Below are 118083 nucleotides of genomic sequence, written 5' to 3' on the forward strand. Positions count from 1 at the left end.
CATTTTCTTCTCTAGGAGATCTTCCTGACCCAGGGCTGGAACCCAGGTCTCTTGCGTCACATCTCCTGCATTGGCAGGCTGATTCCTTACCACTGCGCCAGCTGAGAAGCCCCAAAGGAATTCTATGGTCTATTCCTAATGCTTTTACCAGAGGTTTTCTTAAGGAACTGGTAGTGATGAGGGTGGGGTAGAGGGGGAGGTTGACAGAAAGACAGGATATCCTGGGTGGATGGGAGGAGTAGCACAGGGACAAGCTGACAGAGATGTTTTTATGCCAAAAGCACAAGACCTTCAACTGGCTGCCTCACAAACCCTTATTTCTTCTCTGTGCCTTGAACCCTCAAAGACTCCAGCTTGCAACACCATCAGGCAGTGTGGGGAATGGGGCAACAGGATGGAGGTAGGTGGGAGCAGGCCTGGTAGATTTCAGATTGAAAGAAGGATGGCATGAGAAATAAAGGAGCAATATTGCTAGGCCAGAGGAGAGAAAGCTGGCTAGATGGATTTTGGGGGTCCTCAGGAAGAGCAGGTACAGGCGTGACTTTTTTTTTTTTTTTGGCCATGCTGCACAGTATGTGGGATCCTAGTTCCCCAACCAGGAATCAAACCTGTGCCCCCTGCAGTAGAAGTGTGAGATTCTTGACCATTGGACCTCCAGGGAAGTCCCCAGGCATGACTTCTTGAAACCACTATTCACCAAATCTTTGGAAAATGAGCTGGACTGGAAACCTTGACTTGCAGTCAGTGGGAGGAAGATAGACACCAGGAAGAAACTCCCAAAAGTCTGGCCAAGGCAATGGTGGCTGGGAAGAGGGTGGGGAGTGGGGCCACCTACTCTGGAGCTTATTAAGGGATGGGAGACTGCACAGCCCAGGACCACATGCTGGTTGCTATGCAATCACATCCATGTGCTGAATAAGAGCTATAGAAAGGAAAAGATGAAAATCCAGGAAGAACCAGGAAACGAGACGTGGAGAAGATATTACACAAACACACATTTCTGCATACACGTGCATTCATGATGGGAACTGCATGACTAACAACAGCCCTCCCACACACTCCAGCTCCCACCTTTTCTTCTCCTAAGGAAAAGGGATGTTTGCTTAAGGTGATGGTTAGAGCTGTTGAAGGAGGAGGTATTAGATAGCTGCACAAGATGAGCGGGGGTGGGTAGAAAAGGAGGTGAACAGAAAGGTGGAGGCAGAGGACATCCCTGGTGGTCCAGTGGCTAAGACTTCACCCTCCAGTGCAGGGGGTATGGGTTGGATCCCTGGTCAGGGAACTAAGATTTCCACATGCCACAGGTTGCAGCCAAAAAGTTTAAAAAAAAAAATAAGGATGGGGGCTTCCTTTGTGGTCCAGTCATTAAGAATCCACCTGCAAATACAGGGGACACAGGTTTGTTCCCTGCACCAGAAAGACCCCTCATGCTGGGGGGCAACTAAGCCTGTGCGCAACAACTACTGATCCCCACACCCCTGAGAGCCGGTGCACTGCAACAAGAGAAACCCCCGCCATGAGAAGCCCATGCATCACAACTAGAGAAAGCCTGCACATAACAAAGACCCAGTGCAGCAAAAAAACTTTAAAAGTAATAATTTAAAAAAAAACACACAAAAATCAATTTAAAAAAGAAAGATAGGAGGCAGGAAACAGAGACCCAGCAAGGGCAAGGTCTTGTCTTGTTTCAGGACCCAGAGAAGAGAGATTTGGGAGCAACTGACATACTGACTGAGACTCTGGGGATAAAGGTGAAGTAGTTAAGTTTTTAGAACTTTGGCTGAGAGTGATGTGATCTAATCGCTCCCATTCACCACCAACCCCTCAAGAAAATCTCCACTAAAGACCTACCTTATTCTTCATGGCCTTCAAGGTCACATTTCACTTTTGGTGGGTGATATTGAGGAGAGCCTCCAGGCGAGAGCATGAAGGCTCAGTGGTATTCAGGTTTATGTGCAGATGGACAGTCACAGATCCCAACAACATAGGAGCCTTGCTTGTAAGTGTCTTGATTTGTCATCTAGGGACCTGTCATGTGTATAAAGTCTCCTTCACAATTCCTTCCAGGCAGAGATTTAAGATAAGAGCAAGACTTTGATGGGGAGGGATAAATTAGGAGTTTGGGGTTAACAGATACAAACTACTACATATAAAACAGACAAACAACAAGGTCCTACGGTATAGCACAGGGAACTATATTCAGTATCCTTCAGTACACTTTAATGGGAAAGAATATGAAAAAGAATACGTACATACATGTATAACTGAATCACTTTGCTATATACCTGAAACTAGCACAACATTGTCCATCAACTATACTTCAATAAAATTTTCAAAAACTATACTTCAATTAAAAGAAGATAAGAGCAAGACCTGAGTAAGCAATGATGAGGAGTCTGAATTCCCATGACAAATACACATTGTGGGCTCTTTCATTAGCTCCACTGGGCCTCTGCCTGCGTATATGTGTATGTACAATACTACGTGAGGTATGGAGATACCGAACAGGAAGCAATGTGGGGAAACACTTGGTGTATCTCCGTCTCCCGCTGCACAGACATAAGCTTCCAGCAGTGCCATAGATAGGTCCCTGTTTGACAAACAGGGCAGCAGACAGTTTTTCAGCTGCTCTGCTTGTTGTTGGAATCTGAAGACACACAGGATTTCTTATCCCCTCATCACACCCACAAGGCCTCATCATGAATCCTAGATGCTTCCTGATGACCATGATGATGAAACAGACATGCCTGTCCCACATCACACACATGCATGTGAACACACACACACACACACACACACACACCTGCCTGTCCCCACTGCCTCTCTCTGCAGCCCCCTCCAAGGCACCTTCCTTCCTCTCCTCTCAGCCCATCAAGCCAACCTTCAGTCGCTGCCTCTCCCCCACCCACGCTGGCACCTGCCTGGCAGCACCTCACCCATCCCCTCAGCCCTCAGGAGGCCAGGGCCCGGGGCAGGGTGCATGTGGAACAGGTTGATGCTGTTCTCCCGGAAGTGGAGCAGCTGAGGGGTGGGGTCACTGGGGCAGGCGGGGTCCCTGGAAGCCTACATCCTTGCCTCCACAGAGGCATAAAGCCACAGCCTGACCTGGTGAGGGACGGTCATTCTCTCAGCCTACAGGCCCAGAGGGCTCCTGACCTTCACCCAAGACCCAGCTGCCAGATAGGACTCAGCACTGCTCCCTGGTAAGAACTTGATGACACCAGGGGGTAGGGGGCAGGGGGGGCTCTAGGGGTGAACAAGAACATGGGTGGGATAGGAAGGGCCTAGGAGTCCCATAGGGCCCAATGGAGTGGAAATGTTTTTTGTAGCATTTATATATTTATTTGGCAGCACTGGGTCTTGCTAGATCTTTTAGTTGCAGCATGTGGGATCTACTTCCCTGACCAGGGGTCGAACCTAGGGCCCCCTGCGTTGGGAGCATGGAGTCTTAGCCACTGGGCCACCAGGGAAGTCCGTGGGGTAGGAATCTTGACTAGCCTTGGGGAGCAAAGGGAGAGGTGGCCCTGTGAGCACTTCTCTGGTGAGGAGGAGACAGCAGTCACCCAAGACTTTCCTGGCTGGCCAGGTTGCCTGTCCCACCTGAGCCCTCCAAGGAATGAGGGATTAAAAAAGCGTGTTGGAGCATGGTTGTATGGTTGGCAGAATGGCCCCGTGTACCTGTGAGTGTGCCCCCGGCCTCCCTGACTCTGTGAGGTGCCCACAGGGGGTGGTGAGGTAGTTTCCAGCCAGCTGGTATGTCCTCTTCCACCCCTGGGGATAATTCAGCTGGGCCAGCTGGCTGACCAGCTAAAATACCTGGACTTGAACCTCAAAGGCAGGGACCAGAGGCCATGAACCTCTGGAGGCCATGAACCTAATGCAGGCCCCGCACTCTCCAGGGTCCTCTGATCCTAGCTTATGTCTCCCATTGTTAGTTGCTTCAGTCATTATCTGACTCTTCGAGGCTATGGACTGTAGCCCGCCAGGCTCCTCTGTCCATGGGATTGTCCCAGCAAGAATCCTGTAGTGGGTTGTCAGGCCCTCCTCCAGAGGATCTTCCCAACCCAGGGATCAAACCCGTGTCTCCTGCATTGCAGGCAGATTCTTTACCATCTGAGCCAGAGGGCTGCATTTCTTCATTCACCTCTTCATTCATTTTTTCCACACACATTTGTCAAGCTCCGTGTCTGCACTGGGCACTGTGCTTGGAGCTGAGGCCACAGAGATGACTAAGACCCACTTCCTGGCCTCGGGGAGGTCACGGTCAAATAGGTGAGGGTCAGGTAAACAGATCACAGCCACATGAGGTGGCAGGTGTTTCAGAAGGGCATGTACACAGTGCTTTGTGGACATGGGGTAGAGTCACCGGCTGCTGGAAGCGGGGAAGGAAGGGGTCACAGAGGAGTGGCCCAAACTGACCCAAACAGGGATTCTAGATGGGAGAGGAGGTATTACAAGCAGATGGGCCAAGAGCAAAGAGCATCAAGATGTCTGGATCTGTTGAGTGGTACCCGGAGGGAAGCGGGTCTACCCATAGCTGTGAGCCAGGAGCAGCACACGAGCGACGTTAAGATATAGGGAAGTGACTCCCACCCAAAGAGAGAGCAACTGGGTGAGCAGCACCATTCCCTGGGTCCTCCTAGGCACAAGTGGTGGCTGCCTCCCTCCCCCAGATTCCCCAGGTGGTGGTTTTCACGGTTCATTGGTGGGGAGACAAGGTGGGCGTAGCTGAGTGAAAGGAGCTTTACTTCCATATTAATGAGATGTGCCAGTCAGGCTCCAAGTCCGTGAAGAAAGTGAGCAGGGAGTGAGCAAAGAGCCCTTCACAAAGAGAGGGGAGGTCTGGCTCCTCTAGCCAGCCTTGCAGCCGGGCAGGTTGTTTCAGTTCTCAAGGCCTCATTTCCTCACCATAAAACGAAGACTCCTCTGGTCCCTTTCAGCTCAGACATCCTGAGGATTCAGGCATCTTTAAAGAGCCACCCTACCCCAGAGCCCGTGGACTTGTCTTGGTGGGAGATGTCACCCTTCCTCCCAACTTATCACTTTCCCTCCCCGTACAGAGACAATGACCATGTTTGAAAATGTCACCCGGGCCCTGACCAGACAACTAAACCCTCGAGGGGACCTGACGCCCCTGGACAGCCTCATAGACTTCAAGCGCTTCCATCCCTTCTGCCTGGTGCTGAGGAAGCGGAAGAGCACCCTCTTCTGGGGTGCCCGGTACATCCGCACCGACTACACCCTCCTGGACATTCTGGAACCTGGCAGCTCTCCTTCAGGTCAGCCTTGGCCACGGACTTGGGGACTGAGGGACGTGCTAGAGCCGACCTACCCGGAGGACCTGAAGCTGTCTCTGTCCAGGGGACAGCGGTGGGAGTCCTCTAGCCAGAAAGTTCTCGAAGGAGGCAGGGAGGAGGAAGCGCCTTTCAGCCTAACCCCCTTCATCTTCTCTCTCCTGCAGACCCAACAGATTCGGGGAACTTTGGCTTTAAGAATATGCTGGATGCCCGAGTGGAGGGAGAGGTGGACGTGCCAAAGACGGTCAAGGTGAAGGGGACGGCTGGCCTGTCCCAGAACAGCACCCTGGAGGTCCAGACGCTGAGTGTGGCGCCCAAGGCTCTGGAGACCTTGCACCAGGAGCGGTGAGACTCGGGGCAAAGATGTGCGGTGAAAGGGTGCTCTGGGCTTTGAGTCAAAGGGCAGGGCCCTCACTCTGAACTTTCACCTATTGGTCACCCCAGAGGAGCTCTTGAAGATGACCCTTCAGCCTATGGGTGCATTTCCTAACCACTCCCCTCAACCCCAGCCCCATCCTTCCACCGCCTCCAATACCACCTCCCCACTGTCATGAACACCCCCCGAGGATGAATATTTTCACAGTAATGAGTTGTGTGGCCTTGGAAAAGTCACTTCGCTTCAGCTTTCTCTCCTGAAAAATGAGTGTTCGATGAAATCCTCTAGGGTTTTTTCCCTACCATAAGACTCTATGAAAACTGTGACGTGAGCCCAGCCTTCTCCTTGTGTAAACAAAGCCCCCCACCCAGCCCCAACCCTCACCTCAGGAATGCTGCCCCAGCAGCACAAGGGGTGTGGCAGTTGCCCTGTCTGCGGGTTTCCTCAGATGTTTGACTGGACAAGGGAACTGACTTTTTAAGTAGTTAAGTGGTGGTTGAAAGGAAGTGAGTGCCGGAGAGGCAAGAAGAAAGGGCTGAGGTGCTTGGGGAATCATGCAGTTAACTCAGCATGTCTAAGTACAAAGCATTATATTTGCTGCTGGACTACATAGAATACCTTTGCCTTGTGATTTCAGAGTAGGGGGAGGAAATGTACAACAGTAACTCTAACCCAAGGCTAGAAATATAAGTGCCAGAGGAGGGCTTTGCCTGAGTTTTGTGGCAGGTCAGAGGGACTTCTTGTCGGGGAAATGAGGACAGACTTCGCGGAGGAGGCAGCCCACGACCTAGGCCTTGAAAGTGCTCCATCCATAGTCGGGGAAATAAGATCCCACATGCTACACAGCGTGGCCAAAATAAATAAATAAATGCAATCCATCCATTTTATAAAAAAAAGCATTTTTTTTTAACCTATAGGGGCCATGAATTGCCAGTTTGGCAGAAGCAGGTAAGAGTAAAACAAGGGAGAAATGTAGGGAGAGCCAAGACCATGGAGGACCCGGATCAAGGACACGTCTATGCTGCAGGCACCAGGGAGACCTGGCGATGCTCTGATGTGCTATGATTAATCTGGCCAAACGGAGGAAGGGTGTCAGAGGACAAAGAACAGGGAAGGCAGGCAGACCAGGCAAGACTCTGTTCCACTGCCCATCAGAGACAGAAACTCAGTAGGGAGGAGCAGACAGAAAGAAAAGGGCTGAATGAACGCAAAGTCTCGAGGACAACAGAGTGGGTGGACTTGGCAGGATGAGGGAGAGGATTTTGTCAAAATGCACCTGATGGAGATTTAATGTGCAGCCTGGCTGTGTTAGTAATTCTATATTGCAGGGAATTCTCTGATGGTCCAGTGGTTAGGACTCTGAGCTTTCATTGGCGGGAACCCAGGTTCAATCCCTGGTCAGGGAGCTAAGATTCCACAAGCCAAAACAAAACAGTGGAGAGAAAGAAAGGACCCCCCAGGAGAGATGCACAGAACTAAGAACGGGGAGGAAAAAGAGGGGCATCCAAGGGAGAAACAAACAACCACAAGACCCCATTCTAGACCAGGGGCTGTGCCCAAGGGTTCCTCAGTCTCTCTCTCTCTTTCTCCCCAGAGGTCGGTGTCATTATCCTCGTTTTATAGATGAGGCCATCCAGACTCAGAGAAGCTGCCCTGCCAGGAGGCGGGAGAGCTGGGTTCCAGCCTGTCTTGCTCCAGAGTCCTCACGCTTCCCGACACCCCCATGCCTCACTCCTGGGAATGACAGAAGAAAAGAGAAGGGCAAGGCCCAGATGGGGAGAAGCTCTGGACAGTTCCCTTCTGTTTCTCCTGTCACAGGAAGCTGATGGCAGAGCACCCATTCCTGGAGGAGATGCGAAGCCGAGGAGAGAACCTGTACGTGGTGATGGAAGTGGTGGAGACTGTGCAGGAGGTGACCCTGGAGAGAGCTGGCAAGGCCGAAGGCTGCTTCTCCCTCCCATTCTTTGCCCCGTTGGGGTTACAGGTTTGCCTCACGCACACACACTTACACTGAGTTTACCCTCAGAGGCTGCATTGCTTTGCCCAATCCACGCCCCCCGCCCCAGGATACTGAAAAGGACCCACTCCCTCCCCTTGCTCTTCAACATCCAGACACCAGTTGGCCAGGAACCAATCATTCCTATGGTCAAGGTGCCCAGTTGGGTAGATTCGTGTGCCAGCTGCCACAGGGAGCTAGTAGGGAAGGGGAAACTCACCTTACAGTGCTCCCAATCTGTAAGAAAGGCGTCCTTGCTGCCAGAAAGGTCTCAGTCTCATGAAGGAGACACAGAGGTGAAAGGCCAGAGAATACAGGCCTGGAAAATTCAATGTAAATAAGTAGTCTTTACTTACCTATATCTATACTGTGTAAGTATAGATCCAAAAAAAAGCAAGGAGGTGAAACCAGTCAATCCTAAAGTAAATCAACCCTGAGTGTTCACTGGAAGGACTGATGCTAAAGCTGAAGCTCCAATACTTTGGCGACCTGATACAAAGAGCTGACTCATTGGAAAAGACTCTGATGCTGGGAAAGATTGAAGGCTTCTAAAGGAGGTGATAAAGGATGAGATGGTTAGATAGCATCACTGACTCAATGGACATGAATTTGAGTGAATTCTGGGAGATGGTAGAGGAGAGAGGAGCCTGGCATGTTGCAGTCCATGGAGTCACAAAGAGACAGTCATGATTTAGCAACTGAACAACATACTGTGTAAATATTCAAGGGCTGAGTTGGAACCAGGAGTAAGGATTAGTCATGGAAGGCTTCCTGAAGGAGGTGATCATGGGACTGATGGCAAAGAGGAAGAAGGAACCGGGGCCTGGATGGACGCTCTAAAGTGGGACAGGGATGCACAGGCAGGTGATGAACAGGTCTGCCCAGTTCCTTCATGTGTCTGAACCCGGAAGAGAGAAAGAGGTCATTAAAGGGGTGATCAGCAGAAATGAGCAGAAGAGCTCTGAAGCTCATTCCACACGGGGTGGAGAGGTGATCAGGGACACCACTGAAGGGTTCCTAACTTCTCATCTCCCCAAAGGCTTTTGGGCCTGGCCTTCCACTTGCCCTTTACCCCCTCACTCCCAACATCTCACATGTAGGATCTCTGCAGACTCACAAATCCTCATTTTCTACTCCTAGGGATCCGTAAACCACAAGGAGGCTGTCACCATCCCCAAGGGCTGCATCCTGGCATTTCGAGTGAGACAGCTGATGGTCAAAGGCAAAGATGAGTGGGGTGAGCATGTTTTCCCCTGCAGACAAGAGTTACCCACACACTCCTAAGGCATCCTGCTCCCCTCTTGTGGCAACACTGGGGAAGGAGTAAAGGAGTATATTGTATTGTGGTCCAACCTCCACAGACAGAACTGTAGGGGCTGCTCTGGGAGTGAGGAACCCTGGATTCTGAGCACCTCCTGAGTGCTAGGTACCTTTGTTAGCAGGGAGAAGGGAGTACAGAGATGAACAAGCACCACCTCTGCTCTCAAGAATTCTGGGGCCAGGAGTTTCCTGGTGGTCCAGCGGTTAACTCTCCCTACCTCCACTGCTGGGGCCTTGGGTTTGATCCCTGGACAGGGAACTAGGATCTGGCATGCCACATGGCCAAACAAAATAGAAGTCTGGTGCTGATGGAGGAAACAGACACAGACACCAGGACTAGAATGCAAAGTAGAAAATAGTGATATCATACGGAAAGGTTTACAGAGGAAGAAAAGGTTATTTCCAGCCGTAGAGACAGATCAGGGGATAATGTTGAGGTATTCAAAGATAGGTTCTTATCCTTTAGCAGAGTCCATGGGCTTGAGGCCAGAGAAAGAAAGTTGGGGCAGCTACTAAAAGTCCTTCTGCCCTCCCCACTCTTGTTCCTTACAGATATCCCACACATCTACAATGATAACATGCACACCTTCCCTCCTGGAGGTAAGTAAAAATTGCTTCCTGGCTCCCCACATGTTCCTCCCTACCCCTGACATTATCTGCTGACATCCTGCACCCTCTAATAGGGTATACCAGAAGCCCCCATGGAGCCCCCTGGCTTTGTTTCCCAAGGCTCTAAAAATATCCATCCTCAGCTTTAGGAAAGACAGATAGAGGCATAGACATGTGCCCAAGAGAGACAGAGAAACAGAAAGAGACCGGAAGGCACCATCGAAAGCAGAAATACTGGAGACAGTGTGTGTTCCCAAAATTGCAGGGGCGGATGAGCTCTGTTTTTATAATGATCACTGATAAAGCTGGCTTGACAACTGCTCTAGATAAAAAGACACAAAGAGGTTTTATGCTGACATATGTGCGTTGTTTCTGTCTTCAGAAAAGCCAGAAGATGAGAAGTTCACCCGTAAGTGTTTCCTGTCATTTCACTGGGACTTTCTTGATAGGATTTTAAAACTCCAGTGTTTTTCTTTCCTTCTCTCTGGGACTGACAAGGAATGTGGCAGAGCAGATCTCAGAAAAACTATTGTCTCTGAAACGTGTCAGGAATTCCAATAGCTTAGAAGAAAGCAGTGGAAGGGGGAAACTCTTTGGACAAGACTTCCAGGTGGTCAGATGCCTCCGACCTCTGTCCTCAAGGCCTTAGTAATAATGACCTGTCACATGCCCATCTGTGTCTCTGCTGCCCAGCGCCTGGGGCAGGAGCTGCTGAGTCACAGTAATGCCAACTCAATCCAAGTGCCCCTTTTCACAATGCCTTAGCTTCTCTGCTGCCCCATTTCTGCCTCCCACAAATGGTACAAGAGTATCTTTAAGACAGCTGGGACATCCCAGGAGACAGGATGTATTCCCTAACCTCCATTCATGTCCCACTCCCTGGGTATGACTACGGTTTGGGAGGATTGCCTTCTAATTGGATTTTTTTTTTTTTTGCCTTCAGTTATCCAGGCATCTGATGTTGGTAAGGAATTTTGTGTTCCTCCCTAGATTTTGGCAGGAAGGCAGTGGAAGTAACCTTGGGCTGAAGGGAGAGGAAGACAAGTGCTGAGTCCCTGGTGGTGGGGCTTGGAGCCACTTCCAGGAAGCCCACTCTTTCCAAAGTAGGCTGGATGTGTTCCTAGGATGCCGGGCCCCTAGAGGGGCAGGCCAAGGTTCAAGCTATCCCTAGCCAACCCATGTCCCTGGATTTAGACCCACTGCTCTTGGGGCTTCCCAGGTGCTGCTAGTGGTAAAGAATCTGCTTGCCAGTATAGGAGACATAAGAAACGCGAGTCCAATCCCTGGGTTGGGAAGATCCCCTGGAGAATGGCATGGTAACCCACTCCGGTATTCTTGCCTGGAGAATCCATGGACAGAGGAGCCTGGCAGGCTACAGTCCATGGGGTCGCAAAGAGTTGGACATGGCTGAAGTGACTTGGCACGCAGCACACACACACTTCTGAGCAGTCCCCTCCTGATCTTCATCCAGTCACCAAAATCACTTTGTCAACTGACTCTTGCGAAGAGAAAATAGACCTTCCTTCCCAACTCTACGGGGGGTCCTAGAAAAAGGAAGGCCAGTTGTCTACTGATCTGGGATGGAGCCTAGAATCTCAGGGGGAATGGACGCCTGGTTTAGATGATACTGTGGGTCCTGGCCCATCCCTCAATTCCCCATCTCCCCACTCAACACCTTAAGTCAAGTCTGGGGAATAACGTTATAACTGTGTACCTTGGTCAAGCAAAAAAAGAAGCCAGGCTCTAGCTGAGAGCAGAACTCAGGGGCAGCAGAGCCTGGGGGCCTGAGCAGGGCTGAGTGAAGGAGACCCGCCGGGAGGGCATGTACTGAACTGATGAAGAGGATACCGCGTCTACTGTTCCCACAGGAGTGGTACACGAGGACTTCAGGACCCTAAAAGAAGAGGTTCAAAGGGAGACCCGGGAAGTGGAGAAACTGAGCCCAGAAGGGAAGAGCTCCCTGCTCGGCTCCCTCAGCAAACTCCTAGGGAAGAAAAAGGAGCTACAAGACCTGGAGCTCACGGTGAGGACCCAAGGGAAGGGTAGGAGATGCAGGAGAATGTAGGTAGTGCAGCTGGTGGGGGATCCCACAGACCTGGCAGAAGATGGTCGGTGGCCAGAGGAGCTGACAGTGGATGCCTTCTCCAAGGCTGGTCAAGTGCCTCCCTTCCAGGCTGCCAGGGTCACCACTGTGCCCTGTGTCCCTCTGGTGATGGGCAAACAGTGACGATTCCCAGGCTTCCCCCTGATCGACAGAGGGTGGGCAGCAGGCCAGCAGGACCTCCTTTTGGAAGGGGGCTGGACCTTTCCTTTCCAGAGTCCAAGACCCAGGGACCAAGGAACCCAAGAGTCTAATACTTTTCAGGACTTGATATCTTGAAAAAGAAACAAGGAAACAGAGAGAGTTAACACACCTCAAAGGACTGTCATGTGCCAGGCACTGTGCCCTCTCACCATGTTCTCCTAGACACCCAGCTTTCCCCACAGCTTGAAGGAGCTCTAGGCAAAGGACATGAAGAGACCCTGGAGGCACTCCCAAAGAATGTCCTGCTATCAAAGGAGGCTATGGATGCCATCCTCTATTTCCTTGGAGCCCTAACAGGTAAGTGAGGAGTGAGGTCTTCATTTATACATCTATTCAGTAGTAAGAATGAGTCACTAAATGAATTCTTAAATGAATGAATGAGTAAATAAATGCCAGGCAAATGATATTGCAGTTAAGTAGTTTATATCCACATTTTAAAAATTGGTTTCATTCCTAAGGATTCACATGGTCACCATACCCTAGTCTTGCTAAAAGAGGTTGGGAAATAACCCTAGTTTTATCAGCCATATATTTAAAACTTCTGCATATTGCTAAGCTCAGCACTTTAATTTCAATATCTGATAGCTTTAATCTGAGGATAACATCTTCTGATCTTACCCCTGAATTCTTTTTCCCTCTGCAAGAAACATTGTCCCACTTTGAAAAACACTCTGATCCTTCACATGTAAGCTGAGATGTTTGTTCCTTCAAGAAGGCTGCCCTAGGAGCTTCCCTGGTAGTGGCTAAGACTCCATGCTCCCAATTCAGGGGGTCCAGGTTTGATCCCTGGTCGGGGAACTAGATTCCACGTGCCTCAACTAAGACCCAGCACAGACAGATTAATTGATTAATTAAAAAAAAGAAGAAGCCTACCCTCAAACACCAAGACCAAAGTAGATCATCAGCTATGGCTCCTGTCACAGCCTATATTGTAATTGCACATTATTTTGTCTTTTCCACTAGAATGCAGAGAAGTTTCTTGAGTGAGCATGATTTTTACCTAACACACCAAGCAAAGGAGCCTGGCCCAAAACAGGCATTCCACCGTGGGTGAACATATAAATCAGTGAATGCTGAAATTCTGGAAGTACACCCATTTGGAACTTGTAGTTCCCTTTGCACCAACACACATCTCTTCCTCTGCTTTTTTTCTCCAGAGCTAAATGAAGCCCAACAGAAGCTGCTGGTAAAATCCATGGAGAAAAATATCCTACCAGTGCAGCTAAAGCTGGTAAGAAAAAAATGGCAGATGTTAGGGAGACTTTGGAAGGGAGTCAGCTATAACTGGTGGAAAGATACAATCTAACCTAATGACAGAACCATCCTACAGGGCCTCCATAGGAGATCATGCCTACTTCTCATTTCTCTCCATGTTTCTTCCTGTTTGCTATTTCACAACTAGAGGTAGAGGAATGCGTTTCTGGGCAACTATCTGCGTTTTTCAGTCTGATCCTGGGAGAAGAGACAAAACTCTAGCTTGGTTTATTCCTAGTGAAGTGATGTGAGTCAACCTTAATGTCTCTGAGTCTGCCTCAATTCACTCCTCTGTAAAATGGGCCTAAAAATAAATGTGATGCCCATCCTACAAGGCTGTGAAAAAGCCCAGGCAGAGCTGTCATGTAATGTAACCTAAGGGGTTATAGTGAGAGAAGGTTAGCCCTCTTTGTTGATTTTGTGAGTTGGGAGAAACTAATAGCGGTTTCCAGGTCTTTCTTTTCATGCCGCTTTGTTTCCCTCCAGGTGGAGAGCACAATGGAACAGAATTTCCTCCAGGATAAAGAGGGTGTTTTCCCCCTGCCACCTGAGCTGCTTTCCTCCCTTGGGGAAGAGGAACTGACGCTCACAGAGGCCCTGGTGGGGCTGAGTGGCCTGGAAGTGCAGAGATCGGGCCCCCAGTACGCGTGGGACCCAGACACCCTCCCCCGCCTCTGCGCCCTGTATGCCGGCCTCTCCCTCCTGCAGCTACTGACCAAGGCCTCCTAACTGGACTTTTCTATTCAACTCCTGCTTCCTTAATGCCTTCCCTACCTCGCTGTACCCTGCACGGACACCCAAGGGCATTTCAGAACCACCAGGCTAAGGATAATGGAAACTGTAGCTGATCACTCAATTCCCACTTGTCCAACTCTGTACATCCCCCATCCCTACTGCTCCACAGCGCATCCACAGATGCTTAAATTCCCTAATAGTGGAAACACTCAAACTTGAAAAACTATGAACCATTTCAGCAAATCCCAAATTAATTAATTTCCTATCCCAACCCCTCCCACTTATGATTCCAAAAATCAAACTGGAATTGATTAAAAAAAATATTATTTCACTTTGAGTGAAACGTCTTTTGGTGTTTTTCCTTAAAGAATCTATCCTAAGGAAATTCTTAATTTGTGCCAGGAAAAAAAAATAGACATTCTCATACTCTATACAGATTATATGTACATGAACACTATTACGATGTCCTCCGACCAGCTAGAAAATGCTCGGAGAAGAACTATGAGTGTGTAGAATGTGGAATCTAGACTCTAGAATCAGAAGATCATCAAAGCAATTTGTCTTCCAAGAGGAGCCTCTGAGGTTCTCTGGACTTGAGTTAGGGACTGGGAAAGGTGAAGACATGTGGTACAAGCACAAGAGTAAGATGACTTCCAAGTTTATTGAGTAGAAAATGCAGGGGAATTCCCTGGCTCTCCAGTTGTTAGGACTCTAAGTTTCCAATACCAGGGGGCCAGGTTTTATCCTCAGTCTGGGAATTAAGATCCCACAATCCATGCAGCCAATATATATATATATATATATATTTAATATATTTTAATGCAGATAAGTAAAAAATAAATGGTAACCCAAGAATACTGGGTGGCTTCCCAGGTGGTACTAGTGGTAAAGAATCCACCTGCTAATGCAGGAGATGCAAGAGACTTGGGTTTGATCCCTGGGTCAGGAAGATCCCCTGGAGTAGGAAATGGCACCCCACCCCAGTAGTCTTGCCTGGAAAATACCACAGGCAGAGGAGCCTGGTGGGGTACAGTCCATGGGGCCGCAAAGAGTCAGACAGGATGGAGCATACACAAGAATAAGACTGATCCAAAATTTTTAAAAAGAAAATATTATCTTCTCATTCCAACTTTCCTTCTTCTGCCCTCAATTAGGGTGTTTGCAGGAGGAAGTGAGGTGGGTAGAATTGGCATATGGACGGGTTAACATACAAATTCAGTCTCGTAAAACTGCTAGGTTTATACCAGCCTCCTCTGCCTAAAGCTGGGTTTTAACGTCTTTCACTGATCTCTTTTAACGTAGTTTAATGGGTGGAATAATTTCTCCAAGGTTTTTGGCCCCAAGAGTCAGACTCTTCCCCTTCCTGGCCACCCCTCTCCAGGCTGGTTCCCTCACTCACCAAGAATTCAAGACCAACTGCCAAAAACTGTGTTAAGCCATCCTCCCCCATGCTGGGGCATCTTCCAAGGCCTGGATATATTGCTCAAGGACAGACTAGGTAGTTATCTGCTGACTTGATTGTTTTTCCCTTGTGATGTAAACTTAATAATGAAGTGAGCTAACACTCTAACTATCCAGAAGGGTAACCTCATAAAGATGAACAACAAAGCCCATCTGTTTTCTTCCACTGCCATTCTCATCTACCTACATTTACAGATATGGTGTTATAAAGAACACGCTTTAGGGACTTCCCTGGTGGCCCAATGGCTAGCACTCCAAGCTCCCAATGCTGGGGGCCCTGGTTTCATCCCTGGTCAGGGAACTAGATCCAGCATGCTTCAACTAAGACCCAGCATGGCCAAATAAATAGATATTTTTTTAAAAAAAGAAGAAGAACACATTTTAATGAGTTTACTCCAGTGATGATTCAAAAGTCCTGTTATCCAATCTCCCAGCCCTAGAGGGCAGGGGTACAGTTAGGGAAGAATTGGTCATTTTTCACTAAAACTGGAGAACACAATTTTCCATTTAAGAAGTCACTACTTAGTACAAGGAGCTAGCTATTCACTGCAACAGTGTAAAAGGAGGGATACAAAGAATATCCTCTCTCTGTATAAATATAAAGGAGAATATGGTCAAAACATTCTCTGCCCTCTAGGACCTTACAGCAGGGCTAGGTTGCCTTGCAGGGTCTGACCTGGTCTAACCACAAAGCTTCCATTTACGGAAGAGATAAAAATTCCAAGACACAAAAGGAGTTTTTTGTTTTTTGTGTCTTAGGAAATTGGAATCTGTATACTCCTGCAGAATCACCGGAGGAGTCCTTTGAAAAAGTGGACAGGGTTTCAGGTCCAGTTTCTTTTCCCTGGGGGACTCTTAGGCGCTCTTTAAGTGCACTATTATTCTGTTCCCCATTTCACTACAGTGTCTGTCTGGATGCATATCATCTCCCCAAAGGAACCCTGAAGCCTCTCTGTTTCCTCTAGCCTCACAATACACCACAGCCCAGAGCACAGCAGATCTTCCAGCATACCACATTCTGAAGCTGATTTTTTACCAGCCCACCCCCTAAATATGCTATCCCTAAGTCTCATAGAGACCAGACTCCTAAATTTTATTACATTGAAGTAATTACACCCAAATATACTCTCCCCGAAAAAAAGTCCAAAATGAAATGCAGTACTGGGATGCAATCTCAAAAATGACAGAATGATCTCTGTTCATTTCCAAGGCAAACCATTCAGTATCACAGTAATCCAAGTCTATGCCCTGACCAGTAATGCTGAAGAAGCTGAAGTTGAACGGTTCTATGAAGACCTACAAGATCTTCTAGAACTAACACCCCAAAAAGATGTCCTTTCCATCATAGGGGACTGGAATGCAAAAGTAGGAAGTCAATAAATACCTGGAGTAACAGGCAAATTTGGCCTTGGAGTACAGAACGAAGCAGGGCAAAGGCTAACAGTTTTGCCAAGAGAACAAACTGGTCACAGCAAATACCCTCTTCCAACAACACAAGAGAAGACTCTACACATGGTCATCACCAGATGGTTAATGCTGAAATCAGACTGATTATATTCTTTGCAGCCAAAGATGGAGAAGCTCTATACAGTCAGCAAAAACAAGACTGGGAGCTGACTGTGGCTCAGATCATGAACTCCTTATTGCCAAATTCAGACTTAAATTGAAGAAAGTAGGGAAAACCACTAGACCATTCAGGTATAACCTAAATCAAATCCCTTAAAATCATACAGTAGAAGTGAGAAATAGATTCAAGGGATTAGATCTGATAGGCACAGTGCCTGAAGAACTATGGATGGATGTTCATGACATTGTACAGGAGGCAGTGATCAAGGCCATCCCCAAGAAAAATAAATGCAAAAAGGCAAAATGGTAGTCTGAGGAGGCCTTACAAATAGCTGTGAAAAGAAGAGGAGTGAAAGGCAAAGGAGAAAAGGAAAGATATACCCATTTGAATGCAGAGTTCCAAAAAATAGCAAGGAGAGATAAGAAAGCCCTCCTCAGTGATCAATGCAAAGAAATAGAGGAAAATAACTGAATGGGAAAGACTAGAGATCTCTTCAAGAAAATTAGAGATACCAAGGGAACACTTCATGCAAAGATGGGCACAATAAAGGACAGAAATGGTATGGACCTAACAGAAGCAGAAGATATTAAGAAGAGGTGGCAAGAATACACAGAAGAACTATACAAAAGAGATCTTCATGACCCAGATAATCACAATGGTGTGATCACTCACCACTTTGTCGAGCCAGACATCCTGGAATGTGAAGTCAAGTGGGCCTTAGGAAGCATCACTACAAACAAAGCTAGTGGAGGTGATAGAAATCCAGTTGAGCTATTTCAAATCCTAAAAGATGATGCTGTGAAAGTGCTGCACTCAATATGCCAGAAAATTTGGAAAACTCAGCAGTGGCCACAGGACTGGAAAAGGTCAGTTTTTATTCTAATCCCCAAAAAAGGCAATGCCAAAGAATGCTCAAACTACCACACAATTGCACTCATCTCACACACTAGCTAAGTAATGCTCAAAATTCCCCAAGCCAGGCTTCAAAAGTACGTGAACCACAAACTTCCGGATGGTCAAGCTGGATTTAGAAAAGGTAGAGGAACCAGAGATCAAATTGCCAACATCCGCTGGATGATCGAAAAATCAAGAGTTCCAGAAAAACATCTACTTCTGCTTTATTGACTATGCCAACGCCTTTGACTCTATGGACCACAACAAACTGTGGAAAATTCTTCAAGAGATGGGAATACCAGACCACCTGACCTGCCTCTTGAGAAACCTGTATTCAGGTCAAGAAGCAACAGTTAAAACTGAAGATGGAACAACAGGCTGGTTCCAAATAGGAAAAGGAGTATATCAAGGCTATATATTGTCATCCTGCTTATTTAACTTATGTGCAGAGTACACCATGAGAAACGCTGGGCTGGATGAAGCACAAGCTGGAATCAAGATTGCCGGGAGAAATATCAATAACCTCAGATATGTGGATGACACCACCCTTATGGCAGAAAATGAAGAACCAAAGAGCCTCTTGATGAAAGTGAAAGAGGAGAGTGAAAAAGTTGGCTTAAAACTAAACATTCAGAAAACTAAGATCATGGCATCTGGTCCCATCACTTTATGGCAAATAGATGGAGAAGCAATGGAAACAGTGACAGACTTTCTTTTGGGGGCTCCAAAATCACTGCAGATGGTGACTGCAGTCATGAAATTAAAAGATGCTTGCACCTTGGAAGAAAAGTTATGACCAACCTGGACAGCATATTAAAAATCAGAGACATTACTTTGCCAGCAAAGGTCCAACTAGTCGCTTTGACTATGGTTTTTCCAGTAGTCATGTATGAATGTGAGAGTTGGACTATAAAGAAAGCTGAGCACCAAAGAATTGATGTTTTTGAACTGTGGTGTTGGAGAAGACTCTTGAGAGTACCTTGGAGTGCAAGAAGATCCAACCAGTCCATCCTAAAGGAAACCAGTCCTGAATATTCATTGGAAACTCCAATACTTTGGCCCATGATGTGAAGAAGTGACTCATTTGAAAAGACCCTAATGCTGGGAAAGATTGAAGGCGGGAGGAGAAGGGGACGTGACAGAGGATGAGATGGTTGGATGACATCACCGACTCAATGGACATGAGTTTGGGTAAACTCCGGGAGTTGGTGATGGACAGGGAGGCCTGGTGTGCTGCAGTCCATGGGGTTGCAAGGAGTCGGACACGACTGAGCGACTGAACTGACTGACACTCTCCCCTATCCGCATTCCTCGGCTGCGGATTTTATGCCTTATTTTCAGCACTAGCTAAACACAGATGGGCTTGCCTTGTGGCTCAGCTGGTAAAGAATCCGCCTGTGATGCGGGAGACGTGGGTTCGACCTCTGGGTTGGGGAGATACCCTGGAGAAGAGAAAGGCTAACCAATCCAGTGACTTTCACTTTTACTTTTCAAACTCAGACAGTCTGAATCCCATAGGGTTCTCTGTCATCTCCAGTTCGGTTTTATTTCAAATCCAACAGAACTGATACTTTCCAATTGTGGTCCTGGAGGAGACCCTTGAGAGTCCCTTGGACAGCAAGAAAATCAAACCAGTCAATCCTAAAGGAAATCAACCCTGAATATTCATTGGAAGGGCTGATGCTGAAGCTCCAATACTTTGGCCACCTGATGCCAGGAACCGAATAACTGGAAAAGACCCTGATGCTGGGAAAGATTGAGGGCACGATAAGGAGGCGACAGAGGATGAGATGGCTGGGTGTCATCACCGACTCAATGGACATGTGTTGTTGCTCAGTTGCTCAGTCGTGTCCGAGTCTTTTCTTGACCCCATGGATAGCAAGCAGTACGCCAGGCAAACTCCAGGAGACAGCGATGAACAGGGAAGCCTGGCGTGCTGCAGTTTATGGAGTCGCAAAGAGTCGGACACGACCGAGCGACTGAACAACAGCCTAGCCCCACAACCCTGCGCAGATTCTTTTCTTCTCTCGTGCCCGATGCACCGGGCTACGGTTGAGGAGCAGCCTCTTGGATCTCGAAAGTGAACCCTGCCGGGGGTAAACTGAGCGAGTTTAAGCATGAAACCCGCCCAGCAATTCATGGCGTCAGTACGCCCTGCGTTCCAATAGGTTCTACCCACTCTTCGCGGGGTGGGGTGCGGTGCTCCGCTGTAACCCAGTTGGAGCCTAAGGTGACCTCTTGTGGACCTCTTGTGGACATTCACGGACGTGCACTCGAGAGAAACAAGCAAGAAAATCAACACACTGGAGCACTCCAAAACAAGCTTCATAGGCTCAAAGAAGCTCCTCCCCGCACCTTCCGTGGAGATCCGCCTCCATCCTGAGTCTCGGTGGTTGACTTTTTTCCCCTTTGATGACTCGGCCATCGACCAGCCCGGCCTGTCGTTTCCCAGAAGGCCCAGCGCCGGGAAGGGGTTTGCAGCTGCTCCGTCATCGTGCGGCCCGACGCGAGCCCGCGCTCGTGTGCAGGCCCGGCTCGGTTCCTGGTCTCCGGTGCGAGGGTTTACGCGAGGCCCCGGCCTCGGTCCCCGGACTAGGCCGCAACCCCGGGCGCCATGAAGCAGGAGGGCTCGGCGAGGCGCCGCGGCGCGGACAAGGCAAAGCCGCCGCCCGGCGGAGGGGAACAAGAACCACCGCCGCCCCCGGCCCCCCAGGATGTGGAGATGAAGGAGGAGGCGGCGGCGGGTGGCGGATCAACCGGGGAGACCGCTGGCAAGACGGCGGCTGCGGCGGCTGAGCACTCCCAGCGAGAGCTGGACACCGTCACCTTGGAGGGTACGAGAGCTTGGGCCGGGGACGTGCCATGATCACGGGTGACAGCACCGCGATGATGTAGCCTCTCCTTGGGACCCCGGCGTAGCCTTCACCACCGTGACTTGGGGGTTCCTTGGGATCACCCCCTAAGTGCCTGCTCCCGCTACCCTGACACTCCGGACCGCGGCCCGGATAACTGAACAGTCTCTCTAGACTCTGGACTCCTCCCTTCTCACACACCTCCCCCCCACGGGGAACTGCATCTAGAACGAGGTCTCACTGGGCCCATAGACTCCCTCTTCTAAGTTCTTTCCTCTTACCTTATTATTCCACTTACATCTCATCAGACTGATTCTAGTGACCCCAATGCATGACTGATCTCTATAAAAACTAGTGTCTGTATTTATCTTTGAAGGGGGATAAGGATAACACCGTAGACCCCTGTGTTTTAAGAATGATTTCTGTTGTCTTAACTACCTTTAGCAGACTCCCCTAAGAGAGCCCTTTCTGCTTAATATCTTGCTTCCTCCTTGCTCTAATTGAACTGCCCAAACGGTCCTATTTCGTTTTTCTCTCACTTCAAACCCTTACTCCTGCTCTGTTTCTAAAGAGTTTAAACACATTATACACTTTCAACTTTTTAGTTGTCATTTGTTTGTGTTCCTGATACTCACCTCCCACCTGAACTATATACCAGTTCCCCTATTTCTCTTCTCCTTGGTGCCTGTTCTCAATTTCCACCCTTCTCTTGTTCCTCCAAGTTTATATTTCACTTTTCCAACTTAGAGCATCCTGCCCATATTTGGAGTGGGTAGAGTGAAGACTCCCCACTGTGACCCTGGTGCTATTTCCCACTTCTGGATCAAGTAGGACAGGACTATTTATTGGATTTGCTCTCTGCTTCACTGTATGAGAAACTAGCTCAAAAACATTGAAAGAAGCAAAGTTATGCTCCTGGGTGGTGGTTTGAGGATATGATAGTATTGACTGCATCAGCTCCTATTCTAATACAAAGGAGTATGAATACAAGGGAAACTGAGAAGCTACCAATTGATGGTGCTGCTTTATTTCTGGACATTTGTTTCCATTTTCCTCAATTATAAATAGCTTTGCAGCCATCATCTCTGCCCACCTATTTGATCTATTTCTGTAATTACTCATTCAGTATAGATCCCTGAGTTGAAAGGGTAAATGTTTTTAAGGTCTTTGGTAGATATTGTCCAGGAAAACTGTACTGATTTACATTATGCAAACAGAAATGTCCTGGTCACCCCTGTACTCTGTATGTTATCATTTTTCAAATACTGTTAGAATGGTTATTGAAAAATGTTTTCATTTGTGGTTATTTGAGTACTAATGAAACATTTTTCATGTCTATTTGTTGTTCTTCTTTTCATACTGTCCATTGATACTAATTTGTATTCATTTTAATCCTTTATACAAGCTCTTTATTGAATATGCATCTCTGGCCACGTTTGTTGCAGATACTTTTCTTTTGCTACAGTTAATCAGAAGGATTTTGTTTGTTTGTTTGTTTTTTCTATGAAGTTCTTTAAGTCTTTTGTGTGTGTATGTGTGTGATTTCTCCCATTGTTCGCATTTGGAAAGTGTTTTCCTATTTGAAGATGTGCTAAATCTCCATGTGTTTTTGTTTTTCATTGTTTTTTTTTTTTCCTTTTTATGTCACCCTCTACTTCTTCCCCAACCCAGCTTTATTTTTCTGTGTCTCTTGGTTATGTCTTAAAATCAGCATATGGCATCCATAAGTATTGCTCAACCCTGTTAGGGCAAAAGAGGGGCTGGCCACATCCTGACATTTGTAAGAGGCTTCCTAAGACTGCTTGGCTGGAGTGGCGGAGGGTTAGGAGGAGTTGGAATTCACGTTTTTCCTCCCCTGGTCCTCCACAGACATCAAGGAGCACGTGAAACAGCTGGAGAAGGCAGTGTCGGGCAAGGAGCCTCGGTTTGTGCTGCGGGCCCTACGGATGCTGCCTTCCACGTCACGCCGCCTCAACCACTACGTTCTGTACAAGGCTGTGCACGGCTTCTTCACTTCCAACAATGCCACTCGAGACTTCTTGCTACCCTTCCTGGAAGAGGTGAGTGGAATCAGGCCAGCGCAGGAGTGTGGGCTTGGCTTGAGACACACAGGGACACACACTCCACCCTGGGTAGCTGTGTCCCATCCTGGAGACCTGTCTTGTTACCTGCCACAGCAGAGACATGAAGCAAAGCAGCCCTTCTTAATACTCATCTGCTCTCTAACAGGGGGACCATCCTTCGGCCCTGTAGGGTCTTTATTCTGAGTCAGAAAAATAATCTGAGAATTAGGACCCTTCCAACTACATTCATTTCCCACCACTCCCAACACAGGGCCTAGGAGAAGGTTCTACCACCTCTTTGCCTCTGAAGCTTCACCATAGAGGATGTAGAGAACAGTGGTTAAGGGGCTTCCCCGGTGGTCCAGTGGTTAAGACTCCTCACTTCCATTGCAGGGGGTGTAGTTGGATCCTTGAACAGGGGACTGAGATTCCACATGCCCTGCAGTGTGGCCCCACCCAAAAGAGAACAGTGGTTAAGAGCACAGGTTTTGGGGGAAGTTGAATTTTTAATCCCAGCTCTACCATTTGGTGTCTGACCTAACTTGCCTGTGCTTCAGTTGATGTATGTGATGAACAGATCTGGGGGCACGTTGTAGGGGAGCTGCTGAGGAAGAAGGGGCAGGCTCTTAGAACACTGAGTGGCCCAGAGCGCATGTTGATGGAGTTAGTTTGCTGGTGGTAGTTGTCTCCATGCCAGGAGAAACCTCTCCTTTCCCTTTCTAACTGTAAACCTCCTCTTATCATCCATGGTACAGTTCAAGCCCTGTCCTTTCTTAAACTTCATTGGCCCTTCAGCTGCCTTCATCTCCCTAAAATTCTGCAAGCTTACAATCTGTTTCATAGATGTAAAGCGCAGAAAACCCCCTGAGGTGGACAGTGAAGACTTTACTGTCTAGGAAAGAGGAGAAGCACCCTCCCCCAGCCCCGCCTGGAGTATTTTTTAACCTGTACATCGCTGAAGTCCCCCACCATGATCGTTTTTTGATCTGTTACACATTATTCCAGTTTTAGTGACTAGATCTGAAAATAAATACTATGAATATGTCAATTTCCCCCCAGATTTCTTCATTACCACCAAAAAAAATTTTTTTTGTCTCATTATTCTTTTTTTGGCCAAGCTACACAGCTTGCGTAACTCAATTCCCCAACCAGGCATTGAACCCAGGCCACAGCAGTGAAACCTAGAATCCCAGCCACTAGACCACCAGGGAACTCCCTGTCTCATTATTCTTGATCTCATCTTTAGAATTATATCACTTTATTAAACCCTGCCTGACAGAATTTGCAGTGGTTCCAGGTCTGGTGGTTTGATCTCTAGTTAGATTGTAGGCTCTCTGAGGGGTCCTTCCATTATTCTTTCTGTCCCCATTCTATCTATAAGGATGTTATACTCCTGTAACCCTTTTTTGTATTGATTTTATCGACAGCCTTTTTGACTCCCTTCAGTATTTTTGTATCCCCAGCACCCAGAAAAATCTTGGCACACAGTGGGCACTTGGTAAATCTCTGTTGAAATAGTAGTAAGTGCTTAAGAAATTCCTGGTTGATTGATCTGACTGAGCTCTTCCACAGTAACTCATATCCTCTCCTAGCCCATGGACACAGAAGCCGATTTACAGTTCCGTCCCAGAACAGGAAAAGCTGCATCGGCTCCCCTCCTGCCTGAAGTGGAAGCCTACCTCCAGCTTCTCATGGTCATCTTCCTGATGAACAGCAAGCGCTACAAAGAGGTATCCAAGACCAGAGCATGTGACTAACGTGCCCCAGGTAGTGCGTGGGGTTAGTGGGGGAGATCACCTCTTGTGTAGAAATAAATCATCATTGGGTCATTCACTGCCCCCCAGACTCTTCCCCAACGTGAGAATGCCCCCATCCGAGGAAGACCCCTCAACTCCTACTCCGGCTGTGGGAAAGGCCTGCCCGTGGTCACTCTGTACCTCTCTGTGGAGCAGTCCCCAGATAGTGGATGGTTTAAAAAGAGTAGATTTGGAGGCAGAAAGACCTGGCTTCAAATCCCATCTGTACCTTAGGCAAATTGATTTCTCCTAGCTGTGTCTAAAATAAGACAAACTGCCATTCTTACAAGTTTATCATTAGTACTAAATCAAAATAATACATTTAAAAAATACTTGGCACAATGATCTGCATAAGGTCAGCATTCCCAGCGTGTTAATAAATGGCAGCTATTACTGTGGATCTGAAAGGCTTCATTGTGGATACGACTCTTCCAGCACTGCCTCCAGCTGGGGCAGCTGCCCTGGCAGGCTCGGCTTCTTTCCCAGGGGCACTCCCAGGAGGTGACAGTCTTATGCCTCAGTCTTCTGTTTTATTTTTCCCTTTCTTTGCCACTGGTTGGTTTTTGTTTGATTGGTTGCTCTTTAACTATAATTCACCCACTTGAAATTCTAGATTTCGATGGTATTTTTGTATATTCACAAGGTTATACAACTGCCCTCCTGTCTAATTCCAGACAAGCTTAATCACTACCCCCACCCCCGCAAAGAAAAACACCATACCTGTTAGTAATCACACCTTATTCTCCCCTCACCCCAGCCCAGTAATCTATTAATATCTTGTATCCCATGGATAATATGTGCCTTTTGTGTCTGACTTCTTTCTGTAGCTTAGTGTTTTCTAGGTTTATCCATGTTGTAGCGTGTATCTGTTCCTTTTTATGGATGAGTAATATTTCATCACATGGATATACCACATTTTGTTTAACCATTGATTGGATGTTAAGCACTTGGGCCAGTTCCACTTACTGGTTATTGTGAAAAATGCTGATATAAACATTCATGTGCAAGCTTTTATGTGAACATTTGTCTACATCCCCAGGCACAGAAGATTTCTGATGATCTGATGCAGAAGATCAGCACTCAGAACCGCCGGGCCTTGGACCTTGTGGCTGCCAAGTGTTACTATTATCACGCCCGGGTCTATGAGTTCCTGGATAAGCTGGATGTGGTGCGCAGGTACCAGTGGCCAAGGGTCTCGCTTGCGGCCCTTGGGGTCAGCAGCATGGTCAGGCACTACACAGAGCTGTGGACTTGCAGAGGGCCGAGGCCTGGGAGACGTCAAGGGCCCAGCAGGAGGTGGGGGTGGCGGTTAACATGCCCTGAGCTGTGGGAGGGCTTGAGAGGCTGAGACAGAGATGGCCACTGGCCTGTTTAGTCCTGTCCCCCAGGCTCCTCCTTTCACCGCACGTCAAGGGAGGACTCTGGAGTGGGTCAGAGGTAGGAGGGCAGTATGGCTGAGTCCCTTTGTTTTGCACCTGAAACTACCACAGCATTGTTAATTGGCTGTACTCCAATATAAAAATAAAAAAGTTTTTTTTTAAAAAAAGGTACAAGGACAGGCTGGAAAACCTTTTACTACTCTGCTTGGAACCTGCTGTGGCTCCCCATTCCCCTCAGGGAAAAGCCAGAGCCCTCCTGATAAAAGCCTTTGAGGCCTCATAGGGTCTGGGCCCCCCTGCTCTCCGACGCCTCGCTCTTGCACGGGCGCACACTTCCCTCGGCTGAGAGGGCCCTCCTCCCTGCATCCTTCAAGCCTGTGGTTAACGATTACCTTCTCAGTGAGTCCTGCCCTGACCGGGCTGCTTAAAGCCACAACTCCCTCCCGCCCTCCTGCACCCCTGTCGCACGTACCCTGATTCCCGCATCACTCCCCACCCCCACCTTTTGTCACGCCTCCCGGTTCGCTTATTCATCGAGAGAGAGTACAGGTTCTCTGAGCAGAGCTCCATCCTCTGTGCACCCAGACTGGTGCTTTACTAGTTGGCTACTCAGAGTTGTTATTTGAGGCCTTTGACCTCATTTCTTTCCTCCTGGAAGCTTCCTGCACGCTCGGCTCCGGACCGCCACGCTGCGGCACGACACGGACGGGCAGGCCACACTGCTGAACCTCCTGCTCCGGAACTACCTGCACTACAGCCTGTACGACCAGGCCGAGAAGCTGGTGTCCAAGTCCGTGTTCCCCGAGCAGGCCAACAACAACGAGTGGGCAAGGTACCTCTACTACACAGGTGAGCGGGGCCCGCCCCCGGCCGGGAGGGGTCTCAGGCTCACTCGGCACAGATTGGCTAAGCATGTGCTGCCCGTGGGGCCTAAGAGGCGCTCTGGTTTGTGGGGGACCAGGGCTTGGATAATGCTCTCATCTTGATCAGCTGTCCTCTTCTCACACCCAGGGCGCATCAAAGCCATCCAGCTGGAGTACTCAGAGGCCCGAAGAACAATGACCAACGCCCTCCGGAAGGCCCCTCAGCACACAGCTGTCGGCTTCAAACAGACGGTGAGCAGCAGCGCTCCCTCCCCTTTGACCCCCTTACTCACCTGATACCACGTTACTGCCGTTTCCCCATCTGAGGAGCCAGGAAGGCATCCTTACTTGTCTTCTTACCCTGAAGGTGGCATCACATGTCTGTTTCCACATAATGTTGTTCAGAGCACCTTAGGCAGACACTGCCTGCACCTCTGGCAGTATATATCCCCTGGTAGGTAGGTTTAAAATATTCCTGACTCCCCAGAAGCCCCTATAGTCCTTTCATGCAAGGGTCTGGTTTGTGTTGATAAGCTCTGGACTCTTTACCTGGTCCCTCAGGTGCCCCTTTGGGAGCAGTGGTGTCTGTGGCCAGGGAACCCAGGGCCCTCCTTGAGGTGGCCGACCCAGGTGGAGGTAAACCTTGGCCATGTCAGAGCTGTCAGTCCCCAGGTATATTTCTTGAGTGCCGACCTTGATACTGGGCACTGTGAGGGATAGAAAAGAAGGATAAGAAATGCTATTTGCACTCAAAGAGATGGATACAGAACACTTGAAGCAGAATGGCTTGAGGGCTGTGTAAAATCGCAGAGCCTAGCAGCCAGGATTAGGACCCAGCTTTCCCAGCTACAGATGACTGCTCCTGCATTCACACCCAGACGCCTCCTAGCCCTTGAAAGAGCAGGATGAGCATGTACACCGAGGAGCTCAGTGTGGTAGGAGGTTTGGTTTGTTTCAGTTCAGCAGTTCAGAGAAAGGCAAATTCAGTTGTGGTAAAATAAAGAAATCTTTAAACAGTTATATTTGATTGGTTTTTGAAAGATGGGTAGAATTTTCCTAGAAGGGAGTGATTTTTCAGACACATAAGGTACATTGCAGAATGTAAGATTGCTTACAGTGTAGGACACACACTAAACCTTCTTCTAAAAATCAGTAAAAATGCACATAATTGACATACAGGCTGTGTTGCGCACTAGGGGGGAGGTGTCATTGGGGTAAAGCAGTATTTTCAAACCAGAGTGTGCTGTGGATGGATAAGGTTTCAGAGTTTTCTGTGGTAGACCCAGGTTGCAGGAAGGAGCAGAGGGAGCTAGAGTGAGGTCTTGCCCATGAACTGTTGGTGAAGGAGCCAGGAAAGAGGTGGAAGGGCTGCTCGAGAGGTGAAGAAGCAGAGTTGGGGGAACTTCCTACCCAGAGAGACTGAAGCAGTTAGGTGATGAGCCAAGACCTGGGAAGAGGTAGGAGGAATGGGCTAGAGAGCCCAAGTGGAGAGCCAGCTTTAAGTAAAAATGGTGGGGTGGGGGTGGGGGTGAGAATGGGTAGAAACATACGTGGAATTCAACATGGCATCTAAAGCAGAGCACACTGAAAGTGTACCATCCGTGATAGTTCCACATTCTCGCCTTGGGGGATCTCATTTGCTTTCACGGCTTAGCTCTCACCCCCACAATGTGTCACCAAAGTCCATTAATCTGTCTTAATCTGCCCGGGTTGCTATAACAAGACTGGCTGGCTTGAACAGCAGAAATTTATTTCATCCTATTTCTGGAGGTGAGAAGTCCAAATTCAGGATGTTAGTGTGGCCGGGTTGTTCTGGGGGCTTCTCTTTTGCTTGGAGTTGGCCATCTTCTGATGCCTCCAAATGGTCTTCCTCCCTTGCATATCTGTATCTCTATTTCTTCTTGTAAGGACCCCAATCATAACTGGATTAGGGCCCATTCACATGACTTCATATTCCCTTCATAACCTCTTTAAAGGTTCTAGCTCCAAAACCAGTCACATTCTGGGGTACTCAGGGGTTGGGACTTCACCATAAAAATCTGGGGGTTCACAGTTCAGCCCATAATACAAGTTTTGAGCCCTCTCACAAACCCAGACCTGCAAATTCCACTTCTCAGCACACATCGCCATTAAGATACTTGCTGGCTTCTCACACTCACCTTGTCCAGACCCTCCTGTGTGCCATTTACAGCCCTTCTTGCTGTCCTGATCTGCATAGAAGCCATGGGTCATCTTGGACTTGTCCCCACCTTCCCCATCACTGAGTCATCTGTTGATTTGCCTGACGGCTTTGGTAGTCATCTCCTCTCTGACGTTGCCCATGCCTTTGTTTGAGCCACCGACACTGCTGGTCACCATCCTCCCCTCCACCAGCCCAGCTTCCCCTGCCTGACTCAGTGGAGGTCCTGACTGGTCTGCCTGGTCCAGGAAGCTTGCATTTTTCCCATTTCCTACCCAGTAAAGTATTGTGAGTCTTCTGGATCAGGTGGTTCAGGTAGTGTTATTGTTATTAAACCCATTTTAGGGAGGAGGAATCCAGAGACTCGACATTTCTAGCTAGCATGTAAAGACTGGCATTCTGTCTCCGAGCTCAGAACTCAGCCTGGCACTCAGAACTGGGCATCCCGAGACGTGCCCCAGGCATCTCTCCTGACAGCCTCCCTACCCCTTCAAGTACAGGTTGGCCTCTTCTCCAACCTGTCCCCTGGGCTGAGGCATCCTCCCTCCTTTTTTTACTTCATCAGAATCCTCAAGGCGTGGGACTTCCCTCATGATCCAGTGGTTAAGACTCCATGCTCCCAGTGCAGGGGGCACAGATTCTGTCTCTGGTCAGGGAATTAAGATCCTGCATGCAGTAAGGTGTGGCCAAAAAAATACGAGTCTGCCATTGCTTAAAAGAATCCTCAGGGCTCATGTTAATTTCTGCCGTCACCATGGCTTTCCCCTCACTCATGGAATACGCAGAGGGACAAGGTAGCAGTGAGTGAGGGGACCACCCCGGAAGGCTGGATCCTCCTTGCCCAGGTGTGGGCACCATCACCCACACCCGTTTTTAACCCCTCACCTCCTTTGTGACACTTGCTTGCCAGTGGTTTAGCTGTCTGTGCTCCTGTCCCTCCTGCTTGTGGGGGAAGTTGCCCCCTCCTCCCACAGTCTCCCTTGCAGGGTGCTGCATCAGGAGGAGGGGCCCCGTTTCCCAGGCAACCCTGTCCATCATACCCAGCTCATTCACTGAGGCTCTGCAGGCCCTTTCCTCTGCTTCTTCCTCTGCCCAGGTGACTAGTTTACATATGGTTCACCTCCCTAACCAGCATCTTAGGCTGACTTGCATCCCATCCCCAAGGCCTCTGGGCCCTGCTTCCTCACTGGTTCTGAGCCATAGAACTGCCCATCCAGCCTGTACTTTGGAGCTTTGCCCTTTTGGAGCATTGTGCACTGACTGGCCAAGTGAAATGAAGCTGAGGGCCTGGTGTAGTCAAAGGGTCAGATGCTCCCAGGGCCTGACTCCCGAGGCAGAGCTTCGGTTCCACATGCAGCACAGCTTGAGCGATTTTTCCTCTCTCCGTGGGCCCAGTCCAGCGCCACCCTCCTCCTCCTCCGGTGTGTCTGGCTGAGTTGAAGCCCCGTGTTGTCCTCTCCTCCCACCCTGCGGGGCTCCTTGCCCACTGCCTTCTGTGTCACACTCTGCCAGGTGCACAAGCTTCTGATTGTGGTGGAGTTGTTGCTGGGGGAGATCCCAGACCGGCTGCAGTTCCGTCAACCATCCCTCAAGCGCTCACTCATGCCCTACTTCCTTCTGACCCAGGGTAAGGCCGGTCCCCTCCCAGAGCGTGCCGCCCCCCGGCACTGTGTCCCCTCTGGTGTGCGCCACGTGCAGCATCTGACCCACTCCTCTCCCTACCGCAGCTGTCAGGACAGGAAACCTAGCCAAGTTCAACCAGGTCCTGGATCAGTTTGGGGAGAAGTTCCAAGCAGATGGGACCTACACCCTCATCATCCGACTGCGGCACAACGTCATCAAGACAGGTGTGGGTCGGGCTTGAGAATCTACCTTCCAGGGTAGGGGACGCGGGTTCAATTCCTGGTCAGGGAACAAAGGTCCCACGTGCTGCAGGGCAGCTAAGCCCACACGCCGCAGTGAGAAGCCTTGTGCTGTAACAAAGACCCAGTGCAGCCAAACTAGAAGAAAGAAAAGGTAACCTGATTACTTAAAAAAGACAAGTGTGGTGCTCGCTTTGGCAGCACATATACTAAAAAAAAAAAAAAAAAGAATTGGAACGATACAGAGAAGATTAGCATGGCCCCTGTGCAAGGATGACACGCAAATTCGTGAAGCGTTCCATAGGAAAAAAAAAAAGACAAGTGTGGATCAGGGTCTGAGGGAGCCCTGGAAGAGCAGGACTGGGACTTGGCTTCTCTAGGGGCTGGGACAACGCTGTGGCTGTCCGGGCGGATGAAGGGTCTGTGCCCACCCTGTCCTCCCCGTGGCCCCTCCTCCCAGGTGTACGCATGATCAGCCTCTCCTATTCCCGCATCTCCTTGGCGGACATCGCCCAGAAGCTGCAGCTGGATAGCCCAGAGGATGCAGAGTTCATTGTTGCCAAGGTGGGCCTGGTTCAGGGACCACAGATGCTGTATTTCAGGCATGGGGTGGGAGGAGGTTGACAGCTAAAGCGGTGGCATGCCCATCTTACAGTGAAGCCAGTAAGCGTGTGTGCCATTCGTGAAGTGTGTGCACGAATGAATGTAGGAGAGAGCAGGGAGGACAAAGAGATGAGACGGGATGTTCTCAGACTTAGAAGATGGACTTTCTGGTGACTTTTCCTCCCTTGGGGCCTGCAGGCCATTCGAGATGGCGTCATCGAGGCCAGCATCAACCACGAGAAGGGCTACGTCCAGTCCAAGGAGATGATTGACATCTATTCCACCCGCGAGCCCCAGTTAGCCTTCCACCAGCGCATCTCCTTCTGCCTGGATATTCACAACATGTCTGTCAAGGTGAGGGGCCCCGAGCTGCAGAGACAGTGGGCCAGCAGCACGCTGCCACACCCACAGGTTCCTAGAGAAGACCGGCTTGGTTTGAGGCCCGGCTCCCAGTCTCAAAAGCACTGGGGGTCCAGAAGGGGCAGAGGACTTGGCTTGTGGGACCACAATGCCTCTGTGCACTTAAAGCATCTGGTTGCCAGGGAGGATCAGACTGGGGTTTAGAGTGCACGGTTCCGGATCTGGTTCCAAATTTGAGTTTACCTTCTCTGAGTCTCTGTGTCTCCATCTGTGAGACTGATAGTGAGGTATTACCTGCCCTGCCTACTTCACAGGGTTGTCGAGATTGGATGAAATCACTGTCTTGGGGCCCTTAGCAAAGTCTGAATTCTGTAAAGGGTAGAACCACCATCTTGGTCTACAAAAGGCTCCCAGTCCCCTGTGTGTCGTCCTGGTCTCTCCCCCCAGGAAACCAGGGATATCACTTTGTCTGAAATCAGGCAAACACTGTGCATGAAAGACCCTTTGTGATTGGTCCCCCGTGTCTCTAGCCTCACTCCCCAGGACCGCTCCCGTCAGCCCCTCCCCACTCCTCCCCTCCTCCCAGCTGGCCCCACTGACCTCCAGCCTAACTGTCTCACACCTTGAATGGCTCTGCCTGGAATGCCCTTCTTTCCACTTCCATAGGCCATCCATCCTTCCTCCTCCTCCTCACTGCCAGTCTGCCCCCCTGCCTGCCTGAGAGGGTCAGTCGTTTATCCCTCTGGGTTTTCTTCTTTAGTGTTTATCACGTGGTGTCATGGGTCACCATGCCTAGCCACCCACCAGACTAAACTGAGGCCTGTCACCTGTCTGGTACATTTCCTGGTGCCCAGGTGCCTGCCTCCTCTTCACTCACTCCTCTCTCCAATGTGCTTCAGGCCATGAGGTTTCCTCCCAAATCCTACAACAAGGACTTGGAGTCTGCAGAGGTAAGCTGCTTTCTGCTCTGGGTGGAAGCGGGAGTTTCTGGAAAGCCTGGGCGGGTCGGGCTGGGTGCAGACCAAGTGAGTGCCTGGCTGGTCCTCAGCAGCCTGGGTGGGTCCGGCTGGGTGCAGACCACGACCCCCTGGCCCTCTTCCTCAGGAGCGGCGAGAGCGGGAGCAGCAGGACTTGGAGTTTGCCAAGGAGATGGCAGAAGATGACGACGACAGCTTCCCTTGAGCTGGGGGGCTGGGGAGGGGTGGGGTGAGTGGGGACTGGCTCTGTCTTTCCCCCATGGGGGTCCCCTGCCCAGGGAACTGGCTCCTCTTCGCACATGGGGCACACAGACTGCTATGTGCAGGGGGTGAGGGGTGCAGGGAGCCAGTCACCCTACCTCATCCCAGGGCCCCTCCTCAGCCGGGGACTTAGCACACAGGGGCAGGCGGGCGGGCGGGCAGCCTCCCCAGGGCAGGGTCCTGGCTAGTGGTGTGAGCCGCACGATGGGAGGGACTAGCCCTGTGCTCTCCTCCAGGGAGCAGGGCACCGGAACTGGGACATGTGTTAGGTTGTATGTTTTTTGAAGCTTCAATTATGATTTTTAAACAATAAAAAGTTCTCCAAAGCTCCTTGTGTATCAGTTACTCTATTTTGCCCTCACAGGTACAGTGTTACCAGGCCCAGATTTTTCTCCTGGCCTGGGAGTGCCAGCCCCAGGCATGATCTGAGGACCTGGTGCAGCTGTAGATGAGGAGGTGGCCAGGGTCTGGGTGGAGAGACTCTGATCTGGGGTCAGAAGGGCCTGGGTTTACTCTTTCCTATCTAACTGGCTCTCAAATAATTGGGCAACTCTCTAAACCTCTCAGGCTCCTTTGCCAGATCTGTCAAATAAATGATTATACTCAGTGACCTCCTGGCTCTAAAATTAGGAATCTAGGCTTCCAATGGATCAAACAAAATGTGGGAGTCTGGCCCTCAGCTGAGATTCAACGAGGAGAGAAGGGTCTCCAGCAAGGCTGCACCATGTTGGGAGCAGGGTCCTGCCCAGCTGGCCCTTGAGGAGGGGGGGATGGGCTCCTCCCAGAGAGCAGGGAGGAGGAGTCAGGCACGAGGGGGCTCCCTGTAGCCCCCCACCCACCTCCGCCGGCAGCATATGGCAAGAAAATGGACCTGCCCGGCTCACCAAGTCTTCAGCCTCAGCCAGTGATGCATCCCTCATTGGGCATTTGCATTATTCGTGTTCTCGGGCTGGCACCTGGGGTGTACGTCCTGCCAGCTCTGTTATCTGAATGGCGCCTCATGGGTTTCTCCCTCTCAGCTGCATTCCCTCTCTTATCGGGCTCTTGCTCTCCACCTTGCTGATTTCTTTAATTTTCTTTTTTTATATATATTTATTTGGCTGTACTGGGCTTCCCAGGTGGCGCTAGTGGTGAAGAACCCATCTGCTAATGCAGGCGAGACATAAGACATGGCAGTTCGATCCCTGGGTCGGGAAGATCCCCTGGAGAAGGGAACGGCAATCTGCTCCAGTATTCTTGCCTGGAGAATCCCACGGACAGAGGAACCTGGCGGGCTACATACAGTTCCTGGGGCCGCACAGAGTCAGACACGACAAGCAACTTAGAACAGCGCTGGTCTCACTTGCTGCACACGGCATCTTCAGTCTTCACTGCAGCTGTAGGAACTGTCTTTTTAATTGCAACATGCGGGATCTTTAGTCTCAGCATGCCAACTCTTAGTTGTGCGGCTTGTGGGACCTAGTTCCCTGACCAGAGATCAAACCCAGGCCCCCTGCACTGGGAGTGGGAAGTCTAAGCCACTGGACCACCAAGAAGTCCCTCCACCTTGCTGATTTCTACACATCTTCCAGACATCCTGCCTCTCAGTGATTCAACTCCCCAGCTGCTGAACCACTTGCTTATCGGTAATGGAATTCTTCTCCTAGGAGGTTGTTTGTAGGAAAGCCTTATCTTTCCAACTAGATCGCAGATTCTTAGAGAACTTGAGGCTTATCTGTCCCTCCACGACTGCCCAGTGCCTAGCATACTGAGTTCAATAAAGTCTCGTTTGTTAGGCAAGGTCCACTGTACATTCCCAGGTGGCGGTAGTGGTAAAGAAACTGTCGGCCAATGCAGGAGACAAAAGAAACGCAGGCTCAAGCCCTGGGTCAGAAAGATTCCCTCGAGAAGGGCATGGCAACCCACTCCAGTATTCTTGCCTGGACAGAGGAACCTGGCAGGCTACAGTCCATGCAATACGGTCTCAGAGAGTCGGACATGACTGAAGCCACTTAGCATGCATGCACTGCATTTTCATCTGTGGATAGCCCCAATTCCATCAAAGGCATGTTTTAGACTGGCCTTGCCTTAGTTCCTTGCATCCAAACTTTATTTTCTTTTTTAAGGATTCAATCTTTTCCCCATTTTATAGGCCAATTAAAAAATCTAATAGATCTTTAATTCCCTTCCAGGAAGGATGAGCACCGCCTCCACGCCCTTCCAGGGTGTGAGGACAGGCTTAGGCGGGATGTGAACCCTGGCCCGTGTGATTCCAAGTTGGGGTCCCATTCTGTAGGGTGTATGCAGCCTTCCAGTTTCAGTCTGTGGCTCTGTTTTCTTGTTGGTTGGTTGGTTTTTGTCCTCACATTGCTGTCCTTCTGGCCCTTGACCACTTTGCCTGACCTTTAAAATGACTTTCTGGGGCTTCCCTGGTGGCTCAGTGGTAAAGAATCCGCCTACCAATGCAGGAGACAGAAGTTCTATCCCTCATCTGGAAAGATCCCACATGCTGCAGAGCAGCTAAGCCCATGTGCCACAACTACTGAGGCTTTGCCCTAGGGCTCAGAGCCCCAAGTACTGAGGCCCACACGCCCTGGAGCCCACGTTTCACAAGAGAAGCCACCACAATAAGAAGCCCTTGCAACGCAGCTAGAGAGTAGCCCCTGCTCACCACAACTAGAGAAAAGCCCACACAGCAGCGAAGATCCAGCACAGCCAAAAATAAGTAAAATGACTATTTCTGAGTGTGTGATAATTAGTTGTAATTATTATTATTCAAGATGACAAATCTTGAAGTCACCACCAGCCCAAAGTGCCCCAGACCCTTTGCTGGTTGGTAATGGATCAGAGTGTATCAATCCTTTTCACAGAGTTGGACTTATTTGTCATGATTTCCTGGTTCTCACCCACCTTGAGTCTATGGACCATTTTTCTGTCTGCTCAGTATCCGGAAATTTCTTGTAATTCATCCTCATTGGCTTGGCTTTCTTTTCCTGGAGAAATTCAGTGTTATTTTTATGCTTGGAGAGCTCACTGTGTTCTCTACCTTCCAGTTTTGTTTTTTATTTAGAAAACTACAGAGACGTACAAAGAATAACATGACATAAGTTTAAAGCCCATCCTTCCCTCAAGACAGCCACTCTGCTAAATTCAATGGGTAGCCTTCCAGTTTACACTTTTGTACTTTTACTACAACATACAGTATTGAGTTTTTAAATCTTTGCAAATGATGTATCACCTAAAAGTAAGTTCCCTTCCCTCAATATGGGGTTTTGAGGTCTAATCATGTTTAAACCCACACCCAGCACCGTTCCAAGGACTAAGAATACAACTGAATAAAACAAACTCCTCTCCTCGTGGGTTTTTATTCTGGAAGGGTGGTGGGGCACATGTGGTATGAATGGGCCACAATGTATTAATTTATTGGTGGCCATTGGCTTACTGTTACAAACAACATTCCAGAGGACATTTCTGTGTGTCCCTGTGTGCCTGCGTTCTGTGTACGTAGTTTGCAAACTTCTCTTAAAGGGTCTGACAGTACGTTTTTTAGACTTGTGAGCCGTATCCGCAGTCACAACTATTCACTTCTGCCCTTCTCGAAAGGGGACTTACATAAGCAATATGTAAACAAATTATTTCTTTTTGGCTGTGCTGGGTCTTCGGTGCTGTGAGTGGGCTTGCTCTAGCTGCAGCGAGCAGGGGCTGCTCTCCAGTCGCAGGACAGAGGCTTCTCATTGCGGTGGCTACTCTCTTCTTGGAATACAAGCTCTAGGTATAGATTCAGTAGTTGCAGTGTGTGGGCTCAGTAGTTGTTGCATGTGGGCTCTAGAGCACAGACTCAGTACTTGTGGCATCCAGGCTTAATTGCCCTGCGACCTGTGGGATCTTCCCAGTCCAGTGATTGAATCCACGTTCCCTGCATTGGCAAGCAGATTCTTAATCCTTGGACCACCAGGGAAGTCCTAAACAAATTATTTATGAACACTGGCTTTTTGTGATTTTTACATGTGATAAAATATTCTTTTGATTTTTTTTTCCAGCCATTAAAAAAAATGTAACACTCATTCTCAACTTGGGGTGTACATATCTCGGCCCACAGGCCAAGTCTGCAGCAAAGGCATTACTCCAGAGACTGTATAAAGACACTCTGGGGCTTCCCTGGCAGTCCAGTGGTTAGGACTCAGTGCATCCACTTCTGGGGCAGAGGTTTGATCCCTAGTCGGGGAACAAAGATCCCCATGTGGTGCATGTTGTGGCCAAAAATAAAAAGCGGGGGGGGGGGGGGTTGGGAAGTGCTCCAAGCCCAGTTTCAGATGAAAACAGGAAGTGTGAGTGGAAGCTACCCACCCTCTCTGGCCATTGAGAAATAACTAGGAAAGCCTTGAGGAAGCTGGAAGGATGAATAACAGCCAGGGGTCTCTGGGGCCAGGCCCTTTGAGAGATCGTTTCAGTCTGCCTCAGCCCACATGTATCAGAACCAGTAACTTTCTCTCTGCCTGGTCTTTACTCTCTCACGGGTGGGGCTGAAACCTGGACTGACCAGTCATCCAAGAAGTACATCTCTCTGAACAGGAAGACAGTATAATAAGAATGACGGGGGCTTGGGAAGGGTGGCCACAAATCCTGCCTGGCTCTGCCCCCAATTTGTTCTATGATCTTGGGCCTTTCCCTTCTCTGAGGCCAACCCTTGTCTATAATGGAGATTATGCACACTCGGTTGATAGGATGAAAGACGAAAGTGTAACACAAGGTGCCTGGCATATAAGAGGTGCCCTGTAATTGTCAGCCAGCATTCACCCAGATTCTCTCCGTATGGGATGGAGGCCAGAACACCTCCGTGGCCAGACAGTCCCACTTCCTCTGAAAGCAGCCCACCCCATCCTTCAACACCTTGGGTCGTTAGAACACTCTCTTCTTGAGCTGAAAATTGACGGGCCATGACTTCCACTCCCTAGCCCACTCCCAGTCCCTGAAACCATGCAACAACCCTCTCCTCTTTGCCAGACAAAACTGCCAGTTTGTGGACATTCCTGGTGGTCCAGTGGTTAAGACTCTCTGTTTCCCCTGCAGGGGACACAGGTTCGATCCCTGGTCTGGAAAATAAGGTGCCACATGGTGCAGCCCTTTCACCAACAAAAGTTTTTTTTAAAAAAAAAGTCTGCTTTTTTCAAATCAACATCTTGCGTCCTTTCACCATTCTGGCCACCCTTGTTAGAATTAGCATTTTCTGAGCCAAACATCTAACACACCTGCACTGTAAGTGAAAATTAAAATTTGGGTCTAGAGCTGGCCTGGTCACAGGTGAGGAAGGCAGAACACAGAGATTCAATAGTTAAGAGCTGAAGACTCTGGCACAGCGAAGACTTTGGCTCTGCTATTTGGGGGCAAGTCATTTAACCTCTTCAAGATCAGATTCATCTTCTGTAAAGGGGGAGATCTTTCTGGTAAGCTTGTCATAAGGCTTATTAAAAGAGTGAATTTGCCAATTTGCAGGAAGTGCTCCTTGGACTGCAAGGAAATCAGACCAGTCAATCCTAAAGGAAATCAACCCTGCATATTCATTGGAAGGACTGATACTGATGCTCCAACACTTTGGCTACCTGATGCAAAGAGCCACCTTACTGGAAAAGACCCTGATGCTGGAAACACTGGGGGCAGCAGAAAGGGTGCCAGAGGATGAGATGGTTGGATGGCATCACAGACTCAATGCACAAGAATTTAAGCAAACTCTGGGAGATTGCAGAGGACAGGGAAGCCTGGTGTGCTGCAGTCTGTGGGGTTGCAAAGAGTCGGACATGATTTAGCGACTGAACAACAACGGAGAGTGCCCAACACATTATCTGGTTTGGGCTGTGTAATCTGGAGGTCCTTAAGGCCAGGGAGAGGAGGCATGATTGTGAGAACTCTTGCCGTGCCTCCCAACAGTTCTGTTAAATTCACCCCTCTGTTCCCATGAAGGTGGGCCCAGAACTGGGCTTAATCAGTTGCCTGGCCTAAGGTAGAGTGGGGGCCAGGGCTGTCCAGCATGGCCAGAACCAGAGGCAGGATGTGAAGTGATTCATAGTTGATGGCCCTGCCAGCTGTGACCACCAGGGGGCACCCCCACCAAGGAGACGGCCTGGCCCAGTCAGACACACCCACTCCTCTTCCCAAGACTGTTCTGGCACCTGGTGGGGTGAACTGGGAGGGAAAGTGACAGTCTCAGATGCAGTCGGCCACACTGCCCCAGGCAGGCCCCAGGCAGGCCCCAGGCAGGCCCCAGGGCCTGTGGAAAACGCTCAGACCCGAGGCAGAAGTCTGGGTTATAACACTGACTCTGCTATCCATGACCTTGGGCAAGCCTCTTCACTCACTGACCCAGTTCACGGTGTTGGAACAGACGCCAAAAGTTCTTCCAGCCTGGACAGCGCGTGGTTCTTGGGTTTGAGGCCAGGTGGTTTCTTCTTTCTCACCCCAGCCCTTCTCCCCTCAGGGCAGCACACACTCGCCCGCCAGGGAAGCCACCTGTCCCAGACCCTCAACTCCAAAGCGCTGAGGCACTGGCAGGGGGTGGGGGTGGGGGTGGGGGGCGGTTAGTGCAAGAGGAGGAAGAAGGACAAGGTCAGGTGACCCAAGAGCCTCAAAGGGTCTTGCTTCATTCAGGACAGACATCCGGTTTCCTCTGGTCTCTGCCAGGATTCTGGGGGCAAAGGGATGAGTCATGGGGGGATTGGGGAGTTCCCAGATAATCAGTTCAGGATGGAAACTGGGAGGAAGCCCATTAAAGCATGGGGTGGGGACAAGAGACCAGACCCCAATGTCCTTATCTCAGGCCTCTGGCCCCTCAAGAGGGCAATCAGAGAGGCAATTTCTATCGCCTGGGACTTGGGGGGAATAGAAATGAGGCAACTAGCTTCTTCCTTCTCCAAACTGGGGGCCTGGGAGCAGGTGGCTTAAGGATCCCAAGAGAGAGTGGTTAATGGGGCTGACTCAGGAGATACGCCAGGGGAGGAAGGGAGGGAGGAGGGCCCCAGGCCTGCCTCTTCCTTGAGGTTCAACCAGACTCCAGCCTCCCCGGCTTTTTATCGTTGGCTCCCGTTTGGTTCAGCGGTTCAGTTCAAACACCCTGGGGCAATTCAGACCTGGGTGGGGCTTAGGGGAGGAAGGGAGTTTGAGGGGGGCAAGACGTCAAAGAAGAATCAGAGATTCCACAATTTCACAAAACTTTCGCAAACACTTTTTTTTTGGTCCCAACCCCCCTGCATTGTCCTGGACAACAAATTTGCATAAAACTTGGGAAGCTATTACTAAGCGTTAGTCGCAGCACCAGGTAATTTCCTCCCAGGCCTCCATGGGCTTAAGTATAAAGGCCCCCGGAGCTGGTCCCTGACAGAACCCAGAACCTACAGACCCACCCAGACCCCTGGCTGAGCCTTCTGCCCAGAGCCCCATGAAGCTGATGGGTGAGTGTATGGGTCCCGGGAGGGGAGAGCTGCGGCAGCGGGCAGGGGTGCCTGGGCTTCCAGAAAGGTCTGCACTTCTCCTGAGCCCCCGTCTGCTCCCAGCCCTGCAGCTGCTCCTCTGGCACTGCGCGCTCTGGACGGTGCACGAAGCCACCCCCCTGGGCCCTGCCCGCTCCCTGCCCCAGGGCTTCCTGCTCAAGTGCTTAGAGCAAGTGAGGAAAATCCAGGCTGATGGCGCCGAGCTGCAGGAGAGGCTGGTGAGTGAGGGAGGCCAGCGTGGGGACGGGGAGGTGACAGAGATGCTGCAGCAGGGCAGGGAGGAAAGAAGGCACACGGGGAGAGCTGAGGGAGAGAGCCGGGCTGAAGGGAAGCGTGGGAAAGAGCAGCAGGAAGGGACACGGGGCAAGAGAAAACTCTGGGGGGAAATGAGACTCAGGAGAGGCCCAGCCCGGGAAAGGCGGCTGGTGAGAAACTGGGGGAAGAACCTCTAGGCGACAGTGCTGGGAAGGGTTGGCTGGGAGCTTGGATGAGAAGCCTGGCAGGACGGGTGGGGAGGCGGAGACGTGGAGGTGGAGACGTGGGGGCACTCAGGGTGGGGGGAGGAGGAGGAGGAGCTGCCCCCTTCACCCAGCATCCTTCCCACTGCAGTGTGCCGCCCACAAGCTGTGCCACCCGGAGGAGCTGGTCCTGCTCGGGCACTCTCTGGGCATCCCCCAGGCTCCCCTGGGCAGCTGCTCCAGCCAGTCCCTGGAGCTGGTGAGTCCCGAGGGGAGAAGGGAGATGAGGGGGCGCGAGGGTAGGCTGACCTGGAAGGCTCCCCAGTTCTCTAGGCTCCACGCGGGGGCCCTGAGGGGGGCATCCCAGGCGATGTCCCCTGACTCTCCCACCCGACCCCCCAGACAAGTTGCCTGGACCAACTGCACGGCGGCCTCTTTCTCTACGAGGGCCTCCTGCAGGCCCTGGCGGGCATCTCCCCAGAGCTGGCCCCCACCTTGGACACACTGCAGCTGGACGTCACCGACTTTGCCACCAACATCTGGCTGCAGGTGAGTCTCATTGGGAGCAACAAGCTTTAAGGGCCAGAACCGAGCTGTTCCCCAAAGGTGGTGCTGCAAGACTGGGGCCCTGGAGTTCTCTAGGGCTGAGCCAAGTCCCTGGACCTGGTTCTTGTCCTGGCTCCACCGTGAACCCTGGATCTTCCACAGCCCATCAGCCCCTGGCCTTCCCTTCCTGTGCTAACACGCCCTGACTGCTGACCTCATCTTCCCCCACAGATGGAGGACCTGGGGGTGGCCCCGGCTGTGCAGCCCACCCAGGGCACCATGCCAACCTTCACCTCAGCTTTCCAGCGCCGAGCAGGAGGGGTCCTGGTTGCTTCCAAGCTGCAGAGTTTCCTGGAGCTGGCATACCGTGTCCTGCGCTACCTTGCCGAGCCCTGAGCAGAGCTCTTCCCCTCTAGTGTATTTATCTCTATATTTAATATTTATGCTTATTTAAACCTAATATTTAAAGACAGGAAAGCACAGAAAGGAGCCCCAGGCTCCTGGGTCCTTCCTTCCACCTCCATGTGGGGAAACCCCCCGTCTTCCGTACCGGGACTGGGAGGGAGTTGGTAAATACCAAGTATTACTTCTCGTGGCTGCTCCAGGCCTGGCTCTGCGGTGGACTCTGGGGAGAGCCGCAGTGAACCCCTACCCTGAGGGTGCCCACCTCGGGGCCCTTGGAAGCATCAGGAAGTCTCCTAAGTGGGAGACGAGACAGCCCTGTTTAATATTTAAACAGCAGTGTTCCCCAACTGGGTCCTTGCCCCCTGGCTCCAGCCCTGCATTCAGGCATGAAGCCCAGCAGAGGCAGCTGGAGTGGGATGCTTGACCCTGGGGTCCCACGAATTCGCTGGGGAAACTTCTTCTTTTTAAGACATTTTTCAGGCACATTTTGACTCCTCATGTGGGGAGCCCAGGCATTAGTGACGCCTCTTGTTTTTCTGGATGCGCTATAGACGCCATGAGGCTCATGACCCTGCTCCACCCCACTGGGGTTGGGGTCAGGGTTCTGACTCTCTTCTGGGCTGGACAGATGGTCGTGTGTCTCTGCCTTGCTGGGTGAGACTGGGAACGCGGAAAAGAAAGATGAGGGGGCTTGTGTGACGGGGTGTGAGAGGAACACTCAACTGTTCCCTTTCCACCCCAGCCCCCACTTTCTCCCTGTAGCCAAACTTCACGATAATAAAGTGTTTGTCTCCAGTAAATGGCCTTCCTCCTTCTTGAGTCCAGCTGGTGCCTGGCCAGGGGTTGCGGGTGGGGAGTTGAATGGTGGGCGAGGCTCGAGGGAGAGAAGAGGAGGTGCGGTCATTCCTTGGCACCCACTTGGTATAGACGCCAGGCCGGGTGCTGGGGCACAGCGGTAATGAGGCAGGCGTGGTCCCTGCCCTCGTGGAGCCACAGCCTAGTGGGGAGGACAGGACGCAGATGGGTCAGCAGTACCAGGAGAGGAGAGAGTGGGCTGGGGGCTCAACAGTCCAGACGCAGATGGACGCAGGCCTGATGCGAGGGAGGATTTAGTATTCGCTTCAGTCTACCACCTTCCATAAACCTTCACCCTCCTGTGCTCACAGCTGCCCGTAAAGATAGGATTATGAAGGGCCTTTTACAGACCAGGGAGCTGAGGTCAGGGCGACAACTTGGATCAGACCCCAAATTCCAGGCTCTGCACTTCTCTCCCTCGTTGAGCTCTGCTTCTGACCTGGCTGGGAGCCCGCCACCTGAACTCACACCTGGGGAGAATGGAGGGGCCGCTTCACAGCACAGGTCCGAGGCAAGCCTCTCGGCCAAAGACGCACATGTGCTTCTGGGCTGCTGCCACCAGACCCAGGATGCCCAGACAGCCAACCAGTCCCCTCCCAAGATTCCCATCCTCGGCTCAAGTCTCCTCCCACTCCCCTTCCCCACTGGCTCCTCAGAAGCAGGGTCGGGGTGAGGGGTCTAGAATCCTGAGCCGTGCGGCTCAGGGTGCCCTCCCCCCGCAGCTGGTCCTGCAGAAACCAGGGCTTGGAGATGTGTGACACAGGCAAGGAAGGGTTAAACAGAGCCCCTGCCCTCATGCCCCGTGGTCCCTCAGCCCCCCTCACCCCTCATCCCCCAAGTCAGTCCTCCTCCGGAGAGGAAACTCCGGGTCAGTGAGACTCTGGGTGGGGCTTGGAAGGGCTGGGAAACATCGGAACGAACAAGACACCCTACCCCAGCACCAGCGGGGCCCTCAGCCAAAACCTCTCCCTTTTCAGAGTAAATCTGACTTTGCGAGCAGGGGGAGGCAGCTGGCAGGTATGAGGAAGGGAAGCTGCTCCCGTGCCCTGCCCTGCCCCTACCAAGTGGACAAACACGGGAAGCTGAGCCCAGCCCTCCCCTGAACACCTCGCCTGCCTTCTCTACCACCAGACCGCACGGGTGCCAAGAAGACAGTGCTCTCCCCCCATGTCAGACACCGGCACCGATGGTTATAAAGGGATCCATGAGGCCTTTATTTACAACTGAGAGGAGGTAAACACATCTCGTGTAAAAAAAAACATACATACATATTTATATACACACACACACACACCCCCCACACCAGTGAAGTTCCTCGGAGGTACACCAGTGAAGTTCCTCGGAGGTAAATCCACTCTTGGAAGGAGGACGAGCAGGTGGGTGGGGGTGAGGTGGGGGGTGTTGAAGTGAGCCTGCTCTGAGTTAAGGAAACCAGGCTGCTCACGCACATAAGGTACTGGCAGTGGGGAGAGGAAATTATGAAAGAAACTGGGAGCCGTCTTAGAGGTCAGAAGTCAGGAGCAGGGGGAAAGATCTGGACACTGACCAAGGGAGGTTACATCATGTGGATGTGAGCAACGCTGGCTCATCGTGCTGCACGTTCCCTTCTGAGGCGCACGGGGCTGCAGCCCTCCCGCCGGCCCCCGTGGCCACTCCAAGCCCCTCAGAGGGCGGCGATGGCTTTGGCGGCCACCTGGCGGCCCAGGGGCAGGCTGAGGTCCGTGATGGCCAGAACCACCTTGGGGCTGGACATGGCCGACACCTTCACCAGTTCCGATACCTGTCAGACAGACAGAAGCTAAGCAGGGTGGTGGTGGGCGTGATGTCTGGGGAAAGAAGCCCCTCCCTACTGGCCACTGGACCCTGAGTTCTCCCGAGACTTGCTGACCGGCTCTGAGCTAGAGGGGGCCGGCCGGGGCCCGGGGGCGGGGGTGAGGGGGTACTCACGGTGGTAAAGGGCATGAACTGCAGGATGCTGCCTCGGCTGCCCTGCTCCAGGCAGTCCACGCACTCCTCCATGAACCACTGAACAAACTGCGTGTGGGGGCCGGCGGTCCGAGAGCCCAGGATGGAGGAAATGAGCAGGAACAGGTTGGCTGTGTGGAAAAGAGGCGGGAAGGAGAATTCCATGAGAAGGGCTTGGGAAGAGGTCAGATTCTGGGAGAAGAAAGAAGTGCCAAGGGTGTCCCCAAAATGGGGACATCAGAAAGAAAAAGTACTTAAGAAAGCTGAGGGCGAGCCAGAGAAGGACTCGATGAGGGCCTGGGGGAGAGAGGAAAGCTGGCGGTCAGGGGAGATGGGCCAGAGGTGAGGAAGGGAAGGAAGAATAGGAGACGAGGTTCGGGAGCTGGGGTGGGAGGGCGCACCCAGGACTCGGTTCAGCGGATCTCTCATGTTGACCGTGTGGAGCTGGGAGGCTGACAGGGAGCTGCTCATGGACCGGTCGGCTGTGGGGACAAATGCGGGAGCATAGAGGAAACGGCCTCCTGTAATCAAAACCACTGTCCCAGGGGAAGCTCTCACCCTCAGGAGTGGCAGGCCCACACGGAGAAGGTCCTTGGGTCCAGCCACATGGGGCCCAAATACAGACACCCCCACAAGCAGATAAGAGAGAAGAACTAACGTTGGTCAGCACCACCAGGCACCAACCTGCAGGCTGTACACAGGTGAAACCACTAAATCCTCACATCTCCGTTTTACAGACAAAGAAGCAGAGACTAAGATTTGCTAAACTACTAGCCAAGGGCCACTAGCCAAGCAACTAGCCAAGGGGTCTGTGGGTGGCAGACCCTTCATCTTTCCTCTGCTCAAGCACACTAGACCCCAATCCCTCAAGGCCCCAGAGGAAGCCCCAGGCTCAGGAGAAACCTCTGGAAACAGGAAAAACTAAATGCCACAGGACACCCCTTGCCAGGGAGAGGTGATGACATCTAGGGAAGCAGGTGGGGGGGCTGTCCTCCTGACAGGAAGAGAGGGGAGAAGTCCTGTCCCAGCCCAGGCCTGCTCCGGGCTTCAGGGCCCATTTCAGGGGAAGAAAGGTCAGGGCTGTGAGTCAAGGGCACAGTCTGTGCCTGAGGCAGTGAACTCACTGGGGTGAGGGGTGGGGAGGGGCCAGCTGTGCACCCTGGGCTGGGCTGGGATCTGGGTAGCAGAGCTCCAACCCTGAGGGAGAGATCACAGCCACCTCCAGGGTCTCCAGGGCAGGAAACCGAGCAGCCGTAGGGGACAGAGGGGGGCAAACGCCTACCACGCCCCCTCGGGCCAGCCAGAGGGATGCTGGGGCCAGAACAGAGTGGCTCTCTGCAGGCGGGAGCTCCCAGAAAGGAAGCTGCTGCCTGGCCCTGTCCACACACTCACTGGGACTCGAAAGGATATTTGCGTCTTCCTCATTGGAGCTCAGCAGGCGCATCAGCTTTGAGGGCTGCATGTCGTCCAAGGGGAAGAGGCTGATGTAATCCTGGGGGGCAGAGGAGTCACATCACCACCCCTGCACCCTCCCACATCTCCCAGGATGAGAGAGGGGGCTGGAACTCAGCTGGGAGTCAAGTCCCCACAGGCCACAGGCAGTAACTCCCAGAAGGCAAAGTCCCTTTCCCCACCCTCCCACCACCCTAGGGAGAGACCCTCCCCATACAGTGGCCCAGGGGCAGGGGCCATGCCTGGCTGCCTGTGCCCAGGAAGGCGCCTCTTAAAGAAAGGCTCAGCGCACATCTGCGGGCAAGGGAACCGGGAAGGGGTGCCCTCCTACCTCGATGTCTTCCCGGTGTCTCTTCTTTTGGCGGGAGGACGCCTGCCCCTTGTGGGAGGAGTAGGAACTCAGGGCACACCAGACGGCCAGCCTGGCAAAGGGGTCCAGAAGACGGGGGGGAATCAAAGGGGGCTTCTGTGCCCACAGACCAGGCCCCACCCAACAGGGCTTCCCCGCAGTCCAGCTTCCGGGGCGGGGCCCAGGCGGGGCGCCCGACACTGGGCTGGGGGACTGGAGGCGCCGTACGGAACCCTACTTGGCGAGAGCGGTGCCAGGGGGGTCCATGAGGCTGTGCCACTTGGAGGAGTCGGTGAGCAGGCCCGGCAGGATGTGGCCCAGCAGGACCAGGGCCGCCTGCTGCATGTCCAGACAGAAGATGGAGTACAGCAGCTCCACCGCGCGCAGCGTGTACTCCTTCCGCGTCTCCTTCAGCAGCTCCTGGGGGGCAGGAAGGGGACCCAGAAGCTGAGGACCCTCAACACGGGGAAATGACAGCCCACAGCTCCCCTCAGAGCCCAGGAGCGCCCCAGGCGAGGACCGGCCTCTGGAGCCCAAGGAGCCTTCTCGAGCTGGGATTCGCCAGGCTGGGGAGCCAGACAAGCAGACCCAGCTCAGTCCCCTCAGGCCTGTCTCTGGCAGTCTGAGGACGCCTGCTCCCACAGCCCACCCCCAGCACCCCTGTACCTTAATCAGGTTGTTGCAGAACCAGTAGACGCCGCCCATGTGCAGCAGGGTGTCAAAGACGTGGATGGAGCGGCTGTCCACCCACCCCTTCTCCAGCACCTTAGCGAATATGTCCGTCAGCACCTCCTTGATGGGCCGCTTGGGGGGCAGCAGATTCCAGTAGGGCATGGTGTCCATGCCCGTGGAGGGGAACTTAATCTGCGTGGCGGTCTGCTGCAGCACGTCCGCACACATATGCTCCAGGATGGAGCTCATGATCACCACCCTGGGGGGTAGGGAGGGAGGGCCAGCAGGTTCAACAGCTGGGGTGGGAGTCGGGGCGGAAACATCCAGGCCCCACTCCTCCCAGGATTAGGCTTATGGAACCAGGAACCAGGCAATCAGCCCCATTCTGTGCAGAGGGAGGGAGGAGACAAGAGGAAGTTGCAAATCCCGAGCAGACGTGACCCCACCAGCTCTGTGCCAGCACCGAGCCTGTGGAGGGTCAGTAGGGCACTTGCCTCTTAGGTCATTTCAGCAATATAGTCATACTTTTTCTCTCTCTCTCAGTCTCTCCCTCCAACTTCCCCTACCCTCCAGGCCCGGGCCTCCCCATCCTCTGGCGTCAATATTGATAAACACAATCACTTCCCTCTAGGCTGAGTGCTTGGGGGGGTTCCCCACCAGACCTTGGCTTCCTCCCAGAGTAAACTGTTACTTCCAGGACAGGAACCCAAGGGCTGCCCCACAAGACTCTTCCCGGCCCTTGGTAGCTGGGCAAGTATAAGTACATCCAGGAATTTCCTCATGACAGGGGTCTCTGACGGTGAATGCAGGCCTGGGCCTGAGAGCTAACTGTTCAGGGAACACGGCGGGGCGGGAAAGTCACCATGACTCTCATAGCCGCGTTTCCCACCTGTAGGATGGAGCCACAGATTTCCCCGACAGCAGTCAGGGTGCTCAGAATGGATTATATCAGAGAAAACACTCCCTGATTAGTGGCAGGAGGATGAGGAAGGAGGCGAGGAACAGAGTAGGTGCCAGGGGAAAAAGACCCTTCCGATCTCATGTCAGTTCAGAGTTTCGATTTTTTCGTTTAAAAGACATTCTGATGGCTACCTTGTGGGTCATCACTCATAATTTAAGGTTTGATGCATGCCCACATTCATAGCAGCACTAGTCACAACAGCCAAGAAGTGGAAGAAATCCATGTGTCCATCAGCTGAGGAACAGATAAGCAAAATGTAACATATACATACAATGGAATATCATCCAGACTTAAAAAAGCAAGAAAGTCCTGACACATGGATGATGTCGTTGAATTTTGAGGAACATTACACAAAGTGAGATAAGCCCGCCACAAAAGATAAACATGATATGATTTCACTTATATGGGAGATCTAAAGTAGTCAAATTCACAGAAACAGAAGCTAGGATGGTGGCTGCCAGGTGCTTGGGGAAGGGCAGGAAGGGGTGTTGTTTAATGGGTCCAGGGGCTGGAGGAAGGACAGGAAGGGTTGTTGTTGGTCCAGGTTCAGAGTTACAAGATGAAAACATTCTAGAGATGCTCCACAACAAGGTGAATATACTTATTAACACACTACTGAACCGTACCTCTGGACCTGGTGGTACAGTGGAGAATCCACCTGCTGGTACAGGGAACACAGCTTCAATCCTTGGGCTGGGAAGATTCCACATGTCTCAGAGCAACAAAGCCTGTGCGCCACAACTACTGAAGCCTACAGACTCAGACTCTAGGGCCTGAGAGTCACAACTGCTGAGCCCAATCACCCTATATAGCCCACACTCCGCAACAAGAGAGGCCACCACGATGAGAAACCCATGTACTGCAGTGAAGAGCAGTCCCAGCTCACCACAACTAGAGAAAGCCCGCGTGCAGCAACTAAGGCTCAGCACAGTCAGAAAAAAAAAATACTGAACCATTATCTTTTTTTTTGAACTGTTATCTTAAAAATGGTTGAGGTGGTAAATTTTAGATTGTGCATTTTTTTTTTTACCACAACGTTTTAAAAAACCTTATTGGATGGGTAAACAAACCCACAGCCCCCTGAACTCAACATAGCTGAAGTTGCTAGGGAGGTCTTCCAAGTCTCTGAAAAGTCCAGGGAAGAAAAAGTCACAGAAGATGGGGTGGGGGCAGGGTAGGGAGGAGGTGGACAGGCCCACAGCCTGTAAACACTACAGAGGGGCTCCACAGTTCCTAGAGAGGGATAGAGCTAAGATAAGCACTGTTCCCACCAGTGAGTGCCCCCAGACTCGAGCTCTCTGAGGGGAGGAACCCTGGTCGTTTAGGGTCTGGAGTTTGGCACACACACACCGCATGCTGGATTATAAACACGCCCGGCACGAAGACACACACAAGCACTGCTGAGTCAGTGAGTGAAGATGTGATTGAGAATGTGAGTGAGCAGGCGAGCGGCATGTCTGGGGAGGTATGAGAAGAGGGGGAGCTTCCCTGGTGGTGCAGTGGCTAAGAATCCACCTGCCCGTGCAGGGGACACGGGTTTGATCCCTAGTGTGGGAAGGTTCCACATGTCGTGAGCGACTAAGCCCGCGTGTGCCACAAGAGAAGCTACCGCAGTGAGAGGCCCACACACCACAACGAGAGAGTGGCGCCCGCTCGCCGCCACTGGAGAAAGCCCGTGCACAGCAATGAAGACCCAAGGTGTTCAGTGCAGCCTATATAAATAAACAGATGATTTTCCAAAAGAGGGCGAGAGAAGAGGAGGAAGAGTGGTTACTGGCGGGGCTGACTTCTCACGACAGACCCGCAGAGCTGGAGCAGGCAGGGGACGGGCCGCTGACCTCTCGTTGTAGAACTGCAGGGTGTTCTCGCTGTACAGCGGGCCTGCCAGCTGGCGGATCATCTGCAGCGACTTCTCACGCTCGTCCAGTCCCAGCATCCGCACGTGGGCCACGAGCCAAGCCACGGCGCACACTGCCAGACTGCATACCTTCCCCTTGATATTATCCGTGATTTTCTGGGGGAGGGAGAAAGAGTGACTGGGGCCTCCCGCCCCCTCCCTGGCCATCACTTGCCCCGGCCTCTGTGAGCAACTCAGCAGGGCAGTGGGGTCCGGGGCCACGTCCACGCCTCTTCTCACCACAAGTTTGATTTCCCTAAAGTCACCTGGTGAGGGGAGGTAGCTAAGACTATGACTATAGGGGAGGACCAATACCCACACAAGGGCCCCTGGAGGAAGGGTCTTTTTGTTTTCATGAAATGTAGCAAACTATTAAAGACTGTCTGTGCCTTAGGGAAGAGGGAAGGCTGCTGAAAAGGGGGGCTACCTGGATGGACTCAAAGGCTAGCACCCCATTCTCCCAGGCGTTGAGGATTTCCAGGATGGCCGCTGAAATGTTGAGACAGGCTTCGTGCCACTTCATCTGCCTACACGGGGGTGGGGGCGGGGGCGGGAGAAAACACCACAGGATTGGGGGCGTGGGGGGGCTGAGGGAGGGGGTCCAAGCCTGAGCCCCCCACACCCCGGGAGCGGGCGCCCAGCCACTGACACCAGCTTTATCTCCGAGGAGTTGTTGAGCAGCGCCACCAGGGACTCCACCTTGGTGGAGTCGGGCCGGAAGCAGGGGTGATCCGGGTTCAGGATTTTGCCCTCCTCGGGCATGCACGTCTGCATCCAGGTCTCAAAGAAGAACACCTCTCCGCCTGCGCTGGACTCGGACAGAATCACCTGATAGAGGAGGGGGCGGGGGGCGCAGCAGCCTGTGCCTCGGGCCCTGCTGGCTCCGGGCCTGAAGAACGGGGGACTGACTGGTCTGCGGGAGGAGGACGGGGCTCTGCCGCCACCTGGTGGTGTGTGTGGCACAGAAGGACTCGGGACACGACCGGGGGGCATCTGCTGACTGCGCGCTGGCGCCTGATTTTTTGCAGCCAGGAGCACTAACTGGCCTGGGGCGCAGATGTGTGTGGGGCAAGGGTGAGGCGGGAAAAGTGATCGGTTGTTTCTGTCTCCTCTGTACCCACTTGGTGCCCCAATGCTGACCGCTCCCCCTCACTCACCTCTGAGCCATAGGTCTGGGCCACGTGGCATAGCATGAGGAAGGAGATGTCAAAGAGCAAGGCTCGAACCGAGGCCGCCTTGGCTGTGAAGGATGAGAAGGCTGACCCCGCAGCCTCAGGCAGGGGCCCGGAGGCCTTGGCTGAGTTGCCAGGGGCTCAGGAACTACCTCAAGGAAGGTCAGGGAACGAGTGGCTCCTTCAAAGCTCTAAGGCTCAGAATCCTTTTCTTGAGTTTCAGTTGGAACATCATCCCTTCCTTGGAACCAAAGACTCCTAAACCCTCCTTCCCCCGCAACACCTGACCAACTCATCATGCTGATGGAGAGAGACAGACGGTGGTCTGGGAAGAATGCTCTTCCCAGCATGACCCTCTTTTGAGGCTCCCCAAAAGCTCCAGTCAGTCATCCCCAGGGGAGCACACAGCCTCCCCAGGATAAGCAAAGGCATCCTCTTCCTCCCCTGTTCTCTCCCCCACACGCCTCCTTCAGCGCCCCCGGGTCTGCAGTGTGCAGAGCTGACTTACTGCTCTCTTCGCTGCGGTGTGTCGTGAATTCGTTCAAACTGTGGAAGGAATGGACACAGGTGGTATCAACCAGGGTCAGGGGCTCCGCCCACTCAGAGGCGATCACTGGAGTCTGAATTGTGGGTTCAACTTAAATGGAACATCACTGCTACAGATACAAGAACTCTTTCTATTTTTAAAAGATCCCAAGTCCTAGAGAACTGCTCGCTGAATGGAGCCATGTTCTATACATCAAATTCCAGGTCAATCCAAAAGGTCAGCAGAATGTGAGAGCCCCTTATTAATAAGTGGGTATGAAAGCAATCTCTCCCCAGCCACTGTTCAACACCTCGACGCCTCACCAAACACCTCCTCCGCACCAGCCTTGGCTGAAAAGCAAAACACTCTTCACTTTAGAAAACCAGCCCTTGCCCAGTCTCCAGCTAGGATGCTCTGCCCTGGCATCTCTGGGGAGACAGAGCCTCCAGTGCCTTGCCCTTCTTCTGCCCTCTCCTCCTTCAGACATGCCTCCCAGACCCTGGTCAGGGGCTCGACCTTCCTTACTTGATGAATTTCCGGGCGAAAGATTTCAGCTTCCCAGTGGCAGCAGCAGCAGCCAGCAGCAAGTCCAGGCTCTTCCCGGACAGCATGTGGCCCAGGACGCCAAGCAGCCCCTCCGGGGACTTGGAGTGGTCCGCATCCATTGTCTGGGGACGAGACAGGACACCGGTCCTGGAGAACACTGAACTTCCCAGATACAGCCTAGCTGCAGTTTCTCTCTCTGCCTGTCTCCATTCTATGGGAGACCACGACCTGCAATTTACCCTACAACTGACTCCAAGCTGGAAATCTGTTCCCTGAATCCTCTGCTCTCGGATCCACCCTTCTCAGCTAGACTGGGGTGAGGGCAGTGGGGTCAGTGGGAGCCAGACTGGGGTCTCTCTGCTGGGAGACTCAGCAGTTTCCACATAAGCAAGCAAAGCACCCACCACAGCTTGAGGCTGACTGGCAATGCTCAACACACACTCGTTTCCAGGGCACTTCCCTCACCTTCCCCCTTTCTCAGCTTCCAAAGAAAACAGGAGAGAGAGAGAGGTCTGGGGCCTGTTTACCCATCTGGCAGTAGAGGGAACCTGGAAAGAGGGAAGGGCTGACCCTGGGGGCCAGAGATGGGCGAGCTCACTTTCAGGATGTTGGTGACTGTGGGCTCCGCGCGGAGGATCAGCCCGGGGTTGGGCTGGATGTTGGCATTTTCATCTGACTTCAACTGAGGGGCGTGCTCCCGATCTGCTTTGCTGTAGCCAGGACCAGTTGGTCCAGAAAAGGTAAGAGGAACAGAGATTAATTCCTGACACATACCCTAGTCCAGTCCAGAAGCAAAGGAAGATGAGAGTTAAAACCCTAACAGTGCAAAACCCTGGTCTGCAGAAATCAGTGTCTCTTGTCCCTGGCAACCCTTGGCATGGTTCCTGTCAGCTACACTCAAACTCTAGACAAGAGAGAAAAGGCATCCAGCGGCCCAGGCTGGACACGAGGCAGGTGGTCAAGGGGCCCTTGGGCCAGCCCAGGGAGTGCCCACTTACCGCTTGGCCATGAGGTTGTTCATACTGGCCTCAGACAGAAGCCCCTGCTTGCTACACTCTTGCAGTAGGAAATTCGTACAGTCACAGCTGTGAGGGAAAAAGACGATGGGGGATGGGATACAACATCCCTGGGGCCCGTTGCAGGGATTACTGGGTGGTGGGGGTGGGAAATGAGGCCCTGCCTGACATCCTCCTTTGTTTAGGAGGAAGAACACTGTGAGTGCCTGAGGGAAGGCAAAGGGGCTTGGGCTTTCTGCAACCATGGAGTGGCTGCCTCCTGCCCCTGCCAAGGGGAGCGGACAAGCAGACGGTCCCCTGGTAGTGACAGGCACAGAGGGCAGGGGGAGAGCCAGAACTCCTTCCAGTCAAGTCAGGTGAGCAGGGGGCCTCGTACTTGCAGCGCTGGTCGGCTTTGTCCAGCAACGGTGTGAGCTTCAGCAGGAACTCAAAAGCTGTATTGACATCCTCAGTAAAGTCCTGCCAGAGTAAAGTAAAGCCAGACACTGCCATCTGGCTTCCAGGTCCTCCGCTCCGCCCACGGCCTGCACTGTAGGCTCACAAGGACACACTGCTGGGTACAGTAGCCAACAAGTCGGCTGTGCCCACCGCTGGCCTCCAGTGACCCAACGGGAATAGAATGGGGCATCACTGCTGCACCCTGGCCCTGGGAATCTGGCCCTGGGCATCTCGGGCACCCTCACCTCCAGAGCAGCCTGGCTGCCTTCTGTGCGTGGATGCACAGAAGCTCAGGCATGGCCCCACCTCCAGCCCGGCCCCTCACAAGAATGCCCTGCTGCCCAGCTAGGGCCATGTGACCCTTCCCAGGCCCTTTTCTCCAGAGCAGAACCAAGGACTCACCTGTCCCCATGCCCACTCCCCATTTCTATTTTTTCTTTTTTTTTCTTATTTGACTGTGCCGGGTCTTAGACGCAGCACATGGGATCTTTAGTTGTGCATGCACACTCTTAGTTACAGAATCTAGTTCCCTGACCGGGGACTGAACCCAGGCCCCCTGCATTGGAAGTGTGGACTCTTAGCTGCTGGACAACCAGGAAAGTCCCGCCATCTCATTTCTTTAACTCACCTTGTCCCCATGGGAGTATTTCTTCAACTTCACCAAAACCTGTGGAATCTGAAGGGTGAGGTGGGAGAAAAACAGGAAGCTCAATCTCCTCTCTCTCTCACCCAGAACGAAAGGTACACTCCCTCAGTCCCCCTGCTCTGGGTGGAGTCAGGGCCGCTCCTGCCCTGGGAGTGACAGCATTCTAAGAGCTAGATGAGACATGCCGGCGCTCAGCCTCAGAGCCCGGGAGCCTCGCTTCCACGGCTCAATGAGGAAGTGCCCTTTGTGAGAGGGGGCTCCCAGAGCTGCCCAGCACCAACATGGCTGAGGACTGCTCTCATGGCACCTGTGTGCCAAGACACGGAAAAGCCCTGCCAAACGGGCAGAAGAGCCTTGGGGCTTTTGGATAATGGGGGACCGGGCAAGCTAGGCATGAAGCTGGAGGGGAGAAACCTGGGGCAAAGGTCCAGGGGGTTGCCGCCCCTCCTGAGAACCGTCCCAACACTGGCTCCCATAGCCCAGGTACCTTGAGGAAGGTGAAAGCTGTCCACTTGAGCTCCCCTGTGCCCTCAGGAGACTCGATGAGCCCCACGAAGCAGGCTTTCCAGATCTCCAGAACGAAGAGCGGGGTGGGGATATGCTGTGGGAAAACCCGAGGGTGAGCAAGAAGAGGGTGCCCATCCCACCCCAGTCTCCTGACCCTTGGGGATCCGGCAGGTCAGAGCCAGGCAGCATAGACACCTCCCTGACTCCTGAGCAAGAACCAGGGATGGCAGGTGAGATGGCAGAGCCACTCCACTTGACAGAACCACCAGGACTGGGATCCATGACCCACCACAAAGCAGGAGAAACCCTGTATCTCCCAGCGAAGACCAGAAGAATCCTCCCTCCTGCCCCGCGTGGCCTGCCCGCTGTGGGGACAGAGCACCACCCTGGCCTCCCACCTGCATGCGTTTCACCATCATCAGCTGCTCCACCAGGGGCTGCGTCTCGCCGGTCAGGTTCATGGTGCCCTCGAGCAGGACCACCGCGTGGACTGTGGGGAAGCCAGTCTTGTGCAGCTGCTCAGAGTGCATGGACAGCATGGTGGGGATGCTGAGGGGACAGGGTGCAGGGAGCAAGGCAGAGTTGGTGAGGCGGTGAGAGCAGAGGGGTGGGGGCCAGGGGCCATGTCTGCCCTCCCACCCCCGCGGCCTTCCCTCCCTCCCTTCCCCAGGGTCACCCCGAGCGCCGGTACCTCCTAATGAGCATGCCACACTGCTCAGCCTGGCTCCGGAGCTGGGGGTTGCTGAGATTGGCCAGGATCTCTCCAAGCTTCAAGAGACAATGCTCGATGGCCGTCCAGGAGGCTGGCAGAGAGAAGGAAATGCGGAGGAGGATGGGAACCCGAGGAGAGGGAGAGACTGGCCCCAAACCCCAGGGCCCACAGAACCACATGGGGAGGCTTCCCCTAAGGATGGCATGGAGGCTGGGGACCTGAGGGCAGCATGCACTGTTTCCAGAAGGGCGGGTGAGCATTAATGATGAAACCACCAGAAACGATTTCCAGAGGCCCGACTTCGAGGGGTCGCTCGCAGCTGACTTTGGAGACGAGGCACAACAGAACACAGGCAGTGACAAAGAGAAGTCCAGTGGCCGGAACAAGAAGGTAGCCCCAAGTCATTTCAAGAGTGGGCCAGCCTTGCAAGTGGCTACCGCTCTCCACCCCAGTCAGGCTGGATTCCTAAACAGCCTCTGTGTTCAGCCGCTCCCTATCTGGGCCTTTGCTCTCGCTGGGCCCCTCCACTCACCTCTGCCTCTCATACTCTCACTGTCCTTTAAGTCACTGTTCAAGCCCCAGCTCTTTTAACAATTTACCCAACTGGTCCAACCCACTGATCTCCTACTCCTAAATGCCTGAACTCATGATCTACACTGTATAGTTTAGCACTTAATTGTAAGTCATTTATCCTAGTTAACACTTTCAGAGGGTCAAATGAAGAATAATGGCACCAACTAGCCCATTAACCTCCATGTAGCATGGGGGGAAAAAAAGAAGAAAAAGATAAGACCTGAGAGCCAATAAAATTAAGTCAAAAATTCATTCATTTTTCAGCCAATAAACATTCATCAAGTGCTCACGATAGATAAGAAACCGTCCACAGAGCCCATTTTTTCATAGTGATCATCTTTCTGGACTTCTCACAGGCAATAAACCATATTTTCAGAAGTGATAAATACACGAATCCTAGAACCAGTTCTTCAACCAGGTCCTAAAGATCTATCTGGGTGTAACCCATTCCAGCACTCTCATTACAAAGAACAAGAGTTCCTTCCGTGATCCCAAGCTTCATCAGCAAGACTGTGGTCTCTGGGCCCCATGTCCAGCAATACCTGTCTTCCCTCCCACCAGGTGATCTGTCTGATCCCCAGGCTCTGGAGGGTTCCAGGATTTAACATCTGCACTTGAGTTGAGAGGCAAATGGCACAACGGGCCCGACAGCAGACCGGTACCACATTTAAAGGGATCTTTTAGGCAACACTCAAACACAAACGTCATTTGCTTTCAGAGGATGAGTAACATGAAGACAAACACAAGGATGGATGGTGTGCTTGTCTTGTCTGCTCATTTTTTCCACGTATACTAGATACTAGCCTTGCTCCCCACTAGCAGGTATGCTCGTTGAGGGCAGGGACCCTGCCACATGCTCCTTTGGTAGCCCCCCGCCTCCCCACCCCCAGCACCTGGCACAGTGCTGGGCATACAATAATGCTCAGTAAATACCTGTTGGTTGATTGGCTCGGGTGCCACCCTGCCCAAGTCCCTGGGATGTATGCAATGCTTATGGGGAGAAAAAAAAGGAAGTGGGATGATTTCAGATCCTCCTGGAAAAAAGTGGGATGGCATCCTGCCTCTCCCCTCTCAATTAAAGACCCAGCTATGGGAGTGGTGGCGGGTGGGGCTCAAGGAACCAGGGGACATACAGGCCTCCTCCAGTTTGGCGATATGGAGCAGGGCCCGGTTCTTGGTGCTGCTGAGAGTCTTCTCCAGGCGTTGCAGGCACATAGCAAGCTGCTTCTCTCCGGCCGCTGGGGTGCCAGCCTCCAGCCCCTCCCGGAGCCGCTCTGCAGAGGCTGCAGTACAGCGCAGCAGCCAGTGGAGGGCGCTGAGCAGGGCCCGGCACAGCCCGATGCACTCCTCCGCTTTGCCGTGACAGCTACCAGGAAAGGATGCAAAATCTGTCTCTGCTCCAAGGCTGAAATCCGACCCACACCCATGTTCCCCAGAGTGCCTGGCCCTCCCTTACTAGGGAAGAGACTTGGGAAGCTAGCGAAGTCCTGGGGAAGACTGCCCTGTCGGCTTCCACTGGGTAAGATTTCAAATGAGCTACTCCAAATAGAGCAGAGGCATTTTAGCCCTAAGAGAGTAAGTAGAAAAGATGGGGATGGGTGGGTGCGAAGAGCAAGTGGGGGAGAAGTGTGGGAACCCACAGAGATGGTTTGAGCCTGCATGCCAGGAGCTTCTCCTTTACACTCAGATAATGCTGGAAGGTTGCAAGCCCCTCGCTCCTGCCATTACCTCAGTCGGTCACAAAACATGTCCATGATATCCAGCAAAGCCTGGACACACAGGTCCCGGGAAAAGTCATCAAACTGTGGAGAGAACAGAGGCGATGCGATGGAGTGTCCCGGTCACCCCACATCCCCGTCTCCCATATGAAGCAGCTGGCACCTTCAGGAGCCCTGCTCATCTTTCCTCCAACCACAAGATCCACACTCGGCATCCTTTCAGTGTTGGAAATTGGCTCCTAATTGCCAGCCCCCACTCTCTAATGGAAGGCGGCCATGCCAGCCAGAGGTACGCTGTGCTCACGGTCCAGCCCCAGAGGTCACATGATCAGAGCAGTCAAGGGGGTGGGGCCCCATATGTCAACACCGTATCTCTGTCCCCCGCCCCCCAACCCAGGCTGTGAGTGGCTGTGGTCGTACCTTGCTGATAGCTGTGAGAACGGAGGAGTAGGACACCATCTGGAGGGAAAGAAGAAAGATAAAGTTCAGACAACGGGTATGTGCAATCGAGAGGAACAAACATTGACACTTAAAGTTGCTGCAGCTATCTGGAAATCTCAACCCCTTCAAGAGGCCTTCCACAAGCCCCATAGACAGGCAGTAACACCAGGCATTGTGCCCATCCCTGCTTCTGTCAAACTCACTGTGACTGACAGCACCAGCATAAATGCACCGAGAAGATCATTTGGGGGATTCAAAGGGGCCATGTTTCATGCCCTCCTGCCACTCACTGTTCACCACACAGCACAAGGTTTGCTTGCTGGTGGGCAGAAGAATGGAAACGCGTGAGGTCATGATACTGCTACTACTCCTACCAAGAGTGATTTTATTTGGACAAAAACTGGAGACATACAAACTGTTCCCACAGTGAACAGGTAGCATTTACACTTTGAAATCGGTAGTGAATTTCATTATACACACTCATTCTCTAGGACGCCTCTGGGACACCACCCAAAGCTGAAATCCTTCCTTCAGTGCTCTAAGCAATCCCTTTAGACCCGTCATGACACCGTGGACACCTGCTGCCCCACCAAACTAGAAGATCCTTGAAGACAGTCTACGTGTCTTCATTCTACAATGTCTGCAGAATGAATACGTAAAAACACACCCTCAGAGCAATATTTCCCAAAGTAGCTTCCAAAGCGGCACTGTCCAACAGGGAAGCCACCAGCCAGCCACACATGGCTGTTTAAGTTTAAATTAGTTAAATAACATTACAGATTCAGGTCCTTAGTCATACTAGCCTCATTTCAGGTGCTCATCAGCCACATGGGGCTAGTGGCTACTGTACTGGACAGTGCAGATATAGAACATTTTTTTTAGTATTTTTATTTATTTATTTGGCTGCACTCGGTAGAATATTTTTTATCATTGTAGAAAGGTCTATTTGGAGATGTTGCTCCAAAGGGTCCTTAAGATGTTAAGAAATTTTATACATGCACACACATCTACAGAGCTTCTGCATGAAATGCATTTGAGAAACTCTGAAATAAACATATACAAAGAGCTATCTTTTTTTTTTCTTTTCAAAGAGCTATCTTTAAAGTAAAGGATTCTTTCAGTAAAGAGCTTTCCTTACTGTAGTACTCCTCTTACCCATTAATGTAACTTGTACACAGTGAAAATCTCTAAGATCACTGGAGGTGAGGCAAGCAATACTTTTCCAACTTATTGACCAAAGAATCTCATTTAACATAACTGAAAGGCATATTTTGCAAAATGCCACCTGAACACTGAGCTCCCTGAGAATAGAAACAGTGTTAAATTTATGTTTCCCCAGAACTTAGCCCGAGGACTATGACATAGTAGGTCCTCAGGAAGTTTTTATTGCTTTCGATTGATGAATTCTAGTAACTAGCATTCTAAAAAAACTTTTACCTTAACATAATTTTCTATTAGTAAAACCTACTTATCACCATTATAATATCAGAGATGTAGTTCAAAAGAAATAATCTGGCCTGAATGAAACCAAACTTTACCAGGAGCTTTTAAGTTGTCGTATTTTTTAAAAAATAATTATAGCATGCTGATCAAATATGAATAAGACTACAGAAAATAGTTCCAACTCTACACTCAAAATCAGTGGCAAAATATATCAAAATGAAAAGCAGAATACAATGATAGAAACTGTCAGGCTAATCACCTGCCTCATAGAGGAAGAGAAATTTCCAAAGATTTAAAAGAAAGCTAAGTCACCCTCAGTGACTCAGTATGGTGAATTTTACATGCTTGGCAATGCCTTCCATGTATAATTTCTCCATCACGTGAACAGGCTGCTCTCCGTTCAGACATTTTTTAACCAGTATTTCTTGGATAAAGAGGAGCAAAACACACAGAGGACTTAAATACACAAATTAGTGTTTAGTGCCACTCTCAGCGGATCCTGCTGTGAAGCCATAGTTGGTGTCTGACAGTGGCCAGAAAGTTGGGAGCCTGCCTGGGCAGGATGACTGTAACGTTCCAGGCGAGTGTTTGTTTATTTATAACTGATGTCCCCATAGCAAGAGCTTGGCAGTGAAATGAACCTTGCTGGATACCAACCTGAAGGGGGAGCTGGACATTCCCACTGGAAACTGACCCCAAACTACAAGAGGAAACTCCCACATCTGTACGTTTAAGGGATGCCATCAATTACTGTGAATTTATGGTCTCCAAATTGAGAATTCTGTTTGGTAAATTTCTGCTAACAGTATTAAGAGAGGCTTGCTACTTCAGAGACCTAAAAATACTTCCCACATGGTGAACTGTTTTTCACAGCAGGACTTATAACCTATCCCAGTCCTAATATATCTATCAACACAGAAGCTCTAACCTACCACCAGCCTCCGAGACTGGAGCCCATCTACAAGGCCCAGAGCACACCTGGCCAGCCCAGAGGGACCCTGCAGCTGCTCTCTAATCCCCTCTCTTCACATTCTATGCCCTCAACTGCTCCTAAGTGCCTTCTCCATGCATAGATAGCACTGGACCAAAGAGCCTCTTGACTCTGAGGGGAGAATAAATTACTAATTTTGCACTGCACTTTTTAAGTCAGGGAGGTCTTTCAAATATATTTATTTCTCGCTCACTGGTACTTCAGCCTCCACTCTCTCTTGCCTTTCCCATCAGTTTACATATCTCAAGATTCTTCTATTTTTACAAGAACCTCCCGCAGACCCTACACTTCCAATTAACCACCACACTCTCTTCAGTCATAAGGGTTCTCGACCCTCTACCTCCCCAGCTTCCGTTCTCAATGTGACCCACTCCAATCACTTCTGTCCTTACCACCACTGCGTGAATCTCTCATTAAGCTCATCAACAAACTTGTTGTCAAATCCCATAGATACTTCTCAGTTCTGATCTCACTGACCTCTCAGCAGCATCTCACACCAGGGAACACCTCCTCATCCTTCGATCCTCTCCTCCCTGGGCTTTTCTTTTTTCTTTCTTTTTTTATATTTTCTTGGCCACACTGCACAGCATGTGGGATTTCAGTTCCCTGACTAGGGATTGAACCTGCGCCCCCTAGAATGGAAGCTCGGAGTCTTAACCACTGAACCGCTAGGGAAGTCCCCCTGGGCTTTTCTCAATATCACACCTTCTTGCTTTCCTTCATTCCTCATTGGTCCCTTCTTTGAACATTCCTATGAGGAATTATTTTCCTATGTATGTTCCTGAAATGTGACTGGTTCCTTAGAAATATGGCTTGGGTCACTTCTTTGTTCCCTCTGCATGCTCTCTCTGGGTAAATCTCATCCATGCCCATAGCTTCAATTATCACCTGCGGCTAACAACTCCTAAACTGCCACTCCAGCATCAACCTCTCCTTCCGCGTCTCCAACACTGATGTTCAACTGCGTACTGAATGTCTACTCCCGGACAACCCACACAGGCACCTTCCATGAAATGAGGTCAGAATCAAATAAAGCATCTCCAACCTTACCTGCAACCAAACCCTGACAATGGTCCTGCTCTTCTCCCACTGTCTCCCTGAGATCCCATCAGCCATCTGATATCCGAATCAGAAACTGAGACACTAGCCTTGATTTCTTCCTCTCCTGCACACCCTTCATCCAATTAATCACCAAACCCTCTCAGTACCACTTCCTAAATTGTTCCTAAATTTATCCTTTTTTTTTTTCTGCTGCCACTTCTCAAGTTTAAGCCAGTATCATCTTTTACCTAAATCACTGCAACAGCAGAAATCAGGGGCTGGAAAATGACAGCTTGCAAGCTAAATCTGGTTCATCACCTTTTTTTGGTAAATAAAGTTATGTCAGGGCACAGCCTCATCCATTTATTTATATGTCACCAGTATGGGCTTCTGAGCAATAATGATAGAACAGTGGTAACAGAGACCATACGGCCAGCTAAGCTGAAAGTATTTACTATCTGGTCCTTTACAGAAGAAAAAAAAAGCCACACTAAACTGTCTCACTGCCTTCTGTCTCACCTCCCTCCAACTCATTCTTCAAACTACAACCGGAGTGATCTCTCCAAAATTAACCTACAAATTCCCCAAATCCACAAAGTTGAGGAAACTCCAATCAAAATGCAATAGGCTTTTTTAAGAATTTAACTTGATTCTAAAATCTGACTGGAAAAGAAAAATGCCTGAAAACAGCCAAGAAATTTTTGAAAAATAAAACAACTAAGGGAATACTTGCCTAACAAGCATCAAAAATGCTTCAAAGGTATAGTAATTAAAATAGTAAAGCAACAGTCCAAGAAAAGACAAATACGTTAATGAAATACACTAGAATGTCAAGAGATAGACTCTCGTCTATCAGAGAATCTAAGATATAAAAAAGAATGGCTTATTCAATTAAGGCATTTAAGCTAATTGTCTATCTATTCAGAAAAACAAATAAATTTGGATCTCGTCCTCATATCAGAATAAATTCTAAATGGGTTAAACAAAGTGAAGTGTTGGCAGAAATGAAAGATTATATTTGGATCCTTGGAGTAGGGCAGCCCTTATGAAAGACAAAAGTCATATAGAGGAAAAAAGGCAATTAAATCTGAAAACAAATACATTTTTAAAATTCTAGGGAACACCCTGGTGGTCCAGTGGTTAGGACTCTCCACTTCCACTGCCAAGGGCCTGGGTTTAACTCCTGTTTGGAGAAATAAGTTCCTGCAAGCCACGTGGCACTGCACTCCCCGCAAAAAATATAAATAAAATTCTGCATGCTAAGAAAAGAAAACAAGTTTAAAAACTGATAGAAAGAAAATTTAAAACATAAATAACAGACAACAATTACAAGATACAACATATTAAAAGACACAAAAATCAGTAAGAATTCTTGGGGTGATAAAAATGGTCTGAGTTGACTGTGGTAATGGTTGCACAATTCTAAATATACTAAAAATCAGTGAACTGTACACTTTAAATGCATAAAATGTATGGTATGTGATTTATGGGCTTCCCAGGTTTCTCAGTGGTAAAGAATGTGCCTGCCAAGCAGGAGATGCAGGTTTGAACCCTGGGTCAGGAAGGTTCCCTGGAGAAGGAAATGGCAACCCATTCTAGTATTCTTGCCCGTGAAATCCCATGGACCAAGGAGCCTGGTGGGCTACAGTCCATGGGGTTGTAAAGAGTCAAATACGACTAAAGCGACTTACCACTTACGTACATACACAAAATTCTTACTTAAAAAATAAAGAAAACAAACTAATGATAGAAAAATGGGCAAACAAAATTCATAAGTAATTCACAGAATGTATACAAAGAGCCAATAAGCATATGAAAAAATACATTCATCATCACAATAGTGGATATACATCTTATAATATGTTGTAATTTTTTGTCTCTCTGGAAAAAAAATGTTAAAAGATTCAATGCTGGAAAAGGTGTGGAGAAATACTCTCAAGCACTAGGGAGCAGGTGTAAACTGACAGAATCATCTTTTGAGGGCAATCTGCAGGATCTATTATAATTTAACATATGTGCACTCTTCAAACCAGCAACTCCATTTCTGTGTATCTATTCTAGGGAAACAGTGCCAGATATGCAGAGAGGTTAAGTATAAGAACATTCAAAGAAACACTGATTATAATGGTAAAAAATTCAAAACAACCTAAATTAAGTATATATGGAAGAGTATGCAGCAGTTAAAAAGAACAAGGGAGGGACTTCCCTGGTGGTCCAGTGGTCAAGAGTCTGCCTTCCAATGCAGGAGACACAGGTTTGATCCCTGGCTGGGGAACTAGGATCCCACAAGCCAAGGGGAGCCCATGAACCACAACTAGAGAGCCTGCAACTACTGAGTCACAGTACTCGAGAGCCTGTGCTCTGCAATTAGAGAAGCCTGAGAGCCAAAACTAGAGAAAGTTGGTGCGCCACAACGAAGACCCAGCGCAGCCAAAAAAAAACAACAAAGTAGATGAATATGTGCTAACATGGAAATGAGACTTGATGCCAAGAGGAAAAAGGAAGCATAAGAACTACGTGCCAACTGAGGAATACTACTCAGCAAATTTAAAAAAGGATGAACTACTGACATATACAACAACATAAAGCTCAACAACATTTATGTTAAAAGAAGACAGAGCATTAAGAGTTAATACTAAATACGAGTTCATTTCTATGAAATCCAAATATAGGCAATATTAATCTATGGGTATAGAAAAAGATGCTGAAGCTGAAACTCCAATACTTTGGCCACCAGATGTGAAGAACTGACTCCTCTGAAAAGATCCTGATGCTGGGAAAGATCGAAGGTGAGAGGAGAAGGGGACGACAGAGGATGAGATGGCTGGATGGCATCACCGACTCAAAGGACCTGAGTTTGAGTAAACGTGGGGAGTTGGTGATGGACAGGGAGGCCTGGCGTGCTGCAGTCCATGGGGTCGCAAAGAGTCAGACACGACTGAGCGACTGAACTGAACTGAATAGAAAACATTTAGTGGTTACAGGAAGATGGACTAGAAAGAGCACAAGGAAACTTTCTGGGAGAATGGAAATGGGTCTATCTTATTTTGGATGTTAGTGACATAGGTAGACACAGTTACTAAAACTCAAGGTTAATTCAAAAGGAAGAATATTTTAATAAGCCTTTCATTTCAAGCTAAATATCTGATGTGCAAGGCCAGATTTTCTTCAGCTGAAACAGCCTATTGCAACAATTGAATGCAGAAGCAGCTATGAGAATTCAGCTGCAATCTATTAAGCCAGAATTAAAGAGATCTGCAAACATGTAAAACAATGCTACTTTCCTCACTCGTTTTTGGTTTGGAAAATATGGTTACTTTTTCATTAAAACGTTATGTATATTAATATACAATGGGTTTACTTTTTGTTACTTTTAAATACGTATTTTTTCAATTTTTTGTTTTAATTTCTAAAGTGGTAAATATGAATAGATATAATACACATAAACAAAAGCTCTGCAGGAGTCTCAATTTTTAAGAGTATGAAATGTCCTAAGGCCAGAATTGCTACTCTAGCCATTGTTATTGTTTAGTTGCTAAGTGGTGTTCCAACTCTCTTGGGACCCCATAGACTGTAGCCCACCAGGCTCCTCTGTCCATGGGATTTCCCAGGCAACAGTGTTGGAGTGGGTTGCCATTTCCTTCTCCAGAGGATCTTCCTGACCCAGGGATCGAACCCGTGTCTCTTGCTTTGGCAGGCAGATTATTTACCACTGAGCCACCAGGGAAGCCCTACCCTACTCTAGCCATATATCACGTTATTTTCAGTTCCTAAATATCATGTGATGTTTGTCTCCCAACTGTTGCATATTCTTTTCTCTCTGCTTTGTACACTCTCATCAATCTCTTCGGCTAATTCCCACTCAACACTCAAGTCTTGGTTTAAACATCACTTCCTCCCTGGTTGCTCAAGCTGGGATTAGGTATCCCTCCCATGTACTCCCATAGTACTCTGTCCTATATCATAATCCCATCCTGTGATTGACTGCTTATTCACATGCCTATATTACTCACTAAATACCTGTGTGCTGGGATTAGACCTTGTTCACAACTAAATCCACAGGGCATATGTGAATATTTATCGATAGAGTAAATTAATGTAATATTCATCATAACCAAGGGAGGAGTATTATTTTCACAAGAAAACTGAGGCTCAGAGAAATAATGTGTTCAAACAAATTCACCTAGAAAATTTGAGCTGACAACTGTATTCCAAGCCTTTCACCTTCAAACCCTGTCTGGAATAGGCAGAAGAGTTTACCTGGGAACTAATGGCATACTTCAGGTAAGACAGGATGAGAGGATTGGGGGAAGGTCCAATCATGGCCTGCTCCAGTAGTGCTTCTGCAAGAAGAATAACAAAGGAAAACTCAGTGTTACAACATTTCTGGGTTTAGCCCTCCCATCCTTCCTTCCTACTTCACTTAAGACCTGCTAGGTTGAGAATGTCCCAGGTGGCTCCTTTGGGAAAGAATTTCTTCATGTTGACTGCCCACTGGTAGTCACTCCATCGCTCCTTCCAAGCTTGCAAAATGGCTTGCTTCAGGTTCACCACCTTCATGATTTCACTCTGAGGAGACCGGGCCGGTAGCGGTCAGCCTTGAGGTTGGAGAAATCAAGCTAGAGAAGGGGAAAGGGATTCTGAGGAAAAGAACCGGGCGGGGGGATAGGGGGTGGAGCATAGACTTAGATGGAATGGAGTCGATATAGGAAGATTAAAGGGAAATAGAAAGGAAAAAAGGGGGAAAGGGGCAAAACAGGGATCCTATTAGGCTATTCCCTCCTGAACCATTCTTTAAACAAGAGCAGTAAGAAGAGGGTGCCAAAGGGGCTTACTACAAAGAATAAATGGGCAGTAAGGGGTTAAGCCAGCTTCGGTTGCCTAAATATGCCCTTAGCTCTGGCTGCGTCCCTCAGTCACTACTACCCCAAATCCAGATTTCTGCCCCCCCCCCCCCCCATTTCCTCCACCCTCCCCAACCCTGAAACTATAATTCCCTATTTCCTTTCCATCCATCACCTCCCCAAATTTAAGCCTACCGGACAATCTAGTTCTAGATCCTAGGTGTCGCCATTTTGGCACTTATAAAAGAGCTAGCTCTCTATTGGCTGACAGTAACAAACATGAACCAATAGGAAGGCAGCGAGACACCGGTCATACCACGATGTCTTCTGGGAATTGCAGTTCCTTGGACTCAGCTAGCGCGGAAGCTGCGAGAAGCTAGTCAGCCCGCATTGTTTCTCTCCTTGAGGGAAAGACGAGTAGGAGCTGAGGATCTCGGAGACTCAGGAGGCTTAAGGGGAAAGGCTCTCAAAAGGCCTACCGCAATCAAGTTTCTTCTTGTAACGTCATTGTCGACCGAGCATTTAAATCATATTCTGACACACTTTCATTGCCCACTAGTTAGTAGGCACAACAGGGGTGTGGCATACGTTCATCCATAGGTTTTCTCTTTGCTGGCTCTTTCCCGCCCCCCCCGAAACCCCCGGATTTACCAGAGTTCTTCTCCTTTCCTCAACTATATTCCAAAGCGACACTGAGTCTCTGTCATTTGATCACACCTCACCCACCCCTTCACCCTAAAATCTGACAGTTCTCTCAGAATCTCCTGGCACAGCCAACTGCTTGACTAAGGGAGAAGTAAGGAGGAAACTGAGATTTAGGAAATCTAAGATAAGGAAAGTCTAAAAAAAAAAAAGAAAAGTCTAAGAACCTGTCACAATCAAGAGGGCCTAAGGAGACATGATGACTAAATGTAACTTGATATCCTGGATGTGATCCTGAAACAGAAGAACCTTAGATGAAAACTGAACAATCTAAATAAATCCCGGACTTCAGTTAATAATAATGTATCAATGTCAGTTAATAATAATGTATCAATGTCAGTCATTAATTGTAACACCTACCATACTAAGTAAGAGGTTAAAGGGGTAGGGATTGAAAGTGGGGTATATAGGCATCCTGTCTCTCTTCAATATTTTTCCTATAAATCTAAAACTAAAATTCCTTTTAAAAAAATGTTTATTAAAAGCAGTATGATTAGACTTCCCTGGTGGTCCAGTGGTTAAGAATCTGCCTACTGATGCAGAGGACACGGTTCTAGCCCTGATCCGGGAAGATTCCACCTGCCGAGGAGCAACTAAGCCTGTGGGTCACAAATGCTGAGCCCAGGCTCTGAAGACCAAGAGCCACCACCACTGAAGCCCGCAGGCCCTAGAGTCCATGCTCTGCAACAAGAGAAGCCACCAAAGTGAGAAGCCCACAGACCACAACTAGAGAGTAGCCCCCTGCTCATCTGAACTAGAGAACGCCTATGCTCAGAAACCAAGGTCCAACACAGCCAAACATAAATTAATTACTTTAAAAACATGATGTCTTGCTTTAACCTATGGAACTACATTATAGATAATTATGTCCAGTGTTTGGAGTATTAGCCTTTCTCCAACCCTCCTTCCCCAGTGAGAAGCCAAAAGTAAATGCTACCCACCTCTGACTCGAACGGCTGAGCCTCTCTGCACACAGCCCTCATCCCTGTCCTGCCCTGTGGATAGATCTCCACTAACATTTACAACCAGAAGTACATTTACAACCCAAACAAGCCAGTGTCCTGCCAGCCCTATTTTCAGCCCTCCGTCCCATACCACAGGGAACCTCAGATCCCCACCCATGAATCCAAGCTCCATCCGTATTTCCCAGTCACCATTCTTTGGTCACCCTTTAAGTGTCAGACTCAGTTCTCAGAGGGATGAATCTGGAAGAGCAGTCCCCTCAGGCTCTGGAAGCAAACCTGCAGCTCTCGGGGCAAAAAAATGACAGGATCCTGAGTGTCTGGAGCATAGTCTAAACAGGGAGACCAGAACTCCTGTTCTGAAGACGAGAGTGCAGCTGGAGGAGACCCAGATCACATCCCTCTAAGGTCATGACTGCTCTCAGCTTCCTCCTTCCCCATAACCCACCCACAACCCCCTCCATTCTGCTCCCTTTAGTGCCTGCCCAAGCGACACCACTGGGGAATAATGTTTATACAAAACAGCTGCCAAATATGTGTAGCCAATGCTTCCAAAGCAGGAAGGAGGGAGAACCCAGACTTCTCACACTTGACCTCCAAACTCCCCTCAGCCACACACATTGAAGCCGCCACAGACCCTGTTTCTCAGCAGTCTCTCATGTACCCAGCTTCCCTGCTTCTCCCAGGCCCCCAACTCTACCTTCGCCCGCCTCCCTCCTCTTATTCCTTTTCTGTCACTGCAGCTTCTGGCTCCCCACCTTGACACATCCATGCCTCCTGCAGCTCCGCTCCCATCCCACAGAGCCCAAACTGTCCTCTCGGAGAAAAGCTGTCAACCTTGTGACTGCTTCTGACTTGGTCCGCATGGGAGTGGAGAATGTCTGGGCCCTGAGGAGAGTGGCTAGAGGTCTGGCACTTCCTGCTAGAGTCCTCTCTAGTTTGTCAATTTCAGAGACTGCTGGCAGACCTCTGGGGGGCGGGGGGTTTCTCCTCCCCCACTTTACCGTGGCAGAGAGGAGGCTTTTGTCATGAGACCATCTGCCTTCCCTGTCCCCCACCTCTCAACAGCAGCTCTTTCTCTTGGTTTGGCAGGGTTTCCCCAAGGACTGGACTTCTAAGGGTTTAAAAGGACACCCTTTTTTTTTTTTTTTTTTTTTTTAATTTTGGCTGTGCCGCACAGCTTGCGAGATCTTAATTCCTTGACCAGGGATTGAACCTGGGCCCTCAGCAATGAAAACATGGAGTCCTAACCACTGGACTGCCAAAGAATTTGCTAAAAGGATTCCCTTAGTTTCCAGTTTTTCTACTTTGTCCTCTCTAGTTTGTCAATTTCAGAGACTGCTTTTCCATACCCCACCTCTTTCCTCCATGCCAGAATAGCTTCTAGGGCCCTGTAGGCTCTCTGACTTGCCCTCCACAAGACCAGGATTCCATGATAATCCTTCAGTGGGTGAGAGAAGAGATGCCAGCATCCTCTTTGGGAGTAGAAGGAAACCCTTCCCACACACAGCCCCTCTCAAATATCCCTCTTACTTACTCCACTTTCCTGGGCTGTCTGTTTCTTCTCTCTCAGCACCAATAGGAGCTGAGCTCTCACTTCCACCCTCTTAGCCCCAAGGTCCAAGCTCCTCATTCTGCTGGCTGGTCTGGCTGGGAAAGGGGACTGGCTGGAGAAGAGGGGCAGGTAAATGCCAGCCAGCCAGGTAGAACTTCCCTGGTGGTCCAGTGGCTAAGACTCTGCTTCCAATGCAGGGAGCCTGGGTTTGACCCCTAATCCGGAAACTAGATCCCACGTGCCACAACTAAGAGTTTGCATGCCCCAGCTAAAGATCCCACATGCTGCAAGGAAAGATCCCATGTGCTGAAACTCAGACCCAGCGCCCTCAAATTAAAAATGAATAAAAATAAATAAATAAAAAAGCCAACCAGGCAGAGTAACATGGCAGCACTGAAGGAGTAGCTGAAAAGGAAGGAACTAGGTCGGAGTGGGGACTTGCGGTGGGGTAAAATGCTGTGAGAAATCAGGGTGTGGGTACCCAAGGAGATGGGAACACTCCTCATCTAGGCTGGAAAGAAGTGTAGGGAAAAGTGGCAAGTCTAAACGTAGAAACTCTGAAATACTTGGTAAGCACACAAGGCACAAAGGGTGTCATCATCCCTTCTCTCTATAGGGAAGAACATTTTTCTTTGGAAGCTTGCCTGGGTCCCCCCACTATGGGGAGTTAATTGGCAGCAGGTGGATGGGAAAGAAAGCAAGTCGTTCCCACACACTCCACACTTTGTACACAGCTGGCTCCAAACCAGTTCCCTCCCCTTACCCGTCCACACATTCAGCTCCCCACTCTCTGTCTATCTGGGGAAGGGGAGGATGGAGAAGACTACAAGGTGGTCCCCCCCTCAGGGACAGCTCCTGGATCCCCCCCCCCCCAGTTCCGCCTCTATCTTCCCACTGCCCCCCAGGAGAGGTCCAGAAAGAGGCCAGCCAGGACAGTGAAAGGCAGAATCTGAACCTTTGAATCACTGAACCACTCTCAGAGTGGTTTCCTCTCTAACACCTGAAGGATGCCTTCTCTCTCCACACCCTCCAGCAAGGAGGAGAAGAGAGTGCTGTGATCCTGGACCCTGGATCCTCCCTTCTGGCTCTGAGAGCCACTCTGTCCTCTTGGCCTCCACAGCGGCCTGTGCCATCTCTCCTCTAACTGGAGTGGGAGGGCTGTGGTGTGGCAGGTAAAGGAGACTGCCTCCCCCACCTCTTCTCCTGGCAAAGCAGGATGAAGGGGTTCCAGGTGGGAACCTTCTGAGACCAGAAGCTGGAAACGTTTAGGGGATCTGATACCTGAGATGTATTAAATTGTTCAAAAAGAAGGTGTCAAATGAATGGACAAAAGTAGAAGAAGCTCTGAAAGACAACCTGGAGATGGTGTCAGCTTCTTTTTCTACTTTTACTCTCAGATACCAAAAGCAAGGCTCAGCCAGGCCCGAGTTCCCTCCCTGATTCTTTTTGTGACCCATAAGCGGGGCATCTGATGGGACAAAGGTGATTGATAGGGAGCAATAAGTGGTCACTTTACTCTTAGTTGGGCAACTGTTTGCTAATTTCTCAGTCTCTCATCTCTGCCAGCTACTGATCCCCAAATCGCATAAACTGAGCTCCTTTTGTCTCCTCCTTTCCCACTATCTTTTCTTGATTAAAAAATCGGTAAAAGAGAGAAATACCTGGGTTTTATGTTCTCTTAGTTGGTGATACCTCCGTTTCTTCTTTCCAGATTTCCAGAACTCCCCAGTAAGTGGGGCTGTGTCTTCAGAGTCAGGGGGTGTCTGTTGGACACCTCATCACTTGCTGACATCACCCAGGGCCCTGGAGGTCAAAGGGAGATGGGAAGGGGAATTAGAGATTACTGAGGCCCAGGCCACTGAGGGGCTCGTTCATTCCAGGGCAGGCTAATGGAGGCCTTGTCCCCATTCCCCCAAACTGTTTGTGGATTCTTGGTAGGGGTGGAGAATGTTGGGTGGGGTCTTGGCTTCCAGGATTTGGGAGAAGTTCTTCAGAAACCTATCTGGATCCCCAGGTTTCTAGGGGTGAGACCCTTGATCAGTCCTGGGGTGCTTCCTAGCAACAGTCTAGGAGGGAGAGAAGGAATGGAAGAAAGAGAGGGAGAGGCCTGGGCATAGCTGTTCCAATGGGAGCCCAGAGAACAGGCTGTTCTTGCTGCCTCCTTGGCAACCAAAGTCTAAGAGGGAGGGGGCTGTCAGACATATCCCTGCAGGGTCTCTATCCATCCTCACTTGAGCCGCACCCTCTGCTCTCCCCTTGGACTCAGCCCTGAAGAGGTGGTAGGGATGGGAGGAGCAGCCTGGATAAGGGTCTTGTGGCAAGGAAGGAACACAAGCTGGGGACAAAATGACCCTGAGATGAGCTAGAAGCTTTGAGAAATGGGGGTAGGCAGGGTGAGTGGGGTGGGAAGGGGAATGACACAACCCAGGGCCAGGGGCTGTAAGCCTAGACCAGGGCTGGATCCTGGCATCTGGCAAGATGCCTGCTTTGGAGGCAGCGTGCCCTTCACTTTGCCCTTGTCCAGGTCTGTTACCAGCCCATGTCGGGAGTGAAGGAAAGTGAGAGAGGTAAAGAGAAGGTAGAACAGCTGAACTTTCCTCTTTGAGTTCAAAGTGCCTACTCAGACCCTGGGGAAAAACAGATAGATCAGGAGGCACTTCATTATCTATGGCTCTGGGTCTAAGATTTCATAAAGTCTCCCTTGTCCAATAACTTTAGGGCCTTTCATTAGAGAGATGTGGTGGGGAAGCCAGAATGGAGGGGAGAGAAAAACCATAGTGCTTTCACCTTCCCGCTCTGGACTCCATCACCCTGCCCTAATCCTGACTGTCGTTAGACCTCTCCACCACCTCCTGGTTCTGGCTGATGGAGGCAGAAGATACAGTAGCTCATTTCATAAATGTGCCTTATACACTGAGATTATCTCCCAGCTCCCTGGGAAACCCAGTCCCAAAGGACTGTTTCCACACATGGCACATCCTGCACCCTGGGCACTGCATGGCACAGCCCTGCCCCCTGCCCCAGGATATCAGCCAAATCCCATCACTGAGGAGGTGGCATCGATTGGCAGACAGCCACCCTCAGTGCTCCTCCCACTGCACGCTGCCTTGACCCTGCATGATCAGCTTCCTGCCCCACACTGCAGCTGTTGCGTGTCCACCACGAGCCCCGGCAGAACCCACAGGCTCACTGACTGCATGCTGGCTCTGCAGGCTGCAACTCTAACTCCCCGCTGCCATCTCCCTTCCGCCATCTGCAAACCCCTCATCACCAGCACTCCACTCTGCATCCCAAGGGTTTCTCCCTAACTGCCCTTCTTGTCCCTGTGATTCCAGGGAGGTCCCAAGAGAATTATCCTCCCCTCATCCATGCATTGCAAATGCCAGGACCCCCTGTAAAAGAAGTGGTTGCAACAGAGCTAGGAGGCAGGTGGCTGAGACTAAGGAAAGCAAGGCAGTCCAACTCCCATAGGCTGTTGGTCAGAACCCCACATTTGGCAAGTGATTCTGCCTAGTACAAACTGGGCTATTGGTAGAATAGCTCTCCTTCACACACACACACACACACACACACACACACACACCTTTCGAAGAGCAGACGGTAGAATAGCTCTCCTTCACACACACACACACACACACACACACACACACACACCTTTCGAAGAGCAGACGGTGGAGACAGGGCCCCGCCCTGGGAGCCGTGGGAAGGCTAGGGCCCCTGCTGGTAAAACTGGGCTAATGACAGTGGGGGAACCGGCGGGGCCAGAGGGGGTGCTGGGGTAATTAGAGTCCTGTCTGCCTCTGGGAGATCTCGAGATGAAAGGGGCTCTGGCGTCACCGGGTTGGTTTTATGTCCATGAATGCAGGTGTGTGTGCGTGTGTGTGTGTGCGTGCGCGTGCATGAGAGGTGGGGCTGGCAGGATGGAGACCTCTCCTTTGCGGAAGGGGATCTATTTTTTCGCAGCCCACCCTTCTCTCTGGACTGGCCCTGTACATTTGGATGGGGAGGGGCAAACGTGGCAGGAAAACCCACTGTCCTGAAGCTGAGAGTTAAGGGGGGTAGGGCAAGCCTCGCCCCCTCCCCAGCTCAGAAGGAGCACCAGATTGTCGAGGAAATGACTGGTGGAAGTGAATAGAAAAGCCTACATTGGAGGAGGGTGACATTTGAAAGGGGAGGCAGTGGATCAGGCAGGTAATGATGTTAGAAATGAGCGTGCAAGGGAGGTAAAGGGGAAGCATACCCCCAAAAGGATTAAAAACACAGGATGACTTAATTTAAGAGGACCCCAGGGGTCACGGGCTCAATCCTCGAATTGTAAGGTTGAGGAAGCTTGTCACCTGGAGAGGTGGCGATTTGCTCAAGGTCAAACAGTGAGTTACTGGCAGAAAAGGGACCCGAACTCAAAACAAACTCTAAACCGCCTGCGGTTTGGTGTTTAGACTTTCTCCCGGACTTCTAAAGTGCAGGCGGCTCGGCTCGCCGAGGTGCCCTTCTCCATCCCCGTGGTGCCACCCCCAACCCCCCAATTCTTGCAGCAAGCGAAGGCTATGTTTTAAATGACATCTCTTCCAAAATATGTCACCAAGCACCACTCCTGCCGAAGTCGCCTGGAGTGGGGCGGGCGAGTGCGGGTCGGGCGGGGGGCAGAGGCGGCCGAGGGGCGGCCGGGCGGCTGGCCGGGGTCCCAGGGCGCGGCGGGGGGCGGGGGCGGGGGGCCGGCGGCGGCGAGGCGGCCTGCAGGGAGCAGCCGCGAGCCGGCTGGGCGCGCCGAGCCCGAGCCCCTGCCAGAGCGGGGCGGGGGAGGGAGGAGCCAAGAGCGGCCGCCGCCTCTGCCGGAGGAGCCGCGGGGCCGCCACACTCGCCCCCCGCCCCCCCGCGCTCACTCGCACTCACACCCGGGCGCAGGAGGCGGGCGGCCCGGGCCCCACCGGCCCCCCATGGACGCCCCCGGCACGGGGCGCTGAGACCCCCGCGTCGCTGCCCAGCCCGGTTCAGCGCGCCACGCCGAGGTAAGGGGGAGGGAGCGAGGGGGCATTAATATGCAAATGCCTCGCGATTGATTATGCAAAGCCGCGGGGCTCTCCGGCCAGCTCCCAGGCGGGCTGGGGGCGTTCGGGGGGTACCCGCGGCCAGCCTCAGCCTTCCCGGGCGCCCCGGTGACCCTGTCACTGGCCGGGAGCTTGCAGCTTCAACGCCCTGGGGAAGGGAGGCGTTGCTGGGAGGTCGGTGGGCCCCGGGGTTCGCCGGCGGAGATGGCGTCCGGGCCTCCCCCTCGAGGGCCCGCCCGGCCTCTGTCCGGCCTGTCCGCTGCGCATTCCCGGGCCCGGCCCCGCTGCCGGCCGCCGGAGCTCCCCCGCCCGCCGCGCCGCGGTTTGTTTACGGTGCGCCGGAGGCCTGCCCCCCCAGCTCCCACCCCCAGCCTCCCAGGCCGAGGCCGAGTGGCCTTTGCAAGGCTGCCTCCAGCAGCGGAGGGCGGTAGGAGTGGGGTGGGAGGTGGGCTTGCACGGGCCCCAGGAGAAGGAAGTCTCCCCCCCCCCCATTTCACTCGCCTCCCCAATTGAACATGGCTCTCTGGTTGCAACACAACTAATTACAAAAACGCGGCTGTGTGTGTGTGTGTGTTGGGGGGGTATCTGAGGGTCCCTGGATAATTAGGGGAGTTGCAAGCTAGGGTGGCTGGGGAAGAGAGGGAGGAATGGGCCCGTGTTATGTGCCACCCGCTTCCCTCCCCTTGCAACGTGTCTCTGGTGCCCCTTCTCTGCCCGGGCCCCCCCCTTGTCCAGTGTGAAGGTAAAGCCTGCGGGGTGGGGGTTACAGGGGCAATGGAGAGAGCCTCCCATTTTCCAGGGGAGCGGGGGCTCGGAGGGGGGTGGAGGTCTGGAGATCGCAGAAGGAAAGCCAGTGGGATGGTAGCCCACCCCTCAATGCTGGCTCAGGCCCCAGGAAGGGGAGGGGCATAGGGGGCTGTGGTCCAAGATGAGGGGGAAGCAAATGTGCCATGCAGACACAGAGATATGTGCCACATGCACACCCAGGGACACCCAGGCAGACTCAAGGACAGGAACTGCTGGACACACCCACATGGGGACAAGGGAAGAGGCACGCTGCCACTGCACAGGGGAGCTCAGAAGGGTGGGACACACCCACGGGAGACCAACCCATGCACATACCCACGCATAGGGTCATGGGGAGATGCTCTCATACACAACAAGGAGGAGTCGCTGTCACCCACACAGAAAAAGTCACTATCGCCTGCATGCATGAACGCAGAGCAATTGCACACAGCCACACATTACAAAAGACCCTGTCACTCACAGGCACACACGTGCTCGCATGAGCCCAGTCGCACAGGCATCATCGCCTTGCCGTGACAGTCACTGTCACTCGGTCAAACGCAGACGAAGTTACACATCAACACACGTATACGCAACTCAGCAACAAGTATTTTCCTGGACTCTTACTGTGGCTTTCTGAGGTGCTGTGTACCACACAAAAAAATCCTGCTCCCATAATGGTGGAAGGCAGGCAGTCACTCTAGCTAACATTCTCTGTCTCTTTCCCTTGTCATCCCACCCCCTAGATGGTGAGCTCCTTGAGACCCAGGAGAATCACTGGAATTGCTCTGGATCCCACCCAGAGCTGAGCATAGGAAGTGCTCCGTAATCCTTTTTAATTGATTGACTCGGGAACTCTGGCCACAGGTGCACGCATCTGCACACAGTCCCGGGGGCTCAGGTGCAGGAGGCACTCAGAAGGTTCAGGACCACACAGTCGCCGGTCTGCAACCCCGGATGCACACACTGTAGCCGTGCGGTCAGGCACACCCCTGGACATGCACACGCAGTCGTAGACTTTTCCCCTCAAGCTTCCTCCTGCCTTCTTTTTCCAGGCTCTTTTTTTTTTTTTTTTTTTGAGGGACAGAAAAATCAGAGCCAAGTGGGGAGGGGGTTCCAGAGGGCCGAGTCACACACGTGAAGCAGTGTTCGGTGATTTCGGGAGCTGGGATGACCCTGGCTGCCAGAGGGGGTAGGGGGAGAAGGGAGTCTTGGGGAGACCTGCCTCCTAGGGAGCAGCCCCCATCCCCACCCCAAAATCAGATAACCTCAGTTTCCCTGCTGAGCTCGTTGGCCTGGGCCGTTACTGGGGATGCTCACCGGCCTCCCCCCCAGCCCCCACCGAGTTCCTGCCTCCCACCGGGAGTCTGGCCCCTTTTTTCAGCTCTGCCCTCCTGTCTAAACTTGGAAGCCTCCCATAGGAGGCCGTAAGCTGGTGAGCGTCTGGGTGAGTGCTGTGTATTTTTGACTTGGAATTCTGCTCCACCGCGGTCTCCGTTGCTCTGTCTCAGGGTTGGGTCTCTTCTCCCTCCACTTGTTTCTCTGCCAGTCTCACCCTGTCCCCTTCGCCCTCCTCGTTGACCCCTGTTCTGGTGTCCGTTTCTGCCACAGCCTCCATGCTCCGAGCTGGGAACCGGCGGTGGTGTTCTCCATTCTTCTCCAGTTGCTAGTACTCAGACCCCGCCCCTCGGCCTGCCCGCCCTGCCTCTGGGGTCAGCGAGAGGTTGGGGTGGGGGGCGGGGGGCTCAGCTGGCTGCTCCAGGACATCCTGCACTTCCTCAGCGCTGCAGCTGCGGCCAGCAAGTTTGGGGGGCTGCGCATAGGGGGAGAAGAGAAGGGGTCAACCACTGCCCACGCTGACTTCTCAGGCTGGTGGGCTCTGCCTGGGTGGAAGGCCTGGGTGGGCAAGCCACGCCTGGTTAGCTGAGGCTTCCTCCACACTGACCCACTGGAAAAGAATCGCCCCCCCCCAGGGGCAGTGGCGGGAGTTGGCAGGACTCAGCTGAGCAGGACTCACAATGGCCTTTCTCCACATCCCTGGCAGCTGAGACCCACCTCAGAGATGCCCAACAGCTGTGTCCGCTTTGCCCAGCCTCTGAGCCTGGTTCTGAGGGTACAGCTGCCCAGACTTTGTGTGAGGCTGTGTGAGGCCCTCTCCCATGGGCTGGCCCTCCACTTTGGACTGGCAGGGCGGGCAGTTCTTCCAGAGAGGAAATCTGAGCAGGGGGCACTTACCATTTCTGGCCATGCTCCCCTCTAACTGTGGTCTGGACGATGGATGAGGAGGTACTGGCACGGATTCCACCCTAGAGAATCCATGGCTGCTACAGAAAGGGAAACTGAGGCTGGGTCACAGGGAACACATAGGTGGATGAAAGAACAAGGTATTGTTCCTCTAGCAGGTGATGTGCTGTAATGGTTAAAAACAGGGATATATACGTGTGTGTATATATATATGTTTATCTATACACACACTTGCGTATATATATAGGAGCTGGAGTGCCTGGGTTTGAATCCCAGCCACTGGCAGTTGTATAATCCTAGGCAAGCAATTCAACCTCTCCTTTGGTTGTCTGTAAATTGAGGATGGTAAGACCAACCTCATTCAGTTTTTTGAGGATTACAGCAGTCAGAATATATAAAATGCTTTTAAAAAGTGCCTGGTGCACAACAAGCACTGTATGTGTCAGCTGTTACAGCAAGGAAATCTGTGGGTCTGGAGTCTCCTGGATTTCTTGGAGAAGCTTGGTGGAGAATTGGATCTCCTGGACATCACAGGCATGAGGTGGGGGTGGTAGGGATAGTGGGTCCCTAATCTCCAGCCTCCTTGTCACCTGTCCCACCAGGGGTCTGGGCAGCCTGGAGCCCCTCTGCTGCTTCTGTGCCCTCCTCCAACCCTCACCTTATTTAGCTGCTTCTTAAAGGAGCCCTTGGTATCTCAGCCTGGGACACACCTCCCCAGATGGGGACAAATGCACGAATGTTTGGGCATCACTGCATCTCTGTTGGGACAAGTCTGAGCACTGGGAGTGTAGGAGAGGAAAAACAAGGAAAGCAGGCTCCTCTCCACAACCCCTCTCACTTCTTATGTGTGGAGTAAGTCACCCTTCCTCTCTCCTGGGGACCCAAAATCTCAGCTACCTACCATGGATCTATCACTCAGGACCCACCCTTGGCTGACAGATTCCCCACCCCTGAATGGAGGGGACATTAGTGTGGAGGGTGGAGGCAGTGAATAAGGAGGGTGTTGGGTGCAGCACCTGCTGGTCCGGGGTCTATCCTGGGTTGCCTCTTATCCTCTATGAGTCTGGTGATAAAACTCTTCTCTCCGCCCTCCATCCCTTTAATGCAGCTCCCCCAGGACAATGGGAGGGATATGCCCTGCGATGGGCCACTGGGGAACCTCTGGATTGGGGGGGGGTGCTAATCTCACCCCTAGTTCTCATGGCTGCAAAGGTGGGGGACTTTTTGCCTCAGGGGGAAGGGAGGCATGCATGACCATGGTGGGAAGACCACTGCCTGGGAGTTGGAGGCTAGGTTTTCGCCACTTGCCAGTTGCTGACTTTGGGTTTATGTTTTCAAAATCTGGAGACAGATGCCCACCTCCCACCTCGTGCAGAGTGAGGGCAAATAACATAACGTGAGATGACACCTGTAGTCAGCCCCTGTTGCTAGCTGTCACGGCCAACAAGGCCTGTGGATTCTCTTCTCTTCCCAGGGTCTGGAACGCTGCAGGGTGGGTGGGGACATGCAGGCCACTTGGAACCAGAGACGGTTCTCAGGCTCTCACAGAGGCGGCTGGGGCTGGTGGAGAGAGGAGGCCGTGTGGTTCTCAGGCATGTGGTGTTGCTTGCCTTCCTCCCTGGCAGGCCACGGCCGGGGCACCAAAGGGGGACCAGCCTGTGGCATGCCAGGCTGTGAGGTGGTCCAGAGGGAGGCGTCAGACAAGGGGAGCAAGATGGAACTCACCGGTGCCCAGAAAATGCTATCTTTGCTCCCCTGCTTTGGAGGTGGGCACCCAGTCTGGGCATGGAACTGGGGTTAAAGGTTAGGGCCAAGAGCACGCCTCTGGCAGTGGCCCGGGCAGCGGGACTGGACCCAGCCCCCACGCCTCTTCTTCCTCCTGGCTTCCTCTTGTAAGGAGGAGATGAGCTCTTGGCTCCCAGAGCCGCCCGTTTCATTTTCTCTTTTACTCAGGCGCACGGGGCGTGGGCGCGGGAAGGGGAGCGCGCGGACCCCAGGCTTTGGTGGCCCTCGGGTGTCTTGGCACACATCAGTGAGTGGGTGTGTTGTGCGCGCACCCATGTGCGCGCATTTTGTGCATGTGTGGGCCGGGGAGGGCTCTGACTATCTGCTGGAATGGGGTACCGGAGCCCGCAGCTCTGCGCATGCGGGGTGAGTGTGTGTGTCTGCACGTGTCCGTGTGTGTGCGGGCAGACTCGGCTGCATTTACTTGCTCGCTCTCGCCTGCGCTCTCTCTGTCTCCCTCCCCTCTTTCCCTCTCCCCCTCTCTCCCCCTCTCCCCCTCTCTCCCCACTCCCTCCCTCCCTCTCTCGCGCTCTCTCTCTGCTCTCTCTCTCTCTCTCTCTCTCTCTCTCTCACACACACACACACACACACACACACAATTTTCAGTCTCTCCTCCCTTTCCTCATTCCCTCCCTCCGTCTCCCAGATCCTCTCTCCCCGCTTCCCTCTCAGTCCCTCCTCCCTCCCCAACCCTGCCTGTGCCTGTTCGGCTTGGCTGGGGGCTATCTCTGCCTCTCTGGGGGTGCCTGGGAGAACATCCCCGCTTTTCCTTTCGACCATTCCCTTCCCTCCTGGGCGGAGCTCCCCAGGGCTTGCAGACTCCTCTGTGCCACCTCCTCCCTGGAAGAGGGGAGTGGGGAAAGGAGGACCCCAGCCCTATGCCCATGATGCCATCTGCAGTGAGCGCCTTGGCCCCGTGACATTCATGCCTCCAGCCTTCAGCTGCCCCAGCTCCCAGCTCCAATTACCCACTGGCTGCTGGGGGGTGGGGGGGCAGGGAGAATGTGCTCAGCCTGGGGGTGCTTCTAACTCTGCCTTGGCTATTTGGATCTCCCCCTCCATTCCTTGTGGGGAGTAGAGGGGGTATGAAGATCTGTGGGTGGGCAGGGAAGGGGCTGAGCTCTTGAGCAGGGGCGGTGGGCACCACCATCACCGGTAGGCGTGGAGGGGGGTGTGGAGGTGAGCCCCACACCTGGGCGCCCACCTTGCTGCCTGACCAGAGCTGGCCTGGGGTGGGATGAGGGGCAGGAGAGCAGCAGGTGGGTGAGGTTATGGTGGGGGTGGGCGGGAAGCCTAACAGTCTTTGATGTTCCTACTGGGCATCTGGCCCAAGTCAAGGCTACTGTTTATGTCTTTCTGTCTCTGACCTGCAGGGGGGAATTTCCTGTTATATTCTTTGGGGGGAGAGGATCCTTTTGTTTAAGTAACCAATCTCCCCCTTATACCCCCACCCCCATCTCCCATTAGCCTCCAAGGCCCCAGAGTGGCTTGGAGATCAGACGTCAGGGGTCACTGCCCTTGAGCTCCAGAATCCCTTCTCATGGGGTTCCTGTGAGGGCCCACCGAAGGTTGCTGCCTTCCCCCGGCTCCTCCCACTTGCCAAGCTGGTGCCTGCGTCTGTATACTCCTCTGCCATCACACACCTGCCAAAGAGGACCTCCCTTCCCGCCTTCACCCCTCCTCTCCCTCCTGGCACTGGGATAACAGGGAGTTGGGTGGGGCAGCCCCCACCCAGTCCATACCTGAGAGTAGCAGGGGGTGGTGGGGGGAATCTGGGAAAGGAGGTAAAGGTCGCAGCCCTGAGAGGCACCCAGCCCTCAACCTGGGGGCCTGTGTGGCTGCTGCAACCTCCACTGTCGCCAGAACCCCTGGGGGCTGTGGGTGTCTGTGGCTGCCCATGGGAGCCCACGTTGGCACAGGCGGTCATGTCTGCACACAGATGCCTGTGTTTGCCTGTGCATGCCCGTGCGCGTGTGTGTGGTGTGTGTGTGTTTGTGGGTGGGCTGCAGTGGCCACCTGGGCCTCTTAGCATCACCCTTGTTGGCCCCCATGGTGTGCAGTCAGGCCATCAGTGCCAGATAGTTGGGAGTGGGGGTGAAGTATCTCCCCCCACCCTAGCAGCAGGCAAAGGGGAAGGGGAGAGGGAGGTGCGAACCTCCCCACAGCACTATTAATAGCCCACATGCCAGGCCACCAAGAACCAGCTGTCACCGTGGAAACCATTTCTGCTCTCCCCTCCCCCCAGCCTCCGTGAGGTGGGACTTGGGCGGGGCCCTGCGCACCCCCCACCCATCTTCCTTTGTTACCTTTCTCTCTTTGTGTCTCCTCCCCTCCTCTGTCCCTCTGTCCCCCCCACCCTCCCCTCCCCAGCCCCACCTCCAAGCTGCCTTTCTTCCTCTTCATCTCCTTCATTGTCATCCCTGCCTCTGCCCCAGTCGCGGCCCATCTCTTTGTTCTTGCCCCTCCTCGTCTTTCCCCCATCTCCCCCTTCGTCCCTTTCACCCTTCTCCTCTCTCTCTCCCCTTTTCTCAGCCCCCCTCTCTCTGCGCGTCCTTCCCTCTGCTTGGCTAGGAGGAGGGCTGGGCTTCCCTTAGCGCATTAAGGACAAGGTTCAGGGGCCCTGACCAGTGGGGCCGGAGCCAAGAGTAGACACAGGAGACGGGTGTAGAGACCTGGGGGCTCGATCCGGGGGCAGAGAGTCCCCCCTCTGGCAGCCCCAGGCATCCTTCCAGGGAGTCCCTTGGGTCCATAGGACTGCAGAGAGGGACAGTCCCGGCAGCGGGGACCTGGCCTGGTGCCTGTGGATGCTGCATTGGCCTCTTGTCTCTGTCCCCCCATCCCAGAAGCACTTAAGCTTAATGAAATGCTTCCCCCTCCACGGGCGCCTTGCCCACACTGCCACCAGGCAGCTCTTATCTGACAAAGAGGGAGTGGGTGGCCAGGCCCGCCGACAGGTGGACCTTGCCTTCCGGCTGTCCAGCCCCTTCTCGCGGAGCAGCATGGCTCCAGCCCCTCCGCTTCCAGGGGGCTGAGCCCCTTTCTCTGCGGGTCTGTGCCCCCAGCAGGCACTTGGGGAACGGAGAGGATTGCAGGAGGAGGGGCGAGAGACTGCCCTTCAGGGTGGGTGTCCCCGCCCCGCTTCCCCGTGGACTTTTATCTGCCCACGGCCGACACAGGCCTGGCCCACATGCTCCTGTGGCCCACGTGCCTCCCTGCATGCTGGGCTCTCTGCCCGCTCTGTCGCCTCAGAGGCCCAGGTATGTCCCCAGAGAGACAAAAAGGAGCCCTCAGGGGTTCCAGCCTCTTGCTAAGTGCCAGGCGAGGGTGCCCTGAGCCGCGAGGGCAGGACCTCGCTCCTGCCTGCTGCCTGGGTGGTGCCCACAGGCAGCAGGCACCGGTCTGCTCAACGCCCCTCCCAGCAGGCACGTGCAAGCCCTTGGCAGTGCCCAGACACATTTGGAGTTAAGACTGGACCTGGGAGGGGGAAGGGAAGGTAAACATGGTGGCGGAGGTTGGCGCTGCCCCAGGGGTGGCCTGTCGGGGCAGCGGCAGGAGTGAGCGGGGAGGGGGTTCCTCCAGCTCCACGGCCTGCGAGGGAGCTGCCCACGCCAGGCGCTGCCGCCGGGATTCCCCGCCTGGCCCGGCTCACAGCTGTCGGTACCCATGCCTGCACACCCTGGCGGCCTTCACCTGCCCCAGGGCCTGCTCCCCGGGGCTGCCCCTGTCTCCCAGTGCCCACCCCTGTGCCTGCCTCCTCCCCTCCCCGGGGGCGCCCGGCCCTCAGGCTGGCGAGTGGATTTTTCCAGCTTCTGTAAACAAGTGGTGGCAGCATGCCAGGTGAGCAGGAGACAGGCGGGGGCAGCACCGCAGCCAGGGTGTGCCAAGCACCGAGGCACAGTCTTGGGGGGAGGGGGAGACCGGGAGACACCCAGCCCCGGGGAGAGAGAGAGGAGAGAGAGACATTCAGATGCAGACAGACAGACCAGAGGAAGCTTCACTGGGCACAGAGAGGAGTGGAAACAGAAAATAGCCCTCTATTGTCAGCCCCACCCCCACGGCTGCCCTGGCCCCCCTGCCCCTCAGTGCTCTGGCTGGGAGCGGCAGGCCCCTGTGCCCAGGCCCTGGGCAACCCCACCCACTCCTTTTCTCCCCCACCTCCACCCCTTAGGGCTGGCTACGCCATTATAAATTTATAACAGGAATTTCTCCGCAAGCCAAGAAAAACTTGACCTACTTTCTTGACGGCTCCCTGGGCTAAGGCTCCCCGCTCGCACCCGCCCCCCCCCCCAGTGTCTCCTGTCCAGCCCCTCAGTCCTGGTCTGTGGGGGTATCAGAGGCAGAACGGGCCACCCTTCTGTCCTGCCCTGCTCCCCAGGATGGGGACTCACCCCCGTGCCCTGGCCCTGCCCTGCCCAATGGCCTGACTTATCTCTCCCTTGCCCTCCCACCCTGACTCCTTATCAGTTCCTGGAGGTGGGGCTGAGGGGCGAAGCCTCTGGTGCAACAGCCCCACGATGGAGGGATGAAGGGGTGTGTGCAGGGAGCCGTGCCTTTTGTCCCCTCTCCTGTACCCACACCTGCCTGTGTGGGCAGATACGGAGCTTCAGGTCTGCAGCCTGGGCTCAGCAGTGTGGCGTGGAGGGAATGCTTGGCCCAGGTCGGCACTGCCCTGGACCCCAGGCAGCAGAACCAGGCCAGCGTTGGAGGCAGGCTGCTGACCAGCTGCGCCCACTTGAGTGAACGGTCAAGCTTTCTGAGGCTTCGTTTACTCACCTGCAAAGTTCTGATACCAGAGGGCACGTATTCTCTGTGCCATTAACAGGGGTTATTTTCCATTCCCTGTCCCCTTGCCTTCCTGGTGGGTGGCTGCTCAGCTAAACCAATGGGGAAGGGGAAGCCTGGTACTCAGACTGGGAAGTGTGATGTGGGACTTTGTATGGGAATCTCCTTGTGGGGCCAGGGTTGGGCCAGCAGCTGGGGGAGGGGGCAGCCCCCTACTATTTTCAGCGTCCCTCTTCACTGAGGCACTCAGGTGGGTGTTCAGGATTCCTGCATGCCACCTCTACAAACCACACTTCCTTCCCCAATACCTGCCCCGCCCCCCGCCACCCTGTGCCTGGGCTCAAAGCTGCCCATCTCTGGTGGCCTCTTGCCCTACAGTGCTGAAGAGTTTTAGGAAAACTTGGCGAGGGGGTTGGAAATAGCAGCTGATGTTTAATAGATCCATATGAAGGGCCAGGAACTTCCCAGGTGGCGCTAGTGGTAAAGAACTTGAGTGCCAATGCAGGAGACACAAGAGAGGTGGGTTCGATCCCTGGGTCAGGAAGTTTCTCCTGGAGAAGGAAATGGCAACCCACTCTGGTATTCTTGCCTGGAGAATCTCATGGAGAGAGTAGCCTGGCGGGCTACAGTCCATGGGGTCGCAAAGGGTCAGACACGGCTGAAGCGACTTAACACACACACAAGGGCCTCATTTGACTGTGAGGATTGAGACAAGGTACATGGTTGACCTCATTCTTTCCCTCCATCCTTTTTCATGTCTGGAGATCAGGCTGTGGATCTCCAGGCTTGCCTGCTGTGTGGTGGTTATTTATTTATTTTTTTTTTTGCCTGTTCTCTGTTGATTTGAATGATTATCCTGGTCCTCTCCCTGTGCTCGCCCTCTGTGACTACCACTATCTCATTATTTTCACTTTCAAAGTATTTATTTATTTATTTGGCGTGCTCCAGGTCTTAGTGGTGACACATTGGATCTCAGGTCTTCCTTGCGGCGTGTAGGAACTTCAGTTGTGGCTTGCGAACTCTTAGTTGCAGCCTGTGGGGTCCAGCTCCCTGACCAGGTATTGAACCTGGGCCCTCTGAATTGGGGGCGTGGAGTCTTAGCCACTGGGGCACCAGGGAAGTCCCCCCACCATCTCATTATGAGCCCCAAAATGTTGGTACCAAAGGAATCCTATTCGCCTAGCCCCACCATGGCACCGCCTTATCCCTGCCTCTCTCCTCTCTCTGCAGGGACCTCTGGACAGGACAAGATTCTGAAGTTACTCTTCCCACCTAGGACCCCTTTACAGACCCGGCTTGCTCCCCCACCCAGCCCTACCACCTGCCATTCCCTGGCCCCTTTCACCGCCCGCCCCCCTTGGGGCTCAGGGCATGGTGTGAAAGGCCAAGTGCTGAGGCGGGCACCATGGGTGCTGTGCCCTAGGGCCTGGGTGGCAGGGGGTGGGTGGCCTGTGGGTGTGCCGGGGGGGCCAGTGTGCCCACCCCAGTCTCTCGGCGTGCTGGAGGGCATCCTGGATGGAATTGAAGTGAATGGAACAGAAGCCAAGCAAGGTGGAGTGTGGGTCAGACCCAGAGGAGAGCAGGTAATGCGTTCGGCAGCTACGTCGTGCCAACTCCTAGGTAGCAAGCAGGGTCACCTGGCTGGGCCCAAGAGAGCTGAGCTTGGGCCTTTTAAGTACCTCGTGGCGGGGACTGGGGCGGGGGGGCATGAGGCCAGCCAGCCTGCTGCCTACCTTTGCCCAGGAGATGAGGTCATGTTCCCATGTGGCAGGGAATTAGGCACCTGGATGGAGAGATGCCCATTCTAAAAGGGGGAGGTGATGTAGAGTAATTACAGGCGGCAGGCACGTGGCCCCTCCTGGATGGTGCTGGGCATCTCAAATCCTGCCCCACCCACCATGATGTCCCCTCAGCCACCCACACCTACATCTGTGGAATCCAAACAGCCTTTCCCTACCAGCTCATTCACTTCTGACTGCCAGTGTGTGGTCCAGAAGCCATGGTGCCTGTTACATGACATTTCAGGGCACATGGTCCAGTAGCTGTTGGTCGCAGCTCACACTTATATTTGGAACCCATTGGGAGCCTCACAAGCTCTTCCTTGTTCATGGGCAAGGGCGGGCACTGCCATGGGGCTCCTCCCAGGAAGTGGAAGTGAATACCAGCTATGAAGATTTTGCTCCCACGTGGAGCAGACATCAGCCTTGCACGCACAGCTAGGGATGGCTTACCTACCATCTGCAGTGCCTTTCCGGAGCCCAGAGGGTCTCTGCCTCTCCCATCGGCTCCAAGTAGCACAGAGCTCAGTCTCTGTTGGCGTGGTGCCCTGGGAGCTGGGTACAGCCTGTGCCTATGGCCAGGGAGAGGGTGGGGGATGGGTGCTCTGGGGAGCAGTGTGGCCGTTGCCTAGGAGACCAGATCCTGAGCCAGGAGGCTGGAGTCCTGGCCCAGCAAAGCCCTGGGGCCCAAGACTGGGTCCCTGGAAGGGTGGAGGAAGCGGATGGGGCTGGTGGTTGGGTAAGGGCAGTGGGGTATCCCCTTACCCAGTCCCCACCCCAGGGAACTCTGAAAAAGATTTAGCCTGTCATTGCATAGCTTTCACTTACAGCCTCTGTAACTCCCTGCCCAGACTTCTGTGGGTCTGGGAGAGTCTGCTCCTAATGCAGAGAAAGGCGGGAATGCCAGTTCCTGGTCCCCCAGGACTGCAGCCCCTCCCCTGACAGCCTCCCCTCCCCCATGTCCATGCGCCACCTTGTGGCTAGCCCTGGTACTGCACCCAGAGGCTGTAAGTCTGATTAATTGCTGAAGACCGCCAGCTCAGCTGGGGCCTCCGTAGCAAGGCGGTCCCCCACACCCACCCCTCCGGAGACAGGAGGCAGATCTGACCCTCAAACCGTTCTAGAAATTAGACAGGGGTAATCCCCAGGGTGTGTGGAACACAGAGCTATCTGTGACTGTGACCCTGGCCAAGGTCACTGTGTCAGTGTGTTGGTAGTTGCATCGGGCTCTGGAGGGAGGCTCTGCAACATGCCACACACAGGGTGGGTGTGAGAGGTTATACAATCCGTGCATGCATGTAGAAGGCTTATGTAACCTGTGTGTGCCGAGGTTATGTAACACGTATGTGGAGAGGCTGGCCACATATGTGTGCAGTGGCTGAGGGCTGCTATAATGCCTTATGTGGAGGGGCCCTGGGTCTTTGTTCTGGCTCTGACCCCGGCCCACCGTGTCAGCTGGCACAGGTGGGGCCTCAGTTTGCTGTTCTGTTAAATGGGGGCTGTAGACAGGGTGGCTTTGGGAGTCCCATCCTTTTCTCATGTTCCTGAGTCTAGGATCTGGAGGTCCACTGCAGTTATCTAGCATGTGTGCATGAGCTGAAAATCAAGTGACATGCTCATTGCAGGGAGGGGCATGGTATTATTAGGTGCCTGTCTAGAGGGTTGTGAAACACTTGGGCATATCCTCGAGGTCGTATAACATTTGAGAAAGCCCTGAAAGTCACATCCACATAGATAATAGAGACTGCGGCTTACGTACCATGCTTGGGTTTATACTGAAGGCAGCATAGTTGTTCATATGTTCATATGTGCTGGTTTTATGCTGCCTATATTTGTGTGTATTCTAAAGCTTATATAGTTTTAAGCATGTCCTAAAGATTCACGTCCTAAGATTCTTTCTGCATATGTGTCAAGCACTGAAGGCTTAAATATGTGGCTGTTTTATAGATGATGGATGTTTAAGGTTCTCTAATGTGTGTGTGAGTGTGTGTTGGAACCCTTGAACATGCTTGTGCCCCAGCCAAGCCCGTTATCTCTTGCTCAGATAACTGGACCCTTCTAGGTTTTGTCAGCTGACCTGAAGGTGGGAGGTAGATGGAGGGAGTCAGGCCTGAGGCATGACCTCAGCCTATTGGATACAAAGGGGGGCTGCCCAAGGTCTGCTCTCTGATTCTACCCACATTGCCCCTATCCAGTACCAGGTCACCAGATGGAAAGCGAAAAAGAAAGAACGGCCAATGTTCCCTGAAAACCAGCATGTCAGGTGAGCCTGGCTGCGCATGCCCTTCCTGCCCACCCTCAACCCCACCGAACCAGCAAAGGGCTCTTCTGGGGCCTGGGCTTGTACCAGCAGTTCCTGTGTCCCGTGGGAAGAGCCTCCTGGAGAGCTTGGGATGGACTTGTCTGGGTGAGAGGTGTGACGTGGAGCATGCCCCAGCCATTGAGGATGGAGTAGGTCAGGAAGCGCCTCTTCCCTTCTCTTCTCCCATCACGCCCTTGCCTGAGGTCCCCGAGATGAGCTGCTGAGGAGATTTGCTTTTCCTTCTCCTGTGTCCCCTGCCCCTGGGATGCAGCAAGAGAGAAAAGCCCGGAAGGGGCAGTCAGAAGAACTGGATTCTCCATATTCTTAGGGAAGGGGATGAGCAAGATGACCTCGATATGTCTTCAGGACTCTGCCTGGAGACAGAGAACCCTTCAGGGAGGCTGGGCAAGGAAGGAAAAGCGGGGGGATGGAGAGAGTATAGAAGCCTCTCTGCTGCGGCCCCAAGCCATGCCTGCCTGCCTGCCTCCCTTCCTCCCTCCCAGGGTATATCCCTAGTTACCTGGACAAAGACGAGCAGTGTGTCGTGTGTGGGGACAAGGCAACCGGTTATCACTACCGCTGCATCACTTGTGAGGGCTGCAAGGTATGGACCAGCCAGCTCCTGCCCCTCCCCCACCACCTGAGCCCCCATCTCATTCCCTTTAAGTCCCTCAGCACCTGGCCCAACAGACAGCTCTATAAATGTGTAACCTAAAGCTCACCTATTACATCGTCATTTCCCTTATTCATTCATTTGTTCGTTCGTTAATTCATAATCACTTCTCTGCCATTCACAGGCAAGATGTCTCATCTCTCTGAGCCTCAGTTTTTTCATCTATAAAATGGGTTAGGATAATGATAATACCTACCACATAACATTGTTGGGAGAATTAAATGAGATAATGCACATCGAGTATTTAAAACAGAGTCAAACAGAAAAGAAGCACTCAACCAATGTCTACTTATCCACTCAGTGAATTGTCAGATGTGTAGTATCTGCCTTGACCTCAAGCTGCTCCCAGCCTACCAGAGAAAGACTGATGGCAGCTGAAAGCAATATCAGTGTTTTTTAAATGTAGTTCCTGGACCGCCTATAGTACTTGTTAAGTGCAGATCCCCAGGCCTCATCCCAGCCCTGCTCAATCAGAACATTTTGTGATGGCTGCCAGGCATCTGCCTTGGAACAGGCTCCCCAGTTGCTTCCACTGCCCCTGAAAGGTCGAGAACCATTGCTCGGGAGGGGCATGGTGGGGCCCAGAGGAGAGGATGGCAGAGTCTCCCTGGGCAGAGGGGCCAAGGTCACAGACTTGGGGAGACTTAATTAGATCTCACTTTGGGCATTTCAGCCTACATGGTTTTTCTAGAGTCATCACCTCCTAAAAATGTGAGAGCTTTCAAGAAGCAGAAAGATTAAGAATACGTCAAGGCTTCAAGATCCTCTTTTCTTGGTGTCAGTCGAGCCAAGACCACCAGGAATGGAGAGTCCCCTGACAGCGTTCCTGGAAGCATCACCAGCAGTGTAGCACAGAACAGGGAGACCCACCCTCAAGGCCCTCTGAGTCCCAGTGGGTCATCCCAAAAGGACAGAGATGTCTCCCCACTCCTAGAGAGTACGATGGTATAGGTTTAGAGTGAGGCCCAGGAATCTGTATTTTTGATCGGTACCCTAGGTGGATTTTAATTGCATCCCAGAATCTGAGAGCTCAGACCTTGCGTCTCATACCTCAGGTCCAGTTCTGGCTGTTTAGCCATATGACTTTGGGCAAATGGCTTAATCTTTCCAAGCTTCAGTTTCTTAGTCGGCAACATGGAGATAGTAACAGTTCCTACCTCATGGGGTTGACACCAGCATTAAAGGTGATGATACATGAAAGAAAAGGTTTAGAAGCTCCTGGCTTATTGTAAGTATGCAGTAGACATTAGTCCTTCATATTATTACTGCCATCTTGAGTCTTGAGGCTTTTTTCCTTTAAAACAAAGATTAAACTCCATATATAAAATTGAAAATTTTCTTTTCAAGCTATTGTGAGTCCACACCCAATGCCTTTTCTTGATTTTTTTGACATTCTCCCCGCCCCCTACCATTTCAGGAATTCCACCTGCTTAGGCAACAGGCAGCAGGTATGAGAATGGTTTGGGGCCAGTGTTGTTTTTAGAGTCGTTTAGCAAGATGGAAAATCAGGTATTAGCTGGATGTCCAAAGTGGCTGTTCCTTCAGGCCTCATCATATTTCACACCCTCCCAGGCTCAAATCTCCCCATGGTCATCATCCTGACCTCTGCCACCACCACTGCCCAGGTGCCCCGCAGGCAGTTGGGGGCTGAAGATGTGTGTTTCTAAGTCCTGGCAGAGCCCAGATGATGCTGGGCTTGCTCTTTCCAGAGGATGCCAGGTCCCCTCATTAATTGCCTTAGCCCCCCACCCCCTGCCAGAGAGCTGCATGGTTGTTTCAGGAAGAGAAGACCATGATCACACCATCTCTGTCTCCCCGCCCCCCTCGCCCCCTGCCAGAGAGCTGCATGGTTGGTTCAGGAAGAGAAGACCGTGATCACACCATCTCTGTCTCCCTCCCCCCACCCCCACTCCAGGGCTTCTTTCGCCGCACAATCCAGAAGAACCTCCATCCCACCTACTCGTGCAAATATGACAGCTGCTGTGTCATTGACAAGATCACCCGCAACCAGTGCCAGTTGTGCCGTTTCAAGAAGTGCATCGCTGTGGGCATGGCCATGGACTGTAAGGGGACGGGTGGGCGGAGCCCGGCCAGGCAGCTGTGGGCGGGGGTGTGTTCAGATGTGGCAACTCCCTTCCAGGGTACCCACAGGGCAGAGTGACCATCTGGGTCGGGCTGGTGATGGAATGAGTACTCTTTGTCCCTTCTGCCCTCATCTCAGAAGAAAAGGAAACAGAGGATCCCTCTATTGGCCCTGAGCACGGGCCCTGGTGCCTACCTGCCTTTCACCAGCTAAGGGCCTTTTTAGAGAGAGTTGTTCGGCAGAAATAAGTCCTGAGTACCCCACCGGAACACAATATCTCTGACTACCAGGGAAGGCGCTCCACTTCTCTGTGGGGTGAGAGAGGGCATCTTTCATTAGCTAGGGACTGGATGGCTCAGTCTTGCGGTAACCACTGTCCCCTTTAGACCAGCACATGGTATCCTCTGGGTCAGCCCAAATCGGAGTTGTTGTGGTCCCAGTGATTATCATGATCTAGGTTGTGCCACCCGACTACTAGGGAAGTCATTTAGCCTCCCTTGGCCCTTCCCCTCAGTTTCTCCAGCCTGAATACTGGGAAGAGTAGTTTCTGAGCAGGTTACAGAGTATGCCATGCAAAGGGCATTGTGTCTATTGTTGACAGTGGTTCTAGATGATTCGAAGCGGGTGGCCAAGCGCAAGCTGATTGAGCAGAACCGAGAGCGGCGACGGAAGGAGGAGATGATCCGATCCCTGCAGCAGCGACCAGAGCCCACTCCTGAAGAGTGGGACCTGATCCATGTTGCCACAGAGGCCCATCGCAGCACGAATGCCCAGGGCAGCCATTGGAAGCAGAGGCGGAAATTCCTGGTAAGGAGAGAGGGGGCATGAGTGAAGTGGCAGCCTGGTGGCCAGGAGAGGAGAGTGAATTCAGAGTCTTGCTTCCTCCAGGAAGCCTTCTTAGATTAGTCCACCCCAAAGCTGCTAGTCTGCACAACTTGGCATTTCTGATTTGTACACCTGTGTATGTGTCACTGCCTTTTCCATCTGATTGGGAGTTCCATGAGGGCAGGGCCTTGCCTCATCAAATTTCCAGTGAAGGGGGGCGGATCTCTCCTCTTTTTCTTGTCCCCAGTGACTGGGAGGCAGGGGCAAGGACACAGTCATGGAACAGTATTTTAGGGGGCCTCCTGGGTGCCACACGTTGTTTTGGGCCCTGGCAAAACTGAATGCCAAGGAAATGGTCAGCGTGGGAGGAGATGGACAGTTGGTTGTGTGTGGTGGGGGAAGGCAGAGAACTTCTGATGGAGTGTGTCAGCGGGTGAAACAGTACACTGTAAGGAGCACCAGCTCTGAAACCAGGCACGTGTGTGGTGTATGTGTGTGTGTGTGTGTGTGTGTGTGTAACAGGGATCAAACTGCCTGGGTTCAAATCCTGTTTCCACCACTTACTAGTCCCTCGACCTTGGGCTTATTACTTAGCTACACTCTGTCTCAGTTTCCTCATTTGTGAAATGGTGATAACATCAACTAATGGTGATAAGTCATGGTGACGATTAAATGAGATAATACATGTAAAACACAGGGCCCAATTCCTAGCTACGTATTAGTCAAATATAGCTTCTGTTGTTTTGACATTACCACTACTGGTGTCATGATCCTTGTTATTATTAGCCAACTTGGAGCTCTGGGCTAGCCTGTTCTCTGTCTCGAGGAGGGAGAAGCCCTAGGCCTGGGACGCAGAGTCCCTAGCTGCGTTGGCCCCCTCCCCGCTTCCCCAAGCTGCCTTGGAGCTCCCCCTGGTGGGCAGGGAGCCTCAGTGAGTGGGTGAAAGGGGTCTGCAGCCCCAACTGACCCCCGTCTCTCCCCCTAGCCGGATGACATCGGCCAGTCACCCATCGTCTCCATGCCAGACGGAGACAAGGTGGACCTTGAGGCCTTCAGCGAGTTTACCAAGATCATCACCCCGGCCATCACCCGCGTGGTGGACTTTGCCAAAAAACTGCCCATGTTCTCCGAGGTGAGTGATGGAGGGGAGGAGAGACCTGGTGTCACACTGGAGGGAAACCTTGGGCTGCTCCCCGGGTCACCCAGTCCCAGCTCATCCTTATCTGAAGCTCTCTGGACAGGAAGCAATTCCTATAGGTCAACACACCCAACACACACACATGCACGCACAGGGCGAGCTGATTCCTAAAGAACTGACAGGCTCTATGGGCACAGCCCTGCACCCTCAGCCTCTCCGTGCCCATCTCCCCGCAAGTCTATGTGACCATCCTGACTCCGGAGCTTCTTATTTTAAAGAGCACATACTCTGTGGACAGGCTGCCTGCTGGCTTGTGACCTTGGCCACGTGGCCTAACTCCCCATACCTCCCTTTGCTCATCTGCAGTGGGCATGGAGGTAATGACAGGACCTAACTCGGAGACCTAGCTCTGAGGCTTAGTGAAGCAGGGCCCGTCTGCCACCCAGTACAAGGGTAGCTGTCCAAAGCACGCGTTCCCGGTCGGTGGTGGCCTCGAAGTTCCCAGGGGCACCTTCAGGGGACGCCCATGGGGAGGGGCATGCTGAGTGTTCCTGTGGCTCTGCAGCTGCCTTGCGAAGACCAGATCATCCTCCTGAAGGGGTGCTGCATGGAGATCATGTCCCTGCGGGCGGCTGTCCGCTATGACCCCGAGAGCGACACCCTGACGCTGAGCGGGGAGATGGCTGTCAAGCGGGAGCAGCTCAAGAATGGTGGCCTGGGTGTCGTCTCTGACGCCATCTTTGAACTGGGCAAGTCACTCTCTGCCTTTAACCTGGATGACACGGAAGTGGCTCTGCTGCAGGCTGTGCTGCTAATGTCAACAGGTACCTAGCCTGGGCGGGTGGGCTCCGGAGCTTCCCGGGACCGAGAGCTTGGCTGGGCCCCAGGCTTGTCCTTCTTTAACCCCTCAGTCTCTCTGCTCCCCAAGCCCACCTCTCTGACCCCCACGCTTATCCCTGTCCCCAGGCCCATCCTCTGTCCACTGTCCCCTGCTGTCACCCATCCCCCTCTGTTCTTCTCTCCAGGCCCATCTCTCGCTTCCCACGCCCTCTTCTCCTATCCTGGCTTCATTTTTCACCTCTGCCCCGCATCTTCTCTCTGTCTCTTATAGTTCCCTTTGTTCCCCACCCCGACTCTGTTCCCGTCCCCCTTCTCCCCCTCCCTCCTCTCTTCTCAGTCCCCCCCCCCACCCCAGTCCCTGGTCCCTGCCCCCAACCTCCTCCTACTTCTCTGCCCCCCCACCTCTCCACCCCCAGGTCTGCCTCGTCTCCTCGTCCCCTCTCTTCCCAGGCCCACCTCTGACTCCTCTGTCTGCTTCACCTGCCCCTCCAGGCGCTTTGCCCTGCGGTTGCCCCCTACTTGCCCCCTGGCCCCCCAGCCTCTGCGCCCGCCCCTCCCCCCTCTCAGCCCTGTGCCCCTCCTTCCCTGCAGACCGCTCGGGCCTGCTGTGTGTGGACAAGATTGAGAAGAGTCAGGAGGCGTACCTGCTGGCGTTCGAGCACTACGTCAACCACCGCAAACACAACATTCCGCACTTCTGGCCCAAGCTGCTGATGAAGGTGACTGACCTCCGCATGATCGGGGCCTGCCACGCCAGCCGCTTCCTCCACATGAAAGTCGAGTGCCCCACCGAACTCTTCCCCCCACTCTTCCTCGAGGTCTTTGAGGATCAGGAAGTCTAAAGCCTCAGGCGGCCAGAGGGTGTGCGGAGCTGGTGGGGAGGAGCCTGGAGAGAAGGGGCAGAGCTGGGGGCTGAGGGAGAACCCCCACACCTCTTCTCTCCTCCCTCTCGTCCTTGGATAGATTCAGCTCCCCCCACACACCCCCACACTGCCCTGTCCCTCCTCAGAACCTCCAGCCCTGGGACAGGGCAAACAAATGAACTTGCTATGAAAAGGACAGTGTGGGAGGCTGGGGGGTGGGGGGACGGTGTCCTGCAGTTCCCAGGACCTTGTCCTCTGAGAAGGTAGGAGAAGGGAGGGAGAACTAAGAGCGGATAAGCCATCGTGACCGTAGGGGAATAGAGGAATGTGGGGTGGGGGCAAAGGCCCTCACTCACCCCCTACACACACACAAGAGAGAGCCCCCTCGCCCAGTCTCTTGGCCTAGGTCCCCCCTCCAGGCTGAGGGCCTCTCTGCTTCCCCAGATGCCTGGTGCAAAGAAAGGCTTGGCTTGGCTCCTCCCCTGGAGGTTAAAAATTACAGTCATTCTAACTGCACTTTGGAAACCAGGCAAGGGGAGAAGATAAATGAAGAAATACTAGACAGAGGAAAACAGAGCAAGCGACTGATAGAGAGATGATATTAAGTTATTAACTGAGGCTGGCCAGAGGGGAGGACCCCCCTCCCACCCCCGAGCACTTTGAGAGCTGCCCCCTCCTCCCCCCAAATCAGAGAGAACTGCCCCCGCCCCACGTCAGGTCCCCAAGGGTAGGGCTGCCATCAGAGCTGTGAGTTAACACAACAGGGTCCTGGCCACGCCCCCTTGCCGTGCCCCTCCCTCCGTGCCCTTTGGCACCCCCCCCCCCCCCCCGCCTCCCGCCCCAGCACTCCCTCTGCTCTCTGCCACTCGTGCCCGCTGAGTTCCATCTACCTCTCACTCTGGATGCCAGCTGGCCCCTCACCAGCCTGCCCTGCTGCCCGCACAGCTCCCCTTTCAAGTGCCCAGCCCCGGGGGCCTCTCCCCGTCACCCCCCTCCTCCTCTGCACCTTGGCACCCACACAGGAAAAACTGTGGCTCAAGCTCCCGCCCTCCTCACATCCTGCAGTATTAGCTCCGATCCAGATGCTGCTGCCCCGGGGCGGGGGTTGGGGGGGGCGGCCTGGGGGGAGGCGAAGGGGATGTGCGTGAGCTTCTCCCGGAGCCTGCCCCCCCGCGGGCCCCTGTTCCCATCCGTCTGCTGGGCTCTCTCTAACCCCTGCCCTCCTTTCCCACTCCCACTGCACTACCCCAGACTCTGGGCCAGCGGGCCCCAGAATGGGGGTGCTTAGATCAGTGGCACTTAGTCAAGGCCCTGGGGGGGAGGGCGGTTGGTGCTCCGCCTTTTTCCTTTGAAGCTCTTTAGGCCAGCCGCCCCTGTGCCCCTGGGACCCCTTCCCCCTCTTCTTTTCTCTAATTCAGGGACTTTGGCTTGAGCCACCTCCCACCCTCCTGGTGAGGAGTGCTCTGTTGGTCTGCACTTGGGTGAGCTGCCCTCCTCCTCCCTTCTTTGTCAGCGCCCACTCCGCAGGGAAGAGAGGGAGGGAGGAGGTAGCCCTCTGAGGGTGGGGGCGGGGAGGGCGGGAAGGGACAGAGCAGACCGGAGGGCCCTGGGCTCAGGGCTGCATGTCGGCAGGGATGGATGGGTGGACATAGATGCCCCCGGAAGCCATGGGGAATGGGGCGGGGGGCGGGGGGCGGGGTGCCAGGGCTTCCTGCGCTTTGCACTATTGGGGCAAAATGTCTTAAGCAGTAGGGAACCTGCCACCCCACCCTGACCCTCAGCCTGCCACAGCCCCCTATACACATGCACACACACGCGTGGAAACACACACACAGACACACACACACACCCACACGGGAAGGCAATGCTATGCTGCCCATCAGGGCATGTCCTTTCCCCACTGTTCAGGTGTTCCGACGGGGGTGGAGGGCCTGGAAGAGCAGCCCTGTCACCTGTGCATGTGCCTGCCCCGCCCCCTTGGGCTCTTGGGCTGCCCGTGCTGTCTTTCTGTCTCGATCCCCATCTCTCTCCTGGGGTACTGATTCCTATATTACTCCAGTCCCATGGATAAGCCCTGTCATACCCCCCCTCCCACCCCTGGGGGCCCAGTGGAATTCCTGACCTGTCTGCTGTCTCCCCGTCCCTCCATCCCCACCGCCACGTCTCCATTCCCATTCTCAGCCATGCACATGGTGGAGAAAAGGCCTCCAAGAGGCTTGGCCTCTTACAGGCACTTGGGAAACCCTCCCTACCCGCCCCCCCAGTCATATGAGCTGTGATCCCCCACTCCTCCCCATAACCCCTGACCCCTCCCCCCACTCTCAGTGAGGTGGGGTGTGTGTGTGTGTGTGTGTGTGTGTGTGTGAATGTGTGAGCAAGTACATAGAGTGGGGGAGGAGCTGGGGGACTCAGGAGTGCCACGCACCTGCTCTAGAGGGGCAGCCCGCCGTCCCAGTCCCTGCTTTGGAAGTGGGGGACAGGGCCCTCTCCTGGGGGCCATTGGTGCTAATGAGGGGGATGGCCTTGACGTGGGTGCTTCGCCTGCCTTCCCCAGTATTGGCCCGGGGCACTAGGGCAGGCAGAGTGGGGGCAGCAGGTGCAGTATTGGTGGGAGGAGGGGGCCAGGCCAGGCCGAGGGGGTGCCAGAGCCATGACCACTACCCCGCCCCCACCACCCGCCTCTCCATCTCAGTATTCCCCCTCCCATCACTCATAACACACATACCTCATCCAGCCTCCTCCCTGCTCAGACCTGGGGAGGGTGGGGGTGGAGGAGCCCCTGCCCCTTCCCCTGGTGGCGGGTCTACAGGGCTGGGAGAGGGCGGGGCGTGTGGCAGAGACACCGTCCAGAAGGGGGACAGTAATTCCTGCCCTGGGAGCTCCTGGGTGGGAGGAGGGGACAGTTCCCTGCAGGCGCTACTGAATGTATGAGAAGCTGGTGCTGGGGTGGGGGGAGGGGGGCTGTGGCCAGAAACAGGGAAGGCGGTAGGTCCCTTCCCCGGGGAGGGGTTGGGGCCAGGAGGGGTGACCTGGGGGCTCCTACTCCTGCCCCACGCTGACAATCAGTATGTCTGTTATGTGCGATTTTTCACCCCGTTGTGTTTTGGGTCAGGATTTTAAAGAAAGATATTTTTATGGTAATTGTTGCTCGTCTATTTTACTATATATTTATGTAATAAATATATGATGAAAATAACCCCCTTGGGCACCCCCCCCCCTTAGACTTGCGTGCTGTTTCCCTGTATCCTCCCATCTGCTGGCAGAGTACCCACCCCCAAACTGACCAGATGGAGAGGTGTGCCCCCAGCCCTGGCCATACTCCCACCACCCCCTCCCCCTCCCCCCAGAACGAGCACACACCACAGAAGCCAGCTCAGCTGTGAACTATTGGATTTGAGACAGGAATAGAACAGATCGGGGGGCTAGAGAGAAAGAGCGGGGTGGGGGGGAGAGTGGTTTAAATAGGGGAGGCTGGGGCGGTGCAGTGATGGGGGAGGGAGGCAGGTATTTACAAGAAGGCTCGGGGGGGCCAGAGGCTCATCTTGGAATATTTTATAACAATATAAATAAGATTCTGGTTTGCTTTTCCTTTTCGTCTCGTAAAGGAGAGAGAAGTGCAGAGTTCGATTCTGTACAAGGGGGCAGCGGCGGAAGGCCGGCCGGGCGGGTCACTGGGCGTCCACCCGGAAGGACAGCAGCTTCTCGGAGTGCATGTTGTTCAGGGTCCGCAGGTCCGGCAGCTTGAGCAGCAGCTTGGTGAAGCGGGAAGTCTCCGAGGGCCGGTTCTTCAGCACCAGAGCCCGAAGAGCCCGCAGCAGCGTCTCCTGGAGCTGCTCCACCGAAGCGGAATTCTCCATTCCCGAGCGGTCTGTGGGGAAGACGACAGCAGTGAGGCAGACTCCCTGAGCACCTCCGACTCTGAGGAGGAGGAGGAGGACGCGGAGGTCTGCGAGGACGCAGCGGTGGCCACGCAGCCTCTCCCTGAAGCCCCTCAGAGGGCCGACGGGGAAGGAGCGGGAGGGGGAACATAACGCCCTCCCCCAGGCCCTGACCCGAGAGCAGGGGATGCCTGCAAACTGGGAGCCCAGGCTCAGCAGGGCCGGCCCCCCTCCCGCCCCACCAGGCCACTCTCCTTCCCTGAACAGGCCCAACAGGGCCCTGGCTCCCCCGCTGCTCCGTGCTCTGTGGTTCCCTCTGCCTGGGATGCCCTTCCCCCTCCTCTGCCTGGCAGTATCTCTACTTGTCCTTTGAGGCCCCACTCGAGTGTCACCTCCTTCCCCAGCTCCCCAGGCAGAAATAGTTGTGTGTGCTCCCAAAGCCCTTGGTTCATGCTTCTACTGTGACACTTATCTCACTGTTTTATAATTAGTCGGGCATGAGTCTGTCTCCTGAGCTAGACTGTGTCTGAATCATGTCTGTATCCCCAGTGCCCGGTGCAGGGCCTGGCCTAGAGTAGGTACTCCATAAAAGGTGTGTTGAATCGAACTGCGTCCGCCTCCTCCCCGGTTAGGCTCAGGCAAGAGCCTGACCTACCTGCAGAGACGAGCACCACCGCGGTGAAGAGGCCCAGCTCCTCCTCGGTAAGCGCCAGGGAGTTGAGCTTCTCGCTGAAATCGAACATGGCGTTGAGCAGGTCCCCCATGCCCATGGCGCCGAGCTCCTGCAGGCTGTAGGTGGTGCGGCTCAGGAACATCACTGTCTGGTCCTTCACGTTGAACAGCGACGCAAAGCGCACCATCAACACCTGAAGCGGGGACAGGCGTCCTGGGTAGGGCGGAGGACTTGCCAAATCGCCCCTGCCGCTTTCTGAAGGGGTTACCGGTGCTGCCTTGGATTTCTTAGCTTAGACTGGGCTAGTTGCTGAGTGGTCAGTGAGGCGGGGCGGGTGGAAGGATGGGGAACATCCCACTGGCTTTGGAATCCAGCGGGCCTGAATCTGAGTCTCAGCCTTGTCACTCCCTGTGACCCTGGGCAAGGCCCTTCGCCAAAGTGAATCTGCTCATGCCTAGCACAGGGGGGCGGGGGGTAGCACTGTACTCTGAAGTGTTATTTTACGGTAACAGGATGTGACTAGACCCCATTTGAGATGACAGAAGTTCCAGCCATCCACAGGCAGGACTGGGTGGGATTCTGCCCCTTCCTAATCACTCAAGAGTTAGGTGGCCCCTGCCCACCCCAGACCCCCATTCTGCTGGATCCTTCCCAAGGTCGAGAGCAGGGAGCACAAACGGTCACTCACCTCAAAGGTGCCAGCCTTAAGCAGGGTGACCTGGTCGTGCTGAGAAAGATCACGGAAGCCGGGGATGTGCTTGGCAAACTCGACCACCTCCCGCACAGCGGGCGTGAAGCTCATGGAGAAGTCCTCCCAGATCTCCTGCACAGTTCGCCCGCTGCGTCCATGCGGGTACATGTTCATGGGACATGCCTGGAAAAGGGAAGGATTTGAGGAAGGGAGCATGAGCCAGGCCAGCTCAGATGGGCTTCCCTAGCGGGGCTGGGCCCCAGATTCTGCCTGGGTTAGCGTTGTGGCCTTGGAGGATGGGTCTTTCAGGTAAAGCAGCAATCAAGTGCCAGGTGGAGATCAGGGTTTCCCAGGCAGAGTGCCTCCTGCAGGACTGAACATTCTCTCTGCACTTAGCCTCCACGCACACCCAGGGACCCCGTGCTCAATCCGTTCTCCCCAGCCCCCTGCCCACCTCACCCCCAGTGCCCTCACCAGCAGAACGTTCTTGGAGTTGCCCTGCCGTGGACTGTTGACAGGGGCTTCGCCTTCTGGGGCTGGGTACACGTGGGTGGGGCACAGGCGGTGCCCATTGCTGTTGGGCTGGTGGCAGCTGTGGTGGGCAGCGCCGGGGGGCCAGGGGGGAGGGTAGGAGGAGGAAGCCTGGCGTAAACTGTTCAGGGCCTCGTTGTGACGCTGGGCGGCCATGATGTTGTTGTCATTGGGGGCAGGCGGGCAGCCCTGACTTTCCCAGCGATGTGGGGTGGTGGCCGGACGGTTGCCCGAGGCATGGTTGGCATTGAAGTTGCCAGGTGAGGTGCCCAACTTGTCATGGGCGTAGGTGAAGATCTCGCGGTGGGCTCGGGCTACCTGGGATATCACATCCTCCACTGTGGGCTCGGGACTTGGGGATCGAGGGGGCGTCAGCTGCTGTGGGAACTGGGAGAAGCCCACCAGGGGTGAGGGGGCAGGGGCTGGGGGCGGTGAGGGGCCCACGGGGCCCGGGGTGGGGTGCTGGGTGGGTGGGTTCTCCAGCGGGCACTGGCTGCTCAGCTGGTTGTTGGCCAGGTTCATGGCACTCTGCATCTCGGCCAGCATCCGCTGCTTCTCCCGTTTGGGGATGCGCCCAAAACGCACAGCTGTGACAGGATGAGAGCAGTGTCAGGAAGTTCTCACGCACACTCACATGTTTCTCTTCCTTCCTCCTGAAAGGGCAAGCCCCTGAGGACTTGGGGTTCCATATCAAAACTAAAACCTGGAAGACCACACCCATGGAGGGGGTTTTCCAAGTAGGGCTTGTGGTAGGAGGGGACCAGAGGGACCAAATGGGAAAGAAGTGTGTGTTTACCCAAGCCCTGATGAAGTGTGGCTACCGCCTCTGCAAACGAGACGCACAGTCTTGGGACTTTTTAAGGGAGGGATTAATTCAGAAACCTCGCGTGGAAGAAAGGGGGAGGGCGCGGGGAAGCTGGCGGGGCCCTGGTGCTGCCTCACCGTCTCGAGACATGCCCACGGAGAGACACTTCTTGAAGCGGCATTGCTGGCAGCGGTTACGATTGATGCGGACGATGGAGCAGTTCTCATTTTTCAGACACCTTTTGTACTGGATGTTCTGCTGGATGCTCCGACGGAAAAAGCCCTGTGGAGCAGGGCAGCAAGTGAGCATCCCCGGTCCAGGCCAGGCCTATGTGTCCTGTGGGAGAGGGTCACCTGCCCCCGCCCTCCCCTCCTCCCTGCCTCACCTTGCAACCCTCGCAGGCGTGCACGCCGTAGTGGAAGCCCGAGGCCACGTCCCCACACACCTTACACAGCAGCACCATGCCATTCAGCTCTGCGGGAAGAGAGGGGAGGCAGGTAGACGAGGGCTTCTTAGTGGCCAGAGAGCTGGAGGTGTTCTGGGCTGGAGACTGGGTGAGGGGGAAGAGCTAAGGAGGAACTTCAGTATCTAGGGGGCACTTGGATGACCAGATGGGGCCAACAGCAGCTGGTGCAACTCTAGGAGAAATCCCTGAGGCCTGAGTAGACCCTGGAATAACTGTCACATGAAGATCAACTCCCCGCCTAGACCAGGACACCTTCCCTTCCCCCAAATCAGCTGGAAACTGACTCACTGGTGATGTTGCTGGTGCTTTTGCTGGGAGACACTCGGTTACTGTCTTCCAGGGCCACCTGTAGACCCCCTGGGGGGCTCCCATTATAGAAGGAAGAGGACGACGATGACGACGAGGAAGATGAAGAAGAAGAAGGAGAACCATCATCACCCAAGCTAGGCGGAATGCTCCCAAAAGAGCGAGCTGGGTCCTGGGTGAGGGAGCCAGTGGGTGATGGCGGGAAGTAGGTGGGGCAACCTTGGGTCAGGGACTGGAAGCTGCCATTCGAGCTGTCACTGTAGAGGGATTCAGGGCTGGTGCGGTTTGGGGAGGAGCCACTGGAGCCAATGTAGGTGATGACGCCACCTGGCAGAACACAAGGGGAAGGGGTGTCAACTGTTGGGCACACACAAGTTAACCATGTGGCGCCCCTACTCTTGGAGTCCCCAGAAGAGCCACAATAAGCAATTCCCCAGCATAAACCAGACATGGCCATCCAACCCCTGCAACTCTTGGCAGGTACATTCCGCGTCTGCCTTGCGTATAAGGTACCTCCCTAGAGGCATGACCTCTGTGATGCTCTGTGGCTATCTCACATATGTACTGCTCCCCCCACCCCCGCCCTGGATGACTTCCTTTCGAGTATCAAACGCAGCTAATGACTTAATTGTCAGCAGCTGACCTGGGGATGGGAGAGCAGCTGAAAACCATTCATAATGCACAAGCTTCAAGAAAAACAGCCCAGCTGCCGATTTTAATACCAAGACCATTCCAGGGATGAGACCATGGAGGGGCAGCTAGCCAACAGTGAGGAGAACAGAGGTCTTATAAGAATAAAACAATTACATTCTCTCAAAACTGAGAGACATCATCTCCAAAGGTACTGTTCCCCTGGCCTCCAAAATCAAGAGTCAGAGTAGACTCTATCTCTGAATCCAGGAAGGGCTTAACAGTGTGAGCTGCAGGGGGTGGAAGTGAAGAACAAACTGTCCAGCCTAAAGCTTTGGAATTCCCCCTTCTAGATCTCTCCGCCTGGTGACAATGACCTTGGCTCTCTAACCGTACAGGGACTTTGGCCCTCTAGTTATATTGTCAACCAGATGGCTGAATTCCCATTGCATTAGCAGAATAAAAAAGCGACCTGTCTGCCACACCTTTGCCAAGTACCTCCCTTGGCCTGCCATCGGTAGGGTGGGAGAAGGGAGGATCCCAGGACACGTGTGAGCAGACACAGGCCAGGCCACCCTGTCTACAGAGGCATGTCTTGCTCACCCACTGACACAAACTAAGCTGGGCAGGGCCACCCTAAAATAGCTCAAGGTTGGTCAGGGTGAACCCAGTTCCCTGTGAGACAGTTGCACAACAGACCAGCTCCTACAGTTTCAGGGTTGAGGTGGGGGGATGGGGTATTTATTTGGTGGTAAATGAACCTGACCTAGTTCAGCCATCCCCAAAAGGAAGTAAGACTTTCATCCAAAGAGACTTCCAACCTGGAAGTGAGGGGCGCATTCAAAAGAGACTGGTTTTAGATCTGGATCTACCACCAACAACTTGATTTGTGATCTAGAGGAAATCAACTCCCTTCTCAGAGCTCCAGTTTTACTTTCAGTGGGGAAGAAAAAAGAAAAGAAAGATGAAAGAGACTTTATATCCTTTCAGCTATGTTTCTGAGATCTAGTTGTTTTGGTGGTGGTGGTGGTTTATTCCCTAAATCGCATCTGACTCTTGCGACCCCATGGACTGAAGCCCGCCAGGCTCCTCTCTCCATGGGACTTCCCAGGCAAGAATACTGGAGTACTTGCCATTTCCTTCTCCAGGGTATCTTCACCACCCAGGGATTGAACCCTGGTCTCCTGCATTGCAGGCAGATTTTTTACGGACTGGGGAAGTCCTTAGGAGGCAAGCTGTTTCTTGTTTGGTGGGGGAAGGCGTAAGAGTGTTGGCAGGACTAAGAAAAGAGATGCTGGGGAACAGAAGGAATTTGTATTGTGGAGAAGCTGACTCTAAAGGCGGGTACGGTGAAGTAGGTGCAAAGACAATAAATTGAAAAGGAGTGAGGAGAAAGCTAGATGTGAGGTCTCTTTGAGGAGTGTAAACATGAGGCCACGAGAGGTCAGGGATGACTCCAGTCTTACTCTGCATCGGTTATGGCGAGGGGGAGCCCCCCCCTCCGACAAGCGGACAGGAAAAGGAGGCAGGCGGGGGCGGTGAGTCAGCCGAGCTTCACCCAGATCTCGGCGGGGCGGGGCGGGAGACGGGCCCTCAGCCGGCCTCACGTCCCAGCTCCACGTGTGACTCTTGCACGTGGCTCCCCAACGAGGAACTCCAGTACCCGAGGCTCCGCCCTCTCCACTTCCGTCAATCAGGAGCAGTAGCCCCGCCCCCGTCCCGCCCCTCCTCGGAGTCTCCCGGGTCGGGGTCTTGGGCTGAGCTCCTAACACCAGCTGGGTCGGGACTACAAGGGGAGGAGAAAAGGGATCACGCGTTGCCGGGGCAACCGGGGGGCGGAGCTCATTATGTAACGAGGCCGGGAGGCAACCACCAATGGGGTGGCGGCCACGGCTTCTGCTGAATGAAAACAAACGCAGCACGTGGGCCCGACTCTGCAGCCATGTGAGCGCTCCGGGCTGCCTGGGCGCTCTGGGTGTCCTCCCTGGGGCAGAGCACCACTCTTGGGGCTCCTCAAGTGCCACTCCCTACTGTCACTGAGGGTTCCCCAGTGAGATCCGACCCATTTCCCCAGTCCCTCCTGCCTGGAACCCGGGTCGCCCCTCTGCTTCTCAAGTTCCTGCGGACTCTGTCTGGGGGAAGAGGGAGATTGGAAGGAGGGGGTCCTCCTTCCGAAAAGTCCAGGCATGCCACAGCTGCAGCGGGAGGATAGATGGGGGCGTTTCAGGGCACTGCTCCAAAACTCCCAGTTTCTCTAAACTGCTCATCTCACCACACGTACCCACTCTCTCCATTCCCTCCTTCCCCGCGATCTGAGTCCTTCTAGCTAAAGGGAGCTTTGGGAGTCTGAAGGGTGACGGTGGGGCGCCCCTGGGCGCATTCCCAGGCCGAACAACCCGCTGTGGAAATCCCAGCCCCATGTCGATCACACTAGCAAATCCTCTGACCAAGGGAGTCCCCAGTCCCTTTCAAAGTTCCTCTTGTTCTAAGACGTAGAGGAGAGGAGACAGTGACAGAGGAAGAATGATAGTAGCAAAGGAATCTTAGTACCTGTGTTGTTGTTAGAGTCCAGGGTCGTCATGTCTTCACTGGCTGACAGCGGTCATTCAAACTGGACCTTGACACAACTGGAGGTTACAGTTGCAGCTGTCGCCCCCTGGGCACCGGCCGAGGGCGGGGAGTGGACCCCCGCGGCTCACGATCAAGATCCGAGGCACTCTGCAGCAAGGTCTTGGCGGGGCCGGACTGCAGCCCTGCAGAAGGGTAGGACGCTGAGGCACCGAGGTCTGCTTTGCATGGGAAGAGCAGAGAGAGTGTGGGGGAAGGGGACGGAGGGAATCAGCCTGCAGTACTTCTGGCTAGAAGGTAGCAAGGAGGGTCGAGTCTCTGCAGTGCACGGGGTGCCACTGCCTGACGACTCCGCAGCGCTGCAGGGTATCGAATCTGGAGCTCCTTGTGCAAAAGTCCCACAGGGAGAGAGGCTGCAGTCAGGAAGTAAGTAGGTGATGGGGAGAAACAGGGCACCCAGGCGCAAAGAAGCGAGACGTGTGCCCTGCTACGTTCCCTCGGCAGCAATATTTCACTCTGCCAATCTCAGCCGCCTTTTGCCCCAGCCTTTTTCCCTGGGACAGAGGGCTCTGCGCAGGCGCCAGCAACCCAGGGTTCCCGGGCCGCACGCGGCACTGGAGCAGGTACCATGTGATCCCAGGGAGCGCCTCGTGCCCCAGTGACACACTTTTCCTGCAGCAGGCACGTTGAGCTCGGTGCGCCTGCGTAAAGCCGAGGCTGTCGGGATATGTAGTCCGTTGGCAAAGTGGGCGGACTGCGTTTATTTCCCCATTTCTGCCTTGCACAAGCTCTTGCTGGAAACCGGGGAGGAGCTGCGAGCCTTGTGGGGTGGAGTGCGTTGAAGAGTCAGTGTGGCGTGTTTGGAAAGCTTGTATGGCAGAGGCATGTGAATTCCTGGGGAGGGACTGACAAGCTTGGCGGCTCCCTGGGAGATCAAAGCTAACAGCCCCTTTCTGCAAATCTTGCAAACGTGAGGGCTTCACGTGATTGTGAGACTGACCCTGCCTTGAGGTTAGTGATGACACGAGAGAGACGATAGAGGAGGGAGATAGCCCAACCGTCAGGAGCTTAAGCTCCTGCAGAGCCAAGTCCTGAGAGGGAAAGGAAATGTGACCCCTTTTGCGTTCTACTCCCCTTTGGGAAAGGAGTTGCCATGGGGTTGAGGATGTCCCTGGGGACTCCCTGTTTGCTTATATGACACCACCCCACCCACTCAAGGTGACTTTGGGGTGAGTCATTTCCCTTTGTCTAGGAAATAAAAAGGACAAGGGAAGGAAACTGTGGTGAAAGTGTTTTGAGTTCCTAAAATAAAAGGACCAGAGGTAAGGCAGGGCTTGGGGGCAGAGTGACACCCGCCAGCTCCACCCTCAGTGCTTCAGGGTAGTATGGGTTTCACATGGGAACACAGACATCATCTTAACCCCCTATTCTTTACTGATGAGAATGAGGCTTAGAAGGAATGACTGGCCCAAGGTCAGACATCCATTGCTAGTTTCATTTGCCTACCATCAGGCAGTGAGCTGACATGAAAGTGAAACACTGAACAGAGGTTAAAAACAGCCAGCATCTCCCTTCAGAGGAGCAACTCTACCCCACTGGTGAAAATGGGTCTCCAGTGGAGGTCTATCATGTTTTTTTGGTTTTGGATTTTTTTTGGCCTTACCATGCAGCTTGTGGGATCCCTGACCAGGGATTGAACCCGGATCCCTGGCAGTGAGAGCTCAGAGTCCTAACCACTGGACTGCCAGGGAATTCCCCAAGTCTATCCTGTTTGAGGACTTGGGTGTGGGGAGAGCTGAGAGCTTCTTCTTGAAGCAGCCCAGTGAACCCGCGCCACCTGCTGCTTCCTGCTAATCCCTCCTCAGTCCCACTGCTCCTAGGGAGGGTTTTGTTTGTTTTTTGCACACAGGAAGCCCTTCCCCACTTGTTCACAGACCACTCCTGGGACAGCACTGATGGATGCCTGGACACAGCCATCAAAGAGGTAGAGAAAAGGAGGCGTGTGGACCCCGGGGAAGGAGTAAGCTGGGTGGTGAGGAAGTGAGTAAGCAGAGAGGACTGTGATGGTGACTGAAGGGGAGGCAGCTGGGCAGCTGGCCTGACCACTCGCTGACCCTCTGCCTCCCTGGGGAAGACAGATGGACTCCCTACAACAGCCTGGGATTTAGCTGTGTTCCCTTGCCCCCGAGAACAGTGGGAGAGAGAAGGCAGTGGGCTCTTCCCTGGGCTGCCCGAGCCCCTTGGCCCAGAGCTGGGAAGCTTTAGCAGAGCGTGGGAGGGCCTGGGAGGGGCTAGGACAAACAAGGAAAGAGGCTTTTCAGGAAAACTTGGTTCTGAACTTGGCCTCCACCCCCTCTCTCCCCTCCCTCAGGGCTCCGGAAGGAAAGTTGGGGGGTGAGCTGCCTCGTGGGGCACTGCATGCTCTGTGTGCCCTTCCTGAGTTTCCATCAGAGCCAGGACCCAAGCCCAGGGACCTGCCACCGCTGGATTCAAAATCAGGGACCTTGGCATGACCTCTAGCTCCCCACCAGCCTCAGCACTCCCATAGGCACACTCCCTTTAGTTGCCCTGTTTAGCACCTACAGCTGTTTGCTGCTGTGGTGACCCTGCCCACCCCTTGTTCTGCTTGCTGGGGTTTATTCCCATGGGGGTAGGGCCAGGGGTCAAGACTCCCTCCCTGAGTTTACAGCCAGTGAGAGGGAGGAGGAGGCAGAGACAGCATGAGCTGAAATGCAGTCAGCCTAACTCTTGGCAAGAAGCTGGGTTGTTTTGCAGTCTGTGTGAGGTATGAAAGCGGAGGCTGGGAGGGAGGAGGCAAAGAAGGGGGGTTCCTTCTGGGTCCTCCTTCCTCTGAACTTCTTACAGGGCCCCTCCTTTTCTCCCTGACAAGTAACTTTGGGATCTTCCTTCTAAAACTGGAGAGAAGGATACAGAATATTGAAGAGGCAGGATTCTCCCTTTGTTCCAGAAGCTTCTATCTATCCACCCTGCTCCTCTCTCTGTCAACAGCTGCTGGGAGAAGGACAGAGACTATGGGACTCAGAGCCACTAAAGGGAGGGAGAAAAGGCTGGGTTGTCTGGCCTTTGGGGACCTGTAATAGAATCTAGCTTTGGCCTCTCTTTCACTTCAGCCTTGACCTAAGACAACAGGTGTATATCAACATGGCCTCCCACCCCCTCCTGCCAGCTGGACATTCCAGTTCTCTTCTACACACACACAGACACACACATACATGTGTGCACTCATGCACCGTATCTCTCATAGCCAAATTCAGCCCAAGAATTTGGACCCTTAATAAATAGTGCTCAGAAAGAATCCAAGACCTGGCACAGCAAAGCACATCTGGCTCCATATTGCCAACACTTCTGCACAGATTCCTCAGACTGAGATTCCAGACTGACCTCACCATTTAGGGACAGGGTGGGATCCCCTGTGTGTGTGTGTCTGTTTCCAACCATGTCTTAAATTCTCTTGGATTTCTTTGATTTGGGGAAGACAGCAGAGATAGGGTATAGGAAAGGAAAAGAGTGAGAGCTCTAAGCTCTGGTCTGAGTGTGTGTGTATGTGATCGTAGAGACTGCATGTCTGAGTGTATAAGCGTGAATGGCAGGAGTTGTGTATGGATGTGTGTTTGATCCAAGACCTTTTCTCCTCATCAGTAGGACACTGGGTAACAGGACAACACCCTGTGCAAATCCTGGGTGGCCTAAATCTTGGGCCTGCTTCTTGACTGAATGAATGACTGATTGACTGAGGAGGGTGGGTCCTTGCTGGAAACCAGGTCAGGCTTCAGTGGGTGTCTTCCTCCCCCGCCCCTTTCTCGCCGAGAGAACCACTGCCCCTGGGAAATAACCTACCTGCCCAAGACAGAAACCCTGGGAATGCCCCACACCCAGGCAGCAAGCCCTGCACTGGGAGAGACTCATTCCCAGCCCTCCTAGGTCTTTTTTCCTGTTCTCTGAAAGGCCAGCCAGCTTTCCCTAACCCACCCAGAGCTTTGATGTCTTGTGGAGAATTTCAAGAGAATGAAGTAGGAGGGTTAAAGTCTGAGTTAATTTGTTCTTTGAGGGAGATGGAAAAAGGGAGGGTGAGGTATGATCCAGAGCTGGGTTCATGGATGTGTTTTGCCTCAGATTCTATCTTTACCTCAGTACTCCTTTTTCCAAGGAAAGGGAATAATAAATAGGTACTGAGAACCAACTGTAGGCTTCCCCAGTGGCACTAGTAATAAAGAATCCACCTGCCAATGCAGAAGACATGGGTTCGATCCCTGGGTCGGGAAGATCCCCTGAAGGAGGGCATGGCAACCCACTCCAATATTCTTGCCTGGAGAATCCCATGGACAGAGGAGCCTGGTGGGCTACAGTTCATGGAGTTGCAAAGAGTCAGACACAACTGAAGTGACTTAGCATGCACACCAGCTATATGCCAGGCACTGGGCTAAGTGCATTACACACATTATTTCATTGAATATCCACAACTACCCTATGCTCTGAGTTTAGAGATGGGGAGTCTGAGACCTAGAGACACTTACTCATTTGCCCAGGATGCTTCAGAGACTAGGCGATTTGCCTTGAAGCTGTATTTGAAGTGTGCAAAACTGAGATGTCACATTAAATAATGGTGGGAAAAAATAATAGTGGAGTTAATGGAGGTTTTGGAGGTGCTAAAACACCCCCAGCTGTCTCTTGGAACTACCAAGACACAATGAAAATGGGGATGTTGGAAATTCAACCCTGAGCCTGTGGATCAAACTCTTTCCGCTAGGAAGACTGCCCTTCCTGGGGAGAAGGATTACATCGAGTGGAATGTCTGAGCTGCAAGCTCATTCTGGTGCTACAAGTGAGCTGTGTCACCACGAAGGGGAAGCCTGAAGCGCCCCTTGCTCCTGACCCCACAAGCACCTTAGCCATCCAACCACTTTTCTTCTTCCCTTAAACTCCCTTCCTCCCTCCTCCAGCCCCCTCTTCTGGTGAGGTAGAAGGGGACCAGAAGAAGGTGCAAACAAACATACAATAAGATGAACTGACTCCCACGTGCTACAGCTAAAGATCAACTAAGATATGGTGCAGCCAAATAAATAAGAGTTCCATGTTATCTGCTACAGAAGTGATAACTGAAGCAGGCATTGAGCTTTTTTAGCTGATGATGAGGGGAGAGGGACACTGACATGTAGGTCTGGGCCCCTTAAAGGGCCATGGCACTTCCTTCCAAACTGTTACTCACTCAGTCGTGTCCAACTCTTTGGGACCCCATGGACTGTAGCCTGCCAGCCTCGTCTGTCCATGGGATTCTCCAGGCAAGAATACTGGAGTGGGAAAAAAAAAAAAAAAAAGAATACTGGAGTGGGTTGCCATGCCCTTCTCCAGGGGATCTTCCTGACTCAGGGATTGAACCTGGGTCTCCTGCATTGCAGGCAGATTCTTTACCATCTGAGCCACCAAGGAAACCCACTTCCTTCTAAGGGGTATATCAAGAATGGATTGGTTAGGGGGGAAATGGGAATCCCCTGGTGGTCCAGTGGTTAGGACTAGGCGCTTTCACTGCCGGGTCCCTGGTCAGGGAATTAAGATCCCGCCAGCCAGGTGGTATGCGCCCCCCACCCCGCCCCCAAAAAGGATTTTTTTGTTGCATGACCTCCATCTTGCTGGCAGGCACCCTCAGCAGGGGCTACATGAATGAAGACTGCATGGATGACCCCCTCCCTTAGGAGCCTTGTACACATAGACTCTTTTGTGGTAACCATATCTACATGTAGGAACCATATCTACATGGTTCCTAGCTCTTGGTAGGAACCAATCAATATGGATCTATTGCCAGAAATGACTTGTTACATATTTGGTTACCTTTATAATTCACTGAGTTGATTGACTTTTCCAGTGAAACAATGTTCTCTTTCCTTGCTAACACTTCAAATATAAGCTTCAGTTATAAAAAAAAAAGAATGGATTGGTTAAAGGAGTATGGGAGGCCACCAAGGACAGACAGAAGTTGTATAAAATGCCATAAGGAAACAACAACTTGCTCCCCCATTTACCTGCTTGAGAGACGAGTACTTCTAAAAACAGTCCTCTGAAAGCCATTCACCATCCTGGGTCAATGCTTCTTCAGCAGATGATTTGGGGAACTCAAAGGAGGATTCCCCTCTCTGAACCCAGGATCCCACCAAAACCACAGGATCAAGGAGGTGACATGGACCGCCTTTGGCAGTAGAGAACTAAGCCCCTGAATGCCCTCCTTCTGGCATGGAGTTCCCCCTGCCAGGCTGAAGGGCGGCGGCATCCAGCACAGGCTATGCCAAGGCCATCCTGTCCGACCTTTGTATGCTCTGCTGGAGCCCAGGGGTGGTGTCATCTTCCAGGTTCCTGCACCTGCCCATTGGCTGTCCTTGAGCCTCTGTAGGACGGACACGCAGGGGAATGTGCAGGGGGAGTGGTGGGGGCGGGGATGCCTGTGCGCCTGCCCCCATTTCCAACGTTTACCTCGAGCTCTGTCTCAAACCTCCGTGTCCAGCATCTTTCCTCATTCCTTGGGTCTCTGCAGATCTCCTCAGAGCTGCCTGGGGGAGGCCAGAGACTCATGACAGTCCTCGTGAGCAGGATGGACCTTGGAGGAGCTGCAGCCTGGGCAGGAATTAGGGGCCGTGTGTAGCTTCTGGGAGGCTTACATAAACACTGGCTGGGATGGGGAGGGAAAGAGGGATGCAATGGGCAGCCCAGGGAAAAAAAGCAACCCCGGACAGCCAGCTCAGTCTGAGTGGAAAGAAGGAACAAGGCTGGTTTTCCCTCCTCCCATCTCTCTCCCCTGGTTTGCAGCTGTTAGTTGGTCTGGAAAGACTGCATTATCTTGGGGGAGGGGGCAGGCAAAGGAGAGGGGGAGGATGCGACTTCACAAATTTGGGATCCCTCCCCTTTTTCTAAATCGGGGGTGGGGGTGGGAAGAAGCAATTTGCCAAAGAGATTTTTCAATGCCACAGGAAGGAGCTTTGGCTCATTAGAATGCGCAGTTTGCACCCTGAAAAAAAAAAAATCTGTGCTGGTTGCAAAAATGCAGACGTGTGTAGGGGCCCAGCAGAGAATTAAAAAAAAAAAAAGCGCTAGCTCTGCAATGCAGGATCTGCGAAGTTTTGATGCGGTGAGGAAATGTGGGTCGTGCTCAGTTCGTTTGCTTGTTCCTGCTAACCTACTGTCCGCCTGACTCCAGCATCATCTCACATCCCAGCAAGAGGCACTGCAGTTCAGAAACAGGGTCACGGGTGGGGGCCAGAGCCCAGGGCTGGGAGCAGGGGTCTGGGTTAGAGTGCTGAGACAGGACGCTATGGGGCTGGGAGGACTGGGCAGAAGGGAGGCCGGAGGGATGAAGGGATGGATGGAGGAACTTGTCTCTCGAATCGCAAGGAAGAGTTCTCCAGCTGGAGGGGGTTAGTGTTCCTCCAGATCTCACCCCCACCCCCATCCCATCCCTCAGCTCCTCCCGATCCCCAGTTGGCAGAGGGATTTTCCCTTTCCTGTCTGCTCACCCTGCAGATAGATCACTGCTGCAGAAAGAATCCTTGCTTCCAATCCCCAGCCCCACAAATTCCCTACCTCTCCTGGTTCTAATCCTGGACAGGGCACTCACCGTATCTCTGGATGGCATCCTCCTGCCTAGAAATAGGGGACCCTGCAGCTTGACTGGGGGAGCCCAGACTGCAGGGAAACCAAGTCTTGGCTCTGGGCGTCCATTAGCACATCAGTTGGAGGGCTGAAGCTGGCATTCTGTGTTCTTGGCTTGGGGAGGCTTTTTGTTCGTTTGGGGCCTAGGGCTCTAGGTTGTGTAAATGCCAAGGGGCTGCCTTGGAGGAGAACCTGCCCCAGGGGAAATCATATTCCTTTCCTGGTGTTTTCTCCCCTGGTGGCTCGCGAGAGGCAGAAAGAGACGCAAGCAGGGTAAAGAGCCAGGAGACGGGGGACGGGAGCCCTTTCACTTCGTCCCCATCTTTCCTCCTGCTTCTCCGGTCGGTGGAGGACCGGGCCGAGGCTCACGCGGGCTGCCGGGGTCACATGGCCCGGGCATGTGCAGCCTGCTCCATTTCTACCACAACAACTCGCTCATAAACAGCCCGGCTGCCGCGGCGGTGGCGGCGCAGACATGTGCGAGCGAGGGGGTGGGGCACGTGGCCCTGCCCGAGCCAAGGGAAGGCGCTCGCTCAGCACGGCCTCTCCCCTCCCCGCGCTGGCGCTGCCTCGCCACAGGAAATTCCTAGTGCTCCGCTGCCGCTGCAAAACATGTTTTTGGGAAGTGACTTTCAATAAGGATGGAGTCGATGGACTATTTAAATAGAGAGAGAACGGATAATCAGTCGGAAGACCCACTTCTGCTCGCCCTTGCCCTCTCTCTGCGATCCCTGTATGCCCTTGGGGTGGAGGGCTGAGCAGGAGTCACGTGTTCCTAATTCTCACCTGTTCCTTCCTACTAAACCGTATGAAATTAGAACCAACCAGATCCCCGTGGTGAGTGAGCACTGGGATGAGGGGCTGTGTTTGCCTAAGCCAGGGATGCTCAGGATCCACTGGTGGTCCCAGGGTTAGTGGTGGGGTCAGCATCACCTGGGCACCTGTTAGAAGAAATGCAGGTTCTCATGTCCCATCCATCCCAGGCCCACTGAATCAGAAACTCTGGTGGTGGAGCCCAGGAATCTGAGTTTCACCCAGCCCTAGGAGGCGAGTCTGATGCTGGAGAACCATGGCTCTGGGTCTCTGTTCTCTAGCAAACAGTCCTGTAGGAGAGTCTATCCCAGGATCTGGGGAAGGTCTTCCTTCTCCCTTTGTGCTTCTTTATCTTAAAGTTTAGCCAGACAGCGTAACTTGATTCAGTTTGACTCAGTGTGAAAAGCATTTATTGAGTGCCTACTGTGTGCAAGGAATCTGGAAACGAGAGCAAATGAGTAGTAAGAGGATAAGTAGCTGAGACATGATAGGGTAAGGTTTGGGGGGAAGAATGAGGGAAAGAGAAGGCCAAGACTGTGACTATCCTTTCTCCATCTTCCCTACATTTCTTCCTGGGGCTCCTATAGAACAATCGATGATTGTGGTTTAAACTGTTTTGAGTCTAGAGGTAGAAACTGGTCCCTTGTCTATTTTTAATGGCCTTGGGGACCCCAGACTTGTTACAGCCATAGGTCCTTTGACTCCCCATGCAAAACCAAGAGTATGAGCACCATCAGTTCAGTTGCTCAGTCGTGTCTGACTCTTTGGGACCCCAGGGACGGCGCCAAGGAGGCACACAAAGACACACATTCCTTGGGGCCGGGTGGGGGTGGGGTGGCAGGGGTAGGGAGAGCCAAGAAAAGGAATGAGGTCCCAAAGGGTTGGAAGTACCCTCAGGCAAAATGAGTTTAACAGATAAAAAGCAGGAAGAGCCTTTCAATGGGGGAGGGTGGAGACAACCATGGCCTATTCTAGCTTCCTGAGACCCAAAAACTGTGACCAGAGGAAGCAGCAGGTCTCTGAGGCAAGTCACAAAGGCTTCTGAGAATGAAACCTGAGCCTTGAAAGCAAGGTGACTGGAGAATGGGGGATGGACACAAGAAGGGTTCCCTTACACAGGCAAGCAGAGAAAGAATGGAGCATGGGAGGGAAAGCCAGGGATGGGGCCTTGCTCAGCCTCTCCTCTCTCCCCTTCCCTCCTCCCTCACATGTGGCCTCTCAGGAGCAGAGCTCCCATCACCTGTCTCAGATGTGACCAGCTGACTTATGGCCTCTTCATGCTTCATTTTTTGAGGAATATGCTTTCCTCTGATTCTCACAGAGCCCTTTCTCTTACTTCTCTGCAAGGTTTCCTCTCTGTGTCTGAAAGGCACTGGGCTCAAGGAGCAGACAGCCCTGCAGGCTCCGCTGCAATGACCTACATCGGCTATCCCCTAGGCCCTGGGTGTGGGGGGTGCTGAGGTTTCAAGACAGGAACTTGGGAATCTAGCACAGATCTGCAGATGATGACTTCAGGGAGACAGGCTGCAAAATCTGCACTGGTAGACTGTGAGGCAGGGTTGAGTTCTCACTTTGTCATTTGTGGACAATATCAGAAGACTCTCCTACCCACCCCCCACCCCCCAACGCAAAAACATTTCTGAGCAGTGACCCATAGGATAGAAGCCAGAGGTCTCTGACAGGCCTGGTCTCTGTATTCATTAGATCTGGGAGTAGTTTTTGCCCGTTACCCATTTTCACTGAACCCATTCCAGTCAGCTGGAAAGATCTTGGCCCTGAGGTAGACCAACAAGTTCAGATTTCAGCTGATTTATTTCAGGAACATGGAGGCTTGGTAGAATTAGTCAGATACGCAGAAATTCACTCCCAAGCTTTACTATTAAGAGACTACTTCCTTAGACCCAGGACCCTGGCAGCTGAACCTCTGCTTCCAGCTATAGGCCTTCTGAAACAGGCAAGGCAGGTTCTAAAATAGTTTTCCACCACCTCTCACTGTGAACCAGTGTTTAGGATGCCCACCACCTCCAGATTGTGGATGTTTTGCTCTGGCAAGGAAATCCTATTATGGGGATAGGAAATTAGGTGATGGTGACAGAGAATGATAGATGAGCCTTTTGCTTAGCAGAGAGAGAGAGAGAGAGAGAGAGAGCGAGCAGGCTATACAGGATTGGGTGGCTCTCCTGTCCAAAGGGCTTCCCCTTGGCCAAGCCCCACCCCAAAGCCCAGGAAGTCCAGAGCTTGGCACCCAGCCAGGGTGAGAGCATTCCTCAGGACTCTGACAGGCTGTGGGGGATGGTGGTAGTGCTCCTACCGCGAGGATGGGGGAGGGGAAGGAAACGCGCAGGGGAGGAAATGACTTCGGAGGGTAAGAGGTGGGGAACTATTATAATTCTTGGTCCCACGAGTCCCTTTTAGAAAGAAAGGCTGAAGTTGAATGTCTTCCCAGCAGCCATGCGAAGGGTCTGCAGCTTCAGAGCAAATGACCCCTAAGTCACCTCTCTGCTCAGGGTCACCACTGACGTCCCAAGCAGTCCTCTGGAGGTTCTGTCTCCCCGTCCCTAACCCTGGGGCTGTGGTTGAGCTCGGGAGACCCCGAGTGGCGAAAATCTGGAACTGCAGCTGGGCTCGGGGAGGAGTCCATCGGATCCCCCTCAGCCTCTCCACCAGGGCCCCTCCCTTTTCCTGCACTAGGCCCAGAACTCTGGAAATAGCACCTGGAAACGCGAGCGCTGACAGATGCTGAGTTATAGGAGAGCAAGTGTGCTTTACGTTCTAGCTCGATTGCCTTGGAGCTGTTTCCCTTGAAAATAAGTGCCTCAGGACTCCTCCCATTCCCTTCCACACATCTCTCATTAGTATGCCCCTGGGCAGTGTACCTCTTGGCTACAATGGAAGTACCCCTGTTTGTGTCCCACGAGCCTTTTAGCCTTTGGGTTATCTACTATTCATGACCTCTATGACTTTGGAGGGACAAATGGCACCCGACTATTCTGATTTTAAATTTACCCTTCCTTTTCTGAGCACTGCTTAATGTACAACCCTTTCTCCTAATCAGCCTTCAGTCACATACCTTCCATCACCCCAATTCCTACCCAAACCCTCAGTCTCACATCTCACCTGGGGAAAAGGAATGGAGAGGAAAATGGACAAAGTCTTGATGAGAATTTTTCCCAAGGAAAACGGTTCCCTCTGTTTAGCTTCACTTGAAAAATTGATGCTTTTGAACTGTGGTATTGGAGAAGACTCTTGAGAGTCTCTCGGACTGCAAGGAGATCAAACCAGTCAATCCTAAAGGAAATCAGTCCTGAATATTCATTGGAGGGACTGATGCTGAAGCTGAAGCTCCAGTACTTTGGCCACCTGATGCGAAGAACTAACTCATTGGAAAAGACCCTGATGCTGGGAAAGACTGAAGGCAGAAGGAGAAGGGAATGACACAGGATAAGATGGTTGGATGGCATCACCGACTTGATGGACATGAGCAAGCTCCTGGAGTTGGTGATGGACAGGGAAGCCTGGCGTGCTACAGTCCAAGGAGTTGCAAAGAGTCGGACATGCCTGAGCGACTGAACTGACTAGCTTTTCCTGGTTAGTCCCCTTGCTCTGCATCAAATCTTCCCACTGGACTGATTTTTGCTGTCCTGCCCTCCCCTTTCAACACGATCTTCCAGAGCTCTTCCCATCCCGGGCAAATGTTCTCAACGCCGGGAGAGGAGTCTCCATTCTGGAAATAATTTGCAGCTTGAGGAAACAGCCCTTAGAGGAAGAACTGTTTCCAGTGTTGCTGGGGAAAGGGAGGTGATGGAGGAGGCAACAAACAGAACGCTCACTCTAGGAGAGGTCGCGTTCCCGTTATCCAGCACATAATTAAAGAACTCAGCTGGTATTCGGGGATCTCCAAGAGCTCTGCCAACATCTTGAAGAACTCTAGGGGAAATGAAGTACAGGTAATCAAGTTTGCAGCTAGGGATTAAAACTCTACCCAACTCCTCCTCCAAAACAATTTCCTTTCATGATATCCCTCCTCTTGAATTTGCCTCATCTTTTATTTGTATGA

General features: G+C 52.8%; 6 protein-coding genes and 2 non-coding genes across 13 annotated transcripts; 5 read left to right on the plus strand and 3 right to left on the minus strand.

The window, feature by feature from the left end:
* The first annotated feature begins 5065 nt into the window (after positions 1 to 5065).
* On the plus strand, positions 5066 to 13972 carry GSDMA (gasdermin A). The gene is made up of 11 exons (XM_061141129.1): positions 5066 to 5279; positions 5462 to 5642; positions 7492 to 7657; positions 8810 to 8906; positions 9542 to 9589; positions 9981 to 10007; positions 10542 to 10562; positions 11467 to 11621; positions 12086 to 12200; positions 13061 to 13134; positions 13644 to 13972. The coding sequence occupies exons 1-11, from the start codon at positions 5066 to 5068 to the stop codon at positions 13884 to 13886; spliced, it is 1341 nt and encodes a 446-aa protein (XP_060997112.1). The 3' UTR covers positions 13887 to 13972.
* Positions 13973 to 20143: 6171 nt separating this feature from the next.
* PSMD3 (proteasome 26S subunit, non-ATPase 3) lies at positions 20144 to 33335 on the plus strand. Its single transcript, XM_061143940.1, has 12 exons — positions 20144 to 20648; positions 22536 to 22726; positions 24322 to 24459; positions 25565 to 25701; positions 26563 to 26753; positions 26916 to 27019; positions 30459 to 30573; positions 30674 to 30793; positions 31269 to 31372; positions 31610 to 31765; positions 32671 to 32721; positions 32876 to 33335. Exons 1-12 carry the CDS (start codon positions 20429 to 20431, stop codon positions 32951 to 32953), a joined length of 1605 nt encoding a protein of 534 aa, XP_060999923.1. The 5' UTR covers positions 20144 to 20428; the 3' UTR covers positions 32954 to 33335.
* LOC133058103 (U6 spliceosomal RNA) lies at positions 31013 to 31116 on the plus strand. Its single transcript, XR_009693224.1, has one exon. It is a non-coding gene; the product is annotated as a U6 spliceosomal RNA (small nuclear RNA).
* A 7042-nt stretch (positions 33336 to 40377) lies between the features above and the next one.
* Positions 40378 to 42570, plus strand: CSF3 (colony stimulating factor 3). Its single transcript, XM_061141130.1, has 5 exons — positions 40378 to 40430; positions 40533 to 40687; positions 41079 to 41186; positions 41330 to 41476; positions 41705 to 42570. The coding sequence occupies exons 1-5, from the start codon at positions 40418 to 40420 to the stop codon at positions 41867 to 41869; spliced, it is 588 nt and encodes a 195-aa protein (XP_060997113.1). The 5' UTR covers positions 40378 to 40417; the 3' UTR covers positions 41870 to 42570.
* A 1353-nt stretch (positions 42571 to 43923) lies between these two features.
* Positions 43924 to 66896, minus strand: MED24 (mediator complex subunit 24). 4 transcript variants are annotated; one of them, XM_061143941.1, is made up of 26 exons: positions 66839 to 66896; positions 66230 to 66418; positions 66060 to 66142; positions 58304 to 58342; positions 57894 to 57967; positions 57299 to 57531; positions 55572 to 55683; positions 55279 to 55429; positions 54861 to 54974; positions 54356 to 54403; positions 53666 to 53748; positions 53272 to 53358; positions 52872 to 52983; positions 52253 to 52395; positions 51710 to 51747; positions 51187 to 51269; positions 50679 to 50857; positions 50457 to 50556; positions 49971 to 50146; positions 47166 to 47430; positions 46738 to 46919; positions 46482 to 46572; positions 46091 to 46190; positions 45100 to 45180; positions 44681 to 44829; positions 43924 to 44513 (listed from the first exon to the last, which is right to left on the minus strand). In XM_061143941.1, the coding sequence occupies exons 2-26, from the start codon at positions 66357 to 66359 to the stop codon at positions 44397 to 44399; spliced, it is 2970 nt and encodes a 989-aa protein (XP_060999924.1). In that variant the 5' UTR covers positions 66360 to 66418; positions 66839 to 66896; the 3' UTR covers positions 43924 to 44396. The 4 variants fall into 4 exon arrangements, with proteins under 4 accessions (XP_060999924.1, XP_060999925.1, XP_060999927.1 ...); XM_061143942.1 differs by having other exon boundaries at positions 66230 to 66439; positions 66839 to 66877; XM_061143944.1 differs by having other exon boundaries at positions 66230 to 66368; positions 66839 to 66874.
* Positions 51349 to 51452, minus strand: LOC133058217 (small nucleolar RNA SNORD124). The gene has a single exon (XR_009693317.1). It is a non-coding gene; the product is annotated as a small nucleolar RNA SNORD124 (small nucleolar RNA).
* Positions 66897 to 74732: 7836 nt separating the features above from the next.
* Positions 74733 to 95813, plus strand: THRA (thyroid hormone receptor alpha). Its single transcript, XM_061143948.1, has 9 exons — positions 74733 to 74871; positions 85738 to 86090; positions 88481 to 88548; positions 89091 to 89191; positions 91176 to 91323; positions 91945 to 92150; positions 93154 to 93300; positions 93872 to 94130; positions 94738 to 95813. The coding sequence occupies exons 2-9, from the start codon at positions 86038 to 86040 to the stop codon at positions 94986 to 94988; spliced, it is 1233 nt and encodes a 410-aa protein (XP_060999931.1). The 5' UTR covers positions 74733 to 74871; positions 85738 to 86037; the 3' UTR covers positions 94989 to 95813.
* Positions 95814 to 98382: 2569 nt separating this feature from the next.
* NR1D1 (nuclear receptor subfamily 1 group D member 1) lies at positions 98383 to 111880 on the minus strand. 3 transcript variants are annotated; one of them, XM_061143946.1, is made up of 10 exons: positions 111596 to 111880; positions 110785 to 110866; positions 105540 to 105742; positions 102342 to 102686; positions 101973 to 102061; positions 101725 to 101869; positions 100726 to 101369; positions 100249 to 100434; positions 99543 to 99753; positions 98383 to 98877 (listed from the first exon to the last, which is right to left on the minus strand). In XM_061143946.1, exons 3-10 carry the CDS (start codon positions 105568 to 105570, stop codon positions 98678 to 98680), a joined length of 1851 nt encoding a protein of 616 aa, XP_060999929.1. In that variant the 5' UTR covers positions 105571 to 105742; positions 110785 to 110866; positions 111596 to 111880; the 3' UTR covers positions 98383 to 98677. The 3 variants fall into 3 exon arrangements, with proteins under 3 accessions (XP_060999929.1, XP_060999928.1, XP_060999930.1); XM_061143945.1 differs by lacking the exon at positions 110785 to 110866; XM_061143947.1 differs by lacking the exons at positions 110785 to 110866; positions 111596 to 111880 and adding an exon at positions 105842 to 106102.
* Positions 111881 to 118083: the final 6203 nt, after the last annotated feature.

The sequence above is a fragment of the Dama dama genome, chromosome 5 (genome assembly GCF_033118175.1).
Source record: "Dama dama isolate Ldn47 chromosome 5, ASM3311817v1, whole genome shotgun sequence".
Lineage (NCBI taxonomy): Eukaryota > Metazoa > Chordata > Mammalia > Artiodactyla > Cervidae > Dama > Dama dama.

What these genes read in the sequence shown, in the direction of transcription:
- GSDMA (XM_061141129.1), top strand. Translation starts at nt 5,066, where the DNA reads ATGACCATGTTTGAAAATGTCACCCGGGCCCTGACCAGACAACTAAAC. An exon ending in ACCTGGCAGCTCTCCTTCAG is followed by an intron (nt 5,280 to 5,461) that starts GTCAGCCTTGGC and finishes TCTCTCCTGCAG; the next exon opens with ACCCAACAGATTCGGGGAAC. An exon ending in AGAAGATGAGAAGTTCACCC is followed by an intron (nt 10,008 to 10,541) that starts GTAAGTGTTTCC and finishes TTTTGCCTTCAG; the next exon opens with TTATCCAGGCATCTGATGTT.
- PSMD3 (XM_061143940.1), top strand. Translation starts at nt 20,429, where the DNA reads ATGAAGCAGGAGGGCTCGGCGAGGCGCCGCGGCGCGGACAAGGCAAAG. An exon ending in CTGTCGGCTTCAAACAGACG is followed by an intron (nt 27,020 to 30,458) that starts GTGAGCAGCAGC and finishes ACACTCTGCCAG; the next exon opens with GTGCACAAGCTTCTGATTGT. An exon ending in AGGACTTGGAGTCTGCAGAG is followed by an intron (nt 32,722 to 32,875) that starts GTAAGCTGCTTT and finishes CCTCTTCCTCAG; the next exon opens with GAGCGGCGAGAGCGGGAGCA.
- CSF3 (XM_061141130.1), top strand. An exon ending in CCGAGCTGCAGGAGAGGCTG is followed by an intron (nt 40,688 to 41,078) that starts GTGAGTGAGGGA and finishes TTCCCACTGCAG; the next exon opens with TGTGCCGCCCACAAGCTGTG. An exon ending in CCAGCCAGTCCCTGGAGCTG is followed by an intron (nt 41,187 to 41,329) that starts GTGAGTCCCGAG and finishes CCGACCCCCCAG; the next exon opens with ACAAGTTGCCTGGACCAACT.
- MED24 (XM_061143941.1), bottom strand. Translation starts at nt 66,359, where the DNA reads ATGAAGGTGGTGAACCTGAAGCAAGCCATTTTGCAAGCTTGGAAGGAG. An exon ending in AACAACCTCATGGCCAAGCG is followed by an intron (nt 52,984 to 53,271) that starts GTAAGTGGGCAC and finishes TCCTGGCTACAG; the next exon opens with CAAAGCAGATCGGGAGCACG. An exon ending in CCTGGCACCGCTCTCGCCAA is followed by an intron (nt 46,573 to 46,737) that starts GTAGGGTTCCGT and finishes CCCCTTTGCCAG; the next exon opens with GCTGGCCGTCTGGTGTGCCC.
- THRA (XM_061143948.1), top strand. Translation starts at nt 86,038, where the DNA reads ATGGAACAGAAGCCAAGCAAGGTGGAGTGTGGGTCAGACCCAGAGGAG. An exon ending in TCAGACCCAGAGGAGAGCAG is followed by an intron (nt 86,091 to 88,480) that starts GTAATGCGTTCG and finishes GCCCCTATCCAG; the next exon opens with TACCAGGTCACCAGATGGAA. An exon ending in CCTGAAAACCAGCATGTCAG is followed by an intron (nt 88,549 to 89,090) that starts GTGAGCCTGGCT and finishes CCTCCCTCCCAG; the next exon opens with GGTATATCCCTAGTTACCTG.
- NR1D1 (XM_061143945.1), bottom strand. Translation starts at nt 105,570, where the DNA reads ATGACGACCCTGGACTCTAACAACAACACAG. An exon ending in AAGCACCAGCAACATCACCA is followed by an intron (nt 102,062 to 102,341) that starts GTGAGTCAGTTT and finishes CTCTTCCCGCAG; the next exon opens with AGCTGAATGGCATGGTGCTG. An exon ending in TTAAGGCTGGCACCTTTGAG is followed by an intron (nt 99,754 to 100,248) that starts GTGAGTGACCGT and finishes TCCCCGCTTCAG; the next exon opens with GTGTTGATGGTGCGCTTTGC.